We start from the raw sequence: 144,179 nt of genomic DNA on the forward strand, positions 1-144,179 counted from the left end.
TAGTGTTTCTTCAAGTGCAGTCGCAAAAACCATTAAGCGCTACAGTATGATGAAACTGGCTCTGCTGCAGAGGATAAGTTCATTAGTTAACTGCACCTCAGATTGCAGCCCAAAAAAATACTTCACAGAGTTGAAGTAACAGACACATCTCAACATCAACTGTTTAGAGGAGACTGCATGAATCAGGCCTTCATGGTCGAATTGCTGCAAAGAAACCACTACTGAAGGATACCAATAAGAAGAAGAGACTTGCTTGGGCCAAGAAACACGAGCAATTGACATTTAAAATGGTTGAAATGGTCTGATGAGTCCAAATTTGATACTTTTGGTTCCAATTGCCATGTCTTTGTGAAATGCAGAGTAAGTGTGGTTCCCACCGTGAGGCATGGAGGCGTGATGGTGTGGGGGTGCTTTGATGGTGACACTGTCAGTGATTTAATTGACGAACGCTCAACACTTGTTGAATATGGCCGGTGTCAGTAAATGTCAGCAAAAAAAGCGTAATTCAATTGTTGCCAGCAGCACAGTTAGTCACCAACCCTCTGGATAACATGAAAATAGCCTAACCAGCTCTGTTAGGGCGAGTAAAATGTTCAGATTGGGATGTTCTCTCATTATGTGTCTGGAAGTAGCTAGCAAGCTAGCTAATGTTAGCTTGGGTGCTTGACTCGGATCAACCCTCCTCCTCGGCCAGAGTGTCCAGTGTGCGCTTGAACGCGCCGAGTACAAAACGCTCTGAATTTACAAATGGACAATCTGACAGCACAGTTGCAGTCACCAATGCTCTGGATAACATAACAGCCTAACCAGCTCTACTATGGCGAGGAATGTTCAGTGAGCTGTAATCTCATTTGTGCCTGGAAGTAGCTAGCATGTTAGCTTGGGTGCCTGACTGCTATTTTTGTATTTCTTTTTTATTTTATTATGAACGAAACAAATACAAAAACAGAAATATACAAACAAGAGTACATAAACCTAAGACAGGGATATTACATATTGAGATACATTTTCAATTTAAGTTTTTTGGTACGTATTGCTTTTTTTGTTTTTACACTTGCTGATAATGTCAAAGAATTTAAATATTATTATCTTAAACAATATGAAGAGTTTTGTTCTGCGCACAGTTCATTTTATGGATAAAGAATCTGCCATGAAAAATAAACAGATAAACAGTGAAAGTTAAATCAGGATCCATATAATTTTGATCAAAACATATCAGAGTCTTTCAAATTAACATTAATAGTAGTTTCTTTTAAAATTAAATCTTCTAACTCGCTCAAATCTTCTGACATAAGAACAGTCCCAAAATAAATGATCAAGAGTCTCTGGGTCACAACCACAAAATACATATTTGTTATCAATAGCTATTTTGAATCTGTGTATAGTAAAGGTCTTTACAGGGGTTATTGACTGCTGTTGTTAGTACAGAACGCTCAATCAACCCTTAAAGAGATGGGTGGGGCGAAAGCTTAAGATGGTGTGAACGATGCTGAATGGTTGTAGACAAAGAAGAGCTCTCCAGTAGTAGTACCAAAATATTCATATGTCATTTTCTCATAAGTGAGTTTACAAGTTTATCAACTTTCAAAGCAAAATTACTTTCCCATTGTTCCTCAACTGTAGTGTATGCTATACCATTTTGGAGCTCTGAGTCTCTACTTGTATCCAATGTAAAAAAAATTACATTTCAATTTTTTCTCCATAAGACCGATTTGAGCCGATCGGTCACATATTTACAACAGGAGTATAGCCTACCTGGCTGGCATGAAAATAAACTATGGGGAAATGGCGTCCTCCATTCACTATTTAAGTGCATAGATGACATGTATTTTTTTCCCGCTGCACCTTTTTTGATACAGGTGCATGATAATGGTCCATTCTAATTCAAAACAAATGTCACACAAACTCAGCAAAAAAAGAAATGTCGCTTTTTCACGACCCTGTCTTTCAAAGATAATTGGTAAAAATCCAAATAAAATAATAATGTTACAGATCTTCATTGTAAAGGGTTTAAACACTGTTTCCCATGCTTGTTCAATGAACCATAAACAATTCATGCACATGTGGAACGGTCGTTAAGACACTAACAGCTTACAGACGGTAGGCAATTAAGGTCACAGTTATGAAAACTTAGGACACTAAAGAGGCCTTTCTACTGACTCTGAAAAACACCAAAAGATGCCCAGGGTCCCTGCTTATCTGCGTGAACGTGCCTTAGGCATGCTGCAAGGAGGCATGAGGACTGCAGATGTGGCCAGGGCAATAAATTGCAATGTCTGTACTGTGAGACGCCTAAGACAGCTCTATAGGGAGACAGGACAGACAGCTGACCGTCCTCGCAGTGGTAGACCACGTGTAACAACACCTGCACAGGATCGGTACCTCCGAACATCACACCTGCGGGACAGGTACAGGATGGCAACAACTGCCGAGTTACACCAGGGACGCGCCTCCATCAGTGCTCAGACTGTCCACATTAGGCTGAGAGAGGCTGGACTGAGGGCTTGTAGGCATGTTGTAAGGCAGGTCCTCACCAGACATCACAGGCAAAAACGTCACCAATGGGCACAAACACAACGTCGCTGGACCAGACAAGACTGGCAAAAAAGTGCTCTTCACTGACGAGTTGCAGTTTTGTCTCACCAGGGGGGATGGTCAGATTTGCGTTTATCGTCAAAAGAATGAGCGTTACACTGAGGCCTGTACTCTGGAGCGGGATCGATTTGGAGGTGCAGGGTCTGTCATGGTCTGGGGCAGTGTGTAACAGCATCAGCGGACTGAGCTTGTTGTCATTGCAGGCAATCTCAACGCTGTGCGTTACAGGGAAGACATCCTCCTCCCTCATGTGGTACCCTTCCTGCAGGCTCATCCTGACATGACCTTCCAGCATGACAATGCCACCAGCCATACTGCTCGTTCTGTGCATGATTTCCTGCAAGACAGGAATGTCAGTGTCCTGCCATGGCCAGTGAAGAGCCCGGATCTCAATCTCATTGAGCACGTCTGGGACCTGTTGGATCGGAGGGTGATGGCTAGGGCCATTCCCCCCAGAAATGTCCGGGAACGTGCAGGTGCCTTGGTGGAAGAGTGGGGTAACATCTCACAGCAAGAACTGACAAATCTGGTGCAGTCCATGAGGAGGAAATGCACTGCAGTACTTAATGCAGCTGGTGGCCACACCAGATACGGAATGTTACTTTTGATTTTGACCCCCCCCCCCCTCTTTGTTCAGGGACACATTAATCCATTTCCTTTAGTCACATGTCTCTGGAACGTGTTCAGTTTGTCTCAGTTGTTGAATCTTATGTTCATACACATATTTACACATGTTAAGTTTGCTGAAAATTAACACAGTTGACAGTGAGAGGACGTTTCTTTTTTTGCTGAGTTTATATATTATTTAGTATATGTAAAGACACGTTTAAATCAAGAATAGTCTGATGGTTGATGATATCACTTGTGAATTATATATTATCACTTGTGAATGATTTCCAGTATAAGAAACATTGCCTTTTTTTGTAACTTGTTCGAATCATTGTTGCACACCTCATGTAGCCTTGCCCATAGGGCTATATATTTTAATAGGGTTTGTATCACAACTAAAGTGGCCAAATAACTTCTTAAATGAAGCAAGTTAATCTGCTTTACAAGGGGTGTGGAGCCTAACTGGCATATATAAGCAGCACGTGAGTTTAAAGTTTGGGGAAGATAATTTTCACTGGAAAAATGCACCTTTATAATAAAAGCATTACATGCATAGTTGCATTTGCGGTAATTTTCATTATGGTTTCTGCTAATGGAACATTTGTGCTTATAGCCTATTATCATGTGCAAATTGCTGCGCTGATAATGTGAAGAAATAGCCTAATCGTTTATTAACATTTTAAGCTAAACGTTTTGAGATGTTGCATCAGCCACATTGCATAAAACATTTTTTTAATGCTAGGGGGGGTTGTATTAATTTGGGATCTATCCCACAACTGTTCCAGACTCTTTTGAATATTTATTTCTCGCACAGAATAGAATAGGTCGACTTTTGTACTATGGGGGATAGTAGATTGACAGACTAGTGATTTTGCTGTTTGTTAGGCCTACTCATCTTGTTGGCTGACAAAGTAAATGTGGACAGTTCTTCCAATATCTTCAATATGCACCTCGGAATTGGATAAGGACCCACACAGTTGTCATGTCTTTGACATCATTAAATTGAAGACTGTTATTTTATCAAATCAATTCTCTGTAATTATTATTACGTGATTAAACTAATCATGCAAATGTAATTAACTAGGAAGTCGGGGCACCAAGGAAAATCTTCAGATTACAAAGTTATAATTTTCCTAACTTTTCAGATATTTTAATATCTGATCAATTAGTCTTCTAATTAATTAATTATTCTTTACCTCACGTTAGTCTCATTCCAAACGTTGTAAATTGTTGGTTATCTGCACGAACCCAGCCTTTACCATGAATCATCCGTACATCAATTGTCTTAATCATTTATTTACTAACTAAATAATCACAGAGATGCATAAACAAACAAACAGTAGGGGATGTTCTCTAGTGGGCTAAACCGATATGACGGCTTGGTGGACAAAGGGAAGTGGGTGTGGACTGAGGAGGGCTGGAATTACATGAGTCACTACACAGTTGCTAATTATATTGATTGAAATGCTAATCCTTTGCACATGAACGCTCACTCATTCGGGAATAATTGCAATCAATATATATTTACGCTCAGTGTGTCATCATGATCTCTGTTGGAATCGTCTGTCTTTCTGTTGGAAAGTTCATCTGATCGTCTCTCTGCTTCATGAAGTATTTCGTGGTTAGAATGGATACCTCAGAGTACCATTCAGAAATGTTGTTATAGATTAGATGTTTCGGCGGTTGTCGGTCTTCAATGGTACATTATTTCTAGCTGCAGACTAGTAATTAGTATCGAAGAGTTGCTCTTATTCTGTCGTGATCAATAGTCTCAGAGTTTAACCATTTGGTATGGTTAGGAATTCAAGAACCATTACAAACGGAGGTTGTTGTGGTCTCTACTCAAACCTTTGCTCCCTCAGCTGACCGAGGTATGCGTGGTCTGAAGGGGTTTCTTCAGGTGGGTTTTTTATTTGTAACAGCAGAAAAGGGCTGTCCCATGAGCCAGATCATGTTTGTGCTCACGGGGGCGGGCCAATGACTTAGTTAAACTTTGAAGGGAATACAATTCTCTCACATTAACGGTTCAACATCACCTTACATAATTTCACATAGTTTCATCTTTACTCATTCATTTTATACAATAATTAGACGCAAACCTCATAACAGAGGCTCCTGTATAAACAGAGTTATGATAATGTGGCTGTATTGTCTTTCATGAGGTCACAAACATGAAACAAAATGGACCGGGTCGTAGCTGGCTTACTCCACCGACCGTTTACACATTCTCCAAAACATGGATATTGTTCAGTTCTCAAGTTCTGTGATGTAGAAGAAGTTCCTTTATTCTACTGTGAAACTCTCTCTATACTGCCTGGCCCTGAGGAGAGAGAGTCTCCTCCGGGAATTTACGACCTGAGATAACAGAACCTGGGTTTGAGAGAGAGAGAGAACGAACTCGCTATACCCAAAGAGGGCCACGTCATGACAGAGATGTGTCCGTCTTAACTTATAACCTGTACGGAGAGCAGTGTGAGTGAGAGACACTTCGGATTGCGCAGCACTTAGGGAGAAGGGCACAACTGCTACTGGCTGCAAAAGGCAAGTATGTTTTAGGGTGCATTATGGCCACAAATGGGATGCCAGCGTGAAATTTGAGGCAATATAAAGTGCTTGTCAAATTGTGAATGAGAGACTATTGGAGTGTGTACAGCCTGTGTGAAAAAACAAAGCAGAGCTCATGCCTTTCAAGTGACTTTTTTCAAATCATCATGCAGCCTTACAGTAGCTTGCGAAAGGATTCACCCCGCTTGGCATTTTTCTTATTTTGTTGCCTTACAGCCTGAAATTAAGATTGATTTTTGGGGGGTTTGTATCATTTCTCAAAAAGACAAACTGAACTTGAGTGTGCATAACTATTCACCCCTCAGTCAATACTTTGTAGAGCCATCTTTTGCAGTAATTACAGCTGCAAGTCTCTTGGGTTATGTCTCTATAAACTTGGTACATCTAGCCACTGGGATTTTTGCCCATTCTTCAAGGCAAAACTGATCCAGCTCCTTCAAGCTGGATGGGTTTTGCTGGTGTACAGCAATCTTTAAGTCATACCACAGATTATCAATTGGATTGAGGTCTGGGCTTTGATTAGGCCATTCCAAGACATTTAAATGTTTCCCCTTAAACCACTTGAGTGTTGCTTTAGCAGTATGCTTAGGCTCATTGTCCCGCCGGAAGGTGAACCTCTGTTCCAGTCTCAAATCTCTGGAAGACTGAGACAGGTTTCCCTCAAGAATATCATTGTATTTAGCGCCATCCAACATTCCTTCAATTCTGACCAGTGTCCCAGTCCCTGCCGATGGAAAAACATCCCCACAGCATGATGCTGCCCCACCATGGTGTTCTTGGGTGATGAGAGGTGTTGGGTTTGCGCCATCTAGAAGAAAAAGAAACGCACACTTATTTAGGCGAGGTGCTGGCTTGCAGAGTAGAAAACTTGAAAATAAAGGAGAGCCGCACACTCTAGGACATGGGTGTCAAACTCTGGGTAATTATATTTGGCCCGCGAGACAATACCAAATTACTACTAGAGCTGGCCCGCCGGTATTATACAGCGCATTCACCGCTAATACTACGAATCCCATAATGCTCTGCTGTTGTTTTCGCGCGCCAATCAGGACAGGACCCAGAAACGCCCTCTCCTCTGTGACAGTTGTCATAGCAACATAGACGCTACAACTGTCAGCGCGCTATCCCTTCCCAAAAATGGCGAAAAGAAAGGCAGAAAACAGGAGCTTTCTGGACAAGTGGGAGGCAGAATATCTGTTTACATATGTAAAAGACAAACCTGTTTGTCTTGTTTGTGGAGTCAACGTGGCTGTAAGTAAGGAGTACAACATTAGACGACACTATGAAACGAAACACCATGACAAATACAAGGACCTGGACATGACTCAAAGGAGCCAGAAAGTAGAGGAGATGAAAAGAAGTTTGGTTTCACAACAGAATATGTTCAAAAAAGCCACATCACAAAGTGAGGCTGCTGTAAAGGCTAGTTATATAGTGGCAGCAGAGATCGCAAAATCAGCCCGGCCCTTTAATGAGGGAGAGTTCGTGAAAAAGTGCATGATGAATCTCTACCGCCGTGTTCCCATGCGCACAGTTTGCTGAAAAACTCAGTGTTCTCGCAGCTGAGTTTAGCCGGCGATTTGCCGACTTCGATGTACAGAAATGTAGGTTTGAACTGCTTAGTAATCCCTTCGCAGTTGATGTGGAAAATGCACCAACCAACATCCAAATGGAGCTGATTGAACTCCAGTGCAACGACACGCTGAAGTCAAAGTATGATGCTGTGGACGCCGCACAGTTTCCACGGTTCATCCCTGACACAATGCCTCAGCTCCGCACCCAAGCTGCTCAGATGCTCTCCATGTTCGGCAGCACTTATCTATGCGAGCAACTTTTCTCCTCGATGAAGATGACCAAAACAACTCACAGGAGACGTCTGACTGATGAACACCTTCGCTCGATACTGAGGATTTCTTCAGCTCAGAGCCTGAGCCCAGACATTGATGAACTAGCATCCAAGAAGAGATGCCAGGTATCTGGCTTGGGCACATCAGATTAGATCAGTGTGCAATAATTAACGTTTTCTTTGTGCACTTTTTCTTGCTACAAGGCATGGGCTTGAATGGTTGATTGATTTATTATCATTTTATTTGTAAAATTATTAGCCAGTGGAAAAAGTTTATTTTGGTATTTAAATCAGAAGGCTGCAAATAGAAAAGAGGCATACGATTTTTATTTAAATTTTATTTATTTAATAAATGAATGCCATTGATGTGTTTTTTCATTTGAAATTCGATTTTGCATGTCTCCACTATTAAATTATATATTGTATGGTAATAAGCGATGCTTGTTCCATATTCAATGTTAAAGCAAAACTTGTTTGGGTCCATATTAAAAGGTTCATTTGTTCAATGTTGGCCCGCGACTTTGTTCAGGTTTTACATTTTGGCCCACTGGGTATTTGAGTTTGACACCCCTGCTCTAGGAGCTCAGATGCAAAAATGTAATATCCAACGTTTCGACAGGCAAGCTGTCTTCATCAGGGTATAATCACAAACACTGCAGGGTGACTCATTTATATAGTGTCAAAAGACACACAGGTGTCTGTAATCATGGCCAAGTGTGGCCTAATATCATTGGTTCATTCTCAAATATTAAAATGGCATACAAAGAACAGCATACAAAAAACAAATGGATAGCATACGATCATAGATTCATTTTAGACTACACAAGCTTACAAACAATTATAATGGCATAAGTCACAATAATCACAAGAATGGCTTCAGATCAAAGTCTACGTTGAGACCGAAGGGAGCAAGGGTCTTTAAATTTAAAGTTCCAGGCAGCCTCTCGTTTTAACAATACATTATCAAGGTCACCCCCTCTCCTAGAGGGGCATGTTCGATGCCAATATAATGCAGAGACAAAATCGAGTGGTTTGCTTCCAAAAAGTGAGCCGCAACTGGGTAAGTCGAGTTTTTGCACCTAATGGTGCTACGATGCTCTGAGATACGTACTTTTAATTCGCGCTTTGTTTTACCCACAACATTTTTACCACAAGGACAAGTTATAAGATAAATAACTGCCTTAGTGGAGCACGTAATAACATGTTTGATTGGGAGCGATTTCCCTGTTTGTAGGTGTTTGAAGGATCTACATTTATAAGTGCCATTGCATTGAGCACAGCCATTACACTTGTAGTTTCCATCCAGTAGGGGTGCAAATAGACGTTGTTCAGGAATATCTTGGGGTGATAAATCAGTGTACCAATTGGTCTCTGAGATTTCTGCCCCGCGAGAATACGACCAAGGGAAGGCCCGAAATCTCGGGAATGTGTTTATCATCGGATTTTAGAATGTGCCAATGTTTGTGAACGATTCCCTTAATTTTTTCAGAGCACTTTGAATAGCGGGTAGTTAGAGTTTGCGCCAGACATAGCGTTTTCCTTGATGGCAAAAAAGCAAAATTGTAGTCTAATCTGACCAGAGTACCTTCTTCCATATGTTTTGAGAGTCTCCCAAATGCTTTTTGGCGAACACCAAATGTGTTTGCTTATTTTTTTCTTTAAGCAATGCCTTTTTTCTGGCCACGCTTCCGTAAAGCCCAGCTCCGTGGAGTGTACGGCTTAAGGTGGTCCTATGGACAGATACTCCAATCTCCGCTGTAGACCTTTGCAGCTCCTTCAGGGTCATCATTAGTCTCTTTGTTGCCTCTCTGATTAATGCCCTCCTTGAGTTTTGGTGGGCGGCCCTCTCTTGGCAGATTTGTTGTGGTTCCATATTCTTTCCATTTTTAATAATGGATTTAATGGAGCTCTGTGGGATGTTCAAAGTTTCTGATATTCTTTTATAACCCAACCCTGATCTGTACTTCTCCACAACTTTGTCCCTGACCTGTTTGGAGAGCTCCTTGGTCTTCATGGTGCCCCTTGCTTAGTGGTGTTGCAGACTCTGGGGCCTTTCATTACAGGTGTATATATACTGAGATCATGTAACAGATCATGTGACACTTAGATAGCACACAGGTGGACTTTATTTAACTAATGTGATGTCTGAAGGTAATTGGTTTCACCACATCTTATTTAGGGGCTTCATAGGAAAGGGGATGAATACATATGCACTTACCACTTTTCAGTTTTTTATTTTTTTGAATTTTTTTTAAACAACTGCTTTTTATTTCACTTCACTTCACCAATTTGGACTATTTTGTGTATGTCCATTACATGACACCATGTAATCCACCAAGGGGGATGAATACTTTTGCAAGGCACTGTACAATATATTAAAAATCAAAACATATAGCCCAACATTTGTAGAACAACTAAAGTTACATTAATAACTGTATATTAAGCATGGAGGAGTACCTATTTCTTTATTAACCGCTCAACACAGAATAGCCACATGTGCGCACTCCCTCAAATCGTTTAGGACAGGGGTGTCAAACTCATTCCACGGAGGGCCTAGTGTCTGCAGGTTTTTGGTTTTTCCTTTCAATAAAGCCCTAGACAACCAGGTGTGGGGAGTTCCTAACTAATTAGTGATGTTAATTCATCAATCAAGTACAAGGGAGGAGCGAAAACCCGCAGACACTCGGCCCCCCGTGGAATGAGTTTGACACCTGTGGTTTAGGAGATAATATTTCATTCAGCTTTATTCAATTGTATTCCTCATACTATAAAATAATATAAAATAATGCCACAGAATTTAAGCTAATCTTGTCTGCTAAATGAACTAGTGTAGCCCACAACATTTGGTACAGCCACACCAGGACCTAACATAAGGACAACTGAGTATGCTATTATTTTCTTCTGAAGTAGACTACATTACCTTCATATCATGCTTCTTTTTTATTTATTTAATTTATCTTTTATTTCTTATTTACAATGACGGCCTACCCCAGCCAAACCCGGACGACGATGGGCCAATTGTGCGCCGCCCTATGGGACTCCCAATCACAGCTGAATGTGATACAGCCTGGATTCGAACCAGGGACTGTAGTGACGCCTCTTGCCTCTCGTGTGGAAGCCAGGAGATGCTAAATATGTTTATTAATTAACGGTCAATTACTGTGAGACCGACAGTTATTTGCTTGACAATCACTGGCTAATTACATTTTGTGACTTCAACAGCCCTAGCCAGACGCACCGGTTTGTGTCAAGAACTGCAAGGCTGCTGGGTTTTTCACACTCAACAGTTTCCCATGTGTATCAAGAATGGTCCACCACCCAAAGGACATCCAGCCAACTTGGCATAACTGTGGGATGCTGTGGGATTGTGTGATGCTGTGTCAAATACAAATCATCATATTCAGTATCTATGTACTGTACATCTACTCATCGTATGCATTCTCTGTCGAGCATCTGAATAAGGTTTCTACAGCATATTCATGTCTGCCATGAGATCTTCAGAATGACACATTACACACAATGGTCAGTGTCATCCTCATTGCATACAATTCAGCATTGAAGGACTACTGTAGCCGGATGCTATATTATCCATCTAGAAAGGAAGTTGTCGCCCTTCAGTTGGATCAAAGGGATACATAACAAAGACGGGACCCTTTTTAATTACATCTTTTTTTTAATGGACTTTTCAATCATATGGACGGTTCAATTCTGTTCTGTTGTTTGATTCACAACAGCTGTTATGTCTGGACAATAAAGTAATTTGTATCCTTGGGACTCATCTGAGAAATTTTATTTGGTTCCTTAGCAGAATATTTATCAGAATATGTTTGCTTTAAAGTGTAATGTACGTCATGAGTAAAATGAGTTATATCAATGCTTCATTCCATTTAAGTTTTGCAGGAGTGGATGTTTTGAACGGAAACATATCGAGGTATAATGAAGTTGACTCAGAAATGGGTTTCTACCTTTTCCCAAAATCACTGGCTGAGAAGGGATTCTATCACTATGGAAGGGACTTGATCAATACTTGTAAGGAAAGAGATGAAGAAAGAAGCAGCAACTGTCAAAATAATTGAGTCAACCTATTCTGAGGCAGAACTTACTTATGTATAGTAGCTATCTGTGTGAGTTAAGAACAGATTTTGGAAATTGGCATTTCAAATCCAATTTCAATTCGTCACATGCGCCGAATACAACAGGTGTGTAGACCTTACAGTCTGGGCAGCCATTTGACTAGATATTCAGGAGTCTTATGGCTTTGGGGTAGAAGCTGTTTAGAAGCCTCTTGGACCTAGACTTGGCGCTCCAGTACCGCTTGCCATGCGGTAGCAGAGAGAACAGTCTATGACTAGGGTGGCTGGAATCTTTGACAATTTTTAGGGCCTTCCTCTGACACCGCCTGGTATAGAGGTCCTGGATGGCAGGAAGCTTGGCCCCAGTGATGTTCTGGGCCATTCGCACTACCCTCTGTAGTGCCTTGCGGTCGGAGGCCGAGCAGTTGCCATACCATAGGCAGTGATGCAATCCGTCAGGATGCTCTCAATGGTGCAGCTGTAGAATCTTTTGAGGATCTGAGGACCCATGCCAAATCTTTTCAGTCTCCTGAGGGGGAATCGGTTTCGTCGTGCCCTCTTCACAACTGTTTTGGTGTGCTTGGACCATGATAGTTTGTTGGTGATGTGGACACCATTTTAAACCTTGCAATGTTAATGTGCTCTTAATGCTTTGTTGTATAATGTCTTGATTCCTCATTCTCATTCATACATACTCAGTAAAAAAATGTTGGGGAGAGATTGCAAGGTTGCAAAACGAACTTTAAGTTGAGCTTCTCCTCCTTATCGCCATTTAGCTTTGGTATTAAAAGTTCTCACTTGGTTGGGATCATCAGTAAATGGTCAAAGAGAACATGGACGTACTGTAACCCGATAATGCCGTTGCCTATTCACTGTTCATACATGTACGCTATATCCAGCAGAGTTTAATATGACAGCATTGAACCTCGCTTTATGGGCAAGCTACAATTTTTTCATGACTTTGCTGATATAAGAAGTCTTACGTTTTGCTACAATAACTAATCTACTTTGGTTGGATTTATTCGGGCAGCCACCGACAAGCATATAACCCCTTTCTCCCAGTAAGGTTATGCTGTAATGCAACAGATTGTGGCAAAAATAAATAAATAATAAAAAAAATCCAGAAATTGGTCTCAAGCGATATTTACTGTTACTACGAAGTCGACCAGCAGTAGTTGATTTCTTTTGACCTTTGACCTGTTTTAGTGTGATATATCGACAGTGACTAACAAGTCTAGCCGTCAAAAATACCAAAATGGTCAACTCCCCTACTCAGATGGTAAATGACTTTAACCCAAAGGTAAACACAAGGTGTTTTGCAGGTGGGCCTAGGTTTTCATCGGTGGATATTCTGACTTCTTAAACATTGGCTTTCTGTCAGAGGGTGGGTTTCCTAAATCACAGGCTGACTTCAGACATTAGTTAGTTGTTTTTTTTGGTAAAATTTTCCAGGTTATAGCCTACTACCATGTGCGCTTTGCTGTGCTTATAATGTGAATAAATAGCCTAATTGTTTATTAACATTTTAAGCTAAACGTTCTGAGATGTTGCAACAGCCACATTGCATAAAAAAAAATATGCTAAGGGTTGTATTAATTTGTGATCTATCGCATCCCACAACTGTCCCAGACTCTTTGGAATATTTATTTCTCGCACAGAATCGAATAGGTCGACTTTTGTACTATGGGGGATAGTAGATTGACAGACTAGTGATTTTGCTGTTTGTTAGGCCTACTCATCTTGTTGGCTGACAAAGTAAATGTGGACAGTTCTTCCAATATCTTCAATATGCACCTCAGAATTGGATAAGGACGCACACAGTTGTGTCACCGATGTGTCTGTCTTAACTTGTAACCTGTACGGAGAGCAGTGTGAGACACTTTCGGATTGCGCAGCACTTAGGGAGAAGGGCACAACTGCCACTGGCTGCAAAAGGCATGGATGTTTAAAGGTGCATTACGGCCACAAAGGGGATGCTGCCGTGAAATTTGAGGCATTATCAAGTGCTTTTCAAATTGTGAATGAGAGTGTGTACAGCCTGCGTGAAAAAACAAAGCAGAGCTCATGCCTTTCAAGTGACTTTTTTCAAGTCATCATTAGTCTCATCATGCAGCCTTACAATGTATTAAAAATCAAAACATATAGCCCAACGTTTGTAGAACAACTAAAGTTACATTAATAACTGTACATTAAGCATATAGGAGTACCTGTTTCTTTGTTAACTGCTTAACACAGAATAGCCGCATGTGCGTACTCCCTCAAATCGTTTGGAGAAAATATTTATATTTTTCAGTTTTGTTTAATTGTATTCTTCATACTATGAAATAATATAAAATAATTCCACAGAATTATAAACTAATCTTGTCTGCTAAATGAACTAGTGTAGCCCACAGCCATTTTGCGTAGCCACACCAGGACCTAACATAAGGACAACTCACAGTATGCTATTCTTTTCTTCTGAAATAGACTACATTTTATCTAAAGATCATGCTTCTTTTTCATTTATTTTATTTAACCTTTATTTAACAAGGCAAGTCAGTTAAGAACTAATTCTTATTTACAATGACGGCCTAACCCCGGCCAAACCTGGGGTAGGCCGTAGGTAGTAACATTTTCCAGGTTTTGTTTGTTGAGGGTCTGATATTTTAAAGGATTCTGAAACGTTTTGTTTTTTCCTTCCAGGTGGAATATTCCAGGTGGTATATTGGCAAATACACAGGAGGGATCTCAAAGACACAAGGTTTTTCCAGTATGAACCGGGCTTTTAACAGGAAAAAAGGTGAGCACTCATTTTGTTTCTCTTCCACATTTGTTAAGCAGATTAACATTAAGCCCAGATCTACCTCAGATCATATTATGTCTCATATTATGGCTCAAGGCTACTTGGCTCAAGTCAAGTATCCTTTGTTCAATGAGCTACTTGTTCTTATACCTGGAGCTAACAGGCGTAATCTACATAAGCACCGTGGTACTGAACATGTCTGACTTGACCGTTGAGGTTTCGCAACAACATCTTGCATCTCCATCTGTCCCACCACTCCAACTCCCGGGTTGTCACTAGTTAACACAGACACAAAGTCATAAACCCCACCTATTTCTACAATTTCTCTTCTTAAAATCAGATTTGACATTTAACCTTAACCCTAGCCTTAACCACACGGCTAACCTTATGCCTTACCCTTACCTTAAATTAAGACCAAAAAGACTGTTTTCATGATAAGTCCAAAGACCCTGCTGGACAATTTTGGTGCACAGGCGGCCCAGGGTTTTCTAGTGATATTTGAGCTTTGTAATTTCCCCCGGACCTGTCAGACACACAATGAGTAAATAAAGACAGTAATCAGGCTAGACAGACCACTTCTCCTGCTTCCGATTTACATTACCTTTTCATGGACAATATTTAAATGCAGCTTGGCACGAAGGTACTCCAATACTGCCCCTACTGTAATTTTTATTGGTTTTTACTTTCTCAGGAATATAAGTTGATACTTTGTCAATATCATCAACTCAGACTCTGGAGGGTGCGTTTAAGGAGTCTATTGAGAGGTTTGGCATAACAAAGAAGTTATGGCTTTTCAGCTGACGCAGAAAGTAGTCAGTGAAGTGTTCCCCAGGCACAGTGGCTGTTTACCATTCCCTGCCTCGTAGTGATGGGCCCACAAATGCCTCCAAACATACTTGCACCCTGTCCAGTTCTGTGTGATTGTAGAGAACTACAGAGCCATCTGGCATAATAAAGAGGGCATTAAAGTCTTTCAGCAGAGGACAAAGGTTCCTCCGAACCCTCCCCGAACAAAACAGACATTTTACCCCATAGCAACACAGAACACTGGGCTTTTGGAGACAACCGTTCATTACCAGAGCATTGCTCATAACTGATAAGGGGCTTGGTAAGAAAATAGAAAAGGGTATCAGTGTTTTCCATAAGCGCCGGCCGTCGGCTTAATAGCCAATAACACGCTACTGTTCCACTTCATTAATTAACTAGGCTTCTTTTAATTTTGAAGTTTCAATTCGTTAGTCATAAAAGTCAGTGTAGCCTTCTCCCGCTAGATTGAATGATATGCATGTTCTGGTGATCTGTAGATAGAACAGGCGCCTGTCAGTCACAAAGCCAGCAATGACAGGGGCACAGTACTGGTTGTTGTTCTGTCCTACCTCTCAATACCTGTGTTATTTTAGTGCTCTCTGGTTGGCTGCAGTCAAATTTATTTTAACGGAATAGGGAGAGCATCACCTTCATCACCGGTGAGTTTGAAGTTAGGGGAAGCAAAAACATATATACACATTTATGATAAAGTATTAGACGCATTTGCAGACTAATGTAAAATAGCCTACTATTCCTAATGTGATGATTAGATTAAGCTAATAAAAGTATTTTCTTTGTCTCTTCTGTTTTTCCAGTGATTTGTGTTTTGAAATATTGGAAAAGGCATAGGCCTATTTTAGATGCTTTTCACTGACACAGCCGCAAAGCAACAGTCAGCTATTTGATAAGATGAACACACGCTGCCCAAATTGCGCAATTCCCGACTGTTTATACCCTGGCCTTGTCATTTTAAAAAAATGACAGCTATTTTGTGGCTAAATCATGCTCTCTGGTGTACTTTTGTTTTTGAAGGCTTATATTTTTTTTTGTATAGACATGAGTAATTGTGTAGTTTTGCCAAGTTCAATTCAATGTAGTTTAGGGGAAGCACGACTGTGCAAATTGATACATTTGGTGTGGTTATTAAAATCCGCCTGTTGAGATTGAATGTTTTAGCAGAGATTCTTCACTGGTACTTTTCTTGCTTTCGCGATTGATGAATTAGCGTTAACATTTCTAGTGGCATATGAGCAAAAGTTGTTGCATTTTGTTAGAATAGTTTTTTTTCTCATTCTTACATATTCCTTCAACTTGTATTTATTAATTTGCACTGATGCCAAAATGTGGTTGTAAAATCAGCAGGACAAACAAAATACTGTTCCTCATTCTGCAAGGGGAAGAACAAATCACCAGTTATTTGTCTGGTCGGTCTGACTACAAGCTGAGCAAAAACATTTGTCTGATATACACTATATATACAAGAGTATATGGACACCACTTCAAATGAGTGGATTCAGCTATTTCAGCCACACCCGTTGCTGACAACTGTAGAAAATCGAGTACAATGCCATGCAATCTCCATAGCTCAACATTGGAGGTAGAATAGCCTTACTGAGGAGCTCTGTGACTTTCAACATGGCACTGTCATAGGATGCCACCATTCCAACAAGTCAGTTTGTAAAATTCCTGCCCTGCTAGAGCTGCCTCGGGTCAACTGTAAGTGCTGTTATTGTGAAGTAGAAACGTCTAGGAGCAACAACGACTCAGCCGCGAAGTGATAGGCCACACAAGCTCACAGAACGGGACCACCAAGTGCTGAAGCTCGTCCCCACAGCTGCCACCACCATGCTTCACTGTGGGGATGGTATTCTCGGGGTGATGAGAGGTGTTGGGTTTGTGCCAAAGCTCAATTTTTGTCTCATCTGACCAGAGTACCTTATTCCACATGATTGGGGAGTCTCCCAAATGCCTTTTGGCGGATCACCAAATGTGTTTGCTTATTTTTTTTTCTTTACGCAAAGGCTTTTTTCTTGCATCTCTTCCATAAAGCCCAGCTCCATGGAGTGTACGGCTTAAAGTGGTCCTATGGACAGATACTTCAATCTCCGCTGTCTGGATTGCAGGAAACTTCGCCCCAGTGATGTATTGGGCCGTACGCACTACCCTCTGTAAAGCCTTACGGTCAGATGCCGAGCAGTTGCCATACCAGGCGGGGATGCAACCGGTCAGGATGCTCTCGATGGTGCAGCTGTAGACCTTTTTGAGGAGCTGGGGACCCATGTCAAATCTTTTCAGTCTCCTGAGGGGGAAAAGGTTTCACGACTGTCTTCGTGTGTTTGGACCATGATAGATCGTTGGTGATGTGGACACCAAGGAACTTGAAGCTCTCGACCCGCTCCACTAGAGCCCCATTGATGTTAAGGGGGGCCTGTTCAGTCCGCTTTTTCCTGTAGTCCACGATTAGCTCCTTTGTCTTGCTCACATTGAGGGAGAGGTTGTTGTTGTTGTTGTTGTTGTTGTTGTCCTGGCTCCACACTGACAGTTATCTGACCACCTGCCTTTTAGCTGTCTCATAGTTGTTGGTGATTATGCCCACCACTGTTGTGTCATCAGCAAACGTAATGATGGTGTTGGAGTCATGTTTGGCCACGAAGCCATAGTCCCTCCTGTACTCCCTGTTCACCTAAGTACACACACCTGAGGGGCCCCAGTGTTGAGGATCAGCAGGGCAGACGTGTTGTTCCCTACCCTTACCACCTGGGGGCAGCCCGTCAAAGTCCAGGATCCAGTTGCAGAGGGTTTAGTCCCAGGGTCCTTAGCTTAGTGATGAGCTTCGTGGGCACTATCGTGTTGAACACTGAGCTGTAGTCAATGAACAGCATTATCACATAGGTGTTCACATAGGCATTTAGCTTGTCTGGTAGGCTCGCGTCACTGGGCAGTTCGCGTCTGGTTTTCCCTTTGTAGTCTGTAATAGTTTTCAAGGCCTGCCACATCCGATGAGCATCAGAGCCGGTGTAGTAGGATTCAATCTTAATCCTGTATTGACGCTTTGCTGTTTTGATGGTTCGTCTGAGGGCATAGCAGGATTTCTTATAGGCATCCGGATTAGTGTCCCACTTCCTGTAAGTGGCAGCTCTAGCCTTTAGCTTGATGCGGATGTTGCCTGTAATCCATGGCTTCTGGTTGGGATATGTACGTACGGTCACTGTGGGGACGATGTTGTCGATACAATTATTGATGAAGCAGATGACTGAGGAGGTATACTCCTCAATGCCATTGAATGAATCCCGGAACATATTCCGTCTGCTAGCAAAACAGTCCTGTAGTGTAGCATCCGCATCATTAGACCACTTTCATATTGAGTGAGTCACTGGTACTCCCTACTTTAATTTTTGCTTGTAAGCAGGAATCAGGAGGATAGAATTATGGTTAGAAATGTCAAGTGGAGGGCGGGGGAGAGCTTTGTATGCATCTCTGCGTGTGGAGTAAAGGTGGTCTAGATTGTTTTTCCCTCTTTGCACATGTGACATGCTGGTGAAAATGTTGTAAAACTGATTTAAGTTTACCTGCATTAAAGTCCCCGGCCACTAGGAGCGCCGCTTCTGGGTGAGCATTTTCCTGTTTGCTCATGGCGGTATAGAGTTGGTTGAGTGCGGTCTTAGTGCCAGCATCGGTCTGTGGTGGTAAATAGACGGCTACGAAAAATATAGATGAGAACTCTATTGGTAGGTAGTGTGGTCTACAGCTTATCATATGGTTCTCTAGATCAGGCGAGCAATACCTCTCGACTTCTTTAATATTAGACATTGCGCACCAGCTGTTATTGACAAAAAGACACACCCCCACCCCTCGTCTTACCAGACGTAGCATCTCTGTTCTGCCGGTGCATTGAAATTCCTCCAGCTCTATATTATCCTTGTCGTTGTTCAGCCACGACTCGGTGAAACATAAGATTTTATAGTTCTTAATGTCCCGTTGGTAGGATAATTGTAGTCGTAGGTCATACATTTTTACTTCCAATGATTGCATGTTAGCAAGTAGAATTGATGGCAGTGAGAGTTTACTCGCTCGCCTACGGATTCTCAAAAGGCAGCCCGATCTGCGTCCTCTTTTCCTCCGTCTTTTCTTCTCGCAAATGACGGGGATCTGGGCCTGTTCCCGGGAGAGCAGTATATCTATCTCGTCGGACTCGTTAAAGGAAAAATCTTCTTCCAGTTCGTGGTGAGTAATCCCAGTTTTGATGTCCAGAAGTTATTTTCGGTCATAGCAGCAACATTATGTACAAAATAAGTTAAGTATAACAAACAACGCAAAAAAACTAAACAAAATAGCACAATTGGTTAAGGTCATGTAAAACGTAAGCCATCCTCTTCGGCGCAATCTTTGGGCGGTATGATGTTATGATGATGTGGGAATGTTAACTTCTCTAGGGTATGTGGGACGGCAGCGTCCCACCTCGTCAACAGCCAGTGAAACTGCAGGGCGCCAAATTCAAAACAACATGTGTAAATCCATGTTGTAAATCCAGCCAAAGTGTCCGATTTCAAAAAGGTTTTACGACGAAAGCACACCAAACGATTATGTTAGGTATGAGCCAAGTCACAGAAAAAGACAGCCATTTTTCCAGCCAAAGAGAGGAGTAACAAAAAGCAGAAAGAGATAAAATTAATCACTAACCTTTGATGATCTTCATCAGATGACACTCATAGGACTTCATGTTACACAATACATGTATGTTTTGTTCGGTAAAGTTCATATTTATATCCAAAAATCTCAGTTTAGGCGGGACGCTACTGTCTCACTTGGCAAAAAGCCAAGCGCCAAATTCAAATTAATTACTATGAAAATTACTATAAAAATCAAACTTTCATTAAATCACACATGAAAGATACGAAATTAAAGCTACACTGGTTGTGAATCCAGCCAACATGTCAGAATTCAAATAGGCTTTTCGGTGAAAGCAAACGATGCTATTATCTGAGGATAGCACAATAGTAAACAAAGACAGAGAAGCATATTTCAACCCTGCAGGCGCGACACAAAACGCAGAAATATATATATTATATATATATAATTCATGCCTTACCTTTTGACGAACTTCTGTTGTTGGCACTCCAATATGTCCCATAAACATCACAAATGGTCCTTTTGTTCGATTAATTCCGTCGATATATATCCAAAATGTCCATTTATTTGGCGCGTTTGATCCAGAAAAACACCGGTTCCAACTTGCTCAAACGTGACTACAAAATATCTCAAAGGTTACCTGTAAACTTTGCCAAAAAATGTCAAACTACTTTTGTAATACAACTTTAGGTATTTTTTTTCGTTAATAATCGATCAAATTGAAGACGGGATGATCTGTGTTCAATACAGGATTAAAACCAACTGTAGCTAGCTTTCTGGTCTCGCGCCTCTAACAAACAGGACACTTCGAGTGACCTTCCTTCAAGATGGCCGTACTTCTTCATTACACAAAGGAATAACCTCAACCAATTTCTAAAGACTGTTGACATCCAGTGGAAGCGGTAGGAACTGCAAGTAGGTCCCTTTGCAATCTGGTTTCCCAATGAAAACTCATTGAAAAGAGTGACCTCAAAAAGTAAAAGATCTGAATGGTTTGTCCTCGGGGTTTCGCCTGCTAAATAAGTGTTGTTATACTCACAGACATGATTCAAACAGTTTTAGAAACTTCAGAGTGTTTTCTATCCAAATCTACTAATAATATACATATCTTATCTTCTGGGGATGAGTAGCTGGCAGTTTAATTTGGGCATGCTTTTCATCCAAAATTCCGAATGCTGCCCCCTACCCTAGAGAAGTTAAGTGAAAGACAAAGTGCTGTACAGTCTGGCAGGGCAATAATGACAGACACAGTATTGTTCAGTCTTGCAGGGCAGTAATGACAGACACAATACTGTACAGTCTGACAGGGCAGTAATGACAGACACGGGACTGGACTGTCTTACATGGCGGTAATGACAGACACGGTACTGTACTGTCTTACTTGTAACCGTGTACAACAAAATGTATTTTAATGTTGTACATACGCACTCGTGCATGCACACACAGAAAGATAAATGTTTCCATAGAGGAGAAGGGTAAATAATGTACAAAGTCTAGCTCATAAAAAGTGAACATTTCAGGAAACACACTTACATTTTTTTTTATTGTAGATATGGTGAAGGGGGCAATTTTGATCCTGATTCCATGTGCTATCCTGGAATTGATCTCAGTTTGTTCAATGAGTAACAATAAATCAAATGTGAGGGTTAGGTAAAAAAGTCTGTCGATGTGCCCTTGAACAAGGCCCTTAACCCCAATCGCTCCTGTAAGTCACTCTGGATAAGAGCTTCTGCTGAAATGTAAAAATGTACACTAGCGATAATGCAGGAGGTGTTAAACTGAGCTTAGTTTAACTCCTCTGACCAGCAGGCAAATGAGGCAGCTGGACAAATAATACAGGGACCTCTGCCTTGTAAAAATTATAGATAACTAGCATTTTTATGGGGATGGAAGATTGTACTAAATGTCTTTAAGGCTTGTTACTGTAAGTTCCATATATGGAACATACTGTATATGAATATGACATTCATCTACAGGTATACAGAGGTTATATACAAAAGAAAAACAGAGCTGTTCCCTGAGAATGTTTGGGTCATTCATTATATAGCTACTGTCTTCTGAAAAGCTGCATTCTCTTTGACAGGGAAATGATTTATGGGCATTTCTCTGCTAATGGTTCCCACAAAGGGCACTGCCTTAATGTCATTTTAACACTTGTGAATGTTACCTAGCCTATGCCATTTCCCCTAGCTGTAGATGTGAACCACTGCTTGCATGGCTGCTTTGCCCAGCAAACAGACGCATGATGTGACGAAGAGTTTGCATACCAAGCAATCTCATTGTCAGCTTTGACTTGATCGAATGCAGAGGTGAATTACTGTTTCACTGCGTTGAACAACCTTATCGAAACATTTGTGCTGCAATCACCGTACCTACAGTGTACTCTCATCAAGGTTTAAGCTTACAAGGCATTAGAGACTGCTGCTGTCCTATGTACAATACATAGTCCTTGAACACTGGTCTTCTTAAAAATGTCTACATACTGTTTTATCCACTTCATATGTTTAGATACTGCATTCTAGTCAAGGCTCATCCTATATAACTACTGACGTACACACCTTTTCTATTCATATACTCCCTCCATACTGTATGTGTGTTTGTATGTATATATATATATATATATATATATGTGTACATATGTATGTGTGTGTGTGTGTGTGTATATACACTGCTCAAAAAAATAAAGGGAACACTTAAACAACACAATGTAACTCCAAGTCAATCACACTTCTGTGAAATCAAACTGTCCACTTAGGAAGCAACACTGATTGACAATAAATTTCACATGCTGTTGTGCAAATGGAATAGACAAAATGTGGAAATTATAGGCAATTAGTAAGACACCCCCAAAAAAGGAATGGTTCTGCAGGTGGTGACCACACACCACTTCTCAGTTCCTATGCTTCCTGGCTGATGTTTTGGTCACTTTTGAATGCTGGCTGTGCTTTCACTCTAGTGGTAGCATGAGATGGAGTCTACAACCCACACAAGTGGCTCAGGTAGTGCAGCTCATCCAGGATGGCACATCAATGCGAGCTGTGGCAAGAAGGTTTGCTGTGTCTGTCAGCGTAGTGTCCAGAGCATGGAGGCGCTACCAGGAGACAGGCCAGTACATCAGGAGACGTGGAGGAGGCCGTAGGAGGGCAACAACCCAGCAGCAGGACCGCTACCTCCGCCTTTGTGCAAGAAGGAGCAGGAGGAGCACTGCCAGAGCCCTGCAAAATGACCTCCAGCAGGCCACAAATGTGCATGTGTCTGCTCAAACGGTCAGAAACAGACTCCACGAGGGTGGTATGAGGGCCCGACGTCCACAGGTGGGGGTTGTGCTTACAGCCTAACACCGTGCAGGACGTTTGGCATTTGCCAGAGAACACCAAGATTGGCAAATTCGCCACTGGCGCCCTGTGCTCTTCACAGATGAAAGCAGGTTCACACTGAGCACATGTGACAGTCTGCAGACGCCGTGGAGATCGTTCTGCTGCCTGCAACATCCTCCAGCATGACCGGTTTGGCGGTGGGTCAGTCATGGTGTGGGGTGGCATTTCTTTGGGGTGCCGCACAGCCCTCCATGGGCTCGCCAGAGGTAGCCTGACTGCCATTAGGTACCGAGATGAGATCCTCAGACCCCTTGTGAGACCATATGCTGGTGCGGTTGGCCCTGGGTTCCTCCTAATGCAAGACAATGCTAGACCTCATGTGGCTGGAGTGTGTCAGCAGTTCCTGCAAGAGGAAGGCATTGATGCTATGGACTGGCCCGCCCGTTCCCCAGACCTGAATCCAATTGAGCACATCTGGGACATAATGTCTCGCTCCATCCACCAACGCCACGTTGCACCACAGACTGTCCAGGAGTTGGCGGATGCTTTAGTCCAGGTCTGGGAGGAGATCCCTCAGGAGACCATCCGCCACCTCATCAGGAGCATGCCCAGGCGTTGTAGGGAGGTCATACAGGCACGTGGAGGCCACACACACTACTGAGCCTCATTTTGACTTGTTTTAAGGACATTACATCAAAGTTGGATCAGCCTGTAGTGTGGTTTTCCACTTTAATTTTGAGTGTGACTCCAAATCCAGACCTCCATGGGTTGATAAATTTGATTTCCATTGATAATTTTTGTGTGATTTTGTTGTCAACACATTCAACTATGTAAAGAAAAAAGTATTTAATAAGAATATTTCATTCATTCAGATCTAGGATGTGTTATTTTAGTGTTCCCTTCATTTTTTTGAGCAGTGTATATATACTACCACGGTCAAAAGTTTGGGGTCACTTAGAAATGTCCTTGTTTTTGAAAGAAAAGCAATTTTTTTGCTCAAAATAACATCAACTTGATCAGAAATAGTGTAGACATTGTTAATGTTGTGAATGACTATTGTAGCTGGAACCTGCTGATTTTTAATGGAATATCTACATAGGTGTACAGAGGCCCATTATCAGCAATCATCACTCCTGTGTTAATTGTGCTAATTTACCATTAGAAAACCCTTTTGCAATTATGTTAGCACAGCTGAAAACTGTTGTTCTGATTAAGGAAGCAATTAAACAGGCCATCTTTAGACTAGTTGAGTATCTGGAGCATCAGCATTTGGGGGTTCAATTACAGGCTCAAAATGACCAGAAACAAAGACTTTCTTCTGAAACTCGTCGGTCTATTCTTGTTCTGAGAGATGAAGGCTATTCCATGCGAGAAATTGCCAGGAAACGGAAGATCTTGTACAACGCTGTGTACTCCTCCCTTCACAGAACAGTGCAAACTGGCTCTAACCAGAATAGAAAGAGGATTGGGAGGCCCCGGTGCACAACTGAGCAAGAGGACAAGTACATTAGAGTGTCTAGTTTGATAAACAGACGCCTCACAAGTCCTCAACTGGCAGCTTCATTAAATAGTACCCGCAAAACACCAGTCTCAACGTCAACAGTAAAGAGGTGACTTCGGGATGCTGGCCTTCTAGGCAGAGTTCCTCTGTCCAGTGTCTGTGTTCTTTTGCCCATTTTAATATTTTATTTTTATTGGACAGTCTGAGATATGGCTTTTTCTTTGCAACCCGGATTTGCATCTTCACTGTTGACGTTGAGACTGGTGTTTTGCGGATACTATTTAATAAAGCTGCCAGTTGAGGACTTGTGAGGCGTCTGTTTCTCAAACTAGACACTCTAATGTACTTGTCCTTTTGCTCAGTTATGCACCGGGGCCTCCCACTCCTCTTTCTATTCTGGTTTGAGCCAGTTTGCGCTGTTCTGTGACTTGATTTTGACCCCCCCCCCCCCTTTGGTCAGGGACACATTATTCAATTTCTGTTAGTCACATGTCTGTGGAACTTGTTCAGTTTATGTCTCAGTTGTTGATTCTTGTTATGTTCATACAAATATTTACACATGTTAAGTTTGCTGAAAATAAATGCAGTTGACAGTGAGAGGATGTTTCTTTTTTTGCTTAGTTTATACTTAATTATATTCTGGACCTTGCTAGTTCTAATAATTCTCTATTTCTTAATTCATTTATTTTATTTTGGGGGATTTGGGTGTTAGCATTTTGTGTACACGACCAATCACCATTTTATTTGATTGAGCAATTAGCAGTGGTGCTCTTGTCAGTTTGACCTTTGAGTTGTCCTCTGGGAGTATGATGAGTAACCTTTTGGGATAGTTGTTAGGCATCACTCTTGTAGCATCAATAAAGGTTGAACATTTCTCGAAAATATGATTCAAAATGGCCTTGAGATGGGTGCAACATAAAATAGGAAACCATCATCGACTGTTTAGGCGAAATTCTTTACTGTCATCAGTTTCCTCATTACCCTAAAGGTGATGACGGTTGGAAATATTAAGTGCCATGGAACACAAGAACGGTCCCCACTCCGAGTCCTATTCACTGGCATTAACGAAGAAAACTACCCTCATTGTATTGCATTGTGTCGGAAGAGATTGTTGGAGAAGATCCATTGTATTTTCTTTTACCCTTAATGATTAACCATTTGTATCCGTCCACTCACATTTAATTAAAACGGATATCTGGAGTACGGACATCTAAATACTGCTGGAGGTATTTTAGACTTCAGTCCCCCGGGGCCTACTGATTGATCCAACAAAACTCTGAATTAGACAAATGTGAGATTAATTGGCCATTGTTTTCCTGTAAGGGCCCAGTTCCAGGTGATGGCTACTGTCCAGCCTGGCCCATGGGAACATTAGCTGTGTAATTCATTAAAGTGAATGGGTGAGATAATGAGCTCAGACTTGGACTTGGTCTGTCTGGAACTTCTGATGGCTTTACTACTAACTGTGGTTCTAAGTTCACACAAAGCGCTAGCTTTAATGTTCTAGTATTGTTTGATTACTTTCAAATACTTTGAAATATGTTTGATTGAGTGTGTCTGGAGTGTGAAATGGGCGTGGTTTGTACTGTTGGGACTATTCCATTGGTGCCACTGTGGGAGGCAAACTCAATAAAGCACGACAAAAATAGTTTTGAAAGAAAACCGATCTGTATTATTGCATCATGTCTTTGTGTTCTGCTTTATTGGCCATTATAAACTGGGTCTTCGAGCCCTGAATGCTGATTGGCTGACAACTGTGGTATGTCAGACCATATACCACGGGTATGACAAAACATTTATTTTATCTGCTCTAATTATGTTGGTAAGCAGTTTATAATAGCAGTAAGGTAACTTGGGGGGTTTGTGGTATATGGGCAATATACCATGGCTAAGGGCTGTATCCAGGCACTCCGTGTTGTGCTGTGCCTAAGAACAGCCCTTAATGAATCGTGTTATATTGGCCATATAAAACATATACAGTACATAGCTTACATGTATATGTTCAGAACCAGTCTGTCTTTAGTAGTAGTGAAGCACTGAGATGCATCATCCCCCTAAAGTCTCCATCAGGCACCTCTTTCAACATGACAGGTAACCCTAAAGCTGTCATTGAGTCAGACTGCTGAGGAAACGCGCCACACAAAACTGACCTTCAGACTCTCAGATGCATCCTCTCACGCCCACGCCACTTTATTGACGCCGTCTAATCTTTTATGCCCCGGTGCCAGTCCATTATTTTAGCGACTTTACAGTCCACCTTTTAACGTTTATATAAGGTGGGCAGGAGAGGTGGTGCCGCCTCTATTAATCAAGATTGGGTGCTGACACACAGAAAAACTGTCTGGGCTACCTGCCTTCACCGCAGTGAGTCCAGGACCTACCCCCATTCATCATAGTTAGAATGTACAGTTCCTTAGCAGGGGGCTGGGTACAAAATCTCCCATCAAGAGAGAACCACCAAGAGATTGATCTCACTCATTTACTCTTTGATGTTAAGTAGTATGGTGGGGATGGCAGAGCTAGTGCTTAGCAGAGGAGACAGCTGTGTTGGTCAGGCTATGGTATAGTGGCTGGTATGGCTATGGTATACCTACTGGTATAGCTATTGTATACTTACTGGTATGGTATAGTTACTGGTATGGGTATGGTATAGTTACTGGTAAGGCTATGGTGTAGTTACTGGTATGGCTATGGTGTAGTTACTGGTATGGCTATGGTATAGTTACTGGTAAGGCTATGGTGTAGTTACTGGTAAGGCTATGGTGTAGTTACTGGTATGGCTATGGTATAGTTACTGGTATGGCTATGGTATAGTTACTGGTATGGCTATGGTATAGGTACTGGTATGGTATAGGTACTGGTATGGTTATGGTATAATTACTGGTATGGTATAGGTACTGGTATGGCTATGGTATAGTGGCTGGGATGGTATAGGTACTGGTATGGTATAGGTACTGGTATGGCTATGGTATAATTACTGGTATGGTATAGGTACTGGTATGGCTATGGTATAGTGGCTGGTATGGTATAGTGGCTGGTATGGTATAGTTACTGGTATGGTATAGGTACTGGTATGGCTATGGTATGGCTATGGTATAGGTACTGGTATGGCTATGGTATAGTGGCTGGTATGGTATAGTTACTGGTATGGTATAGTTATTGGTATGGTATAGGTACTGGTACTGGTATGGCTATGGTATAGGTACTGGTATGGCTATGGTATGGCTATGGTATAGTTATTGGTATGACTATGGTATAGTAGCTGGAATGGCTATGGTATAGGTACTGGTATGGTATAGTTACTGGTATGGCTATGGTATAGTTATTGGTATGGCTATGGTATAGTTATCGGTATGGCTATGGTATAGTACCTGGTATGGCTATGGTATACTTATTGGTATGGCTATGGTATACTTATTGGTATGGCTATGGTATAGTTATTGGTATAGCTATGGTACAGTAGCTGGTATGGCTATGGTATAGTAGCTGGTATGGCTATGGTATAGTTACTGGTATGGCTATGGTATAGTTATTGGTATGGCTATGGTATAGTAGCTGGTATGGTATAGGTACTGGTATGGTATAGTTACTGGTATGGTATAATTACTGGTATGGTATAGTTACTTGTATGGCTATGGTATATTTACTGGTAAGGCTATGGTATGGTATGGTATAGTTACTGGTATGGCTATGGTATAGTTACTGGTATAGTTATTGGTATGGCTATGGTATTGTTACTGGTATGGCTATGGTGTAGTTACTGGTAAGGCTATGGTGTAGTTACTGGTATAGTTACTGGTATGGCTATGGTATTGTTACTGGTATGGCTATGGTATAGTTACTGGTATAGTTACTGGCATTGTTACTGGTATAGTTACTGGTATGGCTATGGTGTAGTTACTGGTAAGGCTATTGTGTAGTTACTGGTAAGGCTATGGTATAGTTACTTGTATGGCTATGGTATAGTTACTGGTATAGTTACTGGTAAGGCTATTGTGTAGTTACTGGTAAGGCTATGGTATAGTTACTTGTATGGCTATGGTATAGTTACTGGTATAGTTACTGGTATGGCTATTGTGTAGTTACTGGTAAGGCTATGGTATAGTTACTTGTATGGCTATGGTATAGTTACTGGTATAGTTACTGGTAAGGCTATTGTGTAGTTACTGGTAAGGCTATGGTATAGTTACTTGTATGGCTATGGTATAGTTACTGGTATAGTTACTGGTATGGCTATGGTATAGTTACTGGTATGGCTATGGTATAGTTACTGGTATGGCTATGGTATAGTTACTGGTATAGTTACTGGCATTGTTACTGGTATAGTTACTGGTATGGCTATGGTGTAGTTACTGGTAAGGCTATTGTGTAGTTACTGGTAAGGCTATGGTATAGTTACTTGTATGGCTATGGTATAGTTACTGGTATGGCTATGGTATAGTTACTGGTATGGCTATGGTATAGTTACTGGTATGGCTATGGTATAGTTACTGGTATGGCTATGGTATAGTTACTGGTATAGTTATTGGTATGGCTATGGTTTAGTAGCTGGTATGGCTATGGTATAGGTACTGGTAATGCTATGGTATAGTAGCTGGTATGGCTATGGTATAGGTACTGGTATGGTATAGTTACTGGTATGGCTATGGTATAGTTACTGGTATGGCTATGGTATAGTTATTGGTATGGCTATGGTATAGTTATTGTTATAGGTACTGGTATGGTATAGTTACTGGTATGGTATAGTTACTGGTATGGTATAATTACTGGTATGGTATAGTTACTGGTATGGCTATGGTATAGTTATTGGTATGGCTATGGTATAGTTATTGGTATGACTATGGTATAGTTACTGGTATGGCTATGGTATAGTTACTGGTATGGCTATGGTATAGTACCTGGTATGGCTATGGTATAGTTATCGGTATGGCTATGGTATAGTTACTGGTAATGCTATGGTATAGCTATGGTATAGTTATTGGTATGGCTATGGTATAGTTATTAGTATGGCTGTGGTATAGTAGCTGGTATGGCTATGGTATAGTAGCTGGTATGGCTATGGTATAGTAGCTGGTATGGCTATGGTATAGTTATTGGTATGGCTATGGTATAGTTATTGGTATGGCTATGGTATAGTAGCTGGTATGGCTATGGTATAGGTACTGGTATGGTATAGTTACTGGTATGGTATAGTTACTGGTATGGTATAATTAATGGTATGGTATAGTTACTTGTATGGCTATGGTATATTTACTGGTAAGGCTATGGTATGGTATAGTTACTGGTATTGCTATGGTATAGTTACTGGTATAGTTATTGGTATGGCTATGGTATAGTTACTGGTATAGTTATTGGTATGGCTATGGTATTGTTACTGGTATGGCTGTGGTATTGTTACTGGTATGGCTATGGTATTGTTACTGGTATAGTTACTGGTATGGCTATGGTATAGTTACTGGTATGGCTATGGTATAGTTACTGGTTTGGCTATGGTGTAGTTACTGGTATGGTATAGTTACTTGTATGGCTATGGTATGGTATAGTTACTGGTATGGCTATGGTATAGTTACTGGTATAGTTATTGGTATGGCTATGGTATTGTTACTGGTATGGCTATGGTATAGTTACTGGTATGGCTATGGTATAGTTACTGGTGTAGTTACTGGTAAGGCTATGGTGTAGTTACTGGTATGGTTATGGTATAGTTACTGGTATAGTTACTGGTATGGCTATGGTATAGTTACTGGTATGGCTATGGTATAGTTACTGGTATGGCTATGGTATAGTTACTGGTATGGCTATGGTATAGTTACTGGTATGGCTATGGTATAGTTACTGGTATGGCTATGGTATAGTTACTGGTATGGCTATGGTATAGTTACTGGTATGGCTATGGTATAGTTACTGGTATAGTTATTGGTATGGCTATGGTTTAGTAGCTGGTATGGCTATGGTATAGGTACTGGTAATGCTATGGTATAGTAGCTGGTATGGCTATGGTATAGGTACTGGTATGGTATAGTTACTGGTATGGCTATGGTATAGTTACTGGTATGGCTATGGTATAGTTATTGGTATGGCTATGGTATAGTTATTGTTATAGGTACTGGTATGGTATAGTTACTGGTATGGTATAGTTACTGGTATGGTATAATTACTGGTATGGTATAGTTACTGGTATGGCTATGGTATAGTTATTGGTATGGCTATGGTATAGTTATTGGTATGACTATGGTATAGTTACTGGTATGGCTATGGTATAGTTACTGGTATGGCTATGGTATAGTACCTGGTATGGCTATGGTATAGTTATCGGTATGGCTATGGTATAGTTACTGGTAATGCTATGGTATAGCTATGGTATAGTTATTGGTATGGCTATGGTATAGTTATTAGTATGGCTGTGGTATAGTAGCTGGTATGGCTATGGTATAGTAGCTGGTATGGCTATGGTATAGTAGCTGGTATGGCTATGGTATAGTTATTGGTATGGCTATGGTATAGTTATTGGTATGGCTATGGTATAGTAGCTGGTATGGCTATGGTATAGGTACTGGTATGGTATAGTTACTGGTATGGTATAGTTACTGGTATGGTATAATTAATGGTATGGTATAGTTACTTGTATGGCTATGGTATATTTAATGGTAAGGCTATGGTATGGTATAGTTACTGGTATTGCTATGGTATAGTTACTGGTATAGTTATTGGTATGGCTATGGTATAGTTACTGGTATAGTTATTGGTATGGCTATGGTATTGTTACTGGTATGGCTGTGGTATTGTTACTGGTATGGCTATGGTATTGTTACTGGTATAGTTACTGGTATGGCTATGGTATAGTTACTGGTATGGCTATGGTATAGTTACTGGTTTGGCTATGGTGTAGTTACTGGTATGGTATAGTTACTTGTATGGCTATGGTATGGTATAGTTACTGGTATGGCTATGGTATAGTTACTGGTATAGTTATTGGTATGGCTATGGTATTGTTACTGGTATGGCTATGGTATAGTTACTGGTATGGCTATGGTATAGTTACTGGTGTAGTTACTGGTAAGGCTATGGTGTAGTTACTGGTATGGTTATGGTATAGTTACTGGTATAGTTACTGGTATGGCTATGGTATAGTTACTGGTATGGCTATGGTATAGTTACTGGTATGGCTATGGTATAGTTACTGGTATGGCTATGGTATAGTTACTGGTATGGCTATGGTATAGTTACTGGTATGGCTATGGTATAGTTACTGGTATGGCTATGGTATAGTTACTGGTATGGTATAGTTACTGGTATGGCTATGGTATTGGTATGGCTATGGTATGGCTATGGTACTGGTATGGCTATGGTATAGGTACTGGTATGGTATAGGTACTCGTATGGTATAGGTACTCGTATGGCTATGGTATAGTTATTGGTATGGCTATGGTATAGTTACTGGTATGGCTATGGTATAGTAGCTGGAATGGCTATGGTATAGGTACTGGTATGGTATAGTTACTGGTATGGCTATGGAATAGTTATTGGTATGGCTATGGTATAGTACCTGGTATGGCTATGGTATAGTTACTGGTATGGCTATGGTATAGTTACTGGTAATGCTATGGTCTAGTAGCTGGTATAGCTATGGTATAGTTATTGGTATGGCTATGGTATAGTTACTGGTATGGCTATGGTATAGTTATTGTTATGGCTATGGTATAGTTATTGTTATGGCTATGGTATAGTTATTGGTATGGCTATGGTATAGTAGCTGGTATGGCTATGGTATAGGTACAGGTATGGTATAGTTACTGGTATGGTATAATTACTGGTATGGTATAAATAATGGTATGGTATAGTTACTTGTATGGCTATGGTATATTTACTGGTAAGGCTATGGTATGGTATAGTTACTGGTATTGCTATGGTATAGTTACTGGTATAGTTATTGGTATGGCTATGGTATTGTTACTGGTATGGCTGTGGTATTGTTACTGGTATGGCTATGGTATTGTTACTGGTATAGTTACTGGTATGGCTATGGTATAGTTACTGGTATGGCTTTGGTATGGCTATGGTATTGTTACTGGTTTGGCTATGGTGTAGTTACTGGTATGGTATAGTTACTTGTATGGCTATGGTATATTTACTGGTAAGGCTATGGTATGGTATAGTTACTGGTATGGTATAATTACTGGTATGGTATAGTTACTGGTATGGCTATGGTATATTTACTGGTAAGGCTATGGTATGGTATAGTTACTGGTATGGCTATGGTATAGTTACTGGTATAGTTACTGGTATGGCTATGGTATAGTTACTGGTATGGCTATGGTATAGTTACTGGTATTGTTACTGGTATAGTTACTGGTATGGCTATGTTGTAGTTACTGGTAAGGCTATGGTGTAGATACTGGTAAGGCTATTTTGTAGATACTGGTAAGGCTATGGTGTAGATACTGTTATGGCTATGGTGTAGTTACTGGTAAGGCTATGGTGTAGTTACTGGTAAGGCTATGGTATAGTTACTAGTATGGCTATGGTATAGTTACTGGTATGGCTATGGTATAGTTACTGGTATGGCTATGGTATAGTTACTGGTATGGCTATGGTATAGTAGCTGGTATGGCTATGGTATAGGTACTGGTATGGTATAGTTATTGGTATGGCTATGGTATAGTTATTGGTATGGCTATGGTATAGTTACTGGTATGGCTATGGTATAGTAGCTGGTATGGCTATGGTATAGTAGCTGGCATGGCTATGGTATAGTTATTGGTATGGCTATGGTATAGTTATTGGTATGGCTATGGAATAGTTATTGGTATGGCTATCGGATAGTAGCTGGTATGGTATAGGTACTGGTATGGTATAGGTACTGGTATGGTATAGTTACTGGTATGGTATAGTTACTGGTATGGTATAGTTATTGGTATGGCTATGGTATAGTTATTGGTGTGGCTATGGTATAGTTATTGGTATGGCTATGGTATAGTTATTGGTATGGCTATCGTATAGTTATTGGTATGGCTATCGTATAGTAGCTGGTATGGCTATGGTATAGGTACTGGTATGGTATAGGTACTGGTATGGTATAGGTACTGGTATGGTATAGTTACTGGTATGGTATAGTTATTGGTATGGCTATGGTATAGTTATTGGTATGGCTATGGTATAGTTATTGGTATGGCTATGGTATAGTTATTGGTATGGCTATCGTATAGTAGCTGGTATGGCTATGGTATAGGTACTGGTATGGTATAGGTACTGGTATGGTATAGGTACTGGTATGGTATAGGTACTGGTATGGTATAGGTACTGGCATGGTATAGGTACTGGTATGGTATAGGTACTGGTATGGTATAGGTACTGGTATGGTATAATTACTGGTATGGTATAGTTACTGGTAAGGCTATGGTATGGTATAGTTATTGGTATGGCTATGGTATAGTAGCTGGTATGGTATAGGTACTGGTATGGTATAGTTACTGGTATGGTATAATTACTGGTATGGTATAGTTACTTGTATGGCTATGGTATATTTACTGGTAAGGCTATGGTATGGTATAGTTACTGGTATGGCTATGGTATAGTTACTGGTATAGTTATTGGTATGGCTATGGTATTGTTACTGGTATGGCTATGGTGTAGTTACTGGTAAGGCTATGGTGTAGTTACTGGTATAGTTACTGGTATGGCTATGGTATTGTTACTGGTATGGCTATGGTATAGTTACTGGTATAGTTACTGGCATTGTTACTGGTATAGTTACTGGTATGGCTATGGTGTAGTTACTGGTAAGGCTATTGTGTAGTTACTGGTAAGGCTATGGTATAGTTACTTGTATGGCTATGGTATAGTTACTGGTATAGTTACTGGTATGGCTATGGTATAGTTACTGGTATGGCTATGGTATAGTTACTGGTATAGTTACTGGCATTGTTACTGGTATAGTTACTGGTATGGCTATGGTGTAGTTACTGGTAAGGCTATTGTGTAGTTACTGGTAAGGCTATGGTATAGTTACTTGTATGGCTATGGTATAGTTACTGGTATAGTTACTGGTATGGCTATGGTATAGTTACTGGTATGGCTATGGTATAGTTACTGGTAATGCTATGGTATAGCTATGGTATAGTTATTGGTATGGCTATGGTATAGTTATTAGTATGGCTGTGGTATAGTAGCTGGTATGGCTGTGGTATAGTAGCTGGTATGGCTATGGTATAGTAGCTGGTATGGCTATGGTATAGTTATTGGTATGGCTATGGTATAGTTATTGGTATGGCTATGGTATAGTAGCTGGTATGGCTATGGTATAGGTACTGGTATGGTATAGTTACTGGTATGGTATAGTTACTGGTATGGTATAATTAATGGTATGGTATAGTTACTTGTATGGCTATGGTATAGTTACTTGTATGGCTATGGTATAGTTACTGGTATAGTTACTGGTATGGCTATGGTATAGTTACTGGTATGGCTATGGTATAGTTACTGGTATGGCTATGGTATAGTTACTGGTATAGTTATTGGTATGGCTATGGTTTAGTAGCTGGTATGGCTATGGTATAGGTACTGGTAATGCTATGGTATAGTAGCTGGTATGGCTATGGTATAGGTACTGGTATGGTATAGTTACTGGTATGGCTATGGTATAGTTACTGGTATGGCTATGGTATAGTTATTGGTATGGCTATGGTATAGTTATTGTTATAGGTACTGGTATGGTATAGTTACTGGTATGGTATAGTTACTGGTATGGTATAATTACTGGTATGGTATAGTTACTGGTATGGCTATGGTATAGTTATTGGTATGGCTATGGTATAGTTATTGGTATGACTATGGTATAGTTACTGGTATGGCTATGGTATAGTTACTGGTATGGCTATGGTATAGTACCTGGTATGGCTATGGTATAGTTATCGGTATGGCTATGGTATAGTTACTGGTAATGCTATGGTATAGCTATGGTATAGTTATTGGTATGGCTATGGTATAGTTATTAGTATGGCTGTGGTATAGTAGCTGGTATGGCTATGGTATAGTAGCTGGTATGGCTATGGTATAGTAGCTGGTATGGCTATGGTATAGTTATTGGTATGGCTATGGTATAGTTATTGGTATGGCTATGGTATAGTTATTGGTATGGCTATGGTATAGTAGCTGGTATGGCTATGGTATAGGTACTGGTATGGTATAGTTACTGGTATGGCATAATTAATGGTATGGTATAGTTACTTGTATGGCTATGGTATAGTTATTGGTATGGCTATGGAATAGTTATTGGTATGGCTATCGTATAGTAGCTGGTATGGTATAGGTACTGGTATGGTATAGGTACTGGTATGGTATAGGTACTGGTATGGTATAGTTATTGGTATGGCTATGGTATAGTTATTGGTGTGGCTATGGTATAGTTATTGGTATGGCTATGGTATAGTTATTGGTATGGCTATCGTATAGTTATTGGTATGGCTATCGTATAGTAGCTGGTATGGCTATGGTATAGGTACTGGTATGGTATAGGTACTGGTATGGTATAGGTACTGGTATGGTATAGGTACTGGTATGGTATAGTTACTGGTATGGTATAGTTATTGGTATGGCTATGGTATAGTTATTGGTATGGCTATGGTATAGTTATTGGTGTGGCTATGGTATAGTTATTGGTATGGCTATGGTATAGTTATTGGTATGGCTATTGTATAGTTATTGGTATGGCTATCGTATAGTAGCTGGTATAGCTATGGTATAGGTACTGGTATGGTATAGGTACTGGTATGGTATAGGTACTGGTATGGTATAGGTACTGGTATGGTATAGTTACTGGTATGGTATAGTTATTGGTATGGCTATGGTATAGTTATTGGTATGGCTATGGTATAGTTATTGGTATGGCTATGGTATAGTTATTGGTATGGCTATCGTATAGTAGCTGGTATGGCTATGGTATAGGTACTGGTATGGTATAGGTACTGGTATGGTATAGGTACTGGTATGGTATAGGTACTGGTATGGTATAGGTACTGGCATGGTATAGGTACTGGTATGGTATAGGTACTGGTATGCTATAGGTACTGGTATGGTATAATTACTGGTATGGTATAGTTACTGGTAAGGCTATGGTATGGTATAGTTATTGGTATGGCTATGGTATAGTAGCTGGTATGGTATAGGTACTGGTATGGTATAGTTACTGGTATGGTATAATTACTGGTATGGTATAGTTACTTGTATGGCTATGGTATATTTACTGGTAAGGCTATGGTATGGTATAGTTACTGGTATGGCTATGGTATAGTTACTGGTATAGTTATTGGTATGGCTATGGTATTGTTACTGGTATGGCTATGGTGTAGTTACTGGTAAGGCTATGGTGTAGTTACTGGTATAGTAGCTGGCATGGCTATGGTATAGTTATTGGTATGGCTATGGTATAGTTATTGGTATGGCTATGGAATAGTTATTGGTATGGCTATCGTATAGTAGCTGGTATGGCTATGGTATAGGTACTGGTATGGTATAGGTACTGGTATGGTATAGGTACTGGTATGGTATAGGTACTGGTATGGTATAGTTACTGGTATGGTATAGTTATTGGTATGGCTATGGTATAGTTATTGGTATGGCTATGGTATAGTTATTGGTATGGCTATCGTATAGTAGCTGGTATGGCTATGGTATAGGTACTGGTATGGTATAGGTACTGGTATGGTATAGGTACTGGTATGGTATAGGTACTGGTATGGTATAGGTACTGGCATGGTATAGGTACTGGTATGGTATAGGTACTGGTATGGTATAGGTACTGGTATGGTATAATTACTGGTATGGTATAGTTACTGGTAAGGCTATGGTATGGTATAGTTATTGGTATGGCTATGGTATGGTTACTGGTATGGCTATGGTATAGTAGCTGGTATGGCTATGGTATGGCTATGGTATAGTTATTGGTATGGCTATGGTATAGTTATTGGTATGGCTATGGTATAGTTATTGGTATGGCTATGGTATAGTTATTGGTATGGCTATCGTATAGTTACTGGTAAGGCTATGGTGTAGTTACTGGTAAGGCTATGGTGTAGTTACTGGTATAGTTATTGGTTTGGCTATGGTATTGTTACTGTAATTCACATCCCAGGCTTGTTGAGAAAGGTTCTATATTGACCAGGCTCTACAGGTTTAGTGTGTTTCAAGGTTATTGTCAGGTGTATTGGTTTTGAGCTTCATTGAGAAGAAGCAGTGGAGAAATGGGGGCGACATTATTGCACCATACAAGACTATCAGTCCCTGATTGAAGGAAGAGAGTGCTTAAGATATTCCATGCGTTTTCTCTGTCATTGTTCTCGCTTTGGATTTCATGACTTCTTTAATTTTTAGTCTTGTACTCAATGTCAAAGAAATAATTAAGTGTTAGGAATCACGAGGCAAGCAGTTACTTATGTCACTGCAAGGCGCCATCCTTTATGAATTAGAGAAAATCTTCTTAGATTTATGAGCTCGGAGACTGTGCCCCAGTAATGAATAATCATGTTAAATATTTGTATTCTTCGACTGGCTTTACAATATAATTCCAATAATGTTAAGTTGGCTGTAGCCGTTTCCTAAGGGTTCAGACACACCTCTGAAGGTAATTTGCGAACCGAGTACTGAACGATCGGCAGACGGACGCTAGATCCACGTTCGGTGTGATGTGTGCGAGCCTTAAGATGTTTAAAGTTACTTTTGTTTGAATGTTTCTTAGATTCCCTTGATTCATTCTTTATATAAGAAAATAAAGAACCTTGATTCAGACCCCAGCCCTCTCTTTGATTCAGACCCCAGCCCTCTCTTTGATTCAGACCCCAGCCCTCTCTTTGATTCAGACCCCAGCCCTCTCTTTGATTCAGACCCCAGCCCTCTCTTTGATTCAGACCCCAGCCTTCTCTTTGATTCAGACCCCACCTCGCTCTTTGATTCAGACCCCACCTCGCTCTTTGATTCAGACCCCACCTCGCTCTTTGATTCACACCCCACCTCGCTCTTTGATTCACACCCCACCTCGCTCTTTGATTCACACCCCACCTCGCTCTTTGATTCACACCCCACCTCACTCTTTGATTCACACCCCACCTCGCTCTTTGATTCACACCCCACCTCGCTCTTTGATTCACACCCCACCTCGCTCTTTGATTCACACCCCACCTCGCTCTTTGATTCACACCCCACCTCGCTCTTTGATTCACACCCCACTTCGCTCTTTGATTCACACCCCACTTCGCTCTTTGATTCACACCCCACCTCGCTCTTTGATTCACACACCACCTCGCTCTTTGATTCATGTTTTTGTTTAGTCTGATAAAACATCAGACTAAACAAAAACATGAATCAAAGAGCGTATTGACTTCTGGTTGTCTTTTAAAAAATGTTTTACAATTGTAAAGGGACTTTGTGTCCTTAAAGCCCATTTGTTGTTGTTGTTATTATTGTTATATAAAATATGAAAATAATAATTTATGGATGTTAACCACATCTATTTTTAATGAGAGCCCACTGTGATATTTCTTTTCAGATAAATCCTGGATGCACACTCCAGATGCACTGGCAAAGCATTACATACCCTACAATGCCAAGGTAATTACTTTTTTCCAGCAATCAAGATAATGTTCCCTCACACAGGTCTGGAAGTTAGATATAAAAAATAAAATAGGTTTCACCTTTCACTAATGCAAATTGATGTTCAGCAGGTTTCACCTTTCAATGATGCAGATTGGTGTTCAGCATGTTTCTACCTTACAGTGATGCAGATTGGTGTTCAGCATGTTTCTACCTTACACTGATGCAGATTGATGTTCAGCATGTTTCACCTTACACTGATGCAGATTGATGTTCAGCATGTTTCACCTTACAATGATACAGATTGATGTTCAGCATGTTTCTACCTTACACTGATGCAGATTGATGTTCAGCATGTTTCTACCTTACACTGATGCAGATTGATGTTCAGCATGTTTCACCTTACAATGATACAGATTGATGTTCAGCATGTTTCTACCTTACACTGATGCAGATTGATGTTCAGCATGTTTCACCTTACACTGATGCAGATTGGTGTTCAGCATGTTTCTACCTTACACTGATGCAGATTGGTGTTCAGCATGTTTCTACCTTACACTGATGCAGATTGATGTTCAGCAAGTTTCACCATACAGATTGATGTTCTATATGCCACCATACATATAGTACCTATTCACTGGGCATAAGTGGGGCAAAAAAGTATTTAGTCAGCCACCAATTGTGCAAGGTCTCCCACTTAAAAAGATGAGAGAGGCCTGTAATTTTCATCATAGGTACACTTCAACTATGACAGACAAAATGAGAAAAAGAAATCCAGAAAATCACATTGTAGGATTTTTTATGAATTTATTTGCAAATTATGGTGGAAAATAAGTATTTGGTCACCTACAAACAAGCAAGATTTCTGTCTCTCACAGACCTGTAACTTCTTCTTTAAGAGGCTCCTCTGTCCGCCACTCGTTACCTGTATTAATGGCACCTGTTTGAACTTGTTATCAGTATAAAAGACACCTGTCCACAACCTCAAACAGTCACACTCCAAACTCCACTATGGCCAAGACCAAAGAGCTGTCAAAGGACACCAGAAACAAAATTGTAGACCTGCACCAGGCTGGGAAGACTGAATCTGCAATAGGTAAGCAGCTTGGTTTGAAGAAATCAACTGTGGGAGCAATTATTAGGAAATGGAAGACATACAAGACCACTGATAATCTCCCTCGATCTGGGGCTCCACGCAAGATCTCACCCCGTGGGGTCAAAATGATCACAAGAATGGTGAGCAAAAATCCCAGAACCACACGGGGGGACCTAGTGAATGACCTGCAGAGAGCTGGGACCAAAGTAACAAAGCCTACCATCAGTAACACACTACGCCGCCAGGGACTCAAATCCTGCAGTGCCAGACGTGTCCCCCTGCTTAAGCCAGTACATGTCCAGGCCCGTCTGAAGTTTGCTAGAGAGAATTTGGATGATCCAGAAGAAGATTGGGAGAATGTCATATGGTCAGATGAAACCAAAATATAACTTTTTGGTAAAAACTCAACTCGTTGTGTTTGTAGGACAAAGAATGCTGAGTTGCATCCAAAGAACACCATACCTACTGTGAAGCATGGGGGTGGAAACATCATGCTTTGGGGCTGTTTTTCTGCAAAGGGACCAGGACGACTGATCCGTGTAAAGGAAATAATGAATGGGGCCATGTATCGTGAGATTTTGAGTGAAAACCTCCTTCCATCAGCAAGGGCATTGAAGATGAAACGTGGCTGGGTCTTTCAGCATGACAATGATCCCAAACACACCGCCCGGGCAATGAAGGAGTGGCTTCGTAAGAAGCATTTCAAGGTCCTGGAGTGGCCTAGCCAGTCTCCAGATTTCAACCCCATAGAAAATCTTTGGTTCAAAAGTTGGGTCAAAAAAGACAATTTCCTTTTAGTTGATTACTTTTTGGAAATCCAATCAGTTTTTCACGTTGATTCTTAACTTGATTCAATATCATTACATTTAATTGTTTTTGTTGAAATTACGTGGAAACAAAGTTTACTCAACCAGTTTTTGCACTGTGGGTAGGCCTTGAAAAAGTAAAGTTTACTTGGAAATAATTCTCTGATTGTTTTCTGTTACATACTGGTTTTGACTATGGCTTTGTCCAAAATAAAAAAAACACTCAATATGAACCTTTTGAGTTTTCCATAGCTCTGAACAAGGTGTCTGCTTCAGACTGCAGTACAGTCAAAGAGCACAAACACACACAGGCAGCCTAGAAACACTTCCTTACTGACTGCAAACATAGCAGTAGATTTGGACTGGAAACACAGATCGTTACTAAACAACGGATTTGTTTAGTCTTCTCTGTCTTTTCTTATGCGGCACGCACCTTAAAAGCCAACTCTTGGGAACAAAGTATCCTGTCTCGGGGCTGTTTTCTGCTGTGCTTCACCCAAAGACTACCCTCTTATTTGAGGCAGAGAGCCTGTCAGTGAGCATCCAGCGCCTCCAGAGATGTCTCATTGAAGTGAAGCAAAAGGCTACAGTAGAAAGTAGAAAGTTCAAACTGCCACATCTGCTGCAGACTGGAACATTACAGGAGAGTGAACATTACATAAGGCAGTGGGTGAGAGTGAGGTGCAGCAGGGAACTGTACCTGTACCAATGAACTCCCCAAGGTGATAGATCTCAGAAGGCATCAGGTCAGGAATGAGTCACTCAATCCCATGTAACGCATTTGTCATTCGCTGCATCCCACTAGCATAACCCGGCTGCACTCACATGTGTCCTTGAGTGCAGACAGCATTTGTTACAGCAGTGTGAAACGCTTACACCATTTGAAGCTGGGGCCCATCCATCTTTGCATTATATTGATAGGAGCGTGAAGGGGCTTTTTTGTCATTGTTTGCCCAGATTTTTGGCATCGTTTGTCCAGATATTTGGCATCGTTTGTCCAGATATTTGGCATCGTTTTCGCAGATTTTTGGCATCGTTTTTGCAGATTTTTGGCATCGTTTGCACAGTTTTTTGGCAACGTTTGCACAGATTTTTGGCATTGTTTGTCCATTGTTCACCCACTGTGTGTTCTGTATTGGAATGAAATGAGGAAGTAAGGAAGGAAGTGGGCACACTCATTGACTGGTGTACAGTATGGGCAGAACCACTGATATCCATGGCTTGAATGTTGAAACAACTGTTACATCATGTTGATGAATTATGTATCTTAGCAAACATTACATATTTTTATAGAAGACCCTTGATGTTACTCCATGTCATGTTGAAACAGCATGTTGCCTTTACATGGGAGGCCCTAGCAGAGGAAAGTCCAGACTTATAATTTAACCAGGCGAGCTGAAAACAAAAGTATGACAATGTATGCACTCACTACTGTAAATCGCTCTGCATAAGAGCGTCTGCTAAATGACATAAATGTAAATGAGACATATTGGTAGAGCAACTGTTTCCATGGACAGATGAAGCTTTGGTCTGAAGGTCCTTGGCTCCATCTGTTGGAGAAAAAAATGTCCTGCAAACCCTCCCACATAACTCTTTTGTTTCTTCGATACACTACATTGTGAGGGTTTCATAGAAACTTTAACAGTTTTATAGTGCATTATGATTGTATCATAAATTATAGCTGTATGCCTAAAGTAAACTGGCACTTTACTTTTTCCTTTTTATTCTAGTTTCTTGGAAACACAGAAGTTGACCAACCGAAAGGCACAGAGATTGTTAAGGAAGCAGTTAGAAAGTTAAAGGTAAGTTAGCTATAGACTTTGTTTCCTTGGCAACCTCAATTCAAACTGCCACATCTGCTGCTGCGGCAGGTAGCCTAGTGGTTAGAGCGTTGGACTAGTAACCGAAAGGTTGCAAGTTCAAATCCCCGAGCTGACAAGGTACAAATCTGTCGTTCTGCCCCTGAACAGGTAGTTAACCCACTGTTCTGTTTAACCCACTAGGCCGTCATTGAAAATAAGAATTTGAACTTAACTGACTTGCCTAGTTAAATAATGGTACAATAAATCAAATTTAAGCTGTATTTCAGAACTTTTTCATCTAAGGATGAGTATAAAGAGGGTCTCCAAAATTGGACCTGATTGGACAGAAATGTGATCTCCAGGTTGGGCATCTCTACGGCCACCAGCAACGGCTTAGACATTTAGGTTGGTTTTTATTTCCAAATGTTGATCCGCTAAAACTGAAGATTTTTTGGTTTACTGTAATTCAGACATATTTAACCATACTGTTTACATTCTAGACAGAATTCCAGGTAAAGTATTAGCAATTAGCTTCCAAGTTATACCCTGTTTTTGAGATCTGAGGGTATGTGAAAAAGCATGTAGCATACCCAGGAATTTACGCAATTTGTACCCAAGAATTTACAATTGCATGGATATCATAATTATTTACTAGTCAACTAAAAAATATAGCTGCTTGTAGCTAACCTCATTTTGGTATCTTTAGAAATATGGATTTTCCTTCAGCGAGAGTTAAGCCAGCTGTGCTGACACTGGTCTCCTTTGCTCTGCCTCACTCTGCTCTCTGCATGTTACCTACTCTGCTGTTTTCTTCTGCCAACATTTCCATTGTGAGGCCATTCAAGAGGAAACTTGTTTTCATACTCATCCACTCCTATCTTAACTTTGCTGTAAGGCTGTTCAGGGAATGGGTCACAATATCTGAGTCATCATTGGTCAACGCCAGAGCCTATCAGTACAGCTCTCCCGGTCATGTGCCACATCTCTCTTTTGATCTTCTTTTTTTCCCTTTATTTTCTGAACCTTTTAACCTTTACCTTCAAATTAAGTCATATAATCAATCTTGACACAAGATTCAATGAATCTGAAGTGTGGAGTTCAGGTCAGACCAAGGTAAGAGCATTGAATATAGTCTTATTTTGGAGACTCAGCCTCTTCTTGAATATGTTCAACTCCACACTTGACAGACACTGATTATAGTGTTTCTTTTCTCTTTGTTGTCTCGCCATATGTCCCTGAAAGTGCTCTGGTCTCTTTATATGCAGTATATGTAACCCTAAATTGGTTTTGGTGATAAACAAAAATAATTCTATCAGATTCATGCACTCAGAAAATGAGTGTTCATAGTCTGAAAAAAGAAGCTCAGATCGCATAATTGATAATCAACCTTATTCAAATAAGATTTTCACTGTGTTGGAAGAATGCCAGTTTCTAAATTACTTTGGATACCCTTTTTCGGTAAATAGGGCCCTCAACCGGTTATAATTATTGTGTGATATGACTTTCAATAATATACTGTACATTTCCGAATGAGCCAGGGCATGTCAGATTACCATTTACCATTATACTTTTAATGTAATGTTTCTACTCTTTGTAGTTTCAAAGGCATATCAAGAAGTCAGAGGGACAGAAGACACAAAAAGTGGAATTACAAATCTCCATTTACGGAGTGAAGATCTTAGATCCCAAGACAAAGGTAAGTCAACTAAACATGGCATGGATTTTAAATAAATTCTTCAACGTTCTTTTTGTATGCGTATTATGGAAGCATTCACGTGAAGTGTTATCAAGAAGGTGTTGTCTCAAACTGAAGTTTTTATTTTTATTTTCAGGATGTCCAGTACAACTGCCAGTTGCATAGGATATCCTTCTGTGCAGATGACAAGACTGATAAAAGGATATTCACCTTCATCTGCAAAGACTCCGAATCAAACAAACACCTCTGCTACGTGTTTGACAGTGAAAAATGTGTAAGAAATACACACTTTGAGAGTAATAAAATACACCCTGAGAGTTTACGTTTTGAGTTCATGTTCCACACCATCAGTTGTTCATGTGTCATCAACCCCTAGTCAATAATAAAGAAACTGACCTTCTAAAATTAAATTATGCTGTTGTCTTCCAGGCAGAGGAGGTAACACTCACTATTGGCCAGGCGTTTGACTTGGCCTACAAGAAGTTCCTCGAGTCTGGTGGGAAAGATGTGGAGACACGGAAACAGATAGGAACCTTACAGAAAAGAGTAAGATTCAGCTGTTGGACAAGTGTGACTGCTCCTTTATATGGGATAGTGATTGAAGATATCATACACCTCCATAACAATGATATTGATATTAACAGGCAATTTCCATATCAGGTGTAGGTAGCTCTAAAACCATTCTAAAACGAGCATCCTTATTTTTCACAGATTCAAGAACTGGAAACGGAAAATTCTGGGCTAAAGACGCAGCTTTGGGAACTGGAGGAGCAATTGATGATTGCTCCTGTACCACCAGTAAGAACTGCATGGACAGCCCTTCCAGTCTCTAGACTTCCCCAAGTAACCCATATTACCCAGAGTAAGATGTCTGTCATGTGAACTAACAAGCCACTTTCAGTCTTCCACTAAATCGTCTGCATGTGATCTTTTCACAGCAGCTGCACATAAACTCTACTAACGAGGCCTACATGCTCTCAAGACCCTCCTCGCTCTTCTGGTGTCACAATCTGACGTCCTTCTCGTGTCTCGAGATCTCCTCGGTCACACTCACCCCTATGAGCTCGCCCGAGTCCAACCTCTCGGCAGGCCTACTAACCCCTCCTCCGGCTAAGCCTGCTCTCCTCCCAAAGCCTGCCGACGGGTGCAGCATCCCGCGGCCTCGCGTACTGTACAACTAGCGTTATTTCAGCCTTTCTTTCTTGACTTCTAGTTCCATTTCTTCTAATTAACAATTGTTCTTTTTGGCTGATATGTATTCTACAGTAGACAATGCAGATACATATAAAGTATGCTTAAGACTTAAGTCTCAATTAGTTGAGTTCAGCACTCTTTATATTAGTACTACAGTCTGACTTGAAATGCATATTCATAACTCTGACTTCAGAATGTAGGTCAGAGTACTACTGCTCATTGGAATGAACCAATACCTTCTACACTCACAGGCTGGCAGCATCTCCTTGAAACCCCCGATGTCCACAGACGTTTTTGACATGGTTCCCTTCTCTGCTGTCACACCCCTGGTGCCAATTCCCGCAAGCAACGGCACACCCCCTCCCCCCACTACAACATCTCCTCCAGACATGAGTGAGTACCCTGCTCTGGTTACCTTACAGATCAAGGATGACAGTGAGTTAGAATTGAACCACACACAGAGTAAGTCATAAACCATGGGTCGTGGTCATTAGAGAGAATATATTTTAGGTTACACTTTATAATAACTGTCATGAATAATGTTTATATATACTTAATAAATAAATGTTACCAATGTAAATTGTAAATTAAACTCCTACTACGTTGTGGTATCTCACATATTGTCTCTCTCACAGGTAAAGACCTTTTTGGAGCGGAACCTTTCGATCCGTTCACCTGTGGGCAAGCCGACTTCCCCCCGGATATCCAGTCCAGGCTGGACGAGATGCAGGTGACTGCATGTCTGTGAATGATCTTAAGCCCTGTTTAATGGACTCGTAAGAGTAGCGGTTGAACCACCACATTATAAAGTGTTGTCGAGTAGACCTCCACCCTAGTAGGGGGAGTGGGACCCTACCCTCTCATTTTTGTTTTATATAAAATTTAACATATCAATATACCAGAAATGTTTCCAACTTCAGTTGTTCATAATAGTTGCATTTTGGCTCTTAAAGGTTTTGTTTGTTTCCTGACTATGATGCTCAATATTGGCCATGGGCAAAATTTTCTTTGTTTGACATTGTGAACATTATGGCAAGATATGTTTAGCAAGATGTTGAATCGTCGATGCATATTACTGCAGTTAGTCAGCTGAAAAGCATTCAGTCAGTCGAATAGCACTGTGTTCCAAATGCACTTTAATCATCTTGTAATTTACTGTTATCTTTATGAGATATAGGTATTTTGTAACATCAGCCATTGGATTTTAGGGCTTGAATGGAATATTATTATATTTTATATGTTAGCTATTTCAAAGCTATTGTTTTATGGAAACAAACTTTATGTAAATGATCAGTTGTCACTGATTGCAGATGCAAAACAATAATTTGTCACATCATGGACGCCAAACAACAACTGTTAGTTGTGGCTTTATAGATGCTTATAACAATGTATATTATATTGCTTCTTTTAAAGAGTCAGGTTGGACTTCTTTCTGCGCATGAATAGATACTTAGAATATAACTGTCATTATTATATTTGATTTAATGGTATTTAAAGTTGGAGCACAGCTTGTCTGAAATTACAAATACAATGTCAGTTTGAACTGCAGTGCTCACCTGTCTTTCACATAAATGCCTATTGTCAGAGGAATTTAACTGTAAAACTGAACCATGGGGTTTTTATATTTCAAACTCTTTATTTTAATTGGAATTAAACTTTGGGAACATGCACAGCAAACTTGACATCAGAATTTTAACACCAAGCGTGTTAAATTTAACACTTTCTTAGAAATTATATGTGGCCCACCAAGATAGTGTTAAACTAACACTTTTCAAAGTGTTGACAAACTAAAAACCCTAGAGTGTTGTGTCCCTTACACCATGGATGTTGCAAATTCAGACTTAAATTAACACTTTATTAGAGTTGTTGCTGTTAAGGCGTCCTCATGCTTCCCAGCAAAAACGGTTCAGTAGAGTTCATGCATATATTATGACAAAGTTTTGTGACGTTCGTTTTGGACTGGAGGCAAGCCGATGTTCAGAGCCGAAGTCTATACCACTTCGTGGGTGATTGGTCAACAATAAGGATTCTTCTGTAAAGTCTTTGTTGTCATTCAAGGAGAGATGACTTGTTTTCATGCACATTTTTTTATTGAAAAATACTGCACCAAAAAGATTTTACTTAGATGTAAAATTGTACAACTATTGTAAAAATTACATTTCTTGAGTTATCTTTTTGAGGAAGTGTATACTGGCTACGGCGTCAGGAGTATATACTACATACTATTAGTTCATTTTAGCATACTGGAAATGAACGGTATCGTTTCAGTTGAGCAAACTAGAGCGTTGCCTGTCTACCGGAAGTTGATGCTGTTCTATGCAACCTCTTGCTAGCTTGTTAGCATAAGAAATGACTAGCCAAACATTTGACCATTTCAGGTGGGTTCGTAAATTCAATCTGGAGTGCCAGAGCGCACACTGGACGTACGGAGTAGGGTTGATCTGAGCATTCAACGCCAGTCAAGCACCCAAGTTAACTGGCTAACGTTGGCTAGCTACTTCCAGACAAAAATGAGAGAACACCTCACTCTAACCATTTTACTCACCCTAGCAGAGCTGGTTATCCAGAGCGTTGGTGACTGTAACTGTGCTGCTGGCAACAATTTAATTGAAAAAAAAAATCCTGACACCGACCATATTCAACAGGTGTTGAGCGTTCGTAAATTCATCAGTTATTCTGCGTGAGAGGGCTCTGAAATCGTAGTAGATAGCCAGAATGTACAATGTCCATTGAAACGCACAATGACTATACCACTTAGGTAAGAATTATGTGAATACTCAAGTCAATAAACGTTGGGTAGTTAGCAGGTAGTTAATATACTGCCTGGCAAGTTCAATGTATTAGTAGCCAACTAACGTTATGCTATGCGGTTCGTAAGGATAGCGTAGCTAACAAATTGTCAGCCAACAATGTGTAACGTCGCTTATTTAATAAGACATTACTTTATTGCATTGCTCAACGGTTTCTTAACATTTGTCATTAGTTTTAGCAATGAATTTGTATCTGCACTCGATGGACTTCGGCTGCATATTTTCCGCCATTTTCTTCAAATCTGTAAACGTTGTGAAGCCACTGCCATTTTCTGAAGAATTGCATTATGGTCCCTAAAAGCACAGAAATAGTGTCTACTGCATGTGTAACTGATGTGAAATGGCTAGCTAGTTAGCGGTGGTGGGCGCTAATAGCATTTCAATCGGTGACGTCACTTGCTCGGAGACCTTGAAGTAGTTGTTCCCCTTGCTCTGCAAGGGCCGCGGCTTTTGTGGAGCGATGGGTAACGATGCTTTGTGGGTGACTGTTGTTGATGTGTGCAGAGGGTCCCTGGTTCGAGCCCAGGTAGGGGCGAGGAAAGGGACGGAAGCATTACTGTTACACATGTATACTTCATATTTTGGCGAATTTGGTACGACATCCGGGAACTTTTGGCATACTAACTATATCCTTAATATGACCAATAAGCATACTATATACTCAATTCACGTCACAAATAGTACGGTTATTCAGAACACAGCTCAGGTTCAATGTTAGCTAGCTAACATTAGGCTATAACTAGCAAAGCAAATGGCTCTGAAATACGAATAATACTACTACACAGACAATACACGCAACGTTAGCTAGCTGACCTAACAGCAGCAGTCAAGCACCCAAACTAACTGGCTAGCTTGCTAGGCACTTCCAGACACAAATGAGAGAACAGCTCACTGACCATTTTACTCGCCCTATTGAAATGGATACATAGTGGAGTCTTTTGTTAACTTCTACTTGGTACTCATCCCGGATCCGGGAGCACCCTCATCAGTAAAAAAGCTGACTAGCATAGCCTAGCATAGCGCCACAAGTAAATACTAGCATCTAAATATCATAAAATCACAAGTCCAAGACACCAGATGAAAGATACACATCTTGTGAATCCAGCCATCATTTCCGATTTTTAAAATGTTTTACAAGGAAAACACAATATGTATTTCTATTAGCTCCTATTAGCTCTATTAGATTTCTCAGCTCCTGACAGGAAGTTTGCTGCAAAATGAGTTCTGTTTTACTCACAGATATAATTCAAACGGTTTTAGAAACTAGAGAGTGTTTTCTATCCAATAGTAATAATAATATGCATATTGTACGAGAAAGAATTGAGTACGAGGCAGTTTAATTTGGGAGCGATTTTTTTCAAAGTGAAAACAGCGCCCCCCTATTGAGAAAAGGTTAAGACATGTAGCTCGCTAGCTAAACAATGAACCATAATCCCAACTGATGTCATTACTAACCCGCATGAATCTGCAGATAGCTAACAAACCAGGTTCAATGTTAGCTAGCCTAAATTAGGCTATAACTAGCAAAGCAAATGGCTCTGAGATACAAATAATATTACTACACAGATCATCCACGTAACTTTAGCTAGCGAGCCAGCCAGTTAACATTAGCAAGCGAACAGTAAACTTTAACTTGAAATGAAAACAAATTTCTGTCAAAATTAGAAATGTGTCATGTCTGAAAATGTAGCTAGCTAGACTATCTTACCCGTAAACATAGAATGGACGCTTCTCCCTGTCACGGATGCCATTACTTTTGAAAATGTAACCCGGATACAGGTGTTTTCGTCATCTCCTTAGTTATCATACTCTAATTCAACTGATTTCAAAACTCGGTCCTCCAGAAAGTGGAGAGCAACACTTATGCAGTTCTACTACGCGATATAACGTTATATATAAGCCACCTTAGACAGGATTACCTAGACATAATGACCAGCTCAAATAGACATATGCAGGCTACATGGAAGACCAAACTGAACTCATCTCTCGGCATGTCCAGCCCGCTCATTGTCTCAGCCAATCATGACTAGCGGGAAGGTTGCTATGTGACTAGGCTCGTAAGTTAACAATTTTATTTGTATTTACAGATGGCATACCAATTTGTTATTAAGGCACATAAAGGTTCACATGTTCCAAAAGCATTTCTGCCCCCCCCCCCCCAAAAAAAAGTTTGTTTAATGGCTCTCCTCTGAAGTAGTGATGCGCGATATACGCCTAGTTTCCTGAAACGAGTCACAACAACTTCATTATGCTCAAAGGGATATTCATTGTTTTCTTGTTTTTTTACCCTTCCACTAATAGGTGCTCTTCTTTGCGAGGCATTGGAAAACCTCCCAGGTCTTTGTGGTTGAATCTGTGTTTGAAATTCATTGCTTTGAAATTCATTGCTTGACTGAGGGACCTGACAGATAATTGTATGTGTTGGGGTGCAGAGATAAGGTAGTCATTAAAAAATCATGTTAAACACTATTATTGCACACAGAGTGAGTCCATGCAACTTATTATGTGACTTGTTAAGCACATGTGTACTCCTGAACTTATTTAGGCTTGCCATAACAAAGGGGTTGAATACTTATTGACTCAAGACATTTCAGCTTTTCATTTGTAATTAATTTGTCGAAAAATATATATATACACACACACATAATTCCACTTTGACATTATGGCGTATTGTGTGTGGGCCATTGACATAACATCTCTATTTAATACATTTTAAATTCAAGCTGTAACACAACAACATTTGGAAAATGTCAAGGGGTGTGAATACTTTCTGAAGGCACTGTATACAATACATTTCATAAGGCCTTTAGTTATGCCCTAGTTATCCTCAAAATTGTGGTGTGACAATCTTGGCTCATGAGCCACATCATACCTGCAAATCACAAAATGGTAGTTTGTGAAGTGTTCTTATGGCTGGGATCCCGTTAACGGGATCGATAATACAACAGCCAGTGAAAGTGCAGTGCGCCAAAAACAACAGAAATCTCATAATTAAAATTCCTCAGACATACAAGTATTTTACACCATTTTAAAGATAAACTTGTTGTTAATCCCAACACAGTGTCCGATTTCAAAAAGACTGTGCGACGAAAGCACAACAAATCATTATGTTAGGTCAGCACCTATTCACAGAAAAACACAGCCATTTATCCAGCCAAAGAGAGGAGTCACAAAAAGCAGAAATAGAGATAGAATTAATCACTAACCTTTGATGATCTTCATCAGATGACACTCATAGGACTTCATGTTACACAATACATGTATGTTTTGTTCGATAAAGTTCATATTTATATCCAAAAATCTCAGTTTACATTGGCACGTTATGTTCAGTAATGTTTTGCCTCCAAAACATCCGGTGATTTTGCAGAGCCACATCAATTTACAGAAATACTCATAATAAACATTGATAAAAGATACAAGTATTATACATGGAACTTTAGATAAACCTCTCCTTAATGCAACCGCTGTGTCAGATTTCAAAAAAACTTTACGGAAAAAGCACATCATGCTATAATCTGAGTACAGAGCCCAAACAAGCCATGAAGATATCCGCCATGCTGTGGAGTCAACAGATCTCAGAATAGCATTATAAATATTCACTTACCTTTGATGAACTTCATCAGAATGCACTCCCAGGAATCCCAGTTCCACAATAAATGTTTGATTTGTTCCATAAAGTCCATCATTTATGTCCAAATACCTCCTTTTTGTTTGCGCGTTCAGTACACAATCCAAACTCACGAGGCGCGGGCAAGTCCATGCAAAAGTTCAAACGAAAAGTAATATTACAGTTCGTAGAAACATGTCAAACGAAGTATAGAATCAATCTTAAGGATGTTTTTATCATAAATCTTCAATAATGTTCCAACCGGAGAATTCCTTTGTCTGTAGAAATGCAATGGAAAGCAAGCTAACTTTCACGTAAACGCGCGTGGTCAGCTAATGGCACTCTGCCAGACCTCTGACTCAATCCCCTCTCATTCGCCCCCACTTCACAGTAGAAGCATCAAACAAGGTTCTAAAGACTGTTGACATCTAGTGGAAGCCTTAGGAAGTGCAATATGACCAATATCCCACTGTATCTTCAATAGGCAATGAGTTAAAAACCTACAAACCTTAGATTTCCCACTTCCTGGTTGGATTTTTTCTCAGGTTTTTGCCTGCCATATGAGTTCTGTTATACTCAGACATCATTCAAACAGTTTTAGAAACTTCAGAGTGTTTTCCATCCAAATCTACTAATAATATGCATATATTAGCAACTGGGCATGAGTAGCAGGCAGTTTATTCTGGGCACCTTATTCAAGCTACTCAATACTGCCCCCAGCCATATGAAGTTTAACACTGAGATTTTAACACATGCAAATTTGCTGTAGCATCCAGCTGCAAATTGCTATCGACAAACGTTTACATAATCCCTCTCTCTGTCCGTACATGATTAAGGGCTCGATTCAATGCGCAGTGCGGAAGATCTGCTTTGTAGTGTGGTTGAAATGTAAAGGTCATTTCCGATTGAACTGACATATGCAGTGTTTACCGTGGAAGCCTTGCAAACGTGGAAGCCTTGCCTTTAAATATTAATCACACTACAATGCTGATCTTCTGCTCTACTGATTGAATGGAGCCATAACAATTTTGGATTAAAAAAAAATAATCTTTATTTAACTAGGAAAGTCAGGAACAAATTATTATTTACAATGAAGGCCTATGAACTGCCTTGTTCAGGGGCAGAACTACAGATATTTTACCTTGTCAGCTCGGGGATTCGATCTAGTAACCTTTCGGTTACTGGCCCAATGCTCTAACCACTAGGCTACCTGCTGGTTACTGGCCCAACGCTCTAACCATTAGGCTACCTGTTGATTACTGGCCCAATGCTCTAACCACTAGGCTACCTGCTGGTTACTGGCCCAATGCTCTAACCACTAGGCTACCTGTTGATTACTGGCCCAATGCTCTAACCACTAGGCTACCTGCTGGTTACTGGCCCAATGCTCTAACCACTAGGCTACCTGTTGATTACTGGCCCAATGCTCTAACCACTAGGCTACCTGCTGGTTACTGGCCCAATGCTCTAACCACTAGGCTACCTGTTGGTTACTGGCCCAATGCTCTAACCACTAGGCTACCTGCTGGTTACTGGCCCAATGCTCTAACCACTAGGCTACCTGTTGATTACTGGCCCAATGCTCTAACCACTAGGCTACCTGCTGGTTACTGGCCCAATGCTCTAACCACTAGGCTACCTGTTGATTACTGGCCCAATGCTCTAACCACTAGGCTACCTGTTGATTACTGGCCCAATGCTCTAACCACTAGGCTACCTGCTGGTTACTGGCCCAATGCTCTAACCACTAGGCTACCTGCTGGTTACTGGCCCAATGCTCTAACCACTAGGCTACCTGTTGATTACTGGCCCAATGCTCTAACCACTAGGCTACCTGCTGGTTACTGGCCCAATGCTCTAACCACTAGGCTACCTGTTGATTACTGGCCCAATGCTCTAACCACTAGGCTACCTGCTGGTTACTGGCCCAATGCTCTAACCACTAGGCTACCTGCTGGTTACTGGCCCAATGCTCTAACCACTAGGCTACCTGCTGGTTACTGGCCCAATGCTCTAACCACTAGGCTACCTGTTGATTACTGTCCCAATGCTCTAACCACTAGGCTACCTGCATGCTGAAGTAGTTCCTGTAGGAGGCATTAATATACTACTCAGTGCAATGTCTCTTCTTTCCTGTCCTTCCTGCCTTTAATTCTGTCTTAACTATCTGTTTCCATCTCTCTTTTCCCCCTTTTGCTGCAGCGTCAGAGATGGTTTGTACCGTTACACTACTTTGACCCTTCTTGTAGTTGTCGTGACAGTGACTGTGTCATCGTGAATGGATTTGCATGTATTCAGTTTGACTCTGTTGTAACTTGTCTGCATACAGTCCATCAGTAAAACCAAGCATTTTGAAATGTCCCACTTTCATATTGCTGTACACATGTTTTTCATTGAGTTGAAGTTACATTTTCCAGTAAACAATGTGATTTAGAAAAATATATATTTATTAACCTCGTTGGCTATGGAAGCTTTACTTTTCTCAGTCAGTCTCTGATTTGATCATTCACAGCAACAATAATGGAAAAGTATATGAATAAATAACTAAGGCTGTCAAAGGATAGAAAAATGTAATCAAGTTAATCGCAGGATTTGTGATTAATCGCAAATACAGAATTTGCTCAAACTGAGCTGTAATTTTAAGACTTTTTATAAAAAAAACATTACAAGATTATTGACGTTTTAATTTTGTCTAAGCAAAATCTGGTAAATTGATGAAGCACACTTTAACCTCAATGTCAACTGGTTTTGACATCACATTGTTGTTTTTAGCTGTATAGATTATGTATTTTGGATGTTTTCAGTGAATTTTGAACACTTTCAGACAATAATAACGTCAGTTGAATGATTTAACTCTCATAGCCCTATGAATAACACATCTGATCTAATACTGTGTTGTGTGTACCTGGCTGTCAACAGTAGTATCTTTTTGTTTTGTAACTGAAAATGTGTTATTGCTCGTCAATCCACTTCATCATATTTGTATTACTTGTTGTTTCTGGAACATTCTATCGTCACATGGGGTCAGATGTATTAAAAGTCCTGTAGTTATTATTTGCTACATCCATAGGTCAGACACAGATGCTGATGTGGTTTATGGTGTAGACTGTATATGAGGGTTTTACACTTCTTTGAAGGGATTTGGGTCAAAGCTTCCTCAGATCTTGTTATTTGTCTGAAGTGCTTAGACATTCTAGATTTCATATCCCCTAACCATTACTTTGTGGACTTGGATGCCTGCTATTTTGGACCAAGCAATAATAAGAACTTGGGGCCAGTATGAATATATTTTACGGTGTTTTGGTTACAGCTCACCAAGGCTGTGTCTACACGTAGCACTGCACGAAGATCGCATTGAAAAGACTGGATGCATTGTGTGCTGGTTTCTCCTCAGTCCTGACACAATCAGGCTATCAAAAGAGCATCAGCTCTCTGCCCACAAGTATCAAATTATATCAAATCAAACTTTTTGTCACATGCGCCGAATACAACAAGTGTAGACCTTACCGTGAAATGCTTACTTACAAGCCTTTAACCAACAGTGCAGTTCACCAAGTATCCAGAAAACTTGTGTTTTGGGAGCGAAAGGCACCTTTTTTCATTAAACATGAAACACGTTCCTAGCGTGTGAGGAACATGTTTGCTGGCTTCATAAATCCTAGCTAGCTAGCATATTTTGAAAAATAGTTATGTTAACCTGTATGCAATCTCTTTGGCTTTGCTAGCTAGCTTGCTGACCTAGTTACAGAGGTTAGCTGGCTCGTTAACTACAGTAGTTGGCTACTGCCATCAAGTTGCTGTTGTGCTATTATCAGATTTAGCTTGTTCTACCGTTTGCATAATACATACTGGCATTTGAATATAGAGCGGGAAAAGGGCATCCGGACACAATGTGGACACTGTAGACACATTTAATATGTAGCTGTAGTAGACGCATGACGTGTTTGGAACTGTCAAGTCTAGACACGGCTCAAGACTCTGCAATGTCTCTCAAAGATTGCTGACAAAGAGGAACTGCAGTATTGATTATACCGACCACCTCCAGTTGACGTCTTTCTTCCTATAGAGCAGATTGACATGGGATTAATGTATTTTTCTAACAGCCATTCTCCCCCTTGTTTTACAGGAGGGGTTCAAAATGGGACTAACCCTAGAGGCCACTGTCTTTTCTCTTGAGCCACTAGGCGGTCGCTGCTGATGCAAAGAAGACATGTTTGTGTTACATACTGTAAACTCATTTGTATTAAAAAAGTGCCAGAATTGGGTCTACAGTCAAGATGTCAATGTTCTTCTAGTCCTTGAGGTTTATATGTATTTGCATTTGAATTTGGTTTTAGAATATTCAAAAGGTAATATTCAAATCTGATATAGAAAGCACTATTTTTCTAAGAACTGATATGGGAAGGAGTATTTTTGAGACCCTTGCTTTTAAAGGCAATGAAGGATGTAAATAGTATGTCCAATGGTATACTCTGTGGCAGAGTTTTCATATACAAGTACGTCTTATGTTGTAGAATCTGCTTCATTGAATATACACCACTTAGATCAACGCTGTTATTTGTCTGTCAGACGTAATGACTTGCTCACCATCAACTCACAAGACACGGAAATGTAGTTAGTCTTGTATTACCACTCATGTACCTAACTCTGTTTGCCCTTAATTTGACAATTTGAACATTTCCTCTGCTATTTTTACTCATTTTATTTTTAGTGTAATTAGTTCTGCTTGTTTTGACCTGACATTTTAACCGATTTAGTTTTATTGTCTTATTAAACATTTTAACAGGTGCATTTTACATATCGGTATGTATTGCCAGAGATTTACTTTCTTATGATATATGTCAGTGTCCTCTTGCACCGGAAAGCACTTTTGAAAACCTCTGTCAGGACTTGTTCTTTTACTTTGCTGTTACAGTTATTAAAGAAAACATTACTGCATCACTTATCAACACTCAAAAATTATTGAAATGTGTTGGCGCTACAATTTCAACAAAAAAATTATGCATTTTATATGTACAATTCTGGGGTATCAAGTATTTTTGCTAACACTTTACATTCAGTTTGTTACATAGCACTTTTGTAACTGCACTTAAAAATTACTATGTAACAAAGAGATATTACAATGTTACTAGTGTAATTACAGCATTACTGCATAGGTATAAGAAAACAGAAACTTAATGTAAAGTGTTAGCATGTTGGATATTCTCAAGATGTACCGGCGGATATTCAACCATGGATCTCCACTGATGGTTAGGCTTTGATGGACGTATTCAATAACTCTGTTGCTTGGTGACATCATAATAACAGTAAGTAATACAAAATGAAAATAAAACATTTTATTGTCACATACACCGGACAGATGCAGTTAATTGTGTTGTTTTACAGGGTCAGCCATAATTAGGGTAAAGTGCCTTGCTCAAGGGCACATCAACAGATTATCATGTTGTCGGCTCAGGTATTCAAACCAGCAACCTTTCGGTAACTGGCCCAAAGCTCTAACTACCAGACTACCTGTTTGTGTCGCTTGTTTACATACTCATGAAGCCTCCTGAGTCTTGATGACGACTTTATTGTGTCCATTAGGACATTCTTTCTCTCTCGGCGTCCCGCTCAGTCACACAGATGCAACTGCAGCTAGTCTTATTACTGATGTAGAAAGTCCTTCAGTTCTATGCAAGCTTGATTTTAAGCCGCTGTACCGCAACAATTACCAAGAGCTTGGGACGAGGAGAGTCAATTAAGAATGACAGAAGAAGGATACAGTGCCTTGCAAAAGTATTCACCCCCTTGGTAGTTTTCAATTTTTTTTGCATTACAACCTGTAATTTAAATGGATTTGGATTTCATGTAATGGACATACCAAAATAGTCCAAATTGGTGAAGTGAAATGAAAAAAATGACTTGTTTCAAAATATTATACAAAATAAAAACGGAAAAGTGGTGCATTCATATGTATTCACCCCCTTTGCTATGAAGCCCCTAAATATGATCCGGTGCAACCAATTACCTTCAGAAGTGACGTAATTGGTTAAAGTCCACTTGTGTGCAATCTAAGTGTCACATGATCTATCACATGATCTCAGTATATATACACCAGTTCTGAAAGGCCCCAGAGTCTGCAACATCACAAACCAAGGGGCACCACCAAGCAAGCGGCACCATGAAGACCAAGGAGCTCTACAAACATGTCAGGGACAATGTTGTGGAGAAGTACAGATCAGGGTTGGGTTATAAAAAAAGATCTGAAACTTTGAACATCCCACGGAGCACCATTAAATCCATTGTAAAAAATGGAAAGAATATGGGACCACAACAAACCTGCCAAGAGAGGGCCGCCCACCAGAACTCACAGACCAGGCAAAGAGGGCATTAATCAGACAGGCAACAAAAATAGCAAAGATAACCCTGAAGGAGCTGCAAAGCTCCACAGCGGAGATTGGAGTATCTGTCCATAGGACCACTTTAAGCCGTACACTCCAGGGAGATGTGGCCAGAAAAAAATAAGCAAACATGTTTGGTTTTTGCCAAAAGGCATGAGGGAGACTCCCCAAATATATGGAAGAAGGTACTCTGGTCAGATGAGACTAAAATTTAGCTTTTTGGCCATCAAGGAAAACGCTATGTCTGGCGCATACCCAACACCTCTCATCACCCCGAGAATACCATCCCCACTGTGAAGCATGGTGGTGGCAGCATTATCCTTTGGGGATGTTTTTCATCAGCAGGGACTGGGAAACTGGTCAGAATTGATGGAATGATGCATGACGCTAAATACAGCGAAATTTGAGGGAAACCCGTTTGTTTTCCAGAGATTTGAGACTGGGACGGAGGTTCACCTTCCGGCAGGACAATGACCCTAAGCATACTGCTAAAGCAACACTCGAGTGGTTTAAGGGGAAATATTTAAATGTCTTGGAATGGCCTTGTCAAAGCCCAGACCTCAATGCAATTGAGAATCTGTGGTATGACTTAAAGATTGCTGTACACCAGCAGAACCCATCCAACTTGAAGGAGCTGGAGCAGTTTTGCCTTGAAGAATTGGCAAAAATCCCAGTGGCTAGATATGCCAAGCTTATAGAGACATACCCCAAGAGACTTGCAGCTGTAATTGCTGCAGAAGGTGGCTCTACAAAGTATTGACTTTGAGGGGGTGAATAGTTATGCACGCTCAAGTTTTTATTTTTTTTGTCTTATTTCTTGTTTGTTTCACAATTTAAAAAAATGTTGCATCTTCAAAGTGGTAGACATGTTGTGTAAATCAAATTATATAAACGCCCAAAAAATCTATTGTAATTCCAGGTTTTAAGGCAACAAAATAGGAAAAATGCCAAGGGGGATTAATACTTATGCAAGCCAGTGTAGTTTCATTTTTGGAACCCATCCATTGGTCCTAACCCTTTGAGATTATCCCTTCTGTGTGCCTACTGAAAAAAGGGAATGAAATGGACTGTTCTAGTTGTAAACATGAAAGATGACCGGCTTCCAGCAACATTCAATACAAAAGTCTTACTAATAAACAAATTAACTTTGAAATGAACACAGAACAAAATCTTTTCAATATTTATTTCAGTTGATGAAACTGACTTGGTTCCAGGATAGAATATCCTATTGATCTGCCTCTGAGATGGTCATAGGCAATCAGACCAATCTACCAGAATATTTACAGTTTTGAAATATTTAATAAATACTATCATTATGGAAAGTTTCCTAAAACAAAGGAATTAGAAAGTTGATTTAGGAAAAGCTAAACTAAAGAGAGACATAAATCAACATCACAATGGACATAATACATGTATAATTACAAAGCTAAATAAATGTTAAATTCACATGTAATATTCCTTTTACATACGGCAATATTTCCTGTAAAAATGTATATATTTATCTGTGGAAACAAATTGCTTAGTAAATGCAGAAAGGCTCAGCTTTTCCCTACAAAGTAGAACCGTAGCTAATTAATATGACAAAAAAAGAACTTTGGGGACAAGCGTTTTGTTTAATTTGTTGCATAGCAAAAAAATACATGAAGCAAATAGGCTTCGTCTCAAAAAGCTGCTATAGAAGATGACTAAGAGAAAGTGACTTAAAGGGCTTACTGACATGCAGAAAAAACAACACACTTGTAGTGTTAAAATGATCACGATTTAAAAGATAACATGTTAAAAGTATCAGGAATTACAAACATAACACACTCAAAGTGTTAAAATGACCAGCGCTAATTGAAAATAAAAGCAATTATTTAAAAAGACAATCACCACACACTGTGTACGAGACATTGATTCCACCTCTCCATCTTTATTGGTAGTCCCTAACCGTCCCCTGCACTGTATATGGGAGAGGAGCACTTACAGACAGCACCAAACCTGTGAACAGGGTTACACATAATCATGGCATCCCAGTTTGTGGAGACGAGGTAGCTAACACTGAGGAATCGACAGGTAGCTAACACTGATAAATCCACTGGTATCTAACACTGAGGAATCAACAGTCTGGTTGGATCTTTAATTTGGATTCCATGGAGTCAGTTCAGAGCTAGGATAACTTGGATACAGAAATCAGTTATTTCAAACTGTTTTTCAGTTCTGGAAAGAAAAGAACAATGTAATTTCCTCAATAGCACCATAAACGTTCAGTTTACATTGAAAACTGTTGTTGAATAAACATAAATGAAAGAAATTATGTAAAATATTAAGAGCTTAGGAGATCTTAGTGGTGGAATAAACCATTGTAGTTATATTATTTTATAAACTGGGTGGTTTGAGCCCTGAATGCTGATTGGCTATCAGATCGTATACCACGGGTATGACAAAGCATTTCTTTTTACTGATCTAATTAGGTTGGTAACCAGTTTATAATAGCAATAAGGCACCTTGGGGCGTACTGCCAAGAACAGCCCTTAGCCGTGGTATATAGGCCATATACCACACCCTTCCCCCGTGCCTTATTGCTAGTAGAATGGTGTTCTCATCTTACAAACAGCAGTTAATGACTATATATTTTTTAAGTATTCATATTGATCAAGGACATACGGCAGCTTTTCATCTTTTATGCATAATATCAAATAGAGTATCAATGGATTGGATCTTTGTACCATATAGATTAAATATCATGTTCTTATACCATGGCATTCGTTGAATACTCATTTCTAATTGGCTTGAAGGGCATTCTAGAGCGTGCATTATTTCTCTATTATGCACGGTATATCAGCACGGTAGAATTCAATGGCTTTAGTTCATTCTTACATGTTCTATGTTTGAGCAGGTTTTGAAAGCAAAAGTCTAATTAAAAGAACTATTGGCATTGTTGAATTTGATTTTCATAATAACAAGCTAAGATTGATGGTTTGGTTAGCTAAACTAGCAGGTCTGTTTGTTTGGTTACCAAGGCAACTATTGTAGCTGTCTAGTAAACTTTCTGGCTACATCAATTTAACACATTTCAAGAGGTAAATGTGTTAAATTATAGCCTTGGTATAATAGGGATAATCAATTCTGAGCTATATGCGTTCTCTGGAAAATAATGCAACTCAGAGGAAGGCTAGTTCCACTCCGCTAGACCATCATGGAACACACCTTCCACATCGTTCATTATTTTCCAGAGAACCCATAGCCCCTTGTTGATTATCCCTTACATAATGTATTTGTCAAATGCAAGCAAAGTTTCTAAATGTTGCTTACTTGTTCTTTGTTTCCCCCAAACATTCATCTAACATACACAGGGCGAAAACATATCAACTACGATGGGGAATGGTTGGAAAGGCACAATAAATATCTTGCCACGAGGCGAGAATAGTCCGCAGTACTTGTATGTACAAGGCTGATTGCGTCAGCTGATAGTTCAAGAGTCTCAGGATTGTCTTCAATGCGTTCCTGTTGTTGTTGGAATTTAAAGGAAGCAAACAGGGCCAATATCGATACCAAACTCCTGATCTGAACCACCAATGTCCACAGGGGCCATATCCATGATGGGAAGTCTGGCTGTTTTCTGTGTCCTGTACTCAAACACGGTCTTGCCCCAGTTACCATTGGATTGCTGTAAAGAGAAAGAAATGGGAAAGGATCAGTAAGACTTCAGTAAGTCAATGTTTTCAGCGACGACCCCGATTTAAACATTTCAGGACCCAGACTGAAACGGACCCAAAACGTCCACAGAATATAATTGAATTAAGCAATAAGGCACGAGGGGGTGTGGTATATGTCCAATATACTACGGCTAAGGTATTTTCTTATGCATGACGCAACGCAGAGTGCCTGGATACAGCCCTTAGCCGTTGTATCTTGAATGTACGCTTGTTTATTGCATGTGTAACTCTGTGTTGTTGTTTGTGTCGCACTGCTTTTGCTTTATCTTGGCCAGGTCGCAGTTGTAAATGAGAACTTGTTCTCAACTAGCTTACCTTGTGAAATAAATAAAGATAAAAGTATATTGGCCATATACCACAAACCTCTGAGGTGCCTTATTGCTATTATAAACTGGCTACCAATGTAATTAGAGCAGTAAAAATACATGTTTTGTCATACCTGTGGTATATGGTCTGATATACCATGGCTGTCAGCCAATCAGCATTCAGGGCTTGACCCACCCAGTTTATTATATATACAATATAATAGTATTACTCACTCCACAACTGTCCTCCACCACGGTGTATCTGAAGCGGCTGTTTCCCTCTGCTTTGAGCTCCAGGTCATTGGACCCCTTGAGGATGACAGCTTTCTTCAGGTTCCCAGTCGACTCGTCCTTGTAGCCCACTGTGTTCTTGCAGTGGTAGGTGATGGTCTGAGAAGCCTCTTTGGAGAGCAGACGAATGAACGTCATCTGAACCGTGACAGAGTTGGCCGGCTGGTCTTTGTTACCGTAGGTGAACTGCGAATACACAAAAAGAGAAAACAAACAAGTTGGAAAATTGGCACCATTTGATGAACTCACTTTTTAGATTAAACTTCAATATGATGTTATCAACAGTTATCAGTAATGTCGTTTTTTATCTATGTACAGGTAACATTTACATAGCAAATATTACCAGTGATGGTAAAATGTGTGTCTGTTGCCATATTTATAAAACTTTCACCCGTGGTCAGTCTTGCTATATAAGTATTTTCCCTCAGCAATACCCCACTACCATATAAAATACTTGCATCCTATTATTAGGGGTAGAATTGGGTAGAAATACATAGGAGCAGAATTCCCTCATTTTGAATGTCCAGTGATCCTGGAGTTGTTTTCCAACCCGAATCATAGAAGAATATGAGTATTGCAGGGTAGAAACATTGTTCTTACTTGTTGTCCTCTATTGATGTCCGCTCCAAACCACACAGGCTTATTCCTTGAGGTGCTCCACCACACTTTGCGAGGTATGCTGGCAGGATTGGCCGAGATGCAAGTCTCTCCCGTCTCCATATTACAATGTACTTTGATAGCATCCTCTGAGCTTCCTTGGTTTGGATCGACCCAGTATTCACCTGGAACAGAGGAGAACATTGTCCCACAATTGTCACATTCAAAAATAAATAGCAAATATTTACTCATGAATCAGATCCCATCTGCCAGTCTATTGGCTACTTTCACATGGGAGATATTTCAAATGTGAGTTAGAAAACATGGCATCTTCAGGGGTAGAAGTACTGCCACAATAAGATTGAGACATGGTCTGAATACCTAATAACTACAAAAAAACACCTTAATGATGATTTTTGATGTGTAGTACATCCCACCTCATGGAAACAACAACTCACCGCTTTTCTTCAGTGGGTAGCACTGCTTCAAGTCCTCACAGGTCCTAGCCGGGTGCTTCCTGCTGCCGTCAGGACTTTTCATGCTGTCGATTTGGCTGCTGAGGGCCTTCAGAGTGGCCTGGACACCTGGGTCCAGCTGCTGGGTGGCATTGCTGTTGGGCAAAGCCTCATCCTCATTGAATTCGGGAGGGGGAAGGGGGCCGCCATCGTAGTCTTGCATGGCGCCAAACAGGTCATCCATGGCAGCTGTGGGGGGGCCGGGAGGGCCAGGGAGACCAGTGGGGCCTGGTTCTCCAGGAGGTCCCTGGAAACCACAGAGTAATGGTAAGTAATAGTGTTTTATTTAAGTGTGAACAAATTAGGTGTCTTAACATTGTGCCAAATGATCATGATGTTTATGTTGTCTTCCCAGATATTTTTTATATCAGTGTACAGATCTGCTATCTTAATTTGATCTCAAATTGTAATGTATTCAAGGTTTAAAAGGGCTTCTAAAAGGTGTAATTTCCACCTAAAAATGTCAGACATGAACTGCCCTAATGAAAAATGTATCAACCCTGACAAAAATTTCCATCAATGATATAATGATTTTCCTGCCCGTGAGAAACTGGTCAAATTAAGATAGAGCATGTTATGATAGGTGAAATGACCCTCATATCAACATGCCTCAGGTCCGATTTCGCCGCTAATTCCACGTGTTCCAGGAGGTCCCATTGGTCCAGGCTGGCCGATGTACCCTTCTTTTCCTGGTGGTCCAACTGGTCCAGAGGGTCCCTATCATAACATACCATATTAAAGATACATTTTAATGAGTCATGAAATACAACATGGTTAACAACATGGAATATCAAAGAAGAGTGTCCTGTATGGTACGTACTCTTTGTCCACTTGGTCCGACGATTCCTGATGCTCCCTGCTCTCCTGTTGTACCCTATAAAAATAAATACAAAATGTAATATCAAGACAGATAGTACTTTAATGGGTATATATTCTACTCAATTACAGATACTGTATGTATTGATTTGACGTACCGGTGGTCCGGGTAAACCTTGTAAACCGGTGAATCCCCTGTGTCCCTTCTGTCCTCTGTCTCCGTGGTCTCCCAGGTCACCCTTATCACCTCTGGGTCCTTGTGGTCCCTGTTGTTGCGGAGGACACCGTGCAGTCACATTTTTATGGGAAGTCCAATGAAAAAACAAGAAAGCTAATTTCTGTTTGTGATTGTGTCGTCATACAAATATGACGACAAATATGTTCTCACATGAGTCTAGTAGTTTTAACCATCACATACTGGGTTATCATTTCTGTGAATGCTCGCAGGAAATCAAATGACTGGGATTTCTATTAGGATATCAAATACACGTTTAAGATAAATTGGTGGTATAGTCATTCAAGTCAAATGAAATGATAACCTTAGTCTTTTTAAATTATGCATCTGTTGATGATGGTCTTACCGTTAACCCTCTCTTTCCTGTTGAACCGGGGGGACCATTTGGTCCTCTGGAACCCTGTGTTTGAATAAGACCACAGCATGACTCAGTCAGATACTGTATATTAGTAACTGGCTTCAAATGCCTTCTGTTTAATTTTTCTGTATTTAAAATTATTGTGTGGATACCATTATTTACAATTTTTTATGTATTGATTTTTATTTATTTTTCTATTTATTTTTTGTATTATTATAATTTATTAGTCTTCAACATTTTTTCACTCTTTATGCGATGCAAACTGCAGAGAACGCCAGAAGAAGAATTATCACTGAATTATCCCAGTGAATTATTGTAATGTTTGTTCATGTGTCAATTAATCCCATAAGGGATGGCCCCGTGTGGCTCAGTTGGTAGAGCATGGCGCTTGCAACGCCAGGGTTGTGGGTTCGTTTCCCACGGGGGGCCAGTACAAAAAAAAAAAGTATGAATGTATGTACTTGTAAGTCGCTCTGGATAAGAGCGTCTGCTAAATGACTTAAATGTAAATGTAAATGGATGGGTTGACAACTGGCAATTAGACACGAAAATAAAATGTCATTCATTTCATTTCATTCCATTCATTCAGTAACATGTACACATTACCATGACCCTTTCCTTTCCCCATCTTATCTCATCATGGGATGCTCATGAATTGACAGGGAAAGTCCAACGTTAATGAAAAGGGCATATTACGTACAGCGTCTCCTCTCTTTCCAGAACCACCGGTGGCACCAACTGGACCCGGAGTTCCAGGTTGTCCCGGGGTCCCGATCAGTCCCTCTGGACCATGGTCCCCTCTCTCTCCCTGTGGAAGTCATCAGAACCATTTCATTGCCACGCCTAAAAAGGTTGAAAATAATTTGTCTTGCTGTTACAACACAGTTGGTCAAGCACAATAAACAATAGGAGACATTCTGGACACAGTTTTGAAAATGAAAAGTGTTCAGCTCTTTCCTACCCTTTGACCAATGACTCCAACTTTGCCTGGAGGCCCATCAGATCCAGCAGGACCCTGGAGCAAAATAAATATTGTGATTAACTGCATCGCCCTCCAGGAAGTAGTTTCTCTATTCACCCCCTCCATTATCTCAGCTAATCATGGAGACTGCCTTTGTTCCCCTATACTGTAGCTCAGTGTTTTCTTCTTGGTTAAACTAGGCTCATAATTTATCATTTTTATTCATATTTACTGCTCCAATTAAGTTTCTAAGGCACATGAAAGTTCATATGTTCAAGAAGTTATTAATGCAAAAAATGTAATACAAAATATATAAGTATATATCTTTTTTTTTTTTTACGGTCCTACTGTGAAGTAGGAAATAGGGTCAAATGCCTACGATCCTGAATCCGGACACAAATGGTGACTTGTGAAGTAAAGAGTTTTGTTAAGACAAAAAGTGTAAGGGTCAACTTACATCGGGACCAGGATCGCCACGGGGTCCGTTGGCACCAGGAGAACCGACCGGGCCAGAGGGGCCTTTGTCTCCCCCAGGTCCTGCAGTCCCCTGTTTCCCTGGAGGACCCTACAAACACCACAGGGGCATTGGAACCATGAGGGGCACTGTAACATGCAATGTAGAAGCAGTTCATATTGTGGTCACACGTGTGATCCAAATCAATACACACCGCTGGTCCTGGAAGTCCCAACATTCCACGCTCTCCCCTCTGACCAGGAAGACCCACAATCCCTCTCTGTCCTGTTGTTCCGGCGGGACCTGGAGGCCCATCAGGACCCTGCGGAAACAAATCCAGTTGGAGTTTACCCTGACTGGTTATTGTGCTGTACCATGGTTGTGGTCAGTCCAATTCAACACGACTCAAACTTGTAATTCAGTTCATGAATTGGATGTTTCCTGATATTTTGGTTATTAATAATTTTTCTTATTTCGATGTGGATAAATTGTATTATACAGCAATGTGTTAATTAAGAATTAAAGCACGAGGGGGTGTGGTATATGGCCAATATTCCACGGCTAAGGGCTTTTCGTATGCATGACGCAACGTGGAGACAGCCCTTAGCTGTGGTATATTGGCCATATTCTACAACCCTCCAAAGGTGCCTTATTGCTATTATAAACTGGTTACCAATGTAATTAGAGCTATAGAAAATACATGTTTTGTCATACCCGTGATAGACGGTCTGATATACCACGGCTGTCAGCCAATCAGCATTCAGGGCTCGAACCACCCAGTTTACAATGTCCAATCAATTCCTGAGGTTTACATTTTTGTTCTAGCCCTGTATGAATACACCCAATTTAACTTATCAAGGGCTTAGTGATGTGCATCCCCTGAGATTATCCCAGATACTGAGATTCTCCCAGGAACCGATTGAGAAACATTGCTATTCATTGATAGTTTACCGTGGGTCCGTCCTCCCCAGAGTCTCCCTTGTCTCCTGGGCCTCCGGCTGGTCCTGGGGGGCCTCTTTCTCCTTGTCTTCCAGGGGATCCGTTCTCTCCACGAAGGCCAGGAGGACCCTCCTTCCCTGGGGGACCAAGGGGTCCGGCCTCTCCAATGGGACCCTGTCACAAACATCATTTGTTGTTATTTTTGTTATTGTTGTTTATCTCTCTGAGAATAATGTGAAGTGCATTCACAATAGCTGGTAAGTGGTTATCATTAAAGTATTCAATTCCAGTGGCATATTGAAATGATAGCCGATGGCTACTTCCGAATTGGTACATTTAATCAATCTAACCAAAAGTGGTTTGGTGATTACTTACAGTTGAGCCTGGTGGTCCAACCCTGCCTGCAGATCCAGGAAAACCAGTGGGACCCTACGAGTGAAAAGATGAGAAGATCCACATGATTACTGTTCATTACATGTTTATATACTCTCTGAACTGTATGTGTCATTACCTGGACACAATCATGTCAAAGTCCCCAGAGACTGATCAAAATATAAAACATGAACTTACAGGTGCACCTTGGGTTCCTCTGCCACCCTTCAGTCCAGCCACACCAACAATACCCTACGGAGAGATGAATATTGTTGTATGAGATTGTCCCTCCTGATCTGTTGTCTATGTGAGACAATGTAGCACAAGAGAATGTGACATGTTAACTCACAGGAGGTCCGTGGGATCCAGATAAGCCCTGAGGCCCTGGAGAACCAGCGTCACCCTTCTGACCTGGCTCTCCGAGCTCCCCCTTGACTCCTGGTTGCCCATCAGGACCCTGTATGAGGATAATAAGAAAATAAGCATAAGAGCTGGAAACATCCCAAAGGCACTACTTTTTTTATGAGATGACACAAAAGGAGGTCTAATAATATGCTAATATACAAGGGGTGGGTCTAATCCTGGAGTCCACCTGTGGTAAATTCAATTGATTGGACATGATTTGGAAAGGCACACACCTGTTTATATAAGGGCCCACAGTTGACAGTGCATGTCAGAGCAAAAACCAAGCAATGAGGTTGAAGGAATTGTTCATAGAGCTCCGAGACAGGATTGTGTTGAGGCACAGATCTGGGGAAGGGTACCAAAAAATGTCTGCAGCATTGAAGAACCCCAAGAACACAGTGGCCTCCATCATTTCTTAAATAGAAAAAGTTTGGAACCACTAAGACTCATCCTAAAGCTGTCCGCCTGCCCAAACTGAGCAATCGGGGTAGAAGGGCCTTGGTCAGGGAGGTAACCAAAAACCCAATGGTCAACCCAGAAGGAAAGCCATCTCTGCAACACTCCATAAATCAGGCCTTTTTTTACCTGTATTTTACTAGGCAAGTCAGTTAAGAACAAATTCTTATTTTCAATAACAGCCTAGGGAGTGGGTTGATAGATAGATAGATTTTTACCTTGTCAGCTCAGGGATTCAATCTTGCAACCTTTTGGTTACAAGTTCAACGCTCTAAACACTAGGCTACCACTCGCCTTTATGGTAGAGTGGCCAGACGGAAGCCACTCCTCAGGAAAAGGCACATGACAGCCCGCTTGGACTTTCCAAAAAGGCACCTAAAGGACTCTCAGACCACGAGAAACAAGATTTTCTGGTCTGATGAAACCAAGATTTAGCTCTTTGGCATGAATGCAAGCATCGTCTGGAGGAAACCTGGCACCATCCCTACGGTGAAGCATGGTGATGGCAGCGGCAGGGACTGGGAGACTAGTCAGGACTGAGGGAAAGATGAACTGAGCAAAGTACAGGGAGATCCTGGGGCAAAGGTTCACTTTCCAACCGGACAACGACCCTAAGCACACAGTCAAGTCAACGCAGGAGTGGCTTTGGGACAAGTCTCTGAATGTCCTTGTGTGGCCCAGCCAGAGCTCAGACTTGAACCTGATCGAACATCTCTGGAGAGACCTGAAAATAGCTGTGCAGCGAAGCTCCCCATCCAACCTGACAGAGCTGGAGAGGATCCTCAGAGAAGAATGGGAGAAACTCCCAAAATGCAGGTGTGCCAAGCTTGTAGCGTCATACCCAATAAGACTTGAGGCTGTAATTGCTGCCAAAGGTGCTTCAACAAAGGACTGAGTAAAGGGTCTGAATACTTATGTAAATGTGATATTTCAGTTTTCAAAAATGTCTAAATACCAGTTTTTTCTTTGTTGTTATAGGGTATTGTGTGTTGATTGATGATGGAAAATAACACTTTAATACATTTTTTTTTATAATTTTAAAATAATAAGAAAGAAAATGTGGAAAAAGTTAAGGGGTCTGAATACTTTCCGAATGCGCTGTATGATATACAGTACGACATGAATTATTATAATCGCGTTATTTACATCTGTAAATGAAAAGCGCTCTATAAATGTAATGTGTTATTATTATTAGTAGTAGTAGTAGTGGTATTAATATTAGTATTAGTATGATGCTAAGACAATCAATTGAATGTCATGTCGTAGGCATCTTGGGTTACAGTAATTAAGAAGGACTTACGGGTGGCCCACCAAACCCAACAGGACCAATAGGACCAGGTTCACCACGGTTTCCCTGGTGGAACAGAATACAAACAGATCATTATGCCATAACAGCTGATATGATAATTTCCCAGGTAAATGTGTCACTGTATGGTTTTATACTGAATGTAAAGTTGTCCACTCACAGGCATCGCTCTTGATCCATGAGGTCCGGGAGGGCCTTTAGGTCCAGCTTCTCCCTGCAATTACAACAAGTTCCAGTTGTTCCAGTGTCACAACAAAAATATTAGCTAACTAAATTTATCTAGCTTTTGGCAAAATGTGTCTTTACCTTTTCACCGCTGGGTCCATGGGGTCCGGGTGGGCCGAGAGGACCAGGAAGACCCTGTGGTGAGAAAAGGTCTTGTTAGAGGAAATATATTCATCCATTTTGTGACTTTGTGCAATTAAATGAGCAGACATATTTCTCTGACAGAACATGCAGCTACATGTTTCCGAGCTGACTCCTACTGTAATACTCCACTGTAGAATAACTCATCCCTTATAAAGAAGTGTCTGTTGTTGTTTTACAACCCTACAGTACAGATAACTTTTCCTGTTCTGACACAATCACTGCATGCTAGCATGGCTCGCCAACTGTTTGAATAAGCTGGGTAAGCACCTGGGGCTACTGTAACACCTTTCAAATAAGAACATCTGCTATCTGTCTTCACATGATCAAAGCACAAAACTATTTGTTTTAGGCCAAAATAAGAAGTAACACAATGCCTCTTTGTGTTGCATCAAAGCGAAAGATAAAATGCACGTGTAAATTTGACTTACTCTTGCGCCATCATTTCCAGGTGTACCTTCTGATCCCTTCTCTCCACCGGTTCCCTACAATGATGGAGAATGTCACATGTCACAATCAGATAAATAATACTATTCTTATGTTATCATAATGATTTAATTGTTTACTTTGCCCACCTTTAACTACCAACATCTACTGTACTCTTCCAAGGGTCCACACAAATCACAGAAAACAATCATACACATTCAGTAGACAGAAACAAGGATACGCAGACGGCTTTACACTGTCTCCCTAGACAGGATATTATAAGATAAGGAGATGAATACACCGTCTCCCTAGACAGGATATTATAATATCAGGATGTGAATACACCGTCTCCCTAGACAGGATATTATAAGATGAGGAGATGAATACACCGTCTCCCTAGACAGGATATTATAAGATAAGGAGATGAATACACCGTCTCCCTAGACAGGATATTATAAGATAATGAGATGAATACACCGTCTCCCTAGACAGGATATTATAATATCAGGATGTGAATACACCGTCTCCCTAGACAGGATATTATAATATTAGGTAGTTGAATACACCGTCTCCCTAGACAGGATATTATAAGATGAGGAGATGAATACACCGTCTCCCTAGACAGGATATTATAATATCAGGATGTGAATACACCGTCTCCCTAGACAGGATATTATAATATTAGGTAGTTGAATACACCGTCTCCCTAGACAGGATATTATAAGATGAGGAGATGAATACACCGTCTCCCTAGACAGGATATTATAAGATAAGGAGATGAATACACCACCTCCCTAGACAAGATATTGTAAGATAAGGAGATAATCAAGTAGTGTGTGAATACTTACTCTGTCACCTTTAGGCCCAGGAGGACCAGAGATCCCTCTCTCACCAGGCATCCCCTGAAGACCAGGAGGTCCTAGGTCACCAATTCCACCGTGAGGACCAGGACTACCCTTTGGGGAAAAAAGCAATGGGATCAGTTTCATATTTGCTGCTTCAAAGATCCAAAACACATAATCCTCCATTGAGGTTCCACATTACATCTCTATGCATGGACAACAAATACCTTTGGTCCATCGGGTCCTGGTGCTCCGGGGATTCCTTTGGGTCCAGCTAAACCGTGAGGTCCGAGTTCTCCTCTCTCTCCTGGGATTCCACGTTCTCCCTGTTTAAACACAAAACAGGTTTCAGTCACACAACAGACACATATAATGTATATGTGTGTCTGGTACAATACTGCATGGTATATACAGTATGTTCAATATATATTTATATTAGTAAGATGGTAAACGTACCCTTGGTCCAATTTGACCCACAGCACCTCCTTCTCCGGGGATACCCTAAACAAGACAAATAAAGTCAATCTAAAATGTCATGATATCATACAATGAGGATTGCATCCCATAAAACAGAGGAGCTATGTATCTTATTAGGTATATACTTCAGCTAACTCAGACTGTGCAAGTGCTCAGTTGCTAGAGCATGGAACTTGCAACGTCAGGATTGTGGTTTCGATTCCCTCTGGGGTCAACTATGCATAAAATGTATGCATGCTTGACTGTAAATCACTTTGGATAAAAAAGTCCGGTAAATGCCATATACTGTATAAGATATTATATTATTCATCAAACTCACCAGATCACCTAGTTTTCCTGACTCTCCAGGGGGGCCTGGTGGTCCAGGTAATCCCTGAAACACAACAGCATATACACTTCAGATGACAACAACAGTGCACAGTTGGTTCAATCCCATATAAGTGACAAGCTTTGTTGACACTTTCAGTAATCAGCCGATGCTAGCTAGTTCACCGTTCTTAATGCCATTGGTAAAAATGTATGATAACCCACCTGGAAGCCATTCACACCGGGAGGTCCCTGTTCTCCTCTGTCACCAGCAACACCCTTCAGACAAACAGTTTACAGAACATTTTCACTCAATCGTTCATCAAGATAAGTATATTGTGATACAGCATAATTTGAAATGAGATTGGTAATGTCTATACCACAATGCTACTAGATAGGAGTCATAATAATCAGAGACAAACAGGCGACTTACCGGAGGTCCAGCGGGACCTGCAGGGCCAACCTCCCCATCTTTCCCAGGAGGACCCTAGAAAGGAAGTCATCATTAGTGATCGTCCTCATAAACACAATTGTTTCTGTAGACACGTACGAAGACAGAAGTAATTTAGTGCTCATTGACAAAGACACTCACTCTTTGTCCTGCCACTCCCGGAGATCCTTGTTCACCTGTCTTCCCTGGATCTCCCTTTGGGTTGAAAGACAAGGGGTCATTCAAGAGGTCATGAGGAGATAGGACAAGTTTGAAAGCAAGACATGCTGAGAAGATTAGAACTTTCAAAGTTCCTTACGTTAAAGCCCTTTGGTCCAGGTGTTCCCATGGTTCCTGCAGGACCTCTGGTTCCAATAGATCCTGCTGGTCCTGGGCGGCCATCTTCTCCTGCTGGGCCCTTCAGACAGAGGACACAAACACAATTCTTACCTCTGGCTGTTCATTCAGTGTTATGACATCTGACGCCAATGGTCAAAAAGAGGTGTTGTCCACTCACTGATCGCCTGACAAATAGACCCTGTCGCTCTAAAGCTTGTTGGTATATCAGTGAAATAATTGATTTAAGAACACTTGTTGGAGCTGTGACAATCACTTTCTCTGCAGTTAAAAAAAAAAAGTTGGATGTGTTGGATGTGTGTAAAGACTCTTTTTTTCCAACTATGGTCAACCTTACCAGTGGTCCTGGCTTGCCCTCGGCTCCCTGGACTCCTGGGGTACCTGTCAGACCCTATAAAACAACAGACAAGGTTATGAGCTTCAGAAACAAAGATCCACAGTTTGTGGTAGACCAAGACAGATTCCCATCAGCATCGTTTGGGTTTTTGAGATATAAATATGGGATATAAGTTAACGAGGGAATCTTGGAAAGCTAGATGATGTCTTCACATTACCCTTGCGCCTGGCAGGCCTGGTTCGCCAGTGCGCCCTGGATCGCCTCCTGAACCTTTAGGCCCAGATATGCCAGATGTTCCACGATCTCCTTGAGCACCCTTCAGGAGAAACAGTATAGTGAATTAGGTTTGGGCTGGGGGCTCCAGTCCTTAGAATCCGGTCTAATGAGCACATGTTTTAGCTGTAATAGATCTCTGATCATCTGTCTGTACCTTAGGTCCAGGTAATCCATCAGCACCGGGAAAACCTCGGTTACCAGGAGACCCCTGTAATACACATGCCCATCAATATATGAAAAGAAGACACATAGCATAGGATATACAGGTACCAAGATTACAATCTATGAAACAATATACATTTTTATGCACAGGGTTGAGGACATATTCATGGGGAATGAACTGAGGTAAATGAGAATGGAGGGCTGAAATTCATCCTGAGAAGTCTGAATTTACAGTCACTGACCTAAATCCTTATAATCTAGAGGTGTTCAGTAGTAGAGAGGCCAACGGTAGACTCACCCTCTCACCAACAGGACCCAGTGGTCCTAATGAACCAGAGTCACCGCGATTTCCTCTTTTTCCCTCCTCACCCTGGGGCCCAATCACTCCTTGGGAACCAGGGGGACCCTAGGAATCAAAACAAACTTTATTTAAAATGTGTTTAACCATCTCAATAAACTTGACATTCAACCATCTTAATACGCTCTGTACCAGCTATGACAGTGTCTCTCTTTCATCCAATGTGGAATAATGTACATTTAGACAACCAAGTATTGTAATATATTACAATCACTGTATACAAAATCATCTGTGAAAGGTCACATTATTTGGGCTTACAGGTTCTCCTTTGGGTCCGCCCTCTCCTTTGTACCCAGGAACACCAACATCTCCCTGAAACAAAGACGTGAGAAGCATAAGTACATCACAAGTCACATTTTATTATAGATAATGCATCATAAAAATGAAAAACAAAATCCCCATCCCCTTGTCAAACAGTCAAAACAACTATTTTGCAGTAAAAGTACATTGCCTAGAAGGCGCTCTGGGCCATTTCCTCTGTGCTTTGGTAAAGGCCAAAGTAACACAGAGCGATGTTTATGTCTAGAGCATGCATGTCATAACATTGATAGTGTATTTATACATGTATAAGGAACATGAATGTCTGGACCTCGCAAGAGTAGAAAAAAATCACTTTTATCCAAAGTAAAAAGACGCCACATTACCAGTTGACCTTTGATCCCAGGCTGTCCAGTGCTTCCCTGAGGTCCAGGTGGACCGTGGGGTCCGAGGTGACCCCCGGGACCCTGCACACCCATGGTACCCTACAAAACAACAGGAGCATCTCTCAATACACACCAATCTTGATCATTTACATCTTTAAATACTCTAGGTATACTATGTGAAACTACAATTACAGTTGTTTAACAACAAATTATTTTCTTGGTAATTAGGAGTACTAGATTAATGATAATATACATACCACTGGACCCTTAGTACCTGGGCCACCGTCAGTTCCTGAAGGACCCTAGAAATAGCAAATTTGTCATATTAATAAAATCTTAAGTGCATTACCAAAATGCATTGTGCATATAAGGATGTTAAAGGCCCAGTGCAGTCAAAAACGTGATTTCCCTGTGTGTATATATATATATATATATATATTACCACACTATGAGGTTGGAATTATACTGTGAATGTGTGAAAATTATGATAATGCCCTTTTAGCGTAACAGCTGTTTGAAAAGACCTCTGCAAATTCCAGCCTGTTTTGATGGGATGGACTTTTGGTCTGCCTGGTGACATCACCAGGCGGCAAATTAGGAAATAGACCAATAAGAAAGAGAGTTCCAAACCTCTCTGCCAATAACAGCTAGTTTTCAGTTTTCCCCTCCCTACTCAGACCACTCCGAGACAGTCCTAGCAAAATTGAGAAAGTACTCATTGCTAAGAAGCTATTTTTGTTTCTTTTTGACAATATTAAGTGAAAACAATTAGAGTATGGTATTTAATTAAAATTATTTTTTTATTGAGATCAAGATGGCTGCATTGGACCTTCAATAAATAGAGTAGGTGTTAGAAATAAGAGCCGTACTTGTAGGCCAATTGCCCCTGCCCTGCCTTGGTGTCCTGTCTCACCCCTCTGGCCCTGTTGCCCCTCGGGGCCCCGCACTCCTGTGGCACCTGGTTGGCCCTGGAGAAGAGAAACAGAAATCCTCAATGAATCAATTTTATCTACATAGCCCTGCATAAACTTATTAGCTAGCAATATCTGTTGTTAGGTTATATATATAACATGATGTATACAACATTACATATACAACCTCTGAAGTCTCAGTTCGTATCGTATAGATTTGAACATGGATTACATACTTCATGTTCTACTCGACAGTCTACTTGCCTTCATTCCTGGAATTCCTGGATATCCTGGGGGACCATTGATACCTAATGGACCCTGCAAGCATAAAACCAGAAAAGTTCATTCATGAATTGCTGAAAAGCTTTAATATGCTAGTAGCAACTCCAGTGTGTTGGGTAATATGCTAGTAGCAACTCCATTGTGTTGAGTAATATGATAGTAGCAACTCCATTGTGTTGAGTAATATGATAGTAGCAACTCCAGTGTATTGAGTAATATGATAGTAGCAACTCCAGTGTATTGAGTAATATGCTAGTAGCAACTCCAGTGTATTGAGTAATATGCTAGTAGCAACTCCAGTGTGTTGGGTAATATGCTAGTAGCAACTCCAGTGTGTTGGGTAATATGATAGTAGCAACTCCAGTGTGTTGGGTAATATGCTAGTAGCAACTCCAGTGTGTTGGGTAATATGATAGTAGCAACTCCATTGTGTTGAGTAATATGATAGTAGCAACTCCATTGTGTTGAGTAATATGATAGTAGCAACTCCATTGTGTTGAGTAATATGATAGTAGCAACTCCAGTGTGTTGAGTAATATACTAGTAGCAACTCCAGTGTGTTGAGTAATTTGATAGTAACAACTCCAGTGTGTTGAGTAATATGCTAGTAGCAACTCCAGTGTGTTGGGTAATATGCTAGTAGCAACTCCAGTGTGTTGAGTAATATGATAGTAGCAACTCCATTGTGTTGAGTAATATGCTAGTAGCAACTCCAGTGTGTTGGGTAATATGATAGTAGCAACTCCAGTGTGTTGAGTAATATGATAGTAGCAACTCCATTGTGTTGAGTAATATGCTAGTAGCAACTCCAGTGTGTTGGGTAATATGATAGTAGCAACTCCATTGTGTTGAGTAATATGCTAGTAGCAACTCCATTGTGTTGAGTAATATGCTAGTAGCAACTCCAGTGTGTTGAGTAATATACTAGTAGCAACTCCAGTGTGTTGGGTAATATGCTAGTAGCAACTCCAGTGTGTTGAGTAATATACTAGTAGCAACTCCAGTGTGTTGGGTAATATGCTAGTAGCAACTCCAGTGTGTTGGGTAATATGATAGTAGCAACTCCAGTGTGTTGGGTAATATGCTAGTAGCAACTCCAGTGTGTTGGGTAATATGATAGTAGCAACTCCAGTGTGTTGGGTAATATGCTAGTAGCAACTCCAGTGTGTTGGGTAATATGATAGTAGCAACTCCAGTGTGTTGAGTAATATGATAGTAGCAACTCCAGTGTATTGAGTAATATGCTAGTAGCAACTCCAGTGTGTTGAGTAATATGCTAGTAGCAACTCCAGTGTGTTGAGTAATATGATAGTAGCAACTCCATTGTGTTGAGTAATATGCTAGTAGCAACTCCAGTGTATTGAGTAATATGATAGTAGCAACTCCAGTGTATTGAGTAATATGATAGTAGCAACTCCAGTGTGTTGAGTAATATGCTAGTAGCAACTCCAGTGTGTTGAGTAATATGCTAGTAGCAACTCCATTGTGTTGAGTAATATGATAGTAGCAACTCCATTGTGTTGAGTAATATGATAGTAGCAACTCCAGTGTGTTGAGTAATATGATAGTAGCAACTCCAGTGTGTTGGGTAATATGCTAGTAGCAACTCCATTGTGTTGAGTAATATGCTAGTAGCAACTCCAGTGTGTTGAGTAATAGGATAGTTGCAACTCCATTGTGTTGAGTAATATGCTAGTAGCAACTCCATTGTATTGAGTAATATACTAGTAGCAACTCCAGTGTATTGAGTTATTCTATGAATTTGATAAACAGTTGATAATGAGTTAGGTCTACTTGTCTTACCATCGGACCTGGTTTGCCAATGTTCCCAGGAGGACCTTTCATACCCTACCGTAGAAAACAAACAATTCATTGGATTCAAAAAGAAATGCAATCCTAATTCTTGTAAAGACATACATCGGAAATGTGTATTGTGTACATTAGTCAAAGACTGTACATGACCACAAAAATATATTTAAAATAATAATTGATCACTCTAGGTGAATATAACAATAGCTTGTTATCTGGAGGCATTAATTGTATACCGTTGTACTGTATATAAAAAGCAGCAATACATCTGAGAATGCTATTATTGGCTGTGTGGAATAATGCACTTTATTAAAAGTGTTCTCATTCTTACCGGTATTCCATTAGCTCCTAAGCGTCCTCTCTCCCCAGGCATGCCTCTAGGGCCCTAAAAAGCCACACGTCATGATTGCTTTTACAGTGGCAGAACAATAAACATATAAATGTACGAAAAAAGTGACCATTAGAGTAAAAGTTTTAATTGGCCGATGCACTATGACAAGGCTTTTCTACAGTCCTGCAAATAGGTCCAACTGCTGCTCCTGAGCAACCATGAAGCAACACCATTAGGCTTCATGTCTTATTAAATAGGCTTCTACTAACAGGAAAAAATCATTTGAAACATTTGCTGTATTTTTTTTATTTTGATAATTTATTAATTAAACTATGCCTGTTAGTTACGCACATTGCATTGTTAATTTTAGACAGCTGAAAGATATGAAAGCCAAAGGTAATCCAGCAGTACAGCTTCTCTTCATGGACTGTATCCACATACTGGCTTCATCTGCTTGTCTCTTTTCATTCTACTGCATTAGACTGTGAAGGATCTGGACTGGTCAAAACCAACACCGGGTTAGACTGTGAAGGATCTGTACTGGTCAAAGCCAACGCCAGGTTAGACTGTGAAGGATCTGGACTGGTCAAAGCCAACACCAGGTTAGACTTTGAAGGATCTGGACTGGTCAAAGCCAACACCAGGATAGACTATGAAGGATCTGTACTGGTCAAAGCCAACGCCAGGTTAGACTGTGAAGGATCTGTACTGGTCAAAGCCAACACCGGGTTAGACTGTGAAGGATCTGTACTGGTCAAAGCCAACGCCAGGTTAGACTGTGAAGGATCTGTACTGGTCAAAGCCAACACCAGGTTAGACTGTGAAGGATCTGTACTGGTCAAAGCCAACGCCAGGTTAGACTGTGAAGGATCTGTACTGGTCAAAGCCAACGCCAGGTTAGACTGTGAAGGATCTGTACTGGTCAAAGCCAACGCCAGGTATGCATCCATCATTTTGCTTTCACCTATCTTATCTTTTTTGATTGGTGCAGAAGTTGAGATGTCTTCTAAAGATCAAATATCAAATTGGTATCAACATAACAGTAGCTTTATTCATGTCAGTGGTCTTTGCTATGAATTGGTATCAACATAACAGTCACTCTGTTTATCTCAGTGGTCTTTGCTATGAATTGGTATCAACATAACAGTCACGCTGTTTATCTCTGTGGTCTTTGCTATGAATTGCATTTTGTCAGAGACAGCACAAGTTGTTAGTACACAATACTGTATATTTAAAACATGTTCCACTTACCATAGGGCCAGGTGTGCCAATTGGACCAGTGGGGCCTAATGCACCCTAAGAGATCGATGACAGAAACATTGCATTCATTAATACATGCTTTTCAACACTCTACAGCACGTGCCCAAACTCATTCCACGGAGGACTGAGATTCTACAGTTTTTCACTCCACCCTTGTACTTGATTGATGAATTAAGACACAGACACACGCCTACACGTACACATGATAACACACACACACTCCACACACACGTATGGATTTTGAGTTGTAGATATGTGGTAGCAGAGTAGCGACCTGAGGGAACACACTTTATGTGTTGTGAAGGTCTTCATTTAAAGAAGAGAACAATAAACCTGCCGACACTCAGCCCTTCTGTGGAATGAGTTTGACACCCTGATCTACAAAATGCATAGTTATATGTATCATATATTATATATTATCTGTATGAAACTGATGTATCATGACTAGAAATAACTATGGTGTCTACATGAATCATGAAAGGAGTTAGTTATAACATAATATCTATATGAATATCACTGTCAGTTATAAAACCAGTTAGTTATAACATAATATATATATGAATATCACTGTCAGTTATAAAACCAGTTAGTTATAACATAATATCTATATGAATATCACTGTCGGTTATAAAACCAGTTAGTTATAACATAATATCTATATGAATATCACTGTCAGTTATAAAACCAGTTAGTTATAACATAATATCTATATGAATATCACTGTCAGTTATAAAACCAGTTAGTTATAACATAATATCTATATGAATATCACTGTCAGTTATAAAACCAGTTAGTTATAACATAATATCTATATGAATATCACTGTCAGTTATAAAACCAGTTAGTTATAACATAATATCTACATGAATATCACTGTCAGTTATAAAACCAGTTAGTTATAACATAATATGTAGATTGTCTACCTTGGATCCTACAGTTCCAGTTTCTCCTCTTAGACCCATTGGACCTGTGTGACCCTGAAAGATGGAATGTGTATTTCTCCATTAATAATAACAATAATAGTAATAATATTAATAATACATTTCATTTGTATAGTGCTTTTAATTACAGCGTTAGCTCGAAGCTCTAAATAGGGTTATACTTACTCTGTGGCCTTTCAATCCCGGAGGCCCAGGTGTCCCTGGAAATCCTCGAGCTCCCTGAAATACATTACATGGTATTTGAGTACAGCATTGCAGTTATTTTAGTAATAACTTCATGCGTAACACTTCTATTGATATATAACTTACCGCTGATCCAGGGAATCCCATCTCTCCTGAATTTCCAGCTTTCCCTGCTTCTCCCTAGGATGATATCACAAGAGATGAGTAGCATTTACTAAGTATAAAGGGTGATGTTTCTTACACATCATGAAGTAAGTTTAGCATGCCTTCAATCTAGTATGTTCATGTCTTTTGAGATTGTTTCTGTTGGGAAGGTTATTGTGACACAGAGCATCTGGAATGCAGTCCATCTTGGAATGCAGTCCATGGAATAGCGTCAGTACTTCTGGTGAACAGAGATGAGAGTTTACTCACGTCTTCACCCGGCTTTCCTGGTGGCCCTTCAGGTCCCCTTTGTCCAGATTGACCCTACAACAGAAGATTATGATAAGACATTATAATGCATTATAACGGCATCATAATATATTATATCTGTCAGCTTTATGTCAAGTGTTGCCAGGAGATTAAATGGTCAACATAAACAGTTGCACATATTCTGTAGTCTGTCACTTTTGTGTTGTTTGTTTTCAAGAAGATGGATGTGACTACTGTGGTGCCAACATGACTTTATAGACACTTTGTTGAGAATGGTCGCAATAAACAGGGAACACCGGACCAGAAACATGACATATGACAAGGAGAAGTTGTCATACCATGTGACCTGGATCACCAACTTCCCCATGGGGTCCTTGCGGTCCAGAATGGCCCTGAGAGAGAGAGAGAGCGAGAGAGAGAACAAAGAGAGTGAACGGCTTGCTCCAAATATAATTGTTTGAAATTCTTTTTTTCATTCGTTGTTTTTAACTTACAGGGTTTCCATTTGGCCCAGGAGGTCCTCTTGCTCCTGCCTCTCCCTAAAACACAGGTTGCATAATTGTACACAGAATCATAAATAGTATGAGCCCACTTACACCCATAGTTCAACAAATTCAAGACATACACCAACATCACCACAAAAGCTAAATTATCCAAGCCATAGTAAATAAAGATGGCACAAGAAACTTGTGTGACCCAAGATGGTTCCACTGCATCCTTCTTACCCTAGTTCCTGGCATCATGGCCATTTGGCCGGCTGATTTCTCATCCCCAAATCCTCCAGCCATCTGAGCTCCCAGTCCCTGGGGAAACAGAACTGTGATTTACAGTATTGGATATTCAACCTGAAACTCAGAGGCCACTTAACAGAATACGCCAGGTAACGGCCAGGTGAATTTTTCTTGTTTCCATACTGAGTTTCTCAATAGACCAGGTAATGGCCAGATAATCAGTCTGATAATGTGCTTTGGTTAGGGACGTTCATAATAAAGATCCTCCCTGTTAAATTTTATATAGCCTCATACTTTTACAGTTTAGCCCTTTAGCTGTCACCATTTACTCTGATCCATAGAGACCTGTGGTCAGTGTAGAAGCGCTCTTGGACTTGCCAATGAAGCTGATTCTTCTACCTCTAGCTGTTTGCTGAGGCCATTACAGAGTAGGAAACTGACTGTCTGAGTGACAAAATGGCTTCTGAATCATTTCTTATAGAATATGATTTCTCCTGTCCTGTGTGTTATGATATCTTCAGGGATCCTGTGGTTCTGTGTTGCAGCCACAGTGACTGAAAAACCTGCCTTGAGGAGTACTGGAAACGTATGGAAGACCAGGAGTGTCCAGTCTGCAGGAGGATCTCCTCAATGCCTTTCCCAGCAGTAAGCCTTACCCTGAAGAGGCTGTGTGACGGCTTCCTACAGAAGAGGAGCTCCAGAGATGCAGCTGGGTTCGAGAGGCTCTGCACTCGGCACAAAGAGAAACTCAAGCTCTTCTGTACGGCGGATCAACAGCCTGTGTGTTTAGTGTGTCGTGATTCAAGAACACACACAGGCCACAAGTTCTGTCCCATAGATGAAATTGTCCAGGATCACAAAGAAAGAATAACGGTTGAACTGGAGCCCTTGAAGGAGAAGCTGTGTCTTTTTACTGAAGCCAAACTAACCTGTCATCAAACAGCAAAGTACATTAAGACACAGGCCGATTTTACACAAATGCAGATCAGGATAGAGTTTGATGATCTTCGGAAAATTCTGCTAGATGAAGAGGAGGCCAGGATACGTACTTTAAGGGAGGAAGAGAAGGAGAAGATTTGGATGGAAAATGAGAAGACTGAAGAGATTACGAAAGTTATCTCGAGTCTTTCAGATCAGATCAGAGCCGTAGAGGAGTGTCTAAAGGGTGACTATATCCCCTTCCAGGAGAGATACAAGGACATTCTATACAAGGCCAGATCCCAGTCCACAGTAGCGGATCCACAGCTGCACCCAGGAGCACTAATAAATGTGGGCAAACACCTGTAGACCTCCACAAGTCTGGTTCATCCTTGGGAGCAATTTCCAAATGCCTGAAGGTACCACATTCATCTGTACAAACAATAGTACGCAAGTATAAACAGCATTGGACCATGCAGCCGTCATACCGCTCAGGAAGGAGACACATTCTGTCTTTAGAGATGAGCGTACTTTGGTGCGACAAGTGCAAATCAATCCCAGAACAACAGCAAAGAACCTTGTGAAGAAGCTGGAGGAAACGGGTACAAAAGTATCTATATCCACAGTAAAACGAGTCCTATATCGACATAACCTGAAAGGCTGCTCAGCAAGGAAGAAGCCACTGCTCCAAAACTGCCATAAAAAAGCCAGACTACGGTTTGCAACTGCACATGGGGACAAAGATTGTACTTTTTGGAGAAATGTCCTCTGGTCTGATGAAATAAAAATAGAACTGTTTGGCCATAATGACCATCGTTATGTTTGGAGGAAAATGGGGGAGGATTGCAAGCCGAAGAACACCATCCCAACCGTGAAGCACGGGGTTGGCAGCATCATGTTGTGGGGGTGGTCTGCTGCAGGAGGGACTGGTGCACTTCACAAAATAGATGGCTTCATGGGGAAGGAAAATTATGTGGATATATTGAGGCAACATCTCAAGACATCAGTCAGGAAGTTAAAGCTTGGTCGCAAATGGGTCTTCCAAATGGACAATGACCCCAAGCATACTTCCAAAGTTGTGGCAAAATAGCTTAAGGACAATGAAGTCAAGGTATTAGAGTGGCCATCACAAAGCCCTGACCTCAATCCTATAGAAAATTTGTGGGCAGAACTGAATAAGTGTGTGCGAGCAAGGAGGCCTACAAACCTGACCCACTGGGAATGTGATGAAAGAAATAAAAGCTGAAATTAATCATTCTCTCTACTATTATTCTGACATTTCACATTCTTAAAATAAAGTGGTGATCCTAACTGACCTGAGACAGGGAATTTTACTAGGATTAAATGTCAGGAATTGTGAAAAACTGAGTTTAAATGTATTTGGCTAAGGTGTATGTTAACCTCCGACTTCAACTAGATTTTGGGGGGGGGTAAAATTTAACCCCACCGCTAGCACGATGTTAATATAACTATTGATTGTAAAACAAAAACATGACTAACATGTTTGGTAGTGAATTTATCCATTGCCAATCCAGCAATCCATCTAGCGAGAATACACTACATGAGGGTAACGCTTAACAATAATGTTGCCTTTATAAAGGGTTTATACTTATTGACAGTCAATTAAACATGTATAGACATGCTATACACTTGAGATGGTACATGCTTATGAGGGGTGGGTATTGTGGTACATACTCCTGGTGGACCCTGGTTTCCTGCAGGCCCTGGTTCTCCTGGGTTTCCAGGCACACCAGGCTCTCCGTCATATCCTGCAGATCCACGCAGCCCCTTTAGATAGACAATGTCATGTTAATATAAGCAGGATGAAGCAACTCATAACAAGTAAATACTGTGTCATTCGTTAAGTGCCAAATCGTAAACTTGTTACTTTGTAAACCTAGTTTTTTTTCTTCTCTCAACTCATGTATTGATATCAGTGACCCCTGGGTTGTGGATCTCCATTTATGTTTAGTAGCATAATGTGTAGACGGTCATATTGTCTTGTGTTCTAAAGCAGGTTTTCTAGTTGATACACAATAACAGTGGAGGATGAAAGTAGCCACAATGAGAAACCAAAAAATAAATCATTACAGCTTATGCTTGACAATGCTAACATGAGAGGTACACCGAGGACATATTATGCCATAAATCATAGAGAGTAATGATGTTCTGCTAAATGTATGTCCTCAATTGGATCAGCATTCCAATAAGAGGGGCATGTTCATTCATCATTTAGGTTTTTGTTGTGAACTGAATTTAAATGAAATACATACGTTTGCGGAATGGGTCTTTTGGGAGTGCATTCTAATGATAATGTAATGTCATTGAAACTGAAAATAAATGGTGTGTTGATTGTTTTTTTTGTTTTATCCCAGTGTTTTTCACCAAAGACAAAAAATCTCCACAGTGCACAGTATATCATTGTTTGTCTACAGTCTTTAACAGGTTGATTATCTTTGAAGATACTGTATTCTATTTGAGCACGACAATGAAAGCCATTGATTAAAAAAAATCTATATAATTATTTTATGTTCATAATCATATACATTAGTTGCTTCTCTGAAATATCCTAATTCAATAGAGACTGAGTAGTACGTACATTTTCATGTCTCAGCTTGGTTGGCCTGGAGAGGAAATTACACCACGAAGGCTGTGTTTTACCTGCCATTATATAATGAGTAAATATTCCTTTAGCATATTTTCCAAATCAAGCTACATGACATTGGGTTTTTATAAGACAAGCTCTGTGTGGACTGCACAGTTGGGGCCACATGGATCACTTCTGAGGGTGTGTCACAGAAAAGGGTTTGGCAAAGATCCAATTTGTATTGAAACTCACTTTTTTGTTGTTGTTGTCAATGTAAATAATTATACAGTACAGAACTCCAGCGTAGCTACAGCGTGATATATTTGCTCTACATGCATCCTAGAGGTGTGTGTGTTTTCACAAGTCATGTTTGGAACGTACAGGTCTTCCTTTCTGGCCTCGGTCCCCTCTGAATCCTGGAGATCCGGGAGGCCCCTGTTGTCGAACAAAAAGAACGGATGGGAAAAGCCACACTAATGTCCTTTCATTAATCACATGATGGCATCATTACTGAAATGGAGGAAAGTCATTATTGATGCTCTGTCAAGTACAGGTAGGTAACTGTGTTGTAGGTAACTGTGCTCTTCTGCCATCTAGAGTTGACTGAAAGAGTCTTACAAAATCCACACCACAAGTGAGAAACAACTGGTAAAAGACGTAAACCTTAAAGCTGTATTTTGGTGAATCTCGACAAAGCACTATATCACAAATTTAGTTTATAATAGACTCTGAAAACAAAGTGATCTATAAGCTTACCATAGGCCCAGGACGACCTCTGATCCCAGTCACCTGTGGTACATCTCCAGGTTCTCCTTTCTGACCCTACAAACCAAGAGCAAGATGACAGATGTTGCTTCACTGTTAAAATCAAGTTAGTAACAAGATATTTTAAAGATGTTTAATAATCACAAGGAGATCCTAAAGCTTACCCTGTAGACTCTGCCACCATCTGAAAATGAAAGAACAGACATAAACAAATAATTATCTTACAAAAGCCTGTAGTCTACAGTTTCATCAGTGTCATCAGTGTCATGAGTGTCATCAGTGTCATCAGTGTCATCAGTGTCACGAGTGTTATCAGTGTCACGAGTGTCATCAGTGTCATGATTGTCACCAGTGTCATGAGTGTCACCAGTGCCATCAGTGTCATAAGTGTCACCAGTGTCATGAGTGTCATCAGTGTCATGAGTGTCATGAGTGTCATCAGTGTCATGAGTGTCATCAGTGTCATAAGTTTCACCAGTGTCATCAGTGTCATCAGTACCATGCGTGTCATTAGTGTCATGAGTGTCATCAGTGTCATGAGTGTTATCAGTGTCATCAGTGTCATAAGTGTCATCAGTCTCATCAGTGCCATGAGTGTCATTAGTGTCATGAGTGTCATCCGTGTCATCAGTGTCATCTGTGCCATGAGTGTCATGAGTGTCATCAGTGTCATTAGTGTCATGAGTGTCATCAGTGTCATGAGTGTCATCAGTGTATTAGTGTAGTAGTAGTTACACATTCAAACACAGTTCATACTGAGTTCTCTCATAACAAATGTGTGTCTTTGTCATGACTTGGGGTCACTATAGATTTCTGGTCACGCTTTCTGACTGCTCACCGGGTCTGCCATTGCCACTGGTGTCTGTGCTGCCCTCGCTCTGGCAGATGGGACAGCACTCGCCCTCGGGGATGATCACTTTCTCACAGTTGGACAGCTCATCGCACTGGATCTCGTCGCACAGGACGGCGCCGTTGTCGCACACGCAGATCCGACATGGCTCCGGTTTCCAAATGTCTCGGTTGGTGTACACCTGGCCGTCAACCGTGCAGCCCAAGTCATCTCCTGTGGAGAGCGGAACAGACAGGAAAGGTTAGATAGGAAAGGTTAGACAGGAAAGGTCAGACAAGAAAGGTCAGACAGGGAAAGGTCAGACAAGAAAGGTCAGACAGGGAAAGGTCAGACAGTGAAAGGTTAGACAGTGAAAGGTCAGACAGGAAAGGCCAGACAGGAAAGGTCAGACAGGAAAGGTCAGAAAGGGAAAGAACAGACAGGAAAGGTCACACAGGGAAAGGTCAGACAGGAAAGGTCAGACAGGAAAGATCATACAGGAAAGGTCAGATAAGAAAGGTCAGACAGGGAAGGGTCAGACAGGAGAGGTCAGACAGGAACGGTCAGACAGAAAAAGTCAAACAGGAAAGGTCAGACTGGGAAAGGTCAGACTGGGAAAGGTCAGACAGGGAAAGGACAGACAGGATAGGTCAGCAGGGAACGTGAGCAACAGAAAGGAACTGTGATGGGTAGGAGCATATTAGAGAGATCTGCATTTCTGTGAATAAATTGATGAGAACAGGGACAGGAAGAAGTTGAACACAAAAAATTTGACCACTGCTCTTAAAATTCACATTAAAGATAATGTGGTGTCATTGTTCATTTGCACAATGTGTTATCGCTAGATGCTACAATCATAGGCAGAAGGCAAAGAGGATGCCTAGTTCTGGGTTACTACATTAAGATAGATGTTACATGTTGAAAAATGTGGTAAATGCCACTGTCCAGAACTGAGATAGATCAACATGAAGACACTAGTCATTGAAAGCGATGCACTGGTTAAATGTTATACTTCAGACTTATTTAGTGGCTTGTGAACATGTTCTCATAGCTCTCTTCCTATTGGCTTCCTGTGTGGCTTCATGATAGATTACATGTTTCCTCATTGGACATCGCAAAACCTTCTGCTTTCTTTACTGGCATGCAGTATCACCAACAAGAAAATGAACACAAACCCAATTGGACACTTTAAACACAGAAGAATAAATGCAATGTTAGTGCAACAGAATCGTATTATTCTGTATCATAAATCAACAACAGGTAACTGTGTTTAGAGGTAATGTGGAACATATGTTTTCCATTATGTACTGGATAACATCTCAGTTCAACTTGCAGGTAAAAGAAGGTTCTGGAAAAGGTGACTGTCGGTTGTAGTAAAGTCTCCCCACTGTCAGACATGAGCTAACTTCCTCCAAAGGAATGCCTCGAAAACCTGACTCACAGACTCACAAAAAAATGACCCAGCCACCAATGAAAAATGTCCACGCATAGATATACCAATAAAATACTAAATGTTTATTACACACGCACAGAAAAGTAGTGGAAAAGGGCTATTAAACAGTAATGGTGCTCTATAAAACACAAACCATCTTGAGTGCTTATGCGAATTTACAACAAAGCTTCATGGGTTTACCTGGTCTAACTACCCCAAATGCAGGAGAGACTAGGCTATGTCAAGAAAAGCTCCCATTCGTTTTTAACACAATTTATCCACATTTGCACCCCCCCTACTTATTGATTATGATTGATATTTTTTATCTACTTCATTATTTATTGAACTTCTACTCTACCAGGTTAGTAAGTTGACTGAGAAGAACACATTCTCATTCACAGCAACCTGATGGAGACTTGCTGGGGAAAGGAGAGCGGTTGAACTTTACTTTAGGGCACATTAGCGTGTCTAGGTAGTCATGACAACTGACACACAAAACATAAACAAACGTATCATCGGGCTGAGTTGATGGAGTAAAGGTGACTTGTAGGTCCTTTACCTGTTCTCGTTATTAACACCAGGTGGCATCCCTGAGCTTTATAGGTAATCATTTGGCAAGAACAAGCCTCAGACTGGTCAGAGTGCCAGAGGAACATGTCTACCAGACCAACAACTCTCACAAGACTCTACTTTATATTCCCACTTATTACTTATGTTCCTCAGTGTGCTGTGAGATCTGACTGGGAGGAAACAGACTGAGCCGTCGGCTATGTCATCACTTTGGCACTGTGGGGGTAACGGATCATTCTAGATTATCTCATCTGCTAAATGAACCATCTGTTATCTCACTCCGCAACGTATACAAAACGGCCACAGGAAGACTTTAGCCTGAAACTGTCGACTTCCTAAGATGGATGCCGTAGACGATGACCAACATTTTATAAAATTATGACAAAGTTATGACAAAAACTATACGCACAAATTAGCCTGGAATACTTGGTTCACCATGATCTTATTCTGAATATTAGAGGAAGATAAAGTGCATAAAAGAGTCTGACTTCACAGTACTGTGTTGTCTACTGCAGGGGTTTCCAAACCCAGGTTGTTAACGGAGAGAACATTTAGCAGGTTTGAATCTTATTTCCTGCAATTGTATGAATTTTGCCAAGAGGTGCTGTGAACATTTTGCTGACCCCCACAGTTTGGGAACCACTGGTATACTAAACAAAGAGAGGCGAGAACAGATAAGGAGAACCAAATACTCTTATTCTGGGAACTGGATCAAACTAGAGAGCCAGTGGGATGATGTTACTGATACCACCAATCATTTTTAAACATGCCTTAGCAAAACACAATGCGGACGGTATAGCCATCTCAAATTAAAGGAAACTACAGCCTTGGATAAGCTACAATATGGCTAAGTGATCAAATTTAATGGCTAATGTCTAATCTTATAATTGAGGGTACCATAATTCAAGGTATTTCGCCTGCCCTGATGAATGTCTGTGGTTATGAGTCATGCCGCCCACATCGGCCACACACACACACACACACACACACACACACACACACACACACACACACACACACACACACACACACACACACACACACACACACACACACACACACACACACACACACACACACACACACACCTCACCCCCTTCATCATCCCCATGGGAACACCCCCCCAACACCACCCTACACCAGACACCCACCCCTGGGTCTCAGAAGGTCTCCCCCCTACCTGTCAGAATTGATCCATAGAGCCTGCCCTGCACCATGTCTCGCGTGAGATAACGGAAAACGACCCTGTGACACTCAGCAGGGTTCGCTACGCCTTTTATCATCATTCTTTATCTCTGAACCTCTGTTTGGAACCAGCTGTGTTGTCTCTATATTAGTCTAGGCTCTTGAGACAGTAGGCGGTAGGCGGTAGGCAGTAGACAGTAGACAGTAGACAGTAGGCAGTAGGCAGTAGGCAGTAGGCAGTAGGCAGAAGGCAGTAGGCAGAAGGCAGTAGGCAGTAGGCAGTAGGCAGTAGGCAGTAGGCAGTAGGCAGTAGGCAGAAGGCAGTAGGCAGTAGGCAGTAGGCAGTAGGCAGAAGGCAGTAGGCAGTAGGCAGTAGGCAGTAGGCAGTAGGCAGTAGGCAGTAGGCAGTAGGCGGTAGACGGTAGACGGTAGGCGGTAGGCGGTAGGCGGTAGGCGGTAGGCGGAAGGCGGAAGGCGGTAGGCGGTAGGCGGTAGGCGGTAGGCGGTAGGCGGTAGGCGGTAGGCGGTAGGCGGTAGGCGGTAGGCGGTAGGCGGTATGCAGTAGGCAGTAGGCAGTAGGCAGTAGACAGTAGACAGTAGACAGTAGGCAGAAGGCGGTAGGCAGTAGGCAGTAGGCAGTAGGCAGTAGACAGTAGACAGTAGACAGTAGACAGTAGGCAGTAGACAGTAGGCAGTAGACAGTAGACAGTAGACAGTAGGCAGAAGGCGGTAGGCAGTAGGCGGTAGGCAGTAGGCAGTAGGCAGTAGACAGTAGACAGTAGGCAGAAGGCGGTAGACAGTAGGCAGTAGACAGTAGGCAGTAGACAGTAGGCAGTAGGCAGTAGGCAGTAGACAGTAGGCAGTAGACAGTAGACAGTAGACAGTAGACAGTAGACAGTAGACAGTAGGCAGAAGGCGGTAGGCAGTAGGCAGTAGACAGTAGACAGTAGGCAGAAGGCAGAAGGCGGTAGGCAGTAGGCAGTAGGCAGTAGGCAGTAGGCAGTAGGCAGTAGACAGTAGACAGAAGGCGGTAGACAGTAGGCAGTAGACAGTAGGCAGTAGGCAGTAGGCAGTAGGCAGTAGGCAGTAGACAGTAGACAGTAGACAGTAGACAGTAGGCAGAAGGCGGTAGGCAGTAGGCAGTAGGCAGTAGGCAGTAGGCAGAAGGCGGTAGGCGGTAGGCGGTAGGCGGTAGGCGGTAGGCGGTAGGCAGTAGGCAGTAGGCAGTAGGCAGTAGACAGTAGACAATAGACAGTAGGCAGAAGGCGGTAGGCAGTAGGCAGTAGGCAGTAGGCAGTAGACAGTAGACAGTAGGCAGTAGGCAGTAGGCAGTAGGCAGTAGACAGTAGACAGTAGGCAGTAGGCAGATGGTGGTAGACGGTAGGCGGTAGGGGGTAGGCGGTAGGCGGTAGGCAGTAGACAGTAGGCTTACAGCGGTAGACAGTAGACAGTAGGCAGTAGGCAGTAGGCAGTAGGCGGTAGGCAGTAGGCAGTAGACAGTAAACAGTAGGCAGTAGACAGTAGACGGTAGGCGGTAGGCGGTAGGCAGTAGGCAGTAGGCGGTAGGCAGTAGGCAGTAGACAGTAGGCAGTAGGCAGTAGGCAGTAGACAGTAGACAGTAGACAGTAGGCAGAAGGCGGTAGGCAGTAGGCAGTAGGCAGTAGACAGTAGGCAGTAGGCAGTAGACAGTAGGCAGAAGGCGGTAGGCAGTAGGCAGTAGGCAGTAGACAGTAGGCAGAAGGCGGTAGGCAGTAGGCAGTAGACGGTAGGCGGTAGACGGAAGGCGGTAGGCGGTAGGCTGTAGACGGTAGGCGGTAGGCGGTAGACGGTAGGCGGAAGGCGGTATGCAGTAGGCAGTAGGCAGTAGACAGTAGACAGTAGGCAGAAGGCAGTAGACAGTAGGCAGTAGGCAGTAGGCAGTAGGCAGTAGGCAGTAGGCAGTAGGCAGTAGGCAGTAGGCAGTAGGCAGTAGGCAGAAGGCAGTAGGCAGTAGGCAGTAGGCAGTAGGCAGTAGGCAGTAGGCAGAAGGCAGTAGGCAGTAGGCAGTAGACAGTAGGCAGTAGGCAGTAGGCAGTAGGCAGTAGGCAGAAGGCAGTAGACATTAGGTAGACGGCAGTAGACGGTAGGCGGTAGGCGGTAGACAGTAGGCAGTAGGCAGTAGGCAGTAGGCAGTAGGCTGTAGGCAGTAGGCAGTAGACAGTAGACAGTAGACAGTAGGCAGAAGGCGGTAGGCGGTAGGCAGTAGGCAGTAGGCAGTAGGCTGTAGGCAGTAGGCAGTAGACAGTAGGCTGTAGGCAGTTTCCAGCTCATTTATGTTCTATCTACTGTAAGACATTTGACAAGTCTGAATGTCCCGGGATAAAGCTCTGCTGTCCTGCCTCCAAGTACTGTGCATAACTAAAGCAAGCACTTTGTTTAAACTTGGGTCCCTGTGAAATTACCAGTTTCCAGGCTATTGCTCTGTGAAAATGCACGTTTGGATGAATTTAATCAATAAAACACTGGAACAAACATGGAAAAAATGTATCTTCATATGAATCCAAACATCAAACATGTTTTTGCAAAGCAGAAAAAAGAAAAAAAACTTAATCCCAGAAAAACAGTAACAGACTTTGATTGAACATGCCTTAGTTCTCAGATGCTTACTGCATTTCATTTGATATTTTATTCATTTGGCAGACACTCTCATCCAGAGCAACTTATAGTAGTGAGTGAACACATTTTCATTTGTACTTGTCCACCATAGGAATTGAACCCACGACCCTGACATTGCAAGTTCCATGCTCTACTAACTGAGCCACACGGTACCGTGTAGATGTATCATCTCCCTAACCGTGCAGATGTATTACTTTCCTAACCATGTAGACTTATTATTATTACAGGCAAGACTATCTTAACTAGATGTGCACATGATCTAAACATGATCTACACATGATCTACACATGACAAAATGTAACTAATTGTAAATACACTTCTATAAACTACAGAAGAATAAAAATGTCCAACTGGCCCTGTCTAGCGGAGCCATAGACCACAGAGCTTGGAAAGTGCCATTTTCCCTGTTGGGGTTTTTCGAAAGGGGGTGTCGGGAGCATTTGAAGTTTACAGTGAGAGAAGTGAGGTTTGCTGGGCGGTCTTAAAAACCTCAGTGCAGTCCAGGGAAGGAGGGGAGGGGGTGGTTAACTTTTTCCTCCCCCTCAGCTTAATTCATCACAGGTTCCGTACTTTCAGCAGACGCCACATAAACCGGATAATCGTGACAACGGTGAAAAAGCATGCTCGTCTGATGCATATTTTCCATTAGTATTCTCACTCAGTCGGTTGGTTTCCCCCACTGTTCTACAACATTTACTTTCTCCAGGTTTCTGAGAGAATGAGAGAATGTCTGGCTGTGTTCTTTGTACTACAGACTCACCAGACTGTTAGACGTTCCTCAGGGGGAACAAAAGCCAGATAACAATGAACCGCAACATTCGACACTGAAACCATGTCACACATCTATGACAACTTGGAACAATCAGGGGGAACGTGTGGAATACAATCATACAGCAGGCTGCATTTTTTAAAACATTCTTTAAACCTTTTTTTAACCAGGCAAGTCAGTTAAGAAAAAAATATTATTTACAATGACGGCCTACCCCGGCCAAACCATAACCCAGACAACGCTGGGCCAATTATGCATTGTCCTATGGGACTCCCAATCACAGCTGGTTATGATACAGCCTGGAATTGAACCAGGGTGTGTAGTGACACCACTATCACTGAGATGCAGTGCATTAGACTGCTGAGCCACTCAGGATCCCCGGAACTGGTTACTTTATGGATTTTCCATGGTTAATGCGGAAAAACTCAAGACACACTGTGTTTGGGGAGTAGACTGTTGCAGCCAGAAGTCTAGAGGTTAAAACATGACCTTATGGAAACAATGAGTCATTTAAACTCTCTCTTTTCCAAGGACTCAATGCCAGCCAAACTGTTTCAGAAAGTAGGCTTACGTTTGTTTAAAATGAGCAAGATGTCCCGACTGCTCTGTCAGGTGTCAGACACATTCAAAAGCAGCCTAATCCTTGTACTAAGACTTAATCCTTTTTTATATTGATGGTTTTCTTTATAGCCTGAACAGATCTGTCATCTGGCAGGACCAGAATGTTCCGGCTGACTCTGCCTTCTTTCCCAGGTCATGCAGATGAGTTCCAGCTGCTGGGATGCTTTGCGGCAGCTGTGCATGCCTGCTTTGAACCATCTGGTGGCGGACATAAATCTTCCAGTTCCTGCTCCCCTTTGACTCCCCCCTCCTATAATTGGTTCACAGATAAATCTATCCAGGACAGTGATTGGTCACAAACAACTGGGTCACAATTTTACCTACTGAGCTTAATGAAGGCTTCATAGCCCTTTATAACAGCTAGGTATAAGCAACTACCATAATATGAAGGGTGATATGACATGATCTCCACGTGGCAGAAGCATTATTATGTGTGAAGCTTATGAAGGCTTTATTAAGCCTTCATGAAAACCTTGTGTAATATATAATTCCACTGTTGTTCTGAAATTGGTGTTAATAAGCACTCCAACATGTTGACCTGTCTGTCAGCAACTAGTTGCTACAGTGTCAGTTCAAAGTGGACATAAACCCTATGATTACACCTGTCCCTTTGTTAGTGTGACTAGAAGAGATGACTCCCTTCATTTTATAAAGACATCTGTGTGTCTGTAAGAAAAATACACTACAACATTATCTACATGTTCCAGAGTTGTGAGGTATGAGCATTGGGGATTATAGGCAAACCTTGTTGGCGCAAGAGAACATTGTTGCTTCTGGTTTGAACACGCACCTCACCTTCCCTTCTCTTCTCTTCCACAAACATGGCTAGGGGATGGGGGTGGGGGATGGGGGTGGGGGTGGGGGTGGGGGATGGGGGTGGGGATGGGAAAGGAAGGCCAGCCAGGAAAGTTAAATGAAAAAGTAGCTGATTACACGTCTGTGCCTCTTTTCCTTCTGGAGCTGTCTCAGACAGCCGGGTCTTCCTGTAAAGAAACACAACACACTGCAGTGGTTCCCACCATGTTGGCTTGGGAGAAAGTGGTCGCTCTAAATTACCCCCTTCTACTGACTCCTAGTTTTCCATTTGTCTCTATTCCATACAACTCAACTATGGTCAACTGCTGTCTACACTGTGTTCAAAATGTTTTCAAATCTGTCAAGGTTTGCTTCTTTGAGCTTTCCTTGTAGAATGGAACCAATTGCATAATCCAAAATGTGCAAACCCTGCCTATAGATAGCACCACAGGCAGGCTCAACAAAACTCTCAAAGTCTTCAAAATCTTAGAAAGAATTCAAATACTATTTGAACCCAGGCATGTTGCAATGTACACTAACTTTCTCAAACTGTTGCCAAAAGTTGGATGCACAGAATTGTCTAGAATGTCATTGTATGCTTTAGCGTTAAGATTTCCCTTCGCTGGAACTAAGGGGCCTAGTCCGAAGCCATGAAAAACAGCCCCAGACCATTATTCCTCCTCCACCAAACTTTACAGTTGACACTATGCATTCGGGCAGGTAGCATTCTCCTGGCATCCGCCAAACCCAAATTTGTCCGGTGTACTGTCAGATGGTGAAGCGTGATTCATCACTCCGGAGGACGCGTTTCCACTGCTCCAGAGTCCAATCGTGGCGAGCTTTACACCACTCCAGCTGACACTTGGCATTGTACATGGTGATCTTAGGTTTTTGTGTGGATGCTCGGCCATGGCAACCCATTTCATGAAGCTCCCGAATAACATTTCTTGTGCTGATGTTGCTTCGAGAGGCAGTTTGGAAGTCGTTAGTGAGTGTTGCAACTGAGAACAGACCATTTGTACGCTCTACGTGCTTCAGCGCTCAGTGGTCCCGCTCTTGTACCACTTCGCTACTGAGCCGTTGTTGCTCCTAGACGTTTCCACTTCATAATAATAGCACTTGCAGTTGATCGGGGCAGCTCTAGCAGTGCAGAAAGTTGACGAGCTGACTTGTTGGAAAGGTGGCATCCTATGACGGTGCCACGTTGAAAGTCACTGAGCTCTTCAGTAAGGCCTTTCTACTGCCAATGTTTGTCTATGGTGATTGCATGGCTGTGTGCTCGATTTTATACACCTGTCAGCAACGGGTGTTGCTGAAATAGCCGGATCCACTAATTTGAAGGGGTGTCCACATACTTTTGTATATACTGTATAGTTTAAGTGCATTGTCTGAGATGTCCCTCATAGTTAGAGGCTGAATCTTTACAGTAATACTATGCTATTCAAGGCTTTTGAGTAACTATAATATGTGGAAAACATATTTAGTCGGCTATACTTATACTAGATTTGAAATACAGCCCAGAAAGTAATGGGGCTCTGGGGAAGATTATGGGATGAGAGCAGTAAATGGAACTTCACATAATCATATCAAACATGACTAGAAGCTACAGGAACAGACTAGGTTTTTCTCTTGTGCACAACTGAATTTGTGCAAAGCAAAGTTATTCCAGTGAATTAAGAGCAATGTAGAGCAAGCCATCCATCTGAAAATTGTCAACCAGCAGTGCATCAAAGGAAGAATTATAATAGCCATACTTGGGAGGATAGAAGCATCTACTGTAGCAAGGTTCAACAATATGCCAGTTACTGAATTGAATAACCTTGAAGGACATTGGTCTTGCCTTGCCGTCAACTTGACTGCAATCTTCTCTAGGCTGTGGTTTACCTCACGGTGGCATTTGGTTTGCTCTGTAACCGTACATGGTTTGTGTGTTTGCTTTTTTCACTTTCAGATGAATTACAGCCCTCTGACCACAAAGTCAGTGATGTTGAGCATATGACATATAATTTACGGTATCATAACACACTCGGCACATAAACACAGGCATGACGAAGAAACACAGATCAAAGAATATGATACAATATGATTAATCTGTATTGACAAGCCCATGAACTCTCCTTAACCTGAACCAGCTGTATACTTTGCATGTCTGTAACTGTAATGAATTTCCATTTCACTCCAAAGTTGTCTTGAATGGGATATCGTATTGTGAGATAAATGATTGTCACAATCCAGAACTAACACTATCTATAGGTTGAACGGAGGAAAACCTCTGTGTGTATAGTGATGATCGTCATGACATCATTTGCGTACATTTTAGGCGTGAAAAATAAACATACAAAGGTAAAACGTTTGTCTGAAAATACTGCTTGGCTTCCACAGGTGTAGGTTACCTGTTGGATTTTTAACCATGTGATTTCCACATCGTCTCAGGTGTTGTCCACTAGCACACTAGATCAAACCAAGCAAAACACATTGACATGCTTTAACAAATGGGAGCAACATTTTCTCCTTCCTGATTTTATACATACAGTATACATGGTAGGCTATCCTGTAACAGACCTTCTGAATCAAACAGACATTCGACATTCCCTGTCTCTGATGTTTAATTAGCTTGGTATCAATTGAGCCTCATAGACAGGCAACCTTAAAAACCAATAACAAGCATCGCATTGACTACGACACACAGGGAAATAACTTCATCATTACTTCGATAGCAATTTCAAGCTCCATTTCCTTCTTCCATCGTCCATGCATGAGAAGCCAGCCAGTCCATACATCATGCCAGGGTTGTATTATTTAGGGCATGTAATAGGAAACGTTTAAAAACGTTTTGCAATGGGGGGGGGGGGGGGGGGGGACAACACAAATCCATGTACCCTCCCAGTTTCCGTCCATTTTCTTCTGTTTTCTTCTATTTTCTTCTGTTAGAGCCAAATGAATACAAGCCAGGTATGACTAAAGGAAACTTTACACAATGACGTACATTCCAGTTTACCAGTCTGCACTTTAACATATACACAAGGTCATGGCCTCCTGGTGTTTTACATCAACTAAGTGCATGTCCAGATGTAGAAGAATAAACGGTCTTCAGCTCCTGAGGAGGAACAGTAAGAGGAAAGTTATATGTACTTGTGGCTCTATTGAAACACTAGGAGAAATACAACGGTATTATTTTAGTCCATATGTTTTACATTAGAAAGCGATAATAAATGTAAACGAGTGAGAATAAATGTTTGGTATAAATGGAGATGTAAACCAAAGGGAGTTGCTCCTAATCCATGACCGGGTCTTTTATTTCTGAGGCTGTGTATCTGTGAGGTTGCAAAGTCTCGCGGGAATTTGAGACTTCCCTAATTTTCTCATGCCGAAACCAGGTTAGAAAGGAAGAAGAAGAAGAAGAAGAAGAAGAAGAAGAAGAAGAAGAAGAAGAAGAAGAAGAAAAAGAAGAAGAAAAAGAAGAAGAAAAAGAAGAAGAAAAAGAAGAAGAAAAAGAAGAAGAAGAAGAAGAAGAAGAAGAAGAAAAAGAAGAAGAAAAAGAAGAAGAAAAAGAAAATGGCTGCCGGTGTGGCCATGCTGTGGGGGTAAGATGGAGGACAGGGGAAAAAGGAGAGAAGTGGAACACAATATAAGTAAATATGGAGTGGGGAATGCACAAGCATTGATGAAGAATAAGATGGTGGACAGGAAAAAAAGGAGGAATGTGGAAGATGTTTTTAGTGAATATAGAATGGTGGATCACACATAACGTTTGGAAGAGCATCAGAAGGAAATTGAATGTGATGAGTATGAGGAGGAATTAACTGTGGTGGCAGGTGCAGTGAAGACTGCTGATGTTGAAAAAGATGATTCTGGCCCAGTGGGAGTGACTTTTCTGGAGAGAATGGATCCTTGCCTTCTGGTAGATTCTTACGTGGTGTCAGGTTGGGTGGAGAAGTGGTTTGGGACCGAGTTGGTGAAAGTAACTCGAAATGGCTCAGGTCCTCCGAGAGAGAGAAAGAGAGAAAGAGAGAGAGAATTAGAGAGAGCATAGAGAGAGCATACTTAAATTCATACCATGTCAGGTAAAGACTCTGCATCAAAACTCAGAAGGACAGACAGTGTCCGCTCTGTCCTTCTGAGTTTTGATGCAGTCTTTACCTGACATGGTATGAATTTAAGTATGCTCTCTCTATGCTCTCTCTAACTCTCTCTCTCTTTCTCTCTTTCTCTCTCTCGGAGGACCTGAGCCCTAGGACCATGCCTCAGGACTACCTGGCCTGATGACTCCTTGCTGTCCCCAGTCCACCTGGCCGTGCTGCTGCTCCAGTTTCAACTGTTCTGCCTGCGGCTATGGAACCCTGACCTGTTCACCGGACGTGCTACCTGTCCCAGACCTGCTGTTTTCAACTCTCTAGAGACAGTAGGTGCGGTAGAGATACTCTGAATGATCGGCTATGAAAAGCCAACTGACATTTACTCCTGAGGTGATGACCTGTTGCACCCTCGACAACCACTGTGATTATTATTATTTGACCCTGCTGGTCATCTATGAACATTTGAACATCTTGGCCATGTTCTGTTATAATCTCCACCCTGTACAGCCAGAAGAGGACTGGTCACCCCTCATAACCTGGTTCCTGCCTAGATTTCTTCCTAGGTTCTGGCCTTTCTAGGGAGTTTTTCCTAGCCACCGTGCTTCTCCACCTGCATTGCTTGCTGTTTGGGTTTCTGTACAGCACTTTGTGACATCAGCTGATGTAAGAAGGGCTTCATAAATACATTTGATTTGATTTGACAAGGTCAATTTAGAATGTGTAATTTATCCCCTGTGAGCTTTTGTCCCGAACCCATTACGGTGTTTTAAGTGCCAAGGTTATGGTCATGTTGCAGCAGTGTGTAGGAGGGAGATTGCTAAATGTGAGAAGTATGCAGGCGGGCATGAGAGAAAGGAATGTGTGGTGTCGGTAGAAACAGTTATGTGTGTGTTAGCTGTGGTGGTGCCCATGGTGTTGGAGATCGGAGGTGTCCAGTGAGAGAAAGACCCGTTGAGGTTGCCGGGATCAGAGTAGTACAGAAGGTGTCATATGCTGAAGCAGTGAAGAGAGTAGTAGAGGAAGATGGGTCCAGGGCGAGAGATCCTGAGAGAATTCCTGTGAGAAGGCCGAGTCCAATAGAGAGTGATTGGAATAATATGTGTTTCAGTAAGGTGGGTTTCTTAGCATTTATAGCCATGGTTGTCAATTGTACTCGAGAAATGAAATGGTGGCAGCTGCAGAGAGGTACTTGGGATTGCAAGATTTTACTGCAGAAGAGTTGCAGGGGGGTGTTGAGCGGCAGTGTTCTGTCCTCCCAGGCCATCGACTTGGTGTTGGACTAGATAGGGTTAAATAGTGGAATGGGGTTGTGGGTTTTTAATTAGGGTTCATTTGCAGGGTCGTTTTCCTTTTTCTTTTTCCCAATTTTGTATTGTCCTATCACCAAGTATAACAGACTGTATGGCGGCATCCACGTAACCTTTGTTTGTGGACCACTATAACACTACAGAAGAAGAAGAAGAAGACGATCTGATGAAGGAGAAGATGGTGGACAGGAACAAAAGGAGAAATGTGGAACAAGGAGAACAAGAAGAAGAAGGATTAGAAAGGATACATACCGGTAGTTGATTAGAGTTAAATGGCAAAAAGATTATATTCGCAATGTCACTAAGCAAAAAGCAAACAACCAAAATAGCAATAACCACTACTATGTGTAAACATGATTTAGTCATGAGATCAGTTCGATTGGCTTGATTTTGCGGACCCACAACTATGGTGTATGGTAATTAGCTAGCTAGCTGTTAGCATGTTAGCAACACTATTCAGCATAGGCTGCTACATGATAATCAGTTTGTGTTTGCTAGCTAGCATTAGCTATATAGCTAGCCAGTCTAGCAAGCTCTAGTCCAATGGAAACCAATTCAACCCTGCTGGCTAATGGCTAGCTAAATAACCAGTGGTGACAAAAATGTAAGTAGGTCCCTATGAGATTCAAGGCTTTAAGTGCCATCGTGCAGATATACTGTAGCAAAGAAAAAAACTGATTAATGAGCTAGCTAAGTTAGCTAGCAAGATAGCTATGACAGTTACGAGGGAGCATGCAGAAATGCATGATGACACATGGTATCAAAGTCAAGAAGGCATGCAGAATGGACTGCCTCTCTGGGACTGGACTACCTAGCTAGTAGAGGGGTACAAAAGAAGGATACATAAAACAATGGTACACAGATGCATAGCTCATTAAATTATATTTTGTTCTAGTCAAGGATAATACAAGTTGCAAAGTAAATACCTGCATCATTTATATCTCATTGCATTGCATGCTAGTGCATAAAATCTCTAGCATTTTTTTTTTGCATAGGACAGCGACTCACCCAACATCAAGCTTGTGAAGCTTTATGATAGCTAGTGACTGAGGATGAAAAACCGGTGACCACTAGATGTCCTCATATACCCAAATTTAGATCGAATGCACTTGATTATTCATCAGTACTGTGTGAATGACAAGCAAACGCCCATTTAATATATCTTAGGGTATCTATAATCATCTTTTTTTTTAATACTCAGCAGGTAGGGGCCTGCGTACTTCAGATCATGTGTCTTCATTAATGGTTTCAGGTGAGTTTGGTTGCATCACCCATCTTAAAATGTAAGAAGGAATTTGATATCAAAAAGTATGCTGTACATGTCTAAAATATCCATAATTGTTCTTCAAAATGTCCAAGATATGTTATTAATATACAAATCAATTGCAATAGTGACATTTTACACCAGTGCAGCAAGCTAGTGGACTTACTGTTGAAATCAATTTGATCTGTGGGGATATGATGACACCTTTTATCTCTTCCCTTGCTGTTCACTGTTTGTTGTGATCTGGTAGGTCCCTGAAAACTGTCTTCACTTCTTTCCTGTGCAAGAACTACGAGCAAAATGTCAGAGAAATTGTGGACTAATACACAATGTATTTGGCGGTATTTTGTCGTATTCATTTTTTTTATGCGATAGCAAGATAATGGAGATGATGAGATGCTAGCTAGTTTACAGTTTACAACATGGTCGTTCATAGCTATGTGAATATATGTGTACTGACTGCTATTAACTACAGCTAATAAAAGATTGTTGCATTGCATGAGAGCTTCATCTATGTATGTTCCTGGAATTTTTGCGTCTTATAGGACAATCCGTCCTGGTTGACATGTTGACACATCAGCGGAGACGGTCTACCATCTTGGCAACACTGGTCCGGCCATGCATGTAAAGCTAGCTGGCATCCTCTTTGATAACTGGTCTACCTTTGCTAGCTAGCTAACTTAGCTAGCTCATCAAACTGTATTTTCTTTGCTACTTCTGCACGATGGCACTTAGCATGCTAACCTTAGCTTGCTAGTTAATGACGATACTTTTACAAAATTAAGCAAATAGTACTGAACTCATGACAAAATGTTTTAACAGCAATAGCCAATACAATGTCTTGGTGTTTTGGTTTTTGCTTAGTGACATTGTGAATATCATATTTTTGGCATTTAATTCTGATCAAACTAGCTTTGTATCTTATCGGGTTAAGGGCATAAAAAATTACTTAAGTTCCAAATTCCTGTGAGATTCTGTGATAATTTGCATGCTCATCGATACGGAGCCTCAGAAATAAAAGATCCGGTCACAGATGAAGAGCCACTCCTTAAACAAAAATCTGTGTATATGTCTCGAACCTTACATAAGATAAACTACGGTCTAATGATGAAATACACATGTCCGGTCATTATCGTTATTTTTGGAGCGATGGACGTGGACCTGGTTTGTGTGGAAACCTATATATATGTCATGGGGAACATCCCTGGGCTAGTGAAGATATACTGCCACAACCTTTAATTTGACCACTAGGTGCTTTAACTAAATAATACCATATTACCTCGCAAGCCAGTGAAAACATCCTTGCCTGGTTTTTCCTTCTAATGCTAAATCTCTCTCTCTCCCCTTCTCTCCCTCCTTTCCATTCCCTCTCTGTTTGTTTGATAGTGCTGAAAGCTAGCAGATCTCATGCAGCTGGTTTGCCATGACACTGGCTTACATTACAGCGTGTTACTAAGTGCAGCCTAAGGCAAGGCAAAGATGTATGTTATAAATATTTACATCTTGCGACTGGACTGCAGATTTGTGTACATTTGAACACTCTCAATGCTTCTCAAAGTATCGCAAAGTAGGTTTGATTCATGTTGGAGAATAATACAGTATTACTGCATCACAGCAACGGAATGAATTGGAAAGCTTTTCTAGTTAGCTTGAAAATGAACTGTTGGCGATCTGACAAACACTCAAGGGAGGTAGAAAACACAGAAAGCTGTTTGCAAGAACAACAACCTATCCCCAGATAGGGCCCATTGTCTCAGATGACATTACTCAAACTAAAGCCTAGGGTGGGGGAGTGACATGATCTATGGTTTTCACTTTAAAAGTAAATGGACCCCTTGAAGTTTACGGTGTCCTATATCTCTGTTATACCTGGAGAAATCTAGAGTGGACACAACTCCAAAATGCACTCTTTGAAAATACTAGCACACACTACTTGACTTTTGCATTTAAACAATACCTCAACGGATTCTGTAATTGTAGTATCCTACATAGCATAAAGATACATTATGAGACCTAAAAAACTAACGTTGAAACCTGGACTGCCAAAATAATTTAATAGAATTTCATATTTTGATTTTCTGTCTACAATTCATAATTGTAGACAGAAAATCACAAACACAGTGGCTTTGAGTTCTGGGATGCGTGAGAGCTGTGGAACATGTCAAAATATGTTTCCTACTGACCTCCTGATAGTGAAAGGTCAAACAGCAATTTGACGGTTACATTCCAAACCGACTATTACACCAAAGAGAATCGCCCCCAAAGCAGGCGAGGACATTTATCTTTTTCTCCGTTGTTATGAGAAGTACAAAACAAAACTTAACTGTAAAGTTTAAGTTCAATCATGCAATCAATGTTATCAACATCTGAACCAGGAATAAGAAACACCCACTGGGCTCAGACTGGTTGAATCAACGTTGTTGTCACGTTATTTCAATTAAATGACGTTGAACCAACTTGGAATAAACACTGAATTGACGTCTGTGCCCAGTGGGCTTTGTCTTGATGTATTACTGGCAAATGCTTGTCAAGTTGTCTCCAGTCTGTTGACTGCGGCTCCTCCCTTCTATCAGCAGCCATTACATATTTTCTGAATATGTCATCAGCAGCTGTGTCAGCTTCAGCAGTTCCAAAATGTCTGCTCTGAATTCAGAGTAGGGTGGACATTTTCCCATTAGGAAACACGTATGTTCTTCACCTATTCTCATTTGACAACTTGACCTAATGAAATGGATGACCAGCAGTACATCCTATTGATGCTGATGTATGACCTAAATGGTTGGATCACCTGATATTGTTGCAATCAAAACAATGTGATTGATATACAGTGCCTTCGGAAAGTATTCAGACCCCTTAACTTTTTCCACATTTTGTTACGTTACAGCCTTATTCAAAATTGATTAAATTGTTTTCTTTCCCTCATCAATCCAAACGCAATACCACATAATGACAAAGGAAAACCTTTTTTTTTTTAATTTTTTGCAAATGTATAAAAAATATAAAACAGAATTATCACATTTAAATAAGTATTCAGACCCTTTACTCAGTACTTTGTTGAAACACCTTTGGCAGCAATTACAGCATAGAATCTTCTTGGGTATAATGCTACAAGCTTGGCACACCTGTATTTGGGGAGTGTCTCCCATTCTTCTCAAGGACATTGAGAGACTTGTCCCCAAGTCACTCCTGCATTGTCTTGGCTGTGTGCTTAAGATCATTGTCATGTTGGAAGGTGAACCTTCGCTCTGGAGCAAGTTTTCATCAAAGATCTCTCTGTACTTTGCTCCATTTATCTTTGCCTTGATCCTTACTAGTCTCCCAGTCCCTGCTGCTGAAAAAGATCCCCACAGCATGATCCCCACAGCATGATGCTGCCACCACCATGCTTCACCGTAGGGATGGTGCCAGGTTTCCTCCAGACGTGACGCTGTGATGTTCAATCTTGGTTTTATCAAACCAGAGAATCCGTCTGGCCACTCTACCATAAAGGCCTGATTGGTGGAGTGCTGCAGAGACGGTTGTCCTTCAATCTAGAAGGTTCTCCCATCTCCACAGAGGAACTCTAGAGCTCTGTCAGAGTGACCATTGGGTTGTTGGTCACCTCCCTGACCAAGGCCCTTCTCCCCAATTGCTCAGTGTGGCCGGGCGGCCAGCTCTAGAAAGAGTCTTGGTGGTTCCAAACTTCTTCCATTTAATAATGATGGAGGCCACTGTGTTCTTGGGGACCTTCAATACCGCAGAAATGTTTTGGTACACTTCCCCAGATCTGTGCCTCGGCACAATCCTGTCTCGGAGCGCTACAGACAATTCCTTCGACCTCACGGCTTGTTTTTTGTTTTTCTCTGACATGCACTGTCAACTGTGGGACCTTATATAGACAGGTTTGTGCCTTTCTAAATCATGTCCAATCAATTGAATTTACCACAGGTGGACTCCAATCAAGTTATAGAAACATCCGAAGGATGATCAATGGAAACAGGATGCACCTGAGCTCAATTTCGAGTCTCAAAGCAAAGGGTCTGAATACTTATGTAAGTAAATAAGTTATTTGGCAAAAATTAAAAAAAACTGTTTTTCGCTTTGTCATTATGGGGTATTGTGTGTAGATTGCTGAGGAATTATATTTAATCAATTTTAGAATAAGGCTGTAACGTAACAAAATATGGATAAAGTCAAGAGATTTGAATACTTTCCGAAGACACTGTACTTGCTAATATCATGCTCCAAATGGTAGTGCTGATTAGTGATTTTTTTTTTTACCTCGGTTCCGTGTCGGTTCGATTATAAACAAATAATCACAGTTTGAATGCTGTAACAACACTGAATAAAACAATGAATGAAAGTCAAATCATGTTAGGGAGCACCCATTACTGCTTATCACATTACTTTAATAAAATATTAGTTTTAATTGATTACTTTATTCCAAATCATCATCTCATCTCTATAGAGCTGCTATCTGACAAAATCACTATTTTAATAGTTCTTCAAAGTAAATAAGGCATACTTTTCTGACTGCTGAGTAGCAACTATCAATCGCTTACTGTAGATCAGGGTGTCAAACTCATTCCATGGAGAGCCTAGTGTCTGCAGGTTTATTGTTTTTCCTTTAAATGAAGACCTAGACAACCAATTATTTACAAATTAGTGACCTTAATTCATCAATCAAATACAACGGAGGGGCAAAAATCCACAGACACTCGGCCCTCCATGGAATGAGTTTGACACGTGACTTACATCATGTATTTTCAGGCTCCCAAAGCAAATGCTTTCTATTTTTCGAGAGCGTTCTCTCTATCCACTGTCTCCATGTCTGCTCTCTGCACAGACTGCACAGGTTTAAGCTGGCGAGCAGTGGATTATGGTCATTGTAGTTAATTACCACGTTTTCTGCGCTAATCTATGTAGAATACTGGCCTGTTGGAAACTCAACTCCCTACGACATTGATCTGATTTAGCTTTACAGAAAATGCACATCGAGGTCACAGAAAAAATTATTGAACTGACATTTGTCAATTAGTTGTTTAAAAACCAAAATTAACCGACATTTCGATTAATCGCTCAGCATTACCTAATGGTATGCTTACATCAACTCAAAGTCAGTTCATAACTGGTTGACACAAGATATGGGTGCCATAGAACATCTAAACAGAATGTATGAACTCTAGAATATAGATGCTAAGTTCTTGGTCTACTTTACGCAGATATACACTGAGTGGACAAAACATTAGGAACACCTACTATTTCAGTGACTGACCAGGTGAATCCAGCTGAAAGCTATAATCCCTTATTGATGTCACCTTCAATGTAGATGAAGGGGAGAAGACAGGTTAAAGAAGGATTTTTAAGCATTGAGTCAATTGAGGCATGAACTGTATATGTCTGCCATTCAGAGGGTGAATGGGCAAGACAGATGATTTAAGTGCCTTTGAACGGGGTATGGTAGTAGGTGCCAGGCGGACTGTTTTGAGTTTGTCAAGAACTGCACCGCTGCTTGGTTGTTCACGCTCAACAGTTTTCTGTGTGAATCAAAAATGGTCCACCACCCAAAGGACATCCAGTCAACTTGACACAACTGTAGGAAGCATTGGGCCAGCATCGCTGTGGAATGCTTTCGACACCTTGTATAGTCCATGCCCCGAAGAATTGAGACTGTTCTGAGAGCAAAAGGTGGTGCAACCCAATGTTAGGAAGGTGTTCCTCATGTTTTATACACTTAGTGTATGTCCTCTAACACATATCTGCAGTACAATGGCTGTGTTTACACAGGCAGCCCAATTCTGATATTTCTTTCACCAATTGGTATTTTGACCAATCAGATCAGTTCTGAAAAATATCTGACATGGACAGATATGATGTGATTGGCCAAAATACCAATTTGTGGAAAAAATATCCGAATTGGGCTTCCTGTGTAAACGCAGCCAATGTGTCCTTGTACACAATATCCCTTAGAGACGCAGACCTAAAGTAAACGTTTCCTATCTCTCTCCAAGGTTTTTACAGGGGCATAAACGACCGTGGACATGAACAGCCCAACCCCAGAGACTAAATACCAAACTCTGCCAGAGGAAATACCACTGTGACAGGGCTTCCTGTGATGGAGATAGCCTGTGAGGAGGGGACTGGGCTGAGAGAGAGATGAAACTGCCCTGGATGAAATGTATTACACAGAGCTATCCCACCACCCACCCACAAGCAACCTGCCAACCCACATCACTGGATGACTAAAGACTTGAAGGGGAAAAGACAACATCAACATGTCTTCAGTCAGATACAACAATTCAAACTAGTCATAGACTGTTCTCTCTGCTACTACATGGCAATCGGTACCGGAGTGCCAAGTCTAGGTCCAAAAGGCTCTTTAACAGCTTCTGGCCCCCAATCCATAAGACTGCTGAACAGCTAATCAAATGGCTACCCAGACTATTTGCATTGACCCCCTTTTTTTTACGCTGCTGCAACTCGCTGTTAATTATCTATGCATAGTCAATTTACCCTTACCTACATGTACATATGACCTCAATTACCTCAACTAACCCGTACCCCCCGCACGTTGACTCAGTACCAGTACCCCTTGGATATAGCCTCCTTATTGTTATTTTATGCGTCACTTTTTGTTGTCTTTCGTTTATTTAGCAAATATTTTCTTACTCTGCGTTATTGGTTAAGGGCTTGTTGTATTCGGCGCATGTGAGAAATAAAATATAATTGGATCTGATATCAACTTCTTCAGTTCCCTCACTGAGTCTGTGTGGGTAAATAAAGATTTGTAGCTATGACTGGAGGCCAGACACCCTGTATGGCTGTGTTGATTTTATGCTAACTAAAAGTATTCGCGATGGCAATTAGAAGGCAATTAAATTGTTCCCAACAGAAAACAACATGTGGATCCACTTTGAGCACTGCACATATTTATAGCATGCGTCCAAAAGCTGCACTTAATAACACTTCACTCACTCAGGCTTTTTTGTTCTCAGTAAATTACTGCTCTCAGACGTTTGATCCCTGAAAATAGCCATCAATCTTTGTTAATGGCTGTTGTATAGGCTAATAGTGTATGTATATATGCCATGTTCTAAATGTCACCTAATGTCAACTAATGTGTAATATGTCACATCTAATGTGTAATATGTCACATCTAATGTGCAATATGTCACGTCTAATGTGTAATATGTCACGTCTAATGTGTAATATGTCACCTCTAATGTGTAATATGTCACGTCTAATGTATAATATGTCACATCCAATGTGGAATATGTCATATCTAATGTGTAATATGTCACATCTAATGTGTAATATGTCACATCTAATGTATCATATGTCACATCTAATGTGTCATATGTCATATCTAATGTGGAACATGTCACATCTAATGTGGAACATGTCACATCTAATGTGGAATATGTCACATCTAATGTGGAATATGTCACATCTAATGTGGAATATGTCACATCTAATGTGGAATATGTCACATCTAATGTGGAATATGTCACATCTAATGTGGAATATGTCATATCTAATGTGGAATATGTCACATCTAATGTGTCATATGTCACATAGGCCTAACCTGACATCTGTATAAGAAATGCAACACTCTGAGGTTTTCAATTTGTCTTTTCATTCAAATGTACCCGTTAACAGCCCAGTTCCTTCAAATCATAGAAACTCTGGTGAAATCATTCAATTTAGTTTCCTGGTACCCATGACTCAAACATTTCACTGGTCAGACGTTGACATTGGTCTGGCTTACTGTGTAGTCTGCTTGTTGGCATGGGAATGGACATCTGGTGGGTGACTGTCTGACACACAGTCCTACATTGTGCTGAAAGAATGCACTCATTTTATTTCCATGGAGGATTTCTTTATGGCCCATGACACAGTCCAGCAGGAATGACCCTGATTCATATTGGCAGCATGCTGAACTGCATGGTTTTGCAGAATCTAAATTCCCTCCTCTCATCATCTTAACGTCTTTAAAGAACTCTCATACACCATTTCACCAGAGAATCAACTCTCGTGTGTATGTCTCTGTCTGTCTGTGTTTGTGTGTGTGTGTGTGTGTGTGCATGCAGGTGTCATTACATCATCCATGACTTTGTACATGAGGTAGTACAATTCAGTAATGGTTAATCATGCAACAAATCCATTGTATTGTAATGAGGACCAGAAATGCATATAACATTTTTTTAAATTAATCACATGTGATACAATCTACACTTCACAGCAGTCAGAGCTTGACTTGGATCTGCTTTGCCGACCATATAAGTGTAATTGCGAGGGACATTCAGAGAGACGGTCATACTAGGAACTGTCAGTGAAGTAAAGTATTCTGCACTGTTGCCGTTGGACTATTACAGGTTAAATAAAAAAATATTTTATAATAAAAATGTAACGAGTACTTTTGGGTTTCAGGGGAAATTATTTTGTAAAAAGTACATATTTTCTTTAGGAATGTAGTGGAGTAAAAGTAAAAGTTGTCCAAAATATAAATAATAAAGTAAAGTACAGATACACAAAAAACTACTTAAGTAAAAAATACTTTAAAGTAATACCTAAGTACTTTACACCACTAGTAGTAGTATAGTGGACACAGTACAGCAGCAAATCAAGGCTTGACTCAAGTCCAAGGAATTCTCTGAACCGGAATTCCAAATCACCAGAAACATCCATTAGGCAGATCTGTTCTGGGATTTGACCAGGAAGTCTAGAATCATGCATGTTGTTGTTTATAAACGCTGTGACTCTCAAAGTCATGCAAACACAGTTTACAGTTAATGTCCACAATAACAAAAAAGCCAACATAAAAGTGCTTCAGAGAAAATTAGAGGTCCTAGGGTACTCTTGAAAGGGTCATATATTTGCCATGCTACCTGCCATTGGAACCCTTTTCACTTGAGCCAGTGAACTTGGGAACTTTCACCTGTAATCTTTCACCTGTGACCTTTCACCTGTCATAAAACGAAGGAAAACAGACAAGCAACTGGCGTCCTATTTAAAGATGTTCTTTAAATAGTTGCACGTAGTTGTTAAAGCCAATAACATCAATACTTAAACGTTAAGCGAACATGGCGGACAAGCTGAGTTTGAAAGGAGCTAACACATACTATACTAACACATACTGTACTAACACATACTGTACTAACACATACTATACTAACACATACTGTACTAACACATACTATACTAACACATACTATACTAACACATACTGTACTAACATATACTATACTAACACATACTGTACTAACACATACTATACTAACACATACTGTACTAACACATACTATACTAACACATACTATACTAACACATACTGTACTAACATATACTATACTAACACATACTGTACTAACACATACTGTACTAACACATACTATACTAACACATACTGTACTAACACATACTATACTAACACACATACTGTATCTGACCGTCTGAATAACTTAGACATGCTTCCATTCCTTTATATCATGTCCCTGACTGAGCCAACTGAACCACGTGATGTTCTTCCGGGTACTGTATGTGCTCTGCTGATAGGACATTGTGGGCTAGAGAAGAACCAGCAGAGGAGACACACTAGAGAAGAACCAGCAGAGGAGACACACTAGAGAAGAACCAGCAGAGGAGACACACTAGAGAAGAACCAGCAGAGGAGACACACTAGAGAAGAACCAGCTATTGTCAAGGAATCAACCTCTAACCCACGTTAGCTGTCAATCAAGTTTCCTACACGACAGGAGCATGGAACCTAAACATGACCACCATGACCATTGCCACCCACTAGTCATTGCAGGCAGCAACCATAGACCTTAACCACAGAATAAAGGCTAGAATTTAGGTTTGCGAAGGATGCTTGTAGTCAAACAGCAGGCAGCACATGGCCCACAGATGGCACAGTACAGACAAGCAGCTATAGGATACCACTTCTGACATCATGCTGTACACTCAGTATCCAACAAGTATATTTTAATATCAACAAGGTTTCATAATTGCGTTTATCAATTCAGGAAAGTATCTGTTTAGTTGTGTTGCAGACCTGGGTTCAAATAGTGTGTAAAATATTTGACTTCTGGGCAGGGTTTGCACTTTTGGGACTATTCCATTGGTTCCATTATGCCAGGCAAGCACAACCAAGTACAACTAATGTATTTGAAAGAAAACAAATACTATATGAACCCAGGTATGTGGTGCTGACTCACGTTCAAGACAACTCGGAACTCGAAACTCTCAAATTTCCGACTTGGTTGTAGAAAGTCGAGGTCTGAGTTTCCCACTTGGAAACTATCAGAATCAACCACTAGGACGTTCTATGCAAAAAGCATACGCACATTTTTACTTGAAGGTTCAGAATTTCCGATTTGTCTTGAACGCATTGAACCCGCATGGGAGAACCTATCCTAATGTGACATAGCATGTCATGAAATTGGAGGATCTAACCAATTACACCAGTCTTTGAAATGGTCACCAGGGGACAGATAGAGAACACGCTCGGAGGAAGAGAACAGTATATTTAAGACTGCCAACCTCCAGCGGATCAACTCCAGAGGGCAGACGTCCTTCATGATCTCCTCCGACAAAATACAACCAGCTGTATAAACATTCAAAACCTGCAAAGGCAACTCAAAACAACAGACACACACCGTTCGCCAGCAAGTCTGCGTTTGTGTTCTTGAACAAGGCACACGCTTACAGACCATCTCGTCATCATCTATATTTCCTAAAACTGGATAGGTTCTTGAGTGGGTCACAAAGCTGACTGAGAAGGAAGTGCCACTCAGAGCTGACTGAGAAGGAAGTTCCACTCAGAGCTGACTGAGAAGGAAGTGCCACTCAGAGCTGACTGAGAAGGAAGTGCCACTCAGAGCTGACTGAGAAGGAAGTGCCACTCAGAGCTGACTGAGAAGGAAGTGCCACTCAGAGCTGACTGAGAAGGAAGTGCCACTCAGAGCTGACTGAGAAGGAAGTGCCACTCAGAGCTGACTGAGAAGGAAGTGCCACTCAGAGCTGACTGAGAAGGAAGTTCCACTCAGAGCTGACTGAGAAGGAAGTTCCACTCAGAGCTGACTGAGAAGGAAGTTCCACTCAGAGCTGACTGAGAAGGAAGTGCCACTCAGAGCTGACTGAGAAGGAAGTTCCACTCAGAGCTGACTGAGAAGGAAGTGCCACTCAGAGCTGACTGAGAAGGAAGTTCCACTCAGAGCTGACGCAACATGTGAGAGAGGCTGAATTGCATGCTTTCAAAAAGGATCATTTTTACTTTCAAACCATGGAGGCTTGAGGGTGGAAAGAGGAGAGGGGGCTCCATCCCTCAGGCGTCCCACAGCCTGTGGGACGTAAGCCGTACCCTGACATACTGCATCTTACAGCTCTATAACTTCACCCCCCAGCCCCCCTCCCTCCCTCCCTCCTTTCGGCTAAGACTTGTTTTAATATTTTCCAAATACTGCCAAAGCAACTATTTTAACATCTGGAAATCATCCCCTATCCACTCCCCTGTTTGCTGATGCTGTCATTTGGTAGTTCCCATGGAGCAGCCTCATTGGCACAAGCTGCATTAAATATCTATAATCTCCATCCATTTGGTAGTTCCCATGGAGCGGCCTCATGGGCAAGAGCTGCATTAAAAATCGATAATTTCCATCGTCTGTGGGGCCACTGAGTCCTGCAGGTTCAAAGCCATGGGCTATCACGCCGGGCAGTTGATAAAACATGGATGTCTGGTACTCTGGTTTAGGTGTAATCCGACACAAAGCACAATCTGGATTTCTTTTGGTCCGTAATCAAGTCATAGCGCAAAACTGCAGCACATGGTTCCAATCAGTCCCGCGTCTGGTGGACTTCATGTGTTTGGACATTAGCTTTTGGGGAGAAAACAGCCCATTTCTTGTGATGTAAGTAACTGATGTGGCAGCAACAACTGGAACCAATTTGCGAGACAAAGTGACCTCATATATGTAGGTTTGTTGATCCAGAATACCAGCTTTGTTTGCTTCTTGCACATTACCCACACAGAGAGAGAGAGAAGATAGAGAGAGAGAGAAAGAAAGAGAGAGAGAAAGAGAGAGAGAAAGAGAGAGAGAAAGAGAGAGAGAGAAAGAGAGAGAGAGAGAGAGAAAGAGAGAGCGAAAGAGAGAGAGAGAGAGAGAGAGAAAGAGAGAGAGAGAGAGAGAGAGAGAGAGAGAGAGAGAGAGAGAGAGAGAGAGAGAGAGAGAAAGAGAAAGAGAAAGAGAAAGAGAGAGAGAGGGAGAAAGCGAAAGATATCAGTCTGGCATTTGTCTTAAATAAATACCAAAACGTTTATTAAAAACACCTAACACCAAAATCTAATATAAACACATGTATAAGTAAGTAGAAAGAACACATGCTCCACAAAGATGAAATGGTCTAGTTCCTTTGATGTACAGTGTTGTGGCCATCTTTGAAGATGTTTTACAGGCGTGTCAGTCTGCCCGTTGGGAGGGGGAGTGTTCACACACTAACATGTTTTGCATGGTTTCTCACTGGTCCACTGCTGGGCACGAATCACTGCTTTTAGTTACTTGGGACAGTGATCCATTGCCAGATTAATCTTCATGTTCCAAAGGCGAAATTGTGGTTTAGATATTGGGGGGAACGAACAGTCGACGGGAGGTCCTGGGTGGCCTCCCTGAGAAATGTTTTTGCCATTTTATAACGCATTTCTACACAGTTTGACGTCACTTATTTAGCCTCTCTTGAGGGGCTTTGGAGGGGTATAATGAGGGGCATATGGAGGACTATCATGAGGGGTACGTAGAGGGTATTATAAGGGGTATTTGGAGGGGTACTATGAGGGGTATATGGAGGGGTAATATGAGGGGTATTATGAGGGGTACATGGAGGGGTATTATGATTATGAGGGGTATATGGAGTGGTATTATGAGAGGTATATGGAGGGGTATTATGAAGGGTACATGGAGGGGTATTATGAGGGGTACATGGAGGGGTTATATGAGGGGTACCATGAGGGGTACCATGAGGGGTACATGGAGGGGTATTTGGAGGGGTGTTATTGAGGGTTACATGGAGGGGTATTATGAGGGGTACATGGAGGGGTATTATTGAGGGGTACATGGAGGGGTACCATGAGGGGTACATGGAGGGGTAATATGAGGGGTATTTGGAGGGGTATTATGAGGGATACATGGAAGGGTATTATGAGGGGTACATGGAGGGGTAATATGAGGGGTATTTGGAGGGGTATTATGAGGGGTATATGGAGGGGTATTATGAGGGGTACATGGAGGGGTAATATGAGGGGTACATGGAAGGGTATTATGATTATGAGGGGTATATGGAGGGGTATAAGGATATGTATTATGAGGGGTATTTGGAGGGGTATTATGAGGGGTACATGGAGGGGTATTATGAGGGGTATTTGGAGGGTTATTATTAGGGGTATATGGAGTGGTATTATGAGGGGTACATGGAGGGGTATTATGAGGAGCATATGATGGGTATATGGAGGAGTATTATGAGGGGTATATGGAGGGGTATTATGAGGGGTATATGGAGGGGTATTATGAGGGGTATTAAGAGGGGTATATGGAGGGGTATTATGAGGGGTATATGGGCGGGTTTTATGAGGGGTATAAGGATATGTATTATGAGGGGTATATGGAGGGGTATTTTGAGGGGTATATGGAGGGGTATTTTGAGGGGTATTTGGAGGGGTATTATGAGGGGTATATGGAGGGGTATTTTGAGGGGTATATGGAGGGGTTATATGAGGGGGATTAAGAGGGGTAACATGAGGGGTATTATGAGGGGTATATAGAGGGGTATTATGAGGGGTATATGGAGGGGTATTATGAGGGGTAAATGGAGGGGTAATATGAGGGGTACATGGAGGGGTATTTTGAGGGGTATATGGAGGGGTTATATGAGGGGTATTAAGAGGGGTATATGAAGGGGTATTATGAGTGGTATATGGAGGGGTATTATGAGGGGTACATGGAAGGGTATTATGAGGGGTACTATGATTATGAGGGGTACATGGAGGGGTATTATGAGGGGTATTTGGAGGGGTATTATGAGGGGTATATGGAACGCTATTATGAGGGGTACATGGAGGGGTATTATGAGGGGTAAATGGAGGGGTATATGGAGGGGTATTATGAGAGGTACATGGAGGGGTATTATGAGGGGTATTTGGAGGGGTATTATGAAGGGTACAATGTAGGGGTATTATGAGGGGTATATTGAGGGGTATTATGAAGGGTACAATGTAGGGGTATTATGAGGGGTATATGGAAGGCTATTATGAGGGGTACATGGAGGGGTATTATGAGGGGTACATGGAGGGGTATATGGAGGGGTATTATGAGAGGTACATGGAGGGGTATATGGAGGGGTATATGGAGGGGTATTATGAAGGGTACAATGTAGGGGTATTATGAGAGGTACATGGAGGGGTATATGGAGGGGTATTATGAAGGGTACAATGTAGGGGTATTATGAGAGGTACATGGAGGGGTACATTGAGAGGTATGTGGTGGGGTACATGGAGTGCTATTATGAGGGGTGCATGGAAGGATATTTGAAAACACAGTATAAGTCGAAGGATAAATGAAAGGCCCGCCAATCTTCCACTTACAAATATAATATTTTTTATTATTTAGGGGGTTTTTGTGGGGCGGGGTGGAACTCCTAACTCCCTGCATTTCATCACATTATGGCATGAGGATAAGATAAAATGCTGCAGTTTCAAAGGTAATTTCCTGCTACTCTACACATTTTGCCATGAGAGAAAATGCTGAGAGAAAATGTTACAGTTCTACAGTAACTGTCCAGTGAAAACTTTTAATAGTTAATATTCCGATAATGAATAATAATTGACTCACCCTATACTCATATTTGTGTCCAAAGCATAAAATGCTTTTGCGTGTTGTTTCCTCATAGAGGATGATGTCCTGAGGAGAATGAGCTGGCCAATCAGCGGTCTACTCACATTCATATTTTTAATGACCAGTATACGCCCACACATTCTGTTGTTGCGGTACGCCCACACCATTTCAACACTGAAAAGCTGCTTTTTAACATACTTAATTCACATTTTTCTGGGAAGGAAAACTATTTAATTCAGATTATAATTAATTATTGGTCATTTTTCATGGAAATCTGGAAACATTGGACAATTACTTTAAAGGTCGACTTTGAGCAAAAACTTTGGCTACAGAACTGCCATTTCTTACTGATCTCTACAGCTTCCGTCCAGAAACAAATCCTCTGAAATGACATCATATCCCCCCATCCCCCATGGCAATTTTGCCAATGTTCACAAACTTGCTTGTTACAACTTGCACACTACATACTTTTATTATGCAGTGAAGACCTACCTATGTCAGAAGAATGATTGTGTTTTGTTTGTATGTGTGTGTGCCAAGCTTAGACCTCTCGTTTGTCATCCGCAAGTCTATCAAGTATTTGAGACCATTGAGCAAGCCAACTTCCAACACATGTGCGTACACATATGACATTCATCTAAAACTGTTAAAAAAAGGATTTCAAACATTTGCTCTAAACATGTTTCCAGTCTTCAAGGGTTCATCTTGAACTCTCCCTCTCAGAAATCTAGCCACGTTTGAAAAACATATCTTTAATACCCTCCACAATCTTTTCTTCTTCATGGTTACAGACTCTATTTTCTAGAACAGATAAATATTACTGTTGTGTTCCAACTTCTCTGAGACAGAATGTCTGTATGCAATTCCTCACTTTAATCAACATTCAACCACACTCCATTTTAAGTCGCCATTTTCCATATAAAAATCTCAATTAAACCCAGTTACACTGCTTATTATAGATGAGGGCATAGAGGGCGATATATGATTACTATGCTGAAAACAAATCTTGGAATATAATTCTACAATGCATTTACACTTTTCAAAAATAGCTTTTTCAATTGTGCAAAATAACATATTGAATCATTGGATGTCTCTAGAGTTTTACTCAGCAGCACATCAGCCTATTCAGCAGCTGGTCTCTGTCACCACATTACATACTTCACTTTTCATAACATTTCAATCCAATTGCAAATCGAAAGTCTCGTTCTGATTCAACCAAGTTAGATGTGTTCTTGAAATGACAAAGTTCTAAATACAGGGATTTGTTGCTGCTATTCTAAGGACTAATAAACGCTTTGGAAAAATAGGATGGCCTTTCTACTCACAATGACATAAAGTGGCTAAAACCTCAACTGTACCCCATACTTAACTCAACGTAACCATCCAATGATAGTCATACCCTAAAACATTCCTCAAAAGCAGAGTTGACTCGTTTTTCACTTAGTTGCGAGAATTTGAGAACTTTTCCGCTGCTTTGACAGGATTGAATTAGAATGTTCTTGTCCCTGGGTTGGCATCATTAATGTTCTGTGGGAACATGAGTTCAAGGTCTCTGTGCCTCGTTTCATGTGGACAAATGTGGTAACCTTGGCCTCTACCCTGAGCAGAGACCAGACAGGGAAACGACTAGTGGGACTAGTACTCTGAAATCCAATAGAATGTAAGGAACAAAACTTTCCTCTGAGGAGGAGTGGTCACCAGTCGTCCATTTTGAAGAGGCATTAGATCAGGGGCCCTACATAAAATATGTCGTCTGTCGAGAATATTAGGTTTAGGTCCTCCTCTTGTCAGGCTTTGTAGATGAACATATATTTTCTTATAATACCTAAAGCAGTCCCATGTTTTACTGGAAGATATGCCTCTATTGTAACAGTATTGTCATAATGGTAATTAACTCAACATAAAATGTGCAGACATGTTGAACATCATTACGCTTCATACATGCTCAGATGTGAGAGGCTTTTTAAGGTACCTGTTCATTCCACCACAAGGGGGAAACAAACTCCAATCGAGCCTTTAGCTAGAAGTCAAAAAGATTGACTTGACAGCACACTAAAATCAGGGGCCACTCAAGGGCCACAAAGGTACTTTCAGTAGCCTGCTTTATGTATTTTGCCCTCATGACATCATACATAAAATAACATTCCATGACATCATAACATTAACAAATAATCGCTGAAAGAAGACACGACATCACTAAAACAATAACACTCAAGTGTTTCAGCTCTGGGTTGTAAGTGTTGGCCACCTAGTCTGTATAGGCTACCTATACACTTTTAGAAAAAAAGGTGCTATCTAGAACCTAAAAGTGTTCCTTGGCTGTCCCCATAGGAGAACCCTTTGTATAACCCTATTGGTTCCCGGTAGAACCCTATTGGTTCCCTTTTGAGTTCCATGTAGAACCATTTGCACAGAGGATTCAACATGGAACCCAAAAGAGTTCTACCTGGAACCAAAAAAGGGTTCTACTTGGGGACAGCCGAAGAACCCTTTTGAACCCTTTTTTCGAAGAGCGTAGAGAGCTCTAATGACTCAGTGAATCTAACACCATTTGCCCCTTATCTGTCTCCTCTCCTCACATCTGCCCTGCATTAGAATGCAAGCTGTGTTCCCTCCAAGACGTGTGGTGTTGAAATAGTCTCGGCAGATGTAGAATACAGAGGGAAAAAATCTGCTTGTTGGTGAACAAGAGAGGTGAGGAATAAAGTTAGTCCTGAGGCAGTCCTTTTCTCTCACAGAGCTTTCTTCTGACACCTTAGAGAAACATGTAACATCATTGGCAATCACTAACATTATGTTCATACAGGACACTACAGAATCTTACTGAGAGTTTATTTTCCCATTTAGGATAATCCACACTATAAAGTTACTCTCATCTCTTTTCAACCTTTCCAAAGTTGGAACGAATCTCAGAGAGCCTCCCGGCTAAGGTCTGTCCCAAACATCCTTTACAGAAATCTATCTTGTGTGTTCCATGCCGTCACTCTGTCCTCAGCTGCTAGCCATTAGAATGCAATAAAAAGAAAAACCTCAAACAAGGTAACGGTGCACTTCATATTGCCTTGCTATTTACTTTGGCAAAAACAGATCTTAATAAAGAAACAAATTGTTATCTGTACGTCCAACACTCTTTTACTCATTAGCAGAACACTTCAGAACTACCAAAACTAAATATATCCAACAACTTGAAACAAATTAAGCTCTTCATAGATAAATGTAAAAATTCAACAGCAGAGAAGTCCTAGTCCAACAAGCTCATGTTAAAAGTTCAACTCAGCGTGCAACCAGCACCCACACTATCAACCCTATACCAATCAACTTTAATTAATTAAGCATTCATATAAACAAGCATTGAGGTACTTACCACTGTTTCCGTCCTGGCATTTCACAATAAAAACCTGAGTCACAGAGACAACCAGAAAAAGGCAAATCCTTGAATACACAAAGCTCATCATGTCTATAGGAAAGACATGGGCTCTCCTTGTGCGCAAAGTGGGGTGAAAATGTACAAGGTATCACTGTACCATGTACACAGAGAACACTACCAGTAAGCAGCGCGCAATAAAGACCCAACCCAGACTGCACCAGTGCTTTTTTTGTGGGGAAGAGTTAAAGCTTTAAATGAGAAGAACGCTGGCAACCCTAATTTTCCTCCCCCTCTTGTCAGCCCTCTCTCATAACCATCCACTCACAGGCATTTGTGGTTTTGTGAAAACTACACCCTTGTTTATAAGTTCCCATCATTCTACTGATTCGTGTGTGTTTCTTTTTGTTCTCAGTCTAAAACCATTGAGATCAGAATTAGAGCAAAGATAGGAAGAAACAGATAAGAAAAGCTTTGTTTGTCACTGATTTCATTTACCCCACCCCCTCCCTGGAGTGGTTGCTAAGCAGGTCTGTTGAAGTACTGTTTTATGGGTTGAAAGGCAACTTTTTTATTAGAAGAATAAGAATACATTTTATGGCCCATAGTCTCTGTGGAAAGGTGATGGGGAACCTCAACTGCTGGTGTGGTTGTAGTTGGGAGTGAGACTTCTAGATTTTTTGGGGGGGGCAGATTTATAAGTGATAAATCAATGTATTATTTATTAATTATTAGTTTTGTATTTATTTATAAATTATTTCCATATTTGTTCTTTATCATGATGATTGCGAACATACTCTGATCTACAACAACAACAACATTGGGAAGTATTACACTGGAGAGACAAAGCATCATTGGGAGTATGGGTTGATAACGGTAGCCATGTTGCTAAGAACAACCAGGTTGAAATGTTAGCCAGGACCCATCGTTAAAGTAACCATCCAGTGAAAATCTCACTTGTAAACATTCTTATTCTGTTAACCCATACCTCCCAAAATTTGTTGACTCATCTTATACTTGTATTTGTGGTCAAAGCATACATTTGGGGGGAAAAACCCACCTCAAAATCTTAACAGATCGTTTAAAAAATGTTTGCTATTTCCTCTTAGAGAATGATGTCATCCTGCCTCACAACATTCTGTTTTTGGGGTACGCCCACACCATTCCAACACAGAAAAGCTGCTTTCTTGACATACTTAATTAAAAGATTTTGGAAGGAAAAGTATGTCACGTATATTGTAATTAATTATAGGTCATATTTCATAGAAATCTGGAAACACTGGACAGTTATTTTAACCATGGTTAAAGTACCTGTCCAGTCTGTACTGTATATAGGTGTACATTCCATCAGAAGGACTGATGTAACTCACAGGCATAAACTCATAGCTAAATGATGAAACCACAAATTACATGTTCTTTTTTTTTTTACTATTGGGTTGATTTGGTCAAAGGTGTTTTGAGATCGTCTCTCACATGTTCAACAGATGGTCACGTTGACCAGAAAACATAAATATTTATGAGGGAGGGAGATCAAGCGGATAGTTAGGCTTTGTGTGAGTGAGCTGCTCTTGCTCTACAAAATATGTATGTACAGTATCTATCTCTACAACTCATGAAGGAGATGTTGAATGAGAATAGTAGACAGTATTAAGCCACGGGTCAACCCAAACCACCATGAAAATATCATGGGTCAGTAGGTTACTAGGATGTATTTCCAAATGTAAGAAAGTTGTTGAAATGCTCTTAGGCAGGTTACCATTGTCTTTGATTGATAGGTCCTCAGATATGAAAGGAATTCCCGTTAGATTCTCCTTTCATAAGACAATGCTAGAGGATGCTACTGGCCTGCCAGAGGAATGTACAGCCAAACACAGTATAGTATATGAACGTAGAGTAGGCAGCACAGCAACTGTATCCAATCAGGAACTCAGAAGCCCCAGCAAATCACAGAGGGGATAGAAACAGGGGAAGCCGATGTCATGTAACCATGTATGGAGCATGAGAATCATTTCAATGCTCTGAAGAACATTTGTCATATTGCTTACACCCATCTGACTCCTTCATATCTGCAAACATCAAGAAGGACGGGAGGGACTTTATCTGGAGGGAATAGTCTCTTGAGACAGCCTCAGCTGTCCTGGCTGCTGAGATTAGGAGGGAGGGACTACTTCATTTCTGGACCAGGCCAGAAATCAACTGAGAAGAGGTCCTTCTCAGCTCAGTTGGTAGAGCATGGCTCTTGCATTGCCAGGATAGTGGGTACAAATCCCCATCACCACCCATCCATACTTAAAAAATACATGCATGACAGTAAGTCGCATATGTTACAGTATTATACACTGAACAAAAAATATAAATGCAACAATTCAAACTATTTTACTGAGTTACAGTTCATATAAGGAAATTCATTAGGCCCTATACATTTCACATGACTGGGAATACAGATTTGCATCTGTTGGTCACAGATACCTTAAAAAAAGGTTAGGGGCGTGGATCAGAAAACCAGTCAGTATCTTGAGACATAGAGCCGAGCATTACCATGCTGAAACAGGAAGTGAAGGCAGTAGATGAATTGCACGACAATGGGCCACAGGATCTCATCACAGTGTCGCTGTGCATTCAAATGGCCATTGATTAAATGCAGTTGTGTTCCTTGTCCGTAGCTTATGCCTGCCCATACCATTACCCCACCGCCACCATGGGGCACCCAAACCACGCCATACTGCCCGGTACAGTTGAAACCGGTAATCATCCGTAAAGAGCACACTTCTCTAGCATGCCAGTGGTCAGCAAAGGTGCCCGCTGAAGTCAGATACGACGCCAAACTGCAGTCAGGTCAATACTCTGGTGAGGGCAACGAGCACGCAGATGAGCTTCCCTGAGACGGTTTCTGACAGTTTGTGCAGAAATTCTTTAGTTGTGCAAACCCACATATTCATTATCTGTCCAGGTGGCTGGTTTCAGACAATCCCGCAGGTGAAGAAGCCAGATCTGGTGGTCTTGGGCTTGCGTGGTTACATGTGGTCTGCGGTTGTGAGGCCGTTTGGGCGTGAAATGAACATTAAATTCTATGGCAACAGCTCTGGTGGACATTCCTGCAGTCAGCATCCCAATTGCACGCTCCCTCAGAACTTGAGACATCTGTGGCATTGTGCTGTGTGACAAAACTGCACATTTTAGAGTGACCTTTTATTGTCCCAAGCACAAATCAGATGTTATTGGTCACATGCACATGGTTATCAGATGTTATTGTGAGTGTAGCGAAATGCTTGTGCTTCGAGTTCCGACAGTGCAGCAATATCTAACATGTAATCTGACAATTCCACAACAACTACCTAATACACACATATCTAAGTAAAGGAATGGATTAAGAATATATACATCAATATATGGATGAGCAATGACAGAGCGGCATAGGCAAGATGCAATAGATGGTATAAAATACAATATATACATATGAGATAAGTGATGCAAGATACGTAAACATTATTAAAGCGACTAGTGATCCATTTATTAAAGTAGCCAATGATTTCAAGTCTGTATGTAGGCAGCAGCCTCTCTGTGTTAGTGATGGCTGTTTAACAGTCTGATGGCCTTGAGATAGAAGCTGTTTTTCAGTTCTCTCGGTCCCAGCTTTGAAGCAGCTGTACTGACTTCGCCTTCTGGATGGTAGCGGGGTGAACAGGCAGTGGCTCAAGTGGTTGTTGTCCTTTATGATCTTTCTGGCCTTCCTGTGACATCGGGTGCTTTAGATGTCCTGGAGGGCAGGTAGTTTGTCCCTGGTGATGGGTTGTGCAGACCGCACCACCCTCTGGAGAGCCTTGCAGTTGTGGTGACAGGCAAAATTTCTTCAGCCTCCTGAGGTTGAAGAGGCGCATTTGAGCCTTCTTCACCTCACTGTCTGTGTGGGTGGACCATTTCAGTTTGTCCATGATGTGTATGCCGAGGAACTTAAAACTTTCCACCTTCTCCACTACTGTCCCGTCGATGTGGATAGGGGGGTGCTCCCTCTGCTGTTTCCTGAAGTCCACGATCATCTCTTTTGTTTTGTTGACGCTGAGTGAGAGATTGTTTCCTGACACCACATTCCTAGTGCCCTCACCTCCTCCCTGTAGGCTGTCTCGTCATTGTTGGCAAGCCCACTACTGCTGTGTCGTCTGCAAACTTGATGATTGAGTTGGAGGCGTGCATGGCCACACAGTCATGGGTGAACAGGGAGTACAGGAAGGTGCTGAGCATGCACCCTTGTGGGGCCCAAGTGTTGAGGATCAGCAAAGTGGAGGTGTTGTTTCCTACCTCACCACCTGGGGGTGGCCCGTCAGGAAGTTCAGGGCCCAATTGCACAGGGAGGGGCAGAGACCAAGGGCCTCAAGCTTAATGTTGAGCTTGGAGGGTACTATGGTGTTAAATGCTGAGCTATAGTCAATGAACAGCATTCTTACATAGGTATTTCTCTAGTCCAGATGGGATAGGGCAATGTGCAGTGTTATGGCGATTTCATCGTCTGTGGACCTGTTGGGGCGGTAAGCAAATTGAAGTGGGTCTAGGGTGACAGGTAAGGTGGAGGTGATATGATCCTTGATTAGCCTCTCAAAGCACTTCATGATGACAGAAGTGAGTGCTACGGGTCGATAGTCATTTATTTCAGTTACTTTTGCCTTCTTGGGTACAGGAACAATGGTGGCAATCTTGAAGCATGTGGGGACAGCAGACTGGGGTAGGGAGTGATTGAATATGTCCGTAAACACACCAGCTAGCTTGTCTGCACATGCTCTGAGGACGCGGCTAGGGATGTCGTCTGGGCCGGCAGCCTTATGAGGGTTAACACGTTTAAATGTCTTACTCACTTTTGCCACGGAGAAGGAGAGCCCATAGTCCTTGGTAGTGGGCTGTATTATACTCAAAGCGGGCAAAGAAATTGTTTAGTTTTTCTGGAAGCAAGACGTCGGTGTCCGTGTCGTGGCTGGTTTTCCTTTTGCAGTCCGTGATTGTCTGTAGACCCTGCCACATACGTCTCGAAGTCTGAGCCGTTGAATTGCGACTCCACTTTGTCTCTATACTGAAATTTCGCTTGTTTGATTGCCTTGCAGAGGGAATAACTACACTGTTTCTATTCAGCCATTTTCCCAGTCACTTTTCCATGGTTAAATGCGATGGTTTGCGCTTTCAGTTTTACGGGAATGCCGCCATCTATCCACGGTTTCTGATTAGGGTAGGTTTCAATAGTCTCAGTAGGTACAACATATCCAATACACTTCCTTATGAACTCTCTCACCGAATCAGCGTATACCTCAATATTTTCTCTGAGGCTAACCAGAACATGTCCCAGTCCGCCTGATCAAGGTGCACCTTTTAATGATCATGCTGTTTAATCAGCTTCATGATATGCCACACCTGTCAGGTGGATTGATTATCTTGGCGAATGAGAAATACTCACTAACAGGGATGTAAACAAATTTGTGCACACAATTTGTGATAAATAAGCTTTTTGTGCATGTGGAACATTTCTGGGATCTTCTGTTACAGCTCCTGAAACATGGGACCGAAGTTGTGTTCGAATACTCATACTAACCGCACTAACCATACTATTTGTGATGTGAATTGAGTATATAGTATGCTTATTGGTCATACTATGGATATAGTTAGTATGCCAAAAGTTCCCGGATGTTGTACTAAATTCGCCAAAATATGAAGTATACACACAGAGGACACTATTTCCGTACTTTAGGGCCCATAATACAATTCTTCAGGAAATGGGCGTGGCTTCACATCTTTTTCAATATTGCAAGACAATGGCAAAAAATATGCAACCAAAGTACAACGAGAGCGGATACAAATTCATTGGGGCGGCAAGTAGCCTAGTGGTTAGAGCATTGGACTAGTGACTGAAAGGATGCAAGAACGAATCCCTGAGCTGGCAAGGTAAACATCTGTTGTTCTGCCCCTGAACAAGGCAGTTAACCCACTGTTCCTAGGCCTTCATTGAGAATAAGAATTTGTTCTTAACTGACTTGCCTAGTTAAATAAAGGTTAAATAAAAAATAGTGTTGACAAATGTAAAGAAAATGTTGATCAATGTAATAAAGTAGTTACTTTTCAAATAAGTTACCTTACACGTTATGTTAGCTGACAATTTGTTAACTACTCTGTTTTTACGAACCACATTGAAAATCATTACAACAGTATGTACCAGTATGTTAGCTAGCTACCTAACGTTAGTTGGCTACTTATACATCAAACCTTCCAGTATATTAACTATAGGCTGTCTAACTACCCAACATTTATTTATTATTATTCCCATCATTCTTAGCTTAGCAAAATGGTATAGTTGTTGGGTGTTCCCAATGGACATTCGGGTGCGTTCTTAAATTCGCTCTGGCTATCTACTCCGATTTCAGAGCACTCTCGTCTGAGTGTACCAGAGCGCAAAATAATTAATTTACAAGCGCTCAACACCCGTTGAATATGGCCAGTGTCAGTAAACGTTTGCAAAAAGCGTACTTAAATTGTTACCAGCAGCACAGTTACAGTCACCAATGCACTGGATAACACAAAAACTACCTTATCAGCTCTGCTAGGGCGAGTAAACGGTCAGAGTGGTCTCATTTGTGTCTGGAAGTAGCTAGCCAATATTAGCTTGGGTGCTTGACTGCCGTTGTAAGGTCAGAACGCTCAAATCATCCCCACTCCTCAGCCCGAGAGTCCAGTGTGCGCTCTGAGAGCGAAACACTCCGAATTTACAAATGGACAATCTGAAAATGCTCTGAATTTAGGAACGCACTCTGGCACTCCAGATTGAATTTAATAACACACCCAAAGTCGTAAAATGTCTAACTAGTAAATTGTTATGCTAACTAGCTAGCAAGAGGTTACCTAGAAACAGGATCAACTTCCAGTAGACAGGCGATGATCTAATAGCTCAACTGAAAGGATCCCATTCGTTTACAGTATACTAAAATGAACTAATTGAACAGTTGAAGTCAGAAGTCATTAAAAGTAGTTTTTCAACCACTCCACAAATGTCTTGTTAACAAACTATAGTTTTGGCAAGTCGGTTAGGACATCTACTTTGTGCATGACAATTCATTTTTCCAACAACTGTTTACAGACAGATTATTTCAACTCTAATTCACTGTATCAGTGGGTCAGAAGTTTACATACACTAAGTTGACTAACTTTAAACACCTTGGGAAATTCCAGAAAATTATGTCATGGCTTTAGAAGCTTCTGATAGGCTAATTGACATCATTTGAGTCAATTGGAGGTGTACCTGTGGATGTATTTCAAGGCCTACCTTCAAACTCAGTGCTTCTTTGCTTGACATCATGGGAAAATCTAAATAAATCAGCCAAGACCTTGGAGAAAAAATTGTAGACCTCCACAAGTCTGGTTCATCTTTGGGAGCAATTTCCAAATGCCTGAAGGTACAACGTTCATCTGTACAAACAATAGTACACAAGTATAAACACCATTGGACCACGCAGCAGTCATACCGCTCAGGAAGGAGACGCGTTCTGTCTCCTAGAGAGGAGCGTACTTTGGTGCAAAAAGTGCAAATCAATCCCAGAACAACAGCAAAGGACCCTGTGAAGATGCTGGAGGAAACAGATACAAAAGTATCTATTTCCACAGTAAAACGAGTCCTATATCGGCTTGCAAGCCGAAGAACATCATCCAAACCTGAAGCACGGGAGTGGCAGCATCATGTTGTGGGTGTGCTTTGCTGCAGGAGGGACTGGTGCACTTCACAAAATAGATGGCATCATGAGGCAGGACAATTATGTGGATATATTGAAGCAACATCTCAAGACATCAGTCAGGAAGTTACAGCTTGGTCACAAATGGGTCTTCCAAATGGACAATGACCCCAAGCATACTTCCAAAGCTGTGGCAAAATAGCTTAAGGACAACAAAGTCAAGGTGTTGGAGTGGCCATCATAACGCCCTGACCTCAATCCTATAGAAAATTTGTGGGCAGAACTGAAAAACCATGTGCGAGCAAGGAGGCCTATAAACCTGACTTAGTTACACCAGCTCTGTCTGGAGGAATGGGCCAAAATTCACCCAACTTATTGTGGGAAGCTTGTGGAAGGCTACCTGAAACGTTTGACCCAAATGAAACGATTTAAAGGCAACGCTACCAAATACTAATTGAGTGTATGTAAACTTCTGACCCACTGGGAATGTGAGGAAAGAAATAAAAGCTGAAATAAATCATTGTCTCTACTATTATTCTGACATTTCACATTCTTAAAATAAAGTGGTGATCCAAACTGACATAAGACAGGGACTTTTTACTAGGATTAAATGTCAGGAATCGTGAAAAACTGAGTTTAAATGAATTTGGCTAAGGTGTATGTAAACTTCTGACTTCAACTGTATATAGTATGTTGTATATACTCATTAAGTAAATAGTATACACTGTCTCAGTATTTGTAGTCGAACACAGCTCAACACTCTACATGTTACGTTTATATTTCTGTTCTTTATATTGGCTCCTGAGTGGTGCAGCGGTCTAAGGCACTGCATCTCAGTACAAGAGGCTTAACTGCAGTCCCTGGTACAAATCCAGGCTGCATCACATCCGGATGTCCTATAGGGAGTCCTATAGGGTGGTGCACAATTGGCCCAGTGTCGTCCGGGTTTGGCTGGGTTGGACCGTCATTAAAATTAAGAATTTGTTCTTAGCTGACTTGCCTAGTTAAATAAAGGTTAAAATATCTATAAATATACAGTGCATTTACATAAGTATTCAGACCATTTACTTTGTACTTTGTTAAAGTACCTTTGGCAGCAATTACAGCCTTGACTCTTCTTGGGTATAATGCTACAAGCTCGGCACACCTGTATTTGGGGAGTGTCTCCCATTCTTCGCTCTGGAGCAGGTTTTCATCAAGGATCTGTCTGTACTTTGCTCCTTTCATCTTTCCGTCGATCTTGACTAGTCTCCCAGGCCCTGCCACTGAAAAACATCCGCACAGCATGATGCTGCCACCACCATGCTTAATCGTAGGAATGGTGCCAGGTTTCCTCCAAACGTGATGCTTGGCATTCATGGCTTCTCATGGTCTGAGAGTCTTTAGGTGCCTTTTGGCAAACTCCAAGCAGGCTGTCAGGTGCCTTTTACTGAGGAGTGCATTCTGTCTGGCCATTCTACCACAAAGGCCTGATTGGTGGAGGGCTGCAGGGATAGTTGTCCTTCTGGAAGGTTCTCCCACCTTCACAGAGGAACTCTGGAGCTCTGTCAGAGGGACTATCGGGTTCTTGGTCACCTCCTTGACCAAGTCCCTTCTCCCTCCATTGCTCTGTTTGGCCTTGGCGGCCAGCTCTAGGAAGAGTCTTGGTGGTTCCAAACTTCTTCCATTTAAGAATGATGGAGGCCACTGTGTTCTTGGTGACCTTCAATGCTGCAGAAATGTTTTGGTACCCTTCCCCAGATCTGTGCCTCGATACAATCCTGTCTCGGTGCTCGACAGAGAATTCCTTTATTAACCTCGTTGCTTGTTTTTTTCTCTGACATGCACTGTTTACTATGGGACCTTATATAGACAGGTGTGTGCCTTTCCAAATCATGTCCAATCAATTTAATTTACCACAGGTGGACTTCAATCAAGTTGAAGAAACATCTCAAGGATGATCAATGGAAACAGGATGCACCGGAGCTCTATTTTGAGTCTCATTGCAAAGGAATTGAATACTTATGTAAATAAGGTATTTCTGTTTTTTATTTTTAATACGTTTGCAAAAAAAAAAAAAAAAAAACTGTTTTCACTTTTTGTTATAAGGGGTACTGTGTTTAGATTGATGACAAACTATAAGTAATTCAATCCATTTTAAAATAAGGCTGTAACTTAACAAAATGTGGAAAAAGTCAAGGGGTCTGAATACTTTCCGAATTCACTTTATGGGAGCACAGTAACACCTCTATTTGCTAGAAGACAATACTAAGATAACCTTAACCAGAAATTTACATTGAGACGAGTTATGCTGATTCCTAGACAGGTTTTCCCTAAACGTATTCATTTTCAAACTCAGAGGAAGTTTTCATGGGACCCATCAATTTAGGGGAAAATGTTGTCCCCATGGAGGTTGTTAATTTAAAGTTGCAAATTGAAAGATTTTTGTTGATTCACGCTCCGTGACAAATTACATTTACTGTAAAATGTCTACTGTGACTTTAAGGAGCTGAACAGGCACTCCCTGTATATCGGTAACCATGTTTTTTTTAACTTGTTATTCGTTATTCACTGTGTATTTATTCCTCATTTTTATCTTTATCTTTAACTCTGCATTGTTGGGAAAGGGCCCGTAAGTAAGCATTTCACTGATACACCTGCTACACCTGTTGTTTACAAAGCAAGTGACAAATATCATTTGATTTGATTTGATTTGCCATGTGAATGAGCTTTCTAACACTAGGTAGGTACTGATGAAGTGTTTTGAGTTGAGAGAGGAGTGAGGTTGTGGAATATGCCGTCAGCCAGACATACTTTGTTCTGAAGTTCAACGGTTATGTCCATTACCTGTGTTGTATGTATCTCAATTAGGGTTGCAAAGCTACTGGTAATTTACCAAAGTTACCGGAATATTCTGTAATTTTGGTAATTATTCTGTAATCTATGGTAACTTTGGTCATTTATACTTGAATAACTGTAAAATAAAGGTCTTATATCTGGGTCCGTATTGTCCATGAGTTTCTAGTAGATAGACCATATGGTTCAAGATAAAATAGCCTAATTAATAAAAAAACATCTTATCAAAATTTGCATTATTTTCAACTAACTTGGCAACTCTTCCAACATTTTTTTTTTTCACAACTGCCACCATTTTGGCCCCAAAACATTGACAACAAAGACATATTGACATAGTAAAATAAAAAGTGTAAAAAGAAATTAAGGATGTTTCATGTTTAAACCCTTATATTAAACACCAATGGTATTCACTAAGTTGAAGGTTTATATTTAAGATAATGTTTTACAACTTTTTTTAGTAATCTTATTTGATGGTTTTATATATGTTACCTGTGATGGCCACACAGAGGGCCAGAGATAATTAAAGACACCTCTGATAATCTGAAGTACCCAAAAAGGCCACTAGATGTCATCTGATAAAATTCCATATATTTCTTGAAAGTTACCAAAATAATAATCATCTCAATACACATAACCGAGAGTGCGGATTCATCCTTTAGAACATGACGAGGCATGGGTCGTGTTCAGTAGGTAGAACACGTTTTGAAAGGCAATGAAATGGGTAGGTACTGTAGTACCTGAACCCATCCTATTAGTACACATATTTTCATTTTCTTTTGCAATTGTTTTTCCTACATTGTGCCCAACTGAACAGGGCCAGGATGTTGAGGTATATCAGCTTAGCACTTGAAACGGGACACATATGTGTAACAGTTCCTCTGCCACAGTCACAGTTCAGTCTGTGGACCGTGTTGTAAGTCTTGGCTAGTTAATGAGAGGAAACAGCTGTGGACTGTGTTCTCAAGGTGCAGAAACCATCAGGTGATTTACTTGCCATCAGGAATGGATGTGTTGGGAGCCATTGGGACTGTGGCGGAGATGGAGGAGAAAGGCAGCTGTTCCAGCTGTAGCCCTGCCCGTACATGGAGGGACCTTCAGCCAATTCAACCCCCCTCTGCAAATAGCATCAGTTTTCTTTTCACTTGAGAAAAGGGAAATGGCAAGCCTTTGTGATGCTGGTTAGCATGCCTGCCAAGGATGGGATCATCAGAGAAGGTAGCCAGAGGGAGGGTATAGCTGCAAAGGGAGCATGCATTAGGATGAATCATGGCCTGTCTCCTCTTCTTGTTTAAGTATTGCCTGACTATCTGGCAATGGATTGCTGAAAGTAATGCATTATATTTCTCTTTTGATGGAAAAAAGTCAAGGATACAAAAATGTCTGTCTGTCTGTCTGTCTGTCTGTCTGTCTGTCTGTCTGTCTGTCTGTCTGTCTGTCTGTCTGTCTGTCTGTCTGTCTGTCTGTCTGTCTGTCTGTCTGTCTGTCTGTCTGTCCGTCCGTCCGAACATCTCTGTTGCTGGATGTCTTGATCATTCATTGTACAGCTATTTGGAAGCTGTATGTAAATAGCCCCTAAAGTCGTCCAACACGAGCAAAAAATGTATGTCAATATAGAAAGAAAACCTGTTGAAACAATGTCCAGCAAGAATGCAAGGCCTAGTATTTCCATGGAGCCTGACAGCTTGTGCAAAGCACTCCACTGTACTATACATGTGATGAAAGGAGCTGTGAAAGAGATCATATTGTGGGTAAATACCAACCAGTAGTTGGGGATGGTGACAAATGTTGAACTCTGAATTGCACCTTCCACTGAAATACAATGAATGATTTATCCCAAGGAATGCCTCGCCTGGACTGTAGCCAGGTACGATCAAGTACTGACTAGCTCACTGACTTTTCTATCGTTATCAAGGCAGTCATATAAACAAAGACCAGGACATTGGGAAGATGGCTCTTTAGATTTCCCTCAAGGTGTTGTAGAAGAGGTGTTGATTGGACAGCAAGGAAGGGAAGGAGTGGAACCACCGCCCGCTACAAAGGAGAGGCTAAATGTGGTATGTAGGAGAGTATGCTTATGTCCTGGGTTTGTGAGAGTGGTAATTTTCAACTCTAACACTCTTGATCGACAGTGTACTAGCTATCAACTCTGATCTAGCATATGTACATCTAGCTATCAACCCTGATCTAGTATATGCACATCTAGCTATCAACTCTGATCTAGTATATGCACATCTAGCTATCAACCCTGATCTAGCATATGCACATCTAGCTATCAACCCTGATCTAGTATATGCACATCTAGCTATCAACCCTGATCTAGTATATCCACATCTAGCTACTATAATACATCTGGTTCTGATGCATATAGATAATTCACTACCTTGGTTGATAAACAGTGGATCAATCTACAACCCATGGTTTGAATTTCATAAGGAGAGTGACTGCTGAGTACCATCATTATGCTGTCATCACTTACAGTAATATAAGAAAGAGCGGAAGCATCTAGGGTTATTTAAACCCAGATAGCAGTCTTAAGAAATAATTAAAATGCTCCTTTGTTTTCTCCTTTAATATTTTTATAAAAAAATGCCTAGATTATGTCCTTTCCTTACAAGAGTATAATGTTACTTACCCAAATTCACTTTCCACCATTGATTTTGAAAGAAGTTAGGTTAAAATAATACTCTAGGCTGAAACAATAGATGTACAGTGGAGGGTGCTGGGGGGAGGATGGCTCGTATTGGCTGGAACACAGCAAATGGAATGGCACATGGATGCCATGTGTTTGATGCATTTGATACCATTCCACTAATTCCGCTCCAGCCATTACCACGAGCCCATCCTCCCCAATTAAGGAGCCACTAGCCTCCTGTGGTGTACTAATAATACTAAGGGGCCTGTTGTTCAAAACAATGTGGTGTGTAATAAAGAGCTTTGCCATGCTAGCTTCACCCATCCAGTCTTTACAGATGAGTAGAATAAGGAAGCATTTTAGAACTCTGACAGAGCTCAACTTGCATCCATCTTTGTTCTGACTCCTCCCATGACAGCCGCCCCTAAAAGTGGAATACTAATGGCAATAGCGGGAGAAACCCCATTTAATTTAATTGGTTGTTCTACAATCTAGCACCTCCCCTTACTGTAAGTACGTTCCAAGATGGAGGAATATTCACCACCTTTAACCTCTGTGGCTACATCTGTTAATTAACCATCCTAAACATCTTTTCTGGGAGGAAGACGATTCCTTCCAAAAGTGTTTTTCTTATTCTAGAAAGATGTCCTAAAACGTTAAGCTTCAGACTGTGTTTCCTTACTGTAGCTAACTACATTTAAAGAGACACAAAACCCTTGAGCTTTTCTTCAATCCTAGGAACATACATTCCCTACTTCCTTCTAAGAAATGGTCGACTCGTAGATCAAATGTAAGGGGATTATATAGTGGGCTTCTTTGATAGAGGCTAAACAACCTCAGACTCAGCTAGCGGACTCAAATGGAGAATGGAAATCATTAGCAACGTCTCCAAGGGAACGCCTGCCAAATATTGCTATAAACAATTTATCCAGCCAGAGCTCACACACCATCATGAAGTGAATTACTCCCCCACTTTTGAAACAAAAAAACAGCTTTTGTTTCCACATATGATTTTTCAAACCACTTTTCTACAAAGTTTCTTTTGACTCCTGTTTGCTCCTTTGTATACAAAGAGGATGGAAGAAATATGTATGGAAATATATACCCATAACCAACTTTTTACTGCAGCATTGTCAAATGGTCTTTGCAGAATACGCACCGTATCCTTCCTAAAAGGTGTCATGGCGTCACATTATTGTTTGGATTAGAGCAGTTCTCTTTCTGTGTCAGGGAAAACTAAATATCCTTGCAGCAAGGATTGTAGTATTGGCAGAAGCCTCTCCGTGGTAATTCTCCATGGTAATGTAAGCTGTGAGCAGACTTCCTACGGAGGAAACCTCCCTCATGCTACAGTATCTCCTACCTTTAACATCTCCCTCCACAACAACCCCAGGATCAAAGAAGCAGTTCTACATATGACCAAGCTGCCCTGTCAAGATCCTAATCACTTTCCCTCTTCCAACTTGAAGTTTCAAGGGTCTTGTTCATCTGCAAAAGACATCTACCTCCTTGAACCAGAGGACATGTGTGGCCAATAAACGAGAGGAAAAAAACAGGAGATACAGTACCTTGAACAAGGCAGTGTCGTTTTATAGGTGGAGAGCAATGTACGTTCAAGGTTTGGTTTGTATCTAATGTAAGTAAACATACACCACACCATTTTTTTATGTCTCCCATACATTAGTTGTACCTGTATGTTCTTATCTTTTCTAACATCCTCATAACTCTGGGGGCCCTAAGGATGAAAGTACATAACATTGGCACATCTTTGTTCATGTCATGTTTCACACTATATTTTCAAAAAATTAAAGTAGGTCTGTCTATGCACCATAATCAACCAACATTACTGGAAACGTGAAACCATGACCTGCGCTTTCCATGGTAATTGATGAAGATGAATTATCATGGCATTACCATGCTTTGATCATGTGATTTGAAACCCATCTGGACTCAAGAGGGTTATGTTGTTTTTAGCCCCTGGTAGGCATGTTTCTGTCAGGCATGTGTTAAGGAAGCCCCCAACGTATACAGGGCCCTTCAGTGCCCACATACAGTATGAACACCTCCTGCTGCAGTGAACCCAGCATTGACTTCCAATCCCCCGATGAGAAATGAATTACATCCTCCGGAGCTTTCCTGTTGAACTTTTGACAAGAGGCGCAACATCCTGAGTGAACCAAGGAATTTTCAGCAATTCAAGAGTCATCAAACTGGTCTTGCCACTACTTGCCACTTATTTGTGGACCAAAAAATGTATTAATTTGCTACTGTCGATATTATCTTTCCTTAAATTACATTTAATAGATTTTCTTTTTTTACAGTGAGTAGGTTAGCGGTCAGTGTATTTCTCAGCCCCTTAAAGAGTTTCCCTTGGAAGTATATCTTAAAGCTACAATATGTAACGTGTTGGGGTTCCAACAAAACTAACATAGAAATGTGAGTTATAGATCTGTCATTCTCACTGAACGCAAGTCTAAGAAGCGGTAGTTCTGTTCTATGTGCGCTATTTCTATGCTTACCGTGTTTAAGTTTTGTTTTTGCATCTTTTACTTTCAGTTTTGTACATCAATCAGCTTCAAACAGCTAACAAAACAATATTTTTGGTTATGGAAAATATATTTCACAGCGGTTTAGATGGTACAATGATATTCTACACTACACTTGGTTGTTGTGTAACATAAACTGAAATTAGGCAAACTATTTGAATTTTAGCAACCAGGAACAGGCGGAGAGATTTCTGCATAGTGCATCTTTAAATTGCAATTAAGTTCATGGACTTTCTGTATACTACGTATGTAGCCCAGGTGAGTTTCCTCTGACCTGAGGTCTGTTTCTCCTTCTTTCCTCCTACTCGCTCACACCGACTCAATAACTCCTCCTTAACGGTGAGTAACAACCCTGAACAGATTTTCAAGGTACTGTTGGAGCCCTTGGAGCACGTTCCAACAGGATTTCTCAAAACTGACCGGCCACTAAGGCTGTATGCAGTGACAGATGAGGAAATAAAGAATAAAGTGAAAACACAACAGTCATCTGTCACTTTCTCAGCCAAGCTCATACAGGGAGAGAAAGGGAACCTAGGCTAGGGATTTCCTTACCTGTGGGATCATGGAAAGCACTGGCAACATGTTAGTTAATTGCATCCCATGTTCACCGGTCAGTGTATGTCTTAGCTGTGTACAGTAAAATATGTTGAACTCTACACTCAAGATAGTTACACACACATACTGTGCATTCAGAAAGTATTCACACCCCTTGACTTATTCTACAATGTGTTGTGTTACAGCCTGAATTCAAAATGTATTAAATTCACAAAATACCCTATAATACCAAAGTGAAAAGATGTTTTTAGAAATGTTAGCAAATGTATAAAAACGTAAATACAGACATATCTAATTTACATACACTACCGTTCAAAGGTTTGGGGTCACCTGAAAGAAAAGCACATTTTTTGTCAATTATAATAACATCAAGTTGATCAGAAATACAGTGTAGACATGGTTAATGTTGTAAATAACTATTGTAGCTGGAAACGGCAGATTCTTTTATGGAATATCTACATAGGCGTACAGAGGCCCATTATCAGCAACCATCACTCCTGTGTTCCAATGGCACGTTGTGTTATCCAACTTTATCATTTTAAAATGTCAATTGATCATTAGAAAACCCTTTTGCAATTATGTTAGCACAGCTGAAAACTGTCGTTCTGATTAAAGAAGCAATAAAACTGGCCTTCTTTAGACTAGTTGAGTATCTGGAGCATCAGCATTTGTGAGTTCGATTACAGGCTCAAAATAGCCAGAAACAAAGAACTTTCTTCTGAAACTCGTCAGTCTATTCTTGTTCTGAGAAATGAAGGCTATTCCATGGGCGAAATTGCCATGAAACTGAAGATCTCATACAACGCTGTGTATTACTCCCTTCACAGAACAGTTCAAACTGGCTCTAACCAGAATAGAAAGAGGAGTGGGAGGCCCCAGTGCACAACTGAGCAAGAGGACAAGTCCATTAGAGTGTCTACATTAAGAAACAGATGCTTCACAAGTCCTCAACTGGCAGCTTCATTAAATAGTACCCGCAAAACACCAGTCTCAACGACAACAGTGAAGAGGCGACTCCGGGATGCAGGCCTTCTAGGCAGAGTTCCTCTGTCCGGTGTCTGTGTTCTTTTTTTTTTTATTGGCCAGTCTGCGATATGGCTTTTTCTTTGCAACTCTGCCCAAAAGGCCATAACAAAGGGGTTGAATACTTACTGACTGAAGACTTTTCATTTTTTATTAATTGGTCAACATTTAGAATTTTGTTTGTAGGCCAGTATGAAAAAAAAATCTAAATTTTAAATCTAAAGGCTGTAACAGAACAAAATGTAGGAAAAAATCAAGAGGTTTGAATACTTTCTGAAGGCACAGTAGATGCATATTTCTTGTATATAGTTTGTTCTTCCTAAAATGACTGTAACGCTCGTCTGAAGAAGAGGACCAAAGCGCAGCGTGTTACGTGTTCATGATAATTTATTCAAACTGAACACTGAAACAAAATAACAAAGTGAGAACAAAACGAAACAGTTCTGTCAGGTGCAGAAAAAAACAAAAAACAACTACTCACAAAACACAGGTGGGAAAAGGCTGCCTGATTCCCAATCAGAGACAACGATAGACAGCTGCCTCTGATTGGGAACCACACTCGGCCAAAAACAAAGAAATATAACACATAGAATGCCCACCCTAATCACACCCTGGCCTAACCTGAATATAGAGACTAAAACCCTCTCTATGGCCAGGGCGTGACAATGACACATGTAAGAGTAGGCATTGTTCCCCAAAATCACTATAAAAGTGCAACTTTTTAAAAATCCCTTCTATCCAATCATGATTCTCAAGCTTTTAATTAAAGGCTGTAATTGAGAGCAACACAAATGTCTGAATCTGACTAATAAAAAAGCGCAAAAAAATGTGTTTTCAATGGTTTTTGAGTTACCCTGCTTAACGTGAGAACCACATGTATAATTGGTTTTACATGGTGGAAGGGAAATGATTTGCACCTAGTGGAAAATCTGTAGAGAGTTGGGACCACAGAGTATGACTCACTGCCCAGCTATCTTAAAGGGGGGTTAGAAGGATGTCTAACTTAGAGGGGGGGGGGGGGGGGGGGGGGGGGTGTTAGAGGGACGTCTAAGAGGGAGGATGGCGGGACCTCCCAGTCTTTGAATGCTGGACTCAGACTTTTGTTTACTTTCCAGGCAGTGTATCCTGGGAGGCTCCAGGAGGGTAACCCATAATGCAGGGCAGAAGAACATGACTCTTCAGGGTTCATTGACTCAGAGACCAGGGTCAGCGCTAAGCTATTGCTAAAGCTAGGTATGTACGTACTGTAGGAGTGTCCGTATGCTGCAGCATGTGGGATATATTATAAGCAGGAAAACATTCGTAATTACCTTCCAGCTCAAGCTCTAGCCCAGTCTTGTGCTATTCTGGCCTCATCACGCAGTTGCGTTAATCAAGGAGCATTACATGCAAAAAAAGATATACTGGACATTTCTGTACCTTTTGGAGAAAAAAATACTTGATGGATTGCAAAGAAACCTTGATTGTAGTAAACTATGCATACTCTTTAATGTATGACAGAATTATGATAGTTGGACTTTGTCCCTCCAGCCAACATTTTATTGAGGAGCACAGTTGTTTTTTCCCTACTATTTGCATCTGGTCTACCTCTCTGGGTAAAAGTAAGACTGGTGGAGTATCCTCATGTTTTGTGAGACAGACGAGACAGCGCAGAGTAACAGACTGGAAAATTATGACTACCGCTCCAGTCTCAGGAACTCAACCAAGTATTTCCTGAGATGTCTGGCAGGTTCACCACAAGGGACGTAGGGGTATTACTAATCTTTAGGCCAGAACCACAGGCTAAAATTACATCAAAATGTCATGAATTTTAACCACTTTTAAATAGACATTCATCCATAATTTCAAAGCTCAATACTTTGAATCACACATGATTTAAAAGCCCATTTCATAGAGAATGATACAAACTGGGCCATATGTACTAACTTACTTTGAAGAGATGGTGATTGGGTCTAAATAGATGTTTGGTGTTTGGTAGATTCTGTGTACTTTTCTTTAACTGCCATTTCAAGTCAGACTCGTCCCACACACCAACAAATGTTTCTCAGCCTCCGAAGCATCTAAATTCACCACATGTTGTGTGTTTATCCTTAGACGTATTCTCCAGACGTATACATAGGGTATTGTTAATAGGTTGCTCAATTTCTGTTTTAGATTACATTTTCTGATTACATAAACTGTATGCACGAATTTCCTCTGTGTTGTCTTAGGAAATCAGCCTTCTCTGTGTTGGTCTTGCCAACCCCCATTGTCACTCTGAGAAGCAATGGTTACATCATGTAGGTCTGATATCTGATTGGATGTTACCTTTACAGTAATACTTTTGAATCCAAACAGCTCAGATGCTTATAAAAGGGTCTTAGATTAATTGTTCTTTCTTTTATTTGATCCTGACCTGCTGTGGTGAGATACTCTTTCTTTCTTTCTTTCTTAAAAAAAAAATGTCTTTCACTCTTTCTTTCTTTCTTTCTTTTCTTCAGTCTTTCTCTTTTTCTTTCAGTCTTTCTTTCCTTCTTTCAGTCTTTCTTTCTGTCTTTCTTTCTTTCTGTCTTTCTTTCTTTTTCTTTCTTTCAGTCTTTTTCTTTCGGTCTTTCTTTCTTTCAGTCTGTCTTTCTTTCAGTCTTTCTGTCTGTCTTTCTTTTTCTTTCTTTCAGTCTTTTTCCTTCCGTCTTTCTTTCTTTCAGTCTTTCTTTCTTCCAGTCTTTTAGTCTTTCTTTCTTTTTATTTCTTTCTTTCAGTCTTTCTTTCTGTCTTTCTTTTTCTTTCTTTCAGTCTTTTTCTTTCCGTCTTTCTTTCTTTTTCTTTCTTTCTTTTTTTGTACTTTCTTTCTTTCAGTCTTTCTTTCTTTTTCTTTCTTTCTTTCAGTCTTTTTTTCTTTGTCTTTCTTTCATTTTCTTTCTTTCTTCCAGTATTTCTTTCTTTCTTTCTTTTTTTCTCCCCCATGAGATATGGGCCATGTCATAAGCCATGGTTTCTTTGTCTCTCTCTCTCTCTCCCGCTCTCTGACCATGCTTAGAATATTGCGTTGTAATGCTTGTTAATGCTTTGTAACTTAAGCGTCATGCCTTGTATGGGAATCCATACATTTCCAAAGTAATTAAATACACTTGTATTTAGAATTCCATTCTCAGACGTTTCTTCATTGCCTATTACTGTAAGTCAACCATAGTCTCTAACATATTGCTAATTACACTATGTATACACACGTATGTGGACACCCCTTCAAATCGGTGGATTCAGCTACTTCAGCCACCCCCGTCGATGACAGGTGTATAAAATCAAGCACAAAGCCATGAAATCTCCTTAGACAAACATTGGCAGACAATGACCTTACTGAAGAGCTCAGTGACTTTCAACATGGCACCATCATAGGATGCCACCTTTCCAACAAGTCAGTTTGTAAAATTTCTGCCCTGCTAGAGCTGCAAAGTGGAAACGTCTAGGAGCAACAATGGTTCAGCCACAAAGTGGTAAGCCACACAAGCTCACAGAACGGGATTGCCGAGTGCTGAAGCACCAAAAAATTGTCTGTCCTCAGTTGCATCCCTCACTATCGAGTTCCAAACTGCCTCTGGAAGCAACATCAGCACAAGAACTGTTGAGAGCTTCATGAAATGAGTTTCCATGGCCTACTAGCCTCACACAAGACTAAGATTACCATGCACAATACCAAGCATCGACTGGAGTGGTGGAAAGCTCGCTGCCATTGGACTCTGGAGCAGTGGAAACGTGTTCTCTAGAGCAATGGATCACGCTTCACCATCTGGCAGTCCGACAGACGTATCCTGGTTTGGCGGATGCCAGGAAAATGCTACCTGCCCGAGTGTATAGTGCCAACTGTAAAGTTTGGTGAAGGAGGAATAATGTTCTGGGTCTAGGCCCCTTAGTTGCAGTGAAGGGAAATCTTAACGCTACAGTGATATTCTGGACGATTCCGTGCTTCTAAATTTGTGGCAACAGAAATTTTGTCGAGATCGATGTGGAAGAACTTGACTGGCTGCACAGAGCCCTGACTTCAACACCCCCGAACACCTTTGGGATGAATTAGAACGTCGACTGCGAGCCAGGCATCATCTCCCAACATCAGTGCCTGACCTCACTAATGCTCTTGTCGCTTAATGGAAGCAAGTCCCCGCAGCAATGTTCAATCATCTAGTGGAAAGCCTTCCCAGAATAGAGGATGCTGTTATAGCGGCAAAGGGAGGACCAACTCCATATTAATGCCCATGTTTTTGGAATAAGATTTTCGACGAGTAGGTGTCCCCATTCTTCTGGTCATGTAGTGTATCTTTATGGAGTCAGATAAACATTTGAATAGGCTAATAGCTTAGTCTTATTACGAGTCGCATGTGAAGGCCTATAGAAAATGATTTACTTTTCTGTTTGATAAGTGACTGAAGTCTCAGAGAAAAGTGAATATTCAGATTGGCGCCCTCGTCAAAAGTCAGTTGAAAAAAGATAGATTGCTTGCTAATTCCCAAACAGTCTCTGACAATTCTAACGTAAGCCTTGAGGGCATTCAAAGTGTGTTAAGCCTACAAAAAAGTTGGTCTCTTGCATACAGAAACACACACGTGTAGTCCTGCTTATGTGATTAACGTTTAGCTAAGTTATTTTGGCAAAAGTAACAGTCTCCTGCTTAGTGCACTAACAAGAGATAAGCTTTCAGATGGTGTTCATATGGTAAGCCTACATATCATACCGATCTACCTGGTCTCAAATTTATTGATTCATTGTCGATTGACTTATTATTATTATTATTTTCTTTCTCAATTGCTTGGTAAGATCTTTAAGTATTTAAAAAAGTGAAGAAAATGTTTGTATTTTGTGTTACAGCTGAACAAAGAATGTACCTGGTTCGGTTCAGAAGTAGCATACATCACTTAACATTAGTGGAAGAAGTAGACGATAGGAGATACTGGGAGTTGGCGCTCTTTGAAAGAATTAAAGCTGGACTTAATCTTAGATCATGGAGTCATTGGGAAACTGATCTCCTGATGTACGTTTGTATATCATAGTGGTGAACATCAAAAGGCATTATCCTAGTCAGAATAGGAACCCATAATAGTTGTTGCATCTTGAGATCTCCCCTCTTTAAAACATTTTCAAAGATATTTCCATCTCTGTCCATGAAACCGCTCAGTGCGCATTTTAGAACCGTGTTCTCCCGCACATTGCATTTTGGAACATTTGTATGTAGGACTACTGCCGTGTGCACATTACTGCATGTAGAATTTGAAGAAATAATAGTTGATTAACATTTTAAGCGAAACATTCTGATCTGTTCAAACAGCCTTATTAAATGATGCAGCGTATACCTTCACAACACTACTTTGATACGCACCGTGGGGATTAAATGCTCTCTGAAAAATAATTGGGTATACGTATATCCTTCACTACACAACTGAATAACACATACACAAACAAATACAATCCCTATTGCCTCAATAATGGCAGAAGTTAGAGGGGTTTGCTTCCATTGCAGCCCATACACACACCATTCTGCTCTTTCATTCTGTCGAAATTGGAGCAATTAGACTCTTTTGACATAGAGACAAACATCATGTTCCTCCAAACCCTAGTGACCACAAGTTGGGGAAGCATTCTGCAAACGGAAGGAGACAATCTTAAGGCTTTACGGAACTGGGGTAATAAAGCCATCTCTCCTTACATTTTATGATGAGGCCAAATCCAATCTCCACGGTTCCTGGGAACTTTCACTAGGAGAGGAATCTCTACTCACTAAACCAACACCTTAGGCTCAATCTAATTGTATAGCCTCCAACATCACTGTAGAGCCTCAAACAATTTTAAGGATGTGTTTACACTCTTTTACTGTACATTTCTGAAACAATGTATAAAAAAACTTTTGGTTAATTTTAATGCCGATAAATAAAAAAGTTGTTGGCCTAAATGCAATGAAAGACAAGCCACATTTCCTGGTGAGAAGGTTTACACTCTTCTACAACACCACAATCATCACTAGGTATAAAACAAATGTGCATGCAGCTGATGTCATACTTTTATAGAAGGGCCCTGTGAGTGAGCTCCTTTTTTCCACAGTAGAGAAGAAGAAAAAGAAATGCTGCTCCAGTAAGTTTAATCCAGATGCTTCCACAGATGCTTTAGCCACCCCCATGTGTCCAGTGAGTGAGGGTATGGGGGGGTATCCTATCCTACTATCCATAATGGAATGGTCCAGTGAGGTTTATCATGCTGAGGTCTGTGAGTCAGGAGGAACCAACATCTATTATTTCCTTTGGAAAAAGTAATGAACACGGGAAAGTTACTGGTAACACAGGCTAACTTACATTTTGTGACAATTACACAGCAAATAAAGTACCAAATAAATAACAGTGAAAATATAATTCTGAGCTGGACTCCTGTGTACTTTTTCAATGAAAAAAATGATGTTTTTTAGGAAGGTAGTTGGAACCGCCAGATCTCCTTGTGTCATCACTGCATCTCAGTGCTAGAGGCGTCACTACAGACCCTGGTTCGATTCCAGGCTGTATCACAACCGGCAGTGATTAGGAGTCCATAGGGCGAGGCAAAAATTGGCCCAGTGTCGTCTGGGTTAGTGTTTGGCCGGGGTAGGTCGTCATTGTAAATAAAAAATATGTTCTTAAATGACTTGCCTAGTT

At 41.0% G+C, this 144,179-nt stretch overlaps 2 protein-coding genes across 2 annotated transcripts; one reads left to right on the forward strand and one right to left on the reverse strand.

Moving 5' to 3' along the window:
* Nucleotides 1-14,378: 14,378 nt before the first annotated feature.
* Nucleotides 14,379-56,466, forward strand: LOC120058001 (PTB domain-containing engulfment adapter protein 1-like). The gene is made up of 12 exons (XM_039006486.1): nt 14,379-14,467; nt 39,264-39,325; nt 42,940-43,011; nt 44,609-44,707; nt 44,844-44,981; nt 45,137-45,253; nt 45,419-45,505; nt 45,646-45,873; nt 46,153-46,294; nt 46,537-46,631; nt 54,521-54,531; nt 56,445-56,466. Exons 1-12 carry the CDS (start codon nt 14,440-14,442, stop codon nt 56,464-56,466), a joined length of 1,101 nt encoding a protein of 366 aa, XP_038862414.1. The 5' UTR covers nt 14,379-14,439.
* Nucleotides 56,467-59,866: 3,400 nt separating this feature from the next.
* On the reverse strand, nt 59,867-120,497 carry LOC120058526 (collagen alpha-2(V) chain-like). The gene is made up of 53 exons (XM_039007248.1): nt 120,248-120,497; nt 87,358-87,582; nt 86,684-86,703; nt 86,511-86,576; nt 86,136-86,189; nt 84,863-84,955; nt 82,244-82,321; nt 82,013-82,057; nt 81,857-81,910; nt 81,519-81,572; nt 81,231-81,284; nt 81,087-81,140; nt 80,904-80,957; nt 79,972-80,016; nt 78,721-78,774; nt 78,384-78,428; nt 76,563-76,616; nt 76,257-76,355; nt 75,645-75,689; nt 75,388-75,486; nt 75,002-75,055; nt 74,684-74,791; nt 74,378-74,431; nt 74,165-74,263; nt 73,948-74,001; nt 73,573-73,671; nt 73,416-73,469; nt 73,257-73,310; nt 73,049-73,102; nt 72,837-72,890; nt 72,497-72,541; nt 72,268-72,366; nt 72,047-72,154; nt 71,204-71,257; nt 70,713-70,766; nt 70,567-70,620; nt 70,401-70,454; nt 68,589-68,696; nt 68,438-68,491; nt 68,243-68,296; nt 67,880-68,041; nt 67,143-67,250; nt 66,932-67,039; nt 66,475-66,528; nt 66,214-66,321; nt 65,502-65,555; nt 65,079-65,186; nt 64,925-64,978; nt 64,714-64,821; nt 64,048-64,351; nt 63,593-63,774; nt 62,936-63,178; nt 59,867-62,347 (listed from the first exon to the last, which is right to left on the reverse strand). The coding sequence occupies exons 1-53, from the start codon at nt 120,336-120,338 to the stop codon at nt 62,201-62,203; spliced, it is 4,491 nt and encodes a 1,496-aa protein (XP_038863176.1). The 5' UTR covers nt 120,339-120,497; the 3' UTR covers nt 59,867-62,200.
* Nucleotides 120,498-144,179: the final 23,682 nt, after the last annotated feature.

Source organism: Salvelinus namaycush, chromosome 13 (assembly GCF_016432855.1).
Source record: "Salvelinus namaycush isolate Seneca chromosome 13, SaNama_1.0, whole genome shotgun sequence".
NCBI classification, from domain to species: Eukaryota; Metazoa; Chordata; class Actinopteri; order Salmoniformes; family Salmonidae; genus Salvelinus; species Salvelinus namaycush.

Coding starts and splice junctions, on each gene's coding strand:
- LOC120058001 (XM_039006486.1), top strand. CDS start 14,440: ATGAACCGGGCTTTTAACAGGAAAAAAG. Junction 39,326..42,939: donor ACATACCCTACAATGCCAAG/GTAATTACTTTT, acceptor TTTTTATTCTAG/TTTCTTGGAAACACAGAAGT. Junction 44,982..45,136: donor TGTTTGACAGTGAAAAATGT/GTAAGAAATACA, acceptor GTTGTCTTCCAG/GCAGAGGAGGTAACACTCAC.
- LOC120058526 (XM_039007248.1), bottom strand. CDS start 120,338: ATGATGAGCTTTGTGTATTCAAGGATTTGCCTTTTTCTGGTTGTCTCT. Junction 81,141..81,230: donor TGGGATTCCCTGGATCAGCG/GTAAGTTATATA, acceptor AATGTATTTCAG/GGAGCTCGAGGATTTCCAGG. Junction 73,470..73,572: donor CTGGACCAAAGGGCTTTAAC/GTAAGGAACTTT, acceptor TTCAACCCAAAG/GGAGATCCAGGGAAGACAGG.